The 144,179-nt window shown below is 36.7% G+C and overlaps 1 protein-coding gene across 2 annotated transcripts; it reads right to left on the bottom strand.

Annotated features, from left to right (window-relative positions):
• Positions 1-71,410: 71,410 nt before the first annotated feature.
• Positions 71,411-137,804, bottom strand: LOC134531037 (nucleoporin Nup43). Of its 2 annotated transcripts, none has more exons than XM_063366529.1 (8): positions 137,535-137,804; positions 119,444-119,539; positions 115,956-116,086; positions 113,313-113,434; positions 104,126-104,274; positions 84,276-84,414; positions 75,952-76,056; positions 71,411-71,661 (listed from the first exon to the last, which is right to left on the bottom strand). In XM_063366529.1, exons 1-8 carry the CDS (start codon positions 137,658-137,660, stop codon positions 71,468-71,470), a joined length of 1,062 nt encoding a protein of 353 aa, XP_063222599.1. In that variant the 5' UTR covers positions 137,661-137,804; the 3' UTR covers positions 71,411-71,467. The 2 variants fall into 2 exon arrangements, 1 of the variants encoding a protein (XP_063222599.1); XR_010074922.1 differs by lacking the exon at positions 71,411-71,661 and adding an exon at positions 72,904-74,827 and having other exon boundaries at positions 75,834-76,056; positions 137,535-137,744.
• Positions 137,805-144,179: the final 6,375 nt, after the last annotated feature.

Genomic DNA, 144,179 nt, shown 5'->3' with positions numbered 1-144,179 from the left:
CATCTAGGCTATCTTCCATTTCTTCCCAAAGCCTCCGGAGTTCGTGCCGAATGGCAGTTATGTCAATGTTCCATGCATCTTGCATGGCTGTTCTTTCCACAACAACTTCTTCGCGAAAGGCGCGCACTTCGTCAATAACAGCGCCCTCCCCATCTGTTGGTTCCTCCTGCATGCCAGGCGATCCCAGCGTGTACTCGCTCCAGGGCACAGGCGAAAGTTCTTCGTCCGACCAGCGACTTATACAAGCGTAAGATGCAGTGGCTTATATCGACAGATGGTCCTCATCCAACGTTTAATCTATTTGCGATGGTTGCCGATCAACCATTGGCAATGTTTCCACTTCGATGACTGCATCAAATACAGCATTCAGTAACGACTCGGCACTGCTGCTCCATGTATCCATGTCGACGTCTATGGTAAAAATGAATGTAGTGAAGAATCGTCCCTCTCTATTTATACCCAGAAGAAAACAATGCTAGCATCGTAAGTAAACAAGTCTAGCGATAAGGCGAGTCCGAACAAGTCAAGACCAGCAGCCGTTTGTTAACTACTTATCTGTAATGTCGGTTATTGGTATCCATGAATCATGGCTTTCGTCAAAACCAAGCCAGCGAACTAGAACTTTATTTCCTTTAGGTCTATAAACTTTTTCCACTAGATAAGTATGCGGAAACTTTGAGGCTGGGTTTCTTCGGCATAAAATCCACCTCGTATAGGATTTCCTTCCATATCTTCGAGGTAGTACATTCGCGGCTTATAATGTCGAATCTTGATCACTTTGTAGATTTCCGTGCTCCAATTCGGAGTGTAGCCCTTAACAAATATACCTTTCTGCTTGGATATTCTGACATAGGATCCTACTCTTGCTTTTACTTTATGAGTATCCAGCACTTTAGCATTTTTGAATACGGTCTGAAGCAATGAATTATCCATGACATCAACAGGTCTCAATTTTGTAGTATGATGCTTCATATTATTTTACGCATTTATAAATCAGGCAATATTCCTATCCATATATAATTTCCTTGAGACGAAAATTCGCGCCACATAAGTCCTTTTAAAGTTCGATTAAAACACTCAGTTATGCTAGCTTTGAGGTTGCTGTGAGTCGAGTAATGGTTAATTTTATGTTTCTTCATGAGCGCACTGAAGGAAGAGTTGTAGAATTCTTTTCCCAAGTCGGTTTGTAGGTTTTTAGGCGGTCCTCCGTCTTGCAAAACAGTGCCCATGGCTTTTGTAACATCAGCAGCATTCTTCGTTTTTACCGGCACTGCCCAAACATACTTGCTAAAACAATCTATTACGGTCAACATGTACTTGTATCATTTATTTTCACGCAAATACGGAATCATTTCGACGAGATCCGCTTGGAATAAATATTGTATACCGAAAAGAGTTACTTTGCGTCTTGGATAGTAACGTCTAGCAGGCTTGTGCAATTCAGCAGCTATATCCGAGCGACTCATTGTATGTAGCCTGCTTCCCTCAGTTCTTCGAGTATAGAACTTATTTCATTTGCGTGTGAATTATTTCCCGCTGTTTGAGAGGCAACTAGCAAACGCAGTCTGTCAACAAGTTCATTCACATCGTCCTAATAAACATAATCTATGCGTCGACCATTTTCTATTTTATTTGGTAGTCCTTTACCAAATGGAACATCACCTCCTACATTAGGAAACAAATGCGAAATCATATAGAATTTAGGATGGTGCTCATCCTTATATGCATTACTCGATGAGTTGTTATTCCTCAAATGTGCACTTGTGATTTTTAGTAAACGCTTATACTGCTTTAGTGCTTCCCTAGAATATGTGCCCGGCTCCATCTTGAAAAGCAGTTCATATAGGCCAGGAGCTGCATGTATTACTTCGCTACCGACCTGTACTACGTCATTAGGGAGGAAAACAATTTCCTTTTTTCCCAAAAACCATTTTTTTTCTTTTCTGCACTCCGTATATCGTATCTTGATTCTGAGACGAATAAGAAGATAAATAACTGCGAACAGCCGAGCTCCGAGTGTTAGCCCTAGCCTTCTTAGGTTTTAATTAAGACAGAGGAATATCATCCTCGCCACTAGGTTTAAACAATTGCTTTTTCCTTTTCGGAAATTTATCAGCTGGCTCCTCCTTTACTTCTATGGGCACCACCACCGGTTTTAAATTTTCTAGTCGAGAAATAATTGGTTTAAAAGCTTCTTCATTAGCCATATCACGCTCTAATCATTCGCGCTTAGCCAACATATATTTTGCACGCACACTCTGAATGACACAATGTAAGTCACTTGCAGCTTCAGTCATTATACTGAATGCAAAAACAAAATGGAAACCGTTTATATATTCTTTCCGTGATAAGGTTCCTTGTTCCCATCCTCCAACAAGACAAGATCGTTCAGATACGAGTTAGAATCTGTATCAGCAGAAGACACGCTGATGTAATTTTTCACAGTATTTTCGAGTTTCACTAAGCGATGTACTATCTTACCTTGTACTTTTTCCAATCTTTCATCAATATTGCCATAAATATCTGATAATTTACTGTTCATTTTATTAAGTAGCTCATTTTCTATAATTTTAAATATGTCATCTAGTAAGGTGATGGTTTTCGAAGGAATTGCGTCGATTTCATTGCTTAAAGATGTAATAATATTCTCCTTTGTGCTATTATTCAATGCTAATAATGCTGATATCTCTGAATCAACGTAGGCCTTGTTAACTACATCCTCTTCATGTTTGGGCCTGCCTACATTTCTAATATGTTTCCCATCAGCGCTGCAGTGGCCATCATCCGTAGGCATGAGAAAAGTCTCTGCCCTGCGTTTTAGACCACTATGTCCAAATTTGGATATGATATAGCTCATTTATCACTGATGTATTATTATGAACTGATCAAATCCTCGACGGTACCGTCCATTAAGTAGGGCGAAATCCTTGGCTATGACCATAAAACCATGATCGATACTCCAGCTCAAGGAACACACATCTTTAAATTTTTCAAACGACATGTCAGTATTAACATGATCGGAATAGACATACGAAGATTCATATCATCCATTTTGAATAACACAATCATGTTTGCATTATCGTGAATCAGCTGTTTTGGAATGCGCGAGTATGTTTGGCATAGGTAAAAACAGTCTACATTAACATGCCTGCCCATACTAAAGTAATATTGGATACATTGCTGCTTTTCACATGCAACATCATTGAACACAATTGTGGAATTGGGTAAGGCATTTTCAGGCGGTACAACTTCTTCATTATCGCTATATGAAAAATATCTTAGACCTTCTACGGCCCGCAGCACTTGTGCTAGGCGTTGATATTTTAGTTGCATTAGTGACTTGGAATACAGGTACACTTTTCAAACCTAAGTCCATTGGGATCCTCCAATAAACTCAGTAACACACATGTTTTCCCGCAGTTGGAAGGCCCAGCAATAATGCAACGTACAGTCGATGGAAGCAAACAGCCATGACACAGCATGCGTGCTAGTGCTTCATCCTTAGCACTTATATGTATGGGTAATTTTACATCTTTCTGAACTACTTGTAAACCTTTGAGATATGATGTATGAGAAGATGTAATAGGAGGAGGAGGGCTATGAGGAGGAGGAAGTCTATGAGGAGGAGGAGAAGGAGGGCTATGAGGAGGGGCTTTAAGCATACATCTTTGTGTATGCCGTTTTAAGATGTCACTGCGGGTAAATGTATGTTGACAGATTTCACATTTAAACTCTGTGTGCGCTATGACATCCAGTAAGTTGTGATGTTCATCCTTCGCCATCCAAAACGCAACTAACACAAACTACATTATATTAATCCAGAAATAAATTTAGAATTTTGTTTTCGTAACAATTATGTTTACATTAGGTACATACATATATATTGTTAACACTTGTAGTTATTCTAGACCAGTCTGTCGTTATGCCTCGTAGGGTAAAGACGAAATCAGGTCGTGGACTCGTAAATACGCTTATAAACAAATTGCCATTCAAACTCCTTATTCCGGGATATCAATTTTGTGGACCAGGTACAAAACTAGCTAAACGTTTGGCACAAGGCGACAAAGGTATAAATACTTTAGACAGAGCATGCAGAGAACACAATATCGCATATGATACCAGTAATAACTTGGAAGACAGGCAACACGCAGACAACATCTTGGCCGAAAAAGCGAGGAAAATTTTGAAATCACCAGATACTAAATTTGGAGAAAAGGTAGCTGCTTGGGGAATTTTTTAAAATAATGAAGACTAAAGTTAAGCGTGGAATGGGTATAAAATTCAACAAGAAAAAGAAGTGTAAGAAGCAGTGTAAGAAAAAGAATACACAGAGATGTAAGAAGAGAAGTGGTTTAATCCCACTAGTTCTTCCTGCTCTCGGTGCACTCGGCGGGCTTATTGGGGCCACAAGTGGTATTGTACATGCAGTCAACTCATAAAAGAATCAAAACAAACAACTAGCAGAGGCATTATGACATAACAAGACCATGGAAGCTATTGCAATGGGAGCAAAAAATGGGAAAGGACTATACCTAAGACCGTATCCGGTAGGTGGAGGTCAAAGAAAGAAAAGAAAAAAGAGGAGATCCTAAAATCACTACCAAACAGACCGCTAACAATAGCTGACTTGAGCATGTTTGCACGAAAATTAAAAATACCTTAGTAGTGTGTAATAGCCGGTCCTGAAACAGGCGCCAGGCGGTGGTGCCGGTGCCGAGCCACCATCTTGGATTTGTGACGTCACGGCGGCCATCTTGGACTCAAAAATTCCTCAAAATTCCTCAAAAATGACTCAAAATTACTCAAAAATTCCTGTTTTGAGGAAAAATTTCTCGTTTTCTTCCACAAAAATTCGAAAATTAGGATTTCGAAAAACCACAAAAGTCGTTTTGCCTTAGAAACCACGAAATTCCTAAAAACGACTTAAGAATCCATGTCTACAGCCTCCAATAAGACTTTTTTTTAGGAATAAGGATTCCATGACAGCCATCTTGGATTATGACGTCACCGTTGCAATTAATGTTATGGTCGCCATCTTGAAAATCTGTAATTTTCATGTTAGAAAATCGGGAATTTTTTTACAAATCATTAATAAAATTATTTAATCGAAATAAATATTAAAAATCTTAAAAACCACTGTTTCACTTATCGTTACGGTCGCCATCTTGGATTATATAAATGTTGCATGTTTCGTTACGCCCGCCATCTTGGTTGAGTATTATGTCATCGTTACACTTTATGTTACGACCGTCATATTGGATCCTATTAATGTTGCATGTTTCGTTATGGCCACCATCTTGAAAATATATATTTATTATCCGATTTTAATGAAAAAAATTCCAAAATTCATCAAAAAATTCACTTATTAAAATTCTGATTGATTAGATCGATTTCCGTCCTTGGTTTGAAAATGCTAAGAGCAAAAAACCATCAGATCCTTCCTCCACAGAAGCCACCTACAAACTGACCTACCACCAATATCAAGGTATACATCGTCAGCTGATATGACGTCATGTCCGCCATCTTGTCTTCATCCGCTGGATACCGTCATCTTGTTTTCGTCTGCTAGAGTGTGCTGGCGACATGTTAGTATAATTTTCTGTTCACCATACCTTTAACCTCGTGTGTTGGCATTGAACTTTGTCATTGACCTTGAACTTTAACCTTGACCTTAAACTTTGACCTTGACCTTTGAGTTTGACCTTGACGTCCATCATGGATCCGTCATTTTATGTTCAGTACATGCTACCAGGAGCTACCACCTGCGAGTAGTCATTGCCACCATAATGTTTTAATCTGCTGGAAGACAACATCTTGTGTGTATTCGTCTTACCATCATGCTAGTTTTATTCTAACCTGCTACAGTGCAGTATTCATTTATTATTACTGAGGTGCACGCCATCTTGAATTCATGTAATTATTTAGCTATAAATGCGGGAAAAATTGCAAAAGTCTCCGCAAAAACCAATTATTAATTTACAAATTGAATCGATGGATGCCTGTCCATGGTTCTATTCTTGACCAGTGACAGTTGTAACTAACTATTAAATAAATTTTAGATTCTATTTTCCATTACCTTTCGCGGAGTTTATTAATCATTCACTCTACGAAAAACAACTCAAGTCAATATACCTCACCAACGAATTAATACAGTGCCGGTTAGCCTAACATGAAAGTCTAATTTTTCAATAATCTGAATAACCTATAAGCCGTTCATGTACAAAGCCACACATACAGACCAATAGTCTTCAGTCCATGAGACCGAGTCATGTCAATATCAGATGTATAGGCTAGTCATTTCAGGACTGCATGACCTTCGTCGTTAGCTAATTATATTCAATTAATCCATCGTGACATTTTTTATACATACTAAAGGTCCAAGTGACCTTGAAAAATATTTTAGTAACACCAAGAGGTTTTAAACTAGTAAATATTCAATCACTACATTTTGTACTACGCGCAATCAACAAAAAGGAAGCACCATCAACGAAAAGGCAGCACCATCAACGAAAAGGCAGCACATTTGTCATTGGTTCCAATATCCATGGGCTCCAATATTCATTGGCTCCAATTGCTCCAAATGCTCCAACAGGCTCCATAAGGCTCCATCAGTCTTTTGGCTTCATCAGTCTTTTGGCTCCAATATTCATTGGCTACAATATTCATTGACTCCAATATTCATTGTCTCCAATATTCATTGGCTCCATCAGTCTATTGTTTCCATCAGTCTAGTGACTTCATCAGTCATTGGCCTCTACAGTCATTGGCTCCAACTGCCTTTTGTCTCATCAGCTCCAAATATATTTGGCTAGAATTCCACGAGTCTAAGAGACTATGAGGTCACAAGGCTACGAGTCTAAATGGATCTAGTAAGTTACGAGTTATACCTGGCTACGTGTCAGCATGGCTAAAAGACCGTGTGGCTACGAAACTACAAGTCTTTGAAGCTACAAGAATACAAGTCCACTCGGCTCCAACTACTCCAGCATTATGTTATTATTTACATGACTGCTTGTTTACGTAGCTACAAGTCTACGAGGCTACTTGGATATGTAGCTACAATTCTAGGAGGTCCCAAGTCATCATGTCTACGTGACTACGAGCCATGAGGTTACGAGACTACATGACTACGAATCTTCACGTTTACAAGACTGCGTGGCTACAGAGCTACCTAGCTTCTAGAACACGAGTATACGTGACTGCGAGGATAGAGGACTACAAGTCTGCATGAGTACATTACTACGAAGCTACTCGTCTACAAGGCTCCAATTGCCGCATCTGTCTTCGACGGAATTTTCTCTTTTGCTTCAACTGCACCACCAGCATTATGTTATAAGATTAAAGGCCTACTTGCTTACGTAGCTTCAAGTCTACGAGGCTCCATTGCATCATTACTACGTGACTACGAGCCATAAGGTTACGAGACTATACGATTGCGAGTCTTCAAGGTTACGTGATCGCGAGGCTATAGGACTATGTAGCTTCCAGAACGCATGGTTACAAGACTGCATGACTAATTGGCCGTGTGGCTACGAAACTTCATGACTCTAACTGACTACAATAGCAACATTCAGTGGTGAGAGTTAATTTATCTCATGTAAAGGTACTTGTTGTAAGTAGTTCCGCTTTTCATCATCAGATGTCGCCACGTGTTGCTTGCAGGTAAATGATATTTATTTCTTTGCTGCATGACTAATTGGCCGTGTGGATACGAAACTTCATGTCTCTAACTGACTACAATAGCACCATTAAGTGGACTATGTGAATACGAATCTTCAAGTTTACGAGACTGCGAAGTTACAACGCTACGAAGCATCTAGAAAACGAATTTACGTGACTGCGAGGATACAGGACTACAAGTCTGCATGAGTACTTAACAACAAAGCTACTCGACTACATGGCTCCAATTGCAGCATCTGTCTTCGTAGGAATTTTCTCTTTTGCTCCAACTGCACCAGCAGCATTATGTTATAAGATTACAAGGCTACTTGCTTACGTAGCTTCAAGTCTACGAGTCTACTTGGATACGTAGCTATAATTCTATGAGGTCCCAAGACATCATGATTACGCGACTTCGAGCCATGAAACCTCAGGAATGATCGCAAGCACACAGAAAAAACCATCAAAATATTAGAATAATCAGGAGCACATGGAGAAAACCATCATAATATTGACATTGATAATCGGGAGCACATATGCTATGAAACAAGTGGCGGAGGTCAGTCTGTAGGTGGCTTCTGTAGAGTAAGGATGTTTTGATTTTTTGCCCTCACCTGTTTAGAACCAAGGACGGGAATTGATATAATCGATCAGAATTATAATAAGTTAATTTTTTGATGAATTTTGAACTTTTTTTCATTATAATCGGATAATAAATAAAGATTTTCAAGATGGAGGCCGTAACGAAACATGCAACATTAATAGGATCCAATATGACGGTCGTAACATAAATTTAAACGATGACATAGTACTCAACCAAAATGGCGGACGTAACGAAACATGTAACATTTATATAATCCAAGATGGCGACCATAACGATAAGTGAAACAGTGGTTTTTTAAGTCATTTTTGAGGAATTTTGAGGAATTTTTGAGTCCAAGATTGCCTCCATGACGTCACAAATCCAAGATGGTGGTTCGGCACCGGCACCACCGCCTGGCACCTGTTTCAGGACCAGCTTTTACACACTACTTACCTTATTTCCGCAATGTATACATGCGTGATGAACTACCACGCAAACCCAAGTTGAGGGAGTGCGCAATCGTAAATTTGGATGGTAAGCATGGGTGCGGGACACATTGGGTAGCATACCGAAAGGCCGGTAATGCGGCAGAATACTATGACAGTTTCGGGAATCTTAGGCCATCTATGGAATTACGCAAGTATTTTCGTGACACTACATTAAAAATAATTATAAAGCAGAGCAGTTGCCTAATCAATGGAATTGAGGTCACTTGTGCCTCCGCTTCTTAGTTAACAAATTATAAAATAATATGCTTATAAAAGAGCTTTAACACAGACAAAAACAAGTCAGTTACGTCGATAACTTTATCCTGTCAGGTAAAACCTCGGAGCTCCGATCCACTTATTTTCCTGCCTTGAATTTGGAAGGCACATGGAGTATCGCATTAGTCGATTTTCAAACATATTTCTCCGTCCCGAATGTCGATAGCGCAAACTGTAAAATACGATATATGAAAAATGATGTTTTGAAAGTAATATCTGTACCCACGGGATCATATGAAATCGAGGATATCGCATTATACATTAAGCAAGCATTACTACAAGATGATGTAGAGTTTTATCTTCGTGGTAACCCAAACACTCTGAAAAGCGAGATTATGTGTAGCACTAATGTTGACTTTAGGGAGCGGGATACTCTAGCAGCAATGCTGGGGTTTCAAAATAAAATTTACGAAGGGGGTAAATTACATGTATCAACATTACCGAATATTCTTCCTGTAAATGTTATAAGAGTAAACTGCAATTTGGTTAGCGGATCATATCTTAATGGTAGACCGAACCATACGCTACACGAGTTTAGCGTGCTAGTTCCTCCTGGGTTCAAAGTTGTAGAAGTGCCTAAAACACTCATTTACTCACCGGTCATTGGGAAGAGCGTACACGAAATTGTCGTCCGCATAGTCGACCAGGACGATAAGTTGATAAATTTTAGAGAGGATGAAATCACATTGCGCTTACACTTGAAGAGAGATGGGTTTTAATTTTATACGAAAAAACTATAAATTAACTGACACTACCAAACCTACAGTCAGTATAACACAAACCTCGAGCGTGTTAACACGCGCTAACATTCGTTTCTTGAATCAACTCGGGTATAAAGTGATTAGGAATGGATACGAAAATCCTGAACGTGGAAGATGCAGTTAGTTACGAAGATATTATTACAAAGACCGAAATTCACTCGTACTTACCTTATCTTTCTGGACCATATCCTCTGTCGTCGGAAATATGAATTTCTTTACAAAACCAAGATATATATACGGTACCTTGCAACTCTTTTTTGCAATTTAGAGGCCCACTTTTAAAAGATGATGGTGATATTCCTACAACTACCAAGATCGTACGTAATGGTATTCTTCACATGATCAGTAAAACATATTACGAATTAAATGGTATCGAGCTCAACCAAATGCCAGATGTGGGAATTACTTGTACTTTAAAAAATTACTCATCGCTAACCCATAATCAACTATCCACGGCTAAAATGGTCTGATGGGGAATAGAATCAGATTACAAGTTGTCGTTATATGCAGGCGGAAGATTTGAAATTTGCATTCCTCTCGCGATGATGTTGGGATATGCAGAAGATTACAAGCACATCATAATTAATGCTAAGCAGGAGTTGGTGATACTTTTAGCCAACACCCAGGCAAATGCACTTATCGATACAAGCAACCAACCGGAAAATGTAACTTTATCCATACACGCTATCGAATGGCTTCTTCCTCACGTTCAAGTGAATACGGCAGAACGCATTAGGCTTTTAAAATTTGTCGAGAAAGGTACAAATATCGACATTGCTTTTCGTTTTTGGAGTTTGGAAACCTACCCTAATCTTACCCAGTCTCAAAACATAAATTGGAATGTAAAATCTAGTTTTGCTGCAGTTAAGCCGCGATACATTATAGTAGCATTTCAAACAAACAAACAAAATAATATAAGAGCAGACTGCTCTACATTTAATCATGACAAGATAAAAAATATTAAAGTTTTGTTAAACTCTGAAAGTTACCCTGATCTGGATATGAATGCAGACTTTTAAAATGGAAGATATTTGCTCGCTTACCGGATGTATGCACAATAGCAGCAATCGTATTATGTTCAGTTACCATCCCCGATATTAGACCCGAATGAATTCAAAAGTATTGCTCCTCTCTTTGTATTTGACGTGATTAGACAGGACGACCGTATTAATACTGGAGTTATAGATTGCAAAATCGAGATTATGGCTGCAGAAAACGTGCCTGCAAACACTGAAGCGTATGCTCTTATTATGCACGATAGGCTGGCTACATATAATATCCGGGACAAAGTAGTGTAAATACTAGTTTAAATGCGGAAAAGAGTTCAGTATAGTTTTGCCACCAACATGTTCGTTAATATCCAGGGGTTCATGTCGCAAGTAGGATTTATCATCAAGGAAATATGCATAGCATATGTCGACGGAAGCACCTTATCTCGTCAATTCTTACCGCCATTCCCCTGGAATCTCCTCGACCGCAAAAACCAATCTAAAAACAGATGGCTGACTAATCATTACCAATTACAGAAGATTTAAGGCTCGCAGGCCCTAAATTTCGCGATCAGGGCACATGCTAGCTGAGTGAGCCCCGAATCGCTCGCTCCCCAAGGGACAAAGCCCCCTGTTTCACCACAGAGCGACCCAGAAATGTTAGCACGAGGCAGCACCAGATCTATGGTCAGCTCATGCCACACATCAGTATGTGCGATGCCAGAAAACCAACAGAAATTTAAAGCCGGCTAAAAATTTAAAGCCGAAAAATTCTGGAATGCGACAATATGATAATTTCCTATATCCCTAGGCCAGAGTCTTGTTGCTGTTCCACTTTTAGGCTAGCATAGTCCTATTTATGCTCGCTGTTAACATCAGTCGTAACTCGGATGTCTTCGACTTATTCATCATTCTCTCCCCTTTTGCAATGGTTGCAGTCTACTTTGCATGGTCAGTGAGGTAGGGCAACAGCATTGCTGTGAGTTTGGCCCTTGTGGTGTGCGATTTAGCAATTGCATTGCTGTATCGGTTCACTCTACCAAGTGATTTGTTCCTTTGTGTGCTTGAATTGCAAATAACACATAGTGGAGCATGGTCAGCGTAAAAGGAATTATCTCCTACATAAATATTTGTGAAAATGCTGCAGTGCCTTAACTACAGCTGGAAGTTCTTTTATATTAATTATTTAATTTCTATCTTGGATAAAGCTTTGTTGTGAACTTGATACCTCATTCGCTTTCATTATGACCCTGGGAAAGTACAGAACCCAGCCCATGTCTGCTCGTTTTTATTATGATAAATGTGGGCAAGAATGGAGGCAGAACATAGTGACTCCTAAAGGTTCTGAGAGGTAGCCTCACACCATGAAATAAAAAAAATAAAAAAAACAGTACCTTTTCCTGAGTCAGATGATGTGGTGATCGGTCAGCAGCTGCGAACCTAGTCAAAAAACCTTTATAGTAAGCACATAGTCCTAGGAAACGCCTTACATCGTGTTTATTTTTGGGTTGACGCCTCGCCTTGATGACTGAATTTTCTTGGGGTCTGTCATTCTATTCGCCGTTCAGACATGTTGTGAAAAAAATTATAAGTACAATAATTTGAGTTTTTGTTCTTATTGGCCTCATTTAAGTAAAATATGAGTGTATATAGCTGCCTTGTCAAGTAAACGTAGTTATATTCAGAATTTTATCCACCACAGCACAAATTATTAAAATGGGATAGCCCATAGGTACTTAACTGCGTAAAACATAAAATCGTTTTAAATAATGATTCCTTTCAAAATCATTTCTATTATTACCTATGTTATTTATAACTTACCACGATTTTCTTGTTACAACTGGTAACTTCAGTGAATTAACTAATTTTAAGCCTAATTTGTTATTTTCTTACAAACAGAAGACTATTTGTGCACTCGATGTTTACTTGTATATGAATTTTCCAGTCCAGAAAAAATCGTCTACCTAATTAATATAAAATCAGTGAATAAGTAATACCAGGGGTTGAAAGAATTTCGAGAGAGATCAGCCAAATATTAAACAGATTCTACAATTTTTTAGAGAGCCGCAACATGTATTTCCTGTAGGCTATATCTAAATGGAGTTTTGAAATTTTAAGACGATAAGAAACAATACAAAGTTTAAATATTTTATTCTCAAATTCAAATTAAAAAATAAAGGCTAGCTGACTGATTTTTAAGACCCATACTCCATCATTCCTCGAGTTTTAATGGTAAAGATACATTAGACACATAAAACATTCGGTTTAAGTATATTATTGTGTCTTTTTGATTACAATTCAAAACTGAAATATTTTATTGAAAAAAATTGGGACGATAATTAAGTATCCTATAATGCCTTAAAAGCCACAAAATAAAATATCCAGTGAAGAATCCGAGATACATCGAAAGCTTCGGCCACACAGAAAGCTACGCATGTTCGCTATATTCGCTGCAGCAGTTGGCCACAGTCTAGTTCACGATGTTGGATAAACGCATGCCGTGGGATTCAAGTGATGATTCGATGATGATAATATTCTGCTGGCATCACAGTATGTAAACGTAAAAATGAAATGAGTCCATGCAGTTTGTCCAAAAAAATATGAATTTGGATAATTTCATCATTTGATGTAGTAGTTGCATGAGGAATAAATGCATTACAGTTTCCTATCATACCTTTGAAATCGAAACACAGACAATATCTTGCATACACTGCTTACTATGGATTTTATCGTTCTTATCATTAAACAGGGCTATTTTTGTACTTCAATCAAATTTTTCGTCGACGTGATAGGCTACTAATTTAAAGAATACACAGAAAGTAGGCTACAGTGAAATTCCGGGCGGAAACAGATATTTTTATTTGCACATGCCCGAAGCCAGCGACGTTTTTAGAAAAATAGCCGAGAACCAAACACCTGGCGTCGTCCAAACATAGCCAACATAGTGAACATAGCGAGCATGGCGCCCTGTGTGGCCGTAGCTTACGTCACTCACACACCTGTAAACATACATGTCAAGTCACGCTTTTTTCATTAAAACTAATTGATTTGTTTATTTGTTTTTCACCTGGATCTTATTTTAAGCTCATGCGTTAAAATTTTTTGTCATACATAATTCTAGTTGATTCTGTCGCTGTTGAACACATTTCTTATATTTAAAGATTAATTATTTTCTTTTTAGTTCATACAACATTAGAACGTGTTTTTGTTTAGTTCTTTAAAAAATAATTTAATAATATTATATATGGCTTGAATTAAGATTATTTTTCAGTCTCCTTCAGTATTCGTGTCACTGAGTGGTTTCCATCGCATATTTTTATGTACTGCAATATTTTTTATTATCGCTAAATGCTGCAGTTTATCACTTTGGGTATCTTGTTAAAAAGCACTGCTTTTTAACAATTGTTTATTATAATGGTACAACATTGGTAATATTAATACGAAAAGAACGTTTTGGCCAGTGCGCCTGCAAAATTATAGAAATATGAGTTTTTCCCAAGTTATATTTGCATTTTAACGAAAAGGATTTCATCTTGATTTTTAAAATTTATCAGATTTTTTGATATACTCAACTTAAAAATTATATATATTTTCCCTATTTTATAGTATGAGTACTTTAAAATTGAAGGAAGGTTTACCGGTTTTAAAACTCTTATAGTTTTCACTAATTTAATATAATGTTCATCACACTGATGAGTTAAGGATAGTTTTGGCAGTGAAATTAATTTTATTCTCTAATTACATTCATCAAAATATATGGCCAATCTTAAAAACTGAATAGTTCTTTCCTTACTTTAGGTTTAGGTTTTTTATTTGTGAGTCAGACAGGTCTCTAGTGAGAGCAATTGCCTGCCGGTGAAGGAAACACGCGGCTTATAGCCGCTTATACAGCGGTAAACTTTTGGCATGTTGTTAAGCATAGTCGACTGTACCACTGTGCAAAAATTAAGCTTTGGACAAATTTTTCACAGGTCTGTGCCTTTTTAAGTCTTGTTTTCCTGTTTTATTAGAGCAGCAGTGGTAGTAAGTTTAGGAACACCCTATTACGGGTTGTGACTACTTTGAAGGGGGAAAGAGGTTAGGACCCCCGCGGTGCGAACACAGTTGCAGCTTCGGCCACTGCCCGCCAAAACAACCCTGGTTAGGGGGCGCTTTAACTACCTTTCTGTGACTTCTGGTCCCCTGATACTTTCTCACATGGAACTACTCGAAAATACGCTTTATTTATATAACTTTTGTTAATATATTTTTTTCTTTTTTTCTTTAAGAGTTTCTTTATTGGCTTGAGCATTTCAGTGGGTGCCATTTTGTTTTAACTTCCCCTCACAGCCCCCACAGACCACTACCAGAGTGGGGAGAGAGAAAAAAACGGTTGTGAGCTGCTTAGGTCGTAGAAATGAAATAGCACCTGCGCTATCAAAGCACAACACTAATTTAAAAGAAATTTCTGATCATCAATATAGTAATGCCAAATTTCTAACGTATTTTTTAAGTTGCGATTACTCCTTTCTATGAGTTTTTAAGTTAACAATATTTATTCGAGAATAGTTTCGCTACTAAAAATTTTAATTTGGCACACCAGTACGATTGGTGTATCCCTCAATGTTGTCACGAATTGGGATATGTATAGGTGTATAATGCAACACGTGGGTCCGCCATGTTGAATACTTTGGTTCACCGGTAGCGATGACGGGTTCTCCCGCCTGTGGGCCTCATTGTGGTATTTTCAAATACTGACGACAAGCCACAGGCGGGGAGTTTGACCGCAGCTAGTCTTTCATCACAAGCTCCTGTGCATGAGGCTACAATCACTGGCCACATGAATGAACTAGTCAGACCGCAGGCACTGTCAATAATGGGCATAGCCTCGCAGCTGGGGAGATTGTAAAATGACACTCTGGTTGTAGAGAGAGCACGTGGCCTGTCGCCAGTATTAGTCTATCAGCTAGACCCGATTTTAACGAAAATGCCTTCAATCGTGCGGTAAAGACGAGTGAGGTCTCATTTTATTCAGGTTTTTTTTTCAGTAGATTACGAATATGCCAACCCGGAAATCGAAATCGGTAGCTTTCTGTCTCAAAATGGCGTCCAAAGCTGGCGGATCAGTTATTCGACCACTTTGAATTTAAGCTGACGTTACATTTTCCCTGGTACACGTTTTTCAGTTATGTAAGCATCATTTGGTTTTATTTGAGTTGCTAAATCAGAAAATTTATAGTAATTAAAGAAATTATGAATATTTACTATAAAAAACGCTAAGAAAAAATCGATATACCTATATTTTTTTTATTTACATTAATTTTTAAACGCTTATTTCAAATATGTTAGGGCCGAAATAAAAAATAGTCTAACCAAATGTTGTAAGGCATTTACTTAACTAAATTTTAAGCCCTAGAACCGCTTTCCACGTTGAAGCACGCATGAGTAGCGTGAGTTAGCGCGTGTGTGTCTATGAGCCAGAGGCAAATGTAGGCTCAACTCTTACATACAGGTAATATTTGTTAATTTGATACCGCTGATTATTAAATTTAATAAGAACTTTAAAAAGTTAAAAATTGACATTTGTCCTGAAAATAATATAAATCGCATAGTAATGATCCCATCTGTTGTGAAAATTATGCGTTCACAAATCGGATGATAGAACTTGGTAGTTTTCATTAACGTGTAGTTATGAAAATTGAAATGACCATTAACAAAGATTGCAAAACTACTGGAGGTTTCATCGGTTTCAGTTCAAACTTTGCTGCTACTCAGAGATGGGTTTTGAATAACCAAAGGCGATCGTCGTACAAAGTACTCCTTGAAGAAATGACAGTATATGATACACAAAAGTCGAAACATCCAGACATGAGTGAGTCACGCATAGACAGAGATGAAAAAGATGTGCAAAGTATTATCAACCTTCTTAATAATTCCTTGCAAAATCCTTGGAATGGCGGTGAACTGCGGAGTATTTCGACAGGTCTAATACCAACTGAATCTGTCAAAGAGGACCTAATGACAGCTCATTGTAAAGGGATGAATGCTGCTGAATCATTTGTGAAAGAGCGGCTGACAGTGGAAAGTACGAAACAATTCCACGCTCCACTGCATAAAATAGGTCTGAAAACATTTTCTACTCTTAGTAAAAAAAATTACTTGTTTAAAGAAAAATATGTAGCAATCACAGCTAATGCGTCATTATTTGCAAGGCTTGCTATAATAACCAGCATCGTAAGGTTGACTTAAGAGTTGTTATGGAATACCCATAAGCCCTGTTCCATGGGCTTTGTGTGATTCAATGGGATGCCCTAGAAAGACAGTGAAGAGCCAATTATGGCATATCCTTGAAAAAGATATTCCAGCTGAAACAATTTACCCACATAACGCAGCATCTGTTTTCGATGGACTAGCTTTGCTTCGGAAAGTAAAAATACCCAATGGCATGACTTTTTTTGCAATAGGTGAGACTATCTTCTACAAGCTACTCCAATAACCAGGAAACAGAATCGACGTGTAATATCCCTGCAGTTGTTGTGCATGGTGATGTCTCAGATGTGTTAGTGATTCTGTTAAGTTTCATTCAAAATATAAAATGCAAACTTTATGTGAAAATTGGCCAGCGAGGAAAAACTCGAATTGTGGCTCTTACAAATGTTGTCAGCAAGTTACGACTTAAATTACCAGATGGATGCAATATAAATAGTTTCCTGAAAGCTCTGATTGGGTTTCACAGTTCCACAGGTTGTGACAGCATTTTCGCTTTCTATGGAAAAGGCAAAGGAACACCGTTCAAACTAATGAGTACAGTAGTAGCTCATTATGTTTATATCCTTCAAAACCCTCGGCGAAGAATGGACTGTTAACGAGCCTCTGAATGCCAGTTTGAGCAATTTGTGTGTCAAATGTACGGTGGGAAAGACACTAATGACGTCAATAAATTGCGTTATGATTTATATTGCTCTAAAGCAGGTAGCCGAATGCCGGAACTGTTACCTACTTGTCGTTCAACACTTCGTCTCCATGCGACTAGAGCAAACTATCAAGCCGCTATTTGGCGAATATGGCTTATTCGCTTTCAGATGACTCATACGCCATATGAACATGGCTGGTATAACGTCAATGACCACATTGATATTACACGGCTTGGAAGTCTACCTGCTCCTGAGGAAGTATTGGAAATTGTATCTTGCGCCAAATGCAAAACGTGCCATCGAGATACATGCCCGTGCTTCAACTTCAAACTTCCATGCACTGATCTTTGCAGATGCTCATGTGATGAACAATCAACGGCTACCGAATATGAAGTGTTCCTTACTGGTGACAACTACTACGACCTCGATGTTTTATCTGAAGATTACTGCTGTTAGTGAGACCTTTAAACTGAGGTCTAAACTATTGCTACTGCATTTGTTATAATTATCACAATTTTCCAATTGCCGTTTTCTGATTAAATATGTAAGCTGTTTATGTCGATTGTCAGATTATCTTACTTTTAATGTACATAAAAATTGTAAGAAAATGATAAGTAACACAACTTTTCTTCGGATTGATACATTGCATTGTCAATTAAAATTTTAGATGTTGCTTTAGGTATTTAATGAAACCATTAAAAAACTCCCAATAACATTTCTGAGTTGGAATACTCTAAAAATATATAACAATGGGAGAAAATCTTGCCCAGAACATTTTGTGACTAATTTTTTTAAAATTCTTTTATAATTAATAATATTTATTATAATATATAATTATAACTACACGTTAATGAAAACTACCAAGTTCTATCATCCGATTTGTGAACTCATAATTTTCACAAGAGATGGGATCATTACTTTGCGATTTATATTATTTTCAGGACAAATGTCAATTATTAACTTTTTAAATTTCTTATTAAATTTAATAGTATCAAATTAACAAATATTACCTGTATGAAAGAGTTGAGCCTACATTTGCCTCTGGCTCATAGACGCACTTACACGCGCTAACTCACGCTACTCATGCCTGCTTCAACGTGGAAAGCTGTTCTAGGGCTTAAAATTTAGTTAAGTAAATGCCTTACAACATTTGTTTAGACAATTTTTTGATTACGGCCCTAACATATTTGAAATAAGCGTTTATAAATGAATGTAAATAAAAAAATATTGGTATATCGATTTTCTCTTAGCGTTTTTTATAGTAAATATTCATAATTTCTTTAATTACTATATATTTTCTGATTTAGCAACTCAAATAAAACCAAATGATGCTTACATAACTGAAAAACGTGAACCAGGGAAAATGTAACGTCAGCTTAAATTCAAAGTGGTCGTATAACTGATCCGCTATTTTTGAACACCATTTTGAGACAGAAAGCTACCGATTTCGATTTCCGGGTTGGCATATTCGTAATGTACTGAAAAAAATGAATAACATGACACCTCACTTGTCTTTACCGCAAGATTGAGGGCATTTTCTCACTCAGCTGATATACTATATTGGAGAATACCACGACACGGCTCGCAGGCGAGAAAAACCACACTCTCGCAGTGCGCATTTCAGAATCGAGCCGCTGAGCACATTTCCCCTTCTCGTGTCTTCGTTCACATCGAGTTCATACGAATTTATTTTCACAGAAGTTAATAGGACTTCTATGGATGTAGCTTTCACTAATGCGTAACGCGCCTATTTGCACTTATTAATGCTTCACCTGCGTTCATTGAGTCCGATCCCGTCGCTTAGTAAAATAAAGCCCACAGAGTACGAACAAGGGGGGGGGGGCATAACACGTGCGGAAAAGGCAAAAGGAAGCCGTTAAAATCCTTGTTTTTTGATTAATGAGAGAAAAAATGTGCTCGCGACAGAAGTGTAATTTTGTTCTCATTAGGTATAGATAAATATAAATTATTAGTACTTTTTTATTGAACAAGAGAGAACAATTGATAATAGTAAGAATGCGTGTGTGATCTCAAATGCCTTTTTTCCGCGCCTTTTTAGGCGGTTTATTTCCCACGTTGCCTTATATGCTTCTGTCTTTTTATTACTTTTAGGCATGATGTCTAATCACGATCTCCAACCAAATAAAATGAAAGAACAAAAAACACTCCAATCGAAATTAAAAATATAATTTATAAAGTCTATCTCAAAATTCTAGTCCTTTTGACATTTCAAAAAACTGTTTTCCAAAAATAAATTACACTTAGAAAGCTAAACTCTTAAGTCTGTACGTCGTTTTTACATTTTCAATCACACTATTCATATAAAAATGAATGATCCTTCTAAAGTTAATTGGACAAATCAATAACTATTTTCCAAGCGAATAAATAAATTGTAGATATTTTAATTAAAAGAAATATGATAGCCGTTACGAAAACTGAGGAGTAGACAAACAAGCAGCGTTGTGAATAATTCCGTAGCATCACTGCTGCGTCATTTCTACCTCTTCCCTACAGTCTCACCTTCCGGCCGTTACAATTAGCATATAGCAAGCTACGCTACTACGTGCCTATCCCCTCCCCCTTGCCAACTTCCCATTCGACCGCTAGTGCATGCGTTGGAGCGGCGTCGCCGCTGACGCACTCTCCTCCTCTACCGGTGACTCCACAACGTACCTCACTATTTTCCTCATGCGATCGGAATTTTCGTGACGCACGAAAATTGTAGTCCCTTCAGCAAAGAAGTTCCACTTTTAAAATTTACTTTCGCATCAGGGATATTGCACAGTAAGGGCTCTCAGGCCAAACACAGAATCCACCGGCAATGTAAAGTCACACTTGCAAAATTTAAAAAAAAACATTACAAATGAAAGATGAGTTAAGTTAAAAGTAGACAATGTTTTAGTCTTAGAACATGTGTAGATTACAGAGAGACATCAGGAACTTTTTTATTTGTGCAAACTTATGGAGTTACAAAATTACACACGTTGTCGAAAGAAGCCTAACGCGCACGTGCGCAATATTTCTTGGGAAACACAGCTAAATAAAAATTACACTGCTAGCAAATAGTAGGGTTCACGAGCCAGCTGCCAGAAATCAAAATTTACAGCACATGAACACGATTAAACTCAAATAATAAGCACAAATAATTACACTAAATTAAATAGGTACATAGTGCAAAAAAATGTGCATAAATTTACGGTGCTGGTATAAATATGTCGTCCCAGGGCCCAGAAATCCAATCCAGGAAGAAATAACGTCTGACTACGCGAGAAGAAAACAAAGCTTGCAGCCTATTCATGGGAACACTTGCAGCAGTCTCGCGGACATGTTTCCCCGGGGCTTATCGTGCCAGATATAATGTCCCAGGCAACAGTAACCAAGTATAAGCGAAAACCAAACTAAATTTTTTTCAGGTGGCAGTATAAACCCAGTTTACAGAAACATGTCACAATATTTAAACGAGAGAAGAGTTGCGCGGCACCGCCACCGGGTGCTGTGGAAACACGCAACAAATCTATAATCACGTGCCCATGACCAGCGGCTGAAGCACAGCGACGCTCAAGCACTACAATGAACGGAAAGGCTCCCAAACGTCAGGGAGAATAAAAGTGAGCCTAACGACACACGAATACCTAAGAAGGACGGGCCCCATCTATGCCTTACGGGCGCCAGTCGCACGTATGATCCATGACCGAGTAGGGGAAGGGGCACGCCACGGGAAGCACCAAGAGGAGGGGGATAATTGAGTGTCAAAGAGATCGACGTGCCTGTCAGTAGTGGCATTATGGAGGTTCTAGGACAGGCGCTGGAGTCTGGAGGCAATTGACCTTTACCTTGGTGCCCTTGACATCAGTGACCTTGAATTTGACCTAGGCAACAATCCTGGGTGACCTTGACCACAGTGACCTTGAACTTAACCTTGACCCTGCGCAGTTAATATACTTAAAAACGAACGAGATCAAGGTCACTCAGGATGGTTTCCAAGGTCAAGTTCATTAATTTCAAGGTCACTTAGGTCAAGGTTATTTGCCTCTAGACTCCAGCGCCTGTCCTAGAACCCACATAATGCGACTACTCCCGTCATCTTTCCAGAGTCTTTTACTCGTCATTCAAGTACAGCGCTAGTCCAACTAAAAAATTTTATTTGCAAGTTATTAAATTTATTTTTATACTATTGTTTGGACTTGTAAATAATAATTTGTGTGTAATTTAGTGTATAGTGTTTGAAACATTTGAATTTTGAACTTCCCGCGCTGCTTGCTAGCAGCGCCAAGTTTTTCAAGTTGGCTGCCTGCCAAGGTGGGTAGCCCTGCAGCTTCCAGCAACGAAGCAACAGTTGTTGTTCAACCATCATGGCGGTAAGTTGTGCTATCGTGCACGCTTGCTGCCAATCGAGTTGTTTGCAAGTGCATCATCATTAATTGTGTCGTTTTATCTGGATTTTACAGTCTCGTATGTCTCTAGACAAAACAACTATAGTTTCCAGTAAACTTCTTGCAATATTGCTGACATATTTACTAACACCAATAATTTTTGAGTAATTGTAAATGTTATTGGAAAATGCAAAACAAGCTTACTGTGTATAATAAAAATTCCTCAACGTACATAGCTTTCAAATTACAATAAATTATGTCTGCGACACAATATTCATTTTCTTCCATAACTATACTGCAACACTGATGCTAGTTCGAAAGTCATGCATCCTATTTATTTCATTAACCCAGCACGGAAGTTTTCGACATAAAAACCAAAGGCTGTCCGAACAAAATGTTTGTTCTGATGTAAACGTCCAAGCTTTAAACACAGCTAACACATTTATTCTCCCGATTCCCCCCTATTTCCACCTCCCTTCCTCCCCCACGCTCTTTTTCATTCCATGGATGAGATAGCTGAACCGGAGGGTAATTTTTTTGATTTCGGAAAACGAGGACCTTGAATATTGTTCGACGATTGGGGGCATCAAGGGCTCACGACCTATGTACCTTATTTACACAGTTAATACCTTCTTTGAATGGTTCTTGCAATTAGGATGATTGATTTGAGATGTTTCTTTGGTATTCACCATTGTATTCATAAGAATCCTCAGTAATGGACAATAGAATATGCATACACATGGAAAAATAGCCAAAAATCGGCCGATGTCAAAAAATCAAAAACCTAAACAGCACAGTAAATTCTGTAGAAGATATTAGGCAAAAAATTATTACCACACAGACGGCCTAAAAACTACGAGACAGTAGTCATAAAAACAGTAAAAACAGACAAAAATTACCTGGAAAACACAGCGACAAACAGACGAACCCAACAATGATACATAATAGATCATGTGGACAGGCGAACCTAACGATGTAACCAAAACAGATATTCTGAACATTACAACGAAGACAATACACAATAGTCTTCCTGAAACAACAGTTTCGACGTTTCTATAACTGATATCTCTTCCCGTCCTCAGGCACAAACAGTCTTTATTTACTGTTGCTGTAACTATTGTCTCGTAGTTGTAGCCCACTGGCTCAGTCTATGTTGTGAAAATGTTTTGACTGATTCCTTCCACAGGATTGTCTGTGCTGTAATGTTTTTAATTTTTTGACATCGGCTTATCTAGGCCTGTTTTATGTGTGTATGCATATTCATCTTTATTGCCCCATTACTGAGGTTTATTAAGACGTATAGTGTAACCAGCAATAGCGTATTTCTAAATAAAAAATAATAAAAAAACTCAAATGGTTAATATTATAATCCCAATATTAGGAGAAATGTAGGACTCCACTTCCCTCGCCCCTCCTTCACGGGTGAAGGAACACTAATAAACCGATGTACGTTAATTTTGACATACTCCCGAGGCTTTTAGACTCCTCCGGATTCCTCCCCCCCTTTTCGCCGTCCCAACGTATAAGGGGAGTTAAAGGCCCCAAACTTTTCGAACGTACCATAAATCATTTCTTATTATGCATGTAGCACTTTCAATTTATTATTGTTGGGTCTTCCCTGCAACCTCCTGAGGTAGAAATTAAAAAGTTTTTAATAAATGCAACGTCTTTAATTTTTAATAGCTTTCTAATATTTCTAATAATAGTAACAAATAAATGGTAGAAAAAATTTTATACGGCCATCCTTCACTGCAAGGGTTTGAAAAACCAGCACTCTTCAATTCTCCAATCCAAACCATGAAACCTTGTGCAGTGATGCAGGCGATATATATATTGCTGAAATTGAGTTGTAAAAAGAATGAAAGCGTATGCTTAAAGATAAGACCTTAATATAAAATATTGGCGGGGCTAAGTTACCCTTAATATTAATCTTTAACTTACAAACAGTAATGTGTTGGATAGGCACGTTTACCTATCCAGTGAAACAGAAGAAAATGGCCGACATGATAGCTAAGCAAACTATGCATACATCTCAGCCCTGCAGCAAACCAATACCAGCAGTGAAGCCTACGATGCTGAAATCCTAGGCTAGGATGAAGAATTATGGCGTTAAATTGTGCTCTAGCTATATTTAACTCTAATCTTCCGCACAATCAAAATATGTTCGTTTTGTAAAATAAAATTTTGAAACTAGATGCCCAAATATTTTATTGTAATGATGTACGTAAAATACTGTACATTTCATAACACGTTGTTTGGTGTGCTGTAATACTTCAATAACATGCTTGTTTAGATTAAAAATTGTTTATAAACGGCACAGAATAATTTTCACTATTTTGACTGTTTTAGTCGTTTATTTAAAAGTACTCTTCTTTATTTTTTGAACCATTTTATCACAGACTTTCTTCTACAGTAAAAACTATAGCACTATGACCTCCAAAAAATTGTATCCATTCAACCCAATAAAACGCCATTATTAAATACTGTAATCATACTAACATTAGACTTTGTAAACTACAATTTCCAAATAATTTATTTATAAAATTGTTTCTACAGGCTCTGGCAAAGTGTTCAGCTGTTTGAACAAAGCTTGAAAAGAACAATGTTTGATTTAGTAGCTAATATAGAATATCTATATATGATAGAGGTTTTCAGACAGCCAGCATATTTTAGCGCGTTGTTGATTCCTGAAATATCCCTGTGAATTCTTACAGAAAGTCATTGCTAAACAAAATTGATAATAAATATAGTTTAAAAAACTAAAGAAACATGCTTTTAAAGATTATCAAACTAAAAAGTAAAAAATAATTTTAAAATTTAATTTATGACAATAGTATATAAGCAATACTAGTATAAATGAGAAAAAAGCTTGAGGCGCTTTGTACCATATTTTTTGTATATTAAGCGCCCCATGCTTTTTTCTCATTTATACTAGTATTGCTTATATACTATTGTCATAAATTAAATTTTAAAATTATTTTTTACTTTTTAGTTTGATAATCTTTAAAAGCATGTTTCTTTAGTTTTTTAAACTATATTTATTTTTAACTTTTTAGTTTGATATTCTTTAAAAGCATGTTTTTTTAGTTTTTTAAACTATATTTATGTATAATTATCATAGGGAAATGAGTTACCGACACTACCTATTACCATCTGAGATAACTATTTGGAGTTGCAACGTCACAAAGAAATGGTAAAGTCTCTCCGAATCATTTACAGTTAGATGTATGGATATAATCTTAGAATTTACCGGGAAAAAAAAATTTTTTTCGGCGTGGCCTGGAGTAGAAACCACGATCGCTGAATCCGAAAGCTAACGTCACAGAAGTCGCGCGCCTTAGACCGCTCGGCTAACGAGCGTAATAAAATTGGTGGGACATTTTACAATCATTAGACACTCACTCTTAGTCGAAAGAGTTACAGACGGACAGACAATCATTTACAGTTAGATGTATGGATATAATCTTAGAATTTACCGGAAAAAAAAAAAAAAAAAAATTTCCGGCGTGGTTAAGCAAGCTGAAAGGCTAGCACAGAGGAAGGAACAATTGAAACTGGTAAAAGTATGTGCTTTGCAAGAAAAGAAAACTTAGTCGAAAGAGTTACAGACGGACAGACAAACATACAGGTGAAGCTAATATAAAGCATGTAAAAAATTGCCGCACACTAAACTCGCACTCAACTTTACTTCCAAAATAATAGCTTTTGCGTTCGCCAAATGTAATTGCCAGTTCAATTATTCACCGTCATAACATTGAGATAGTTTCATAGCAGTGAGAGAGCGAATATCTATTAAACTTGCCCTAGCGTCGACTTCAGTGCACTAGCTACTTTCCAGTGAACTTTGTAGTCGCTAAACGCCCTGACACATTGTCAAATATTCTTACTGTTATTTTTGACAATAGAGCTGAAGGGGTAGTATTGGACAGAAAATGACTTCCAGTTTTTTCAATCAAATATATTTGAATATATAACCTCAAATATGTTTTAAATAAAATCACACTACCAAAGCTTATTTTTGTTTTGAGTTATATCAAACATTTCAATTGTAATCTGATTTTGTAATTAAATAATGCAACATTAGGGGGGGGGGTGAAATTTTATTAACTTGTTCATGTTATTTGTGCATTTTAAATTTCTTAAAGTTATGAATCCAACCCACAATAATTTTCATTACGTAATAAAAATAAATGTTTAACGATTTTTTTAAATTTATAGAATAATTTCATTTTCACAAATAAAATGTTTTCGCAAACGACATTCATATTAACACCCATTAACACCCATGTTCTCTTCGCCGTTTTAAAGAACAGTTGATATGGAAACCGATGTCATTTCCGTTTTCGCTAGGCACGATTTTGATTTGCCGAGTGCATAAAATATCCAACATATTTTAGAACCACACCTACTTGCAAAATATTTGATTGAAACTCAAGTCATTCAAATATTGCTGCTCTAGTGACTTTTTCGGTGACGTCATAACCCTCCAGCTTTATTCAACGCAACATATTGGAAGGTGTTGGAAGCGAGAGTTTGACAGAACTAACTTGCGCTCAACGCCGGTCAACGGAGAGGACAGTAGTCGGTTGACACGCAATAATACAGAGTGGAGCAAAATGTGTGTATCGGTTTTGATGGGCTATTAAAATAAAACTGAACAACTTACAGAAATTAGGTTTGTTTTATTGGAATCGGTACACATCCACATTTTGACGTGAATAGGTCTTTAAAATTGCTTCCATAGTGGGAGGCAATTCAAAAAACGAATGATAACAAAATGGAGGATAAAGTTTGGTGTTGCAGCTACATATCTATCATCTCTATCCAAATTTTAATTACACTACTGGATAGCTAAATGATCAAAGAATTCGTTACGCTAAGTGAGGACTGTGACGCATCGCGCGCGGTGGAGGAGGAAGCGCCGCCATTTTGAGGTAATTTTGCTGCGTTTCGAGATTTCCCTTTAGTATAACGTTTGACTCGGAGACGCTACGACGTTCGTTTGAGTTTCAATCGTCAGTTCTCGTCAAAATCTATATATTTAATATATAAAAAATTAGTATAAAATTGTTACAGTGAATATACATGGTGTTAAAATAAAAAATATATAATGTCGGCATATACGCATCAAAAAGCCAAATCTAAATACAGAGATCGTATACGGTTGGCAAGGGGCTTCCCAAAAGCAATCGAATGATACCAATGAAACACCATATGACCGAGTGAAGCAGTGCCGGGAACGTAAAATAATGAATGCGGCCGAGCGGACGCGACGGTGCCAGTACATCTGCAGCTGAGGCGGTTGAAATGATGCAAGTGGATGATGACTTCTTAGTGTTCAAACATAATTATCACATACATAAAATAGCGTATTTTATATTTTGTATAGAAAATATTACCTGTTACGCACACGTATTCACGTACAACGCACGGCCGTGTCCATGACACAGACACGCCCCATTTTTTTTGTATAAATTTCTGGAGATTGCATCAGGAAGATGGTGGCCATTGGTGAAGGAGACTTCGGAACTCGTTGCAACAGGACGGCTCGAGTTGCAGTGGCGACACGCGGACAGGTGTTCCCTGCGCGCCTCTCTGCGAGGAGACGCGGGCGGCCCGCGGCTCACAGGACTGCAGTGTGGCCTCCTCCTGCGGGGCTGCCAACATCGTCCTCGCGCCGTGGCAGAACTGCAGATGCTGATCACCGCTATGTTCCTCGAGATGTGCCGAAAAACAGTCGAAGAGTTCCGTGATCGCCTTCATCAACGCATCGCTGCTCGATGGCCATCATCTGCCTCGTGTGATCTTCAGAACTTGACAAAAAAAATGATGAATGAATACTGATTCCAATAAAATAAACCTCAATTCTGTAAATTGTTCCTTTTTTTTTAACAGCCCTTCAAAACCGATACACGCCTTTTGCCCCACTCTGTATATGAAAAGAACCCTCCGCGGTGTGTACTGAACCATCCCAGCATGTACCTGGAGAGGTGGTAAACCAAAATAAACGTTAGGTAATCAGCGTGGCCGGAACGGGACTCGAACCCGCACACTATAAAATAAAATTCTAGTGTCTTACCACTGCGTTAAGGTATTTAAACTTTCTCAAATCACCACTACAGCCAATAAAGTTTTATATTAAGTCTCCATTTATGCTACTCGCTTGCCATTGCTGTCTTTTTTAAGAGATTTATATGCCGTAATATTAAAATTTATTTAATGAAAAAATTTATTCGACTTGAAAATACGATTTGGAAAAATCTGAATATAACCTCGCGCGAAAATCTCTCCTGTGAGAGTAAGAGAGCTTATCTCACTCTGTCCAATCAATACTCGATAAGCAAGTGGGCAAACAGTCTAAAGTGAGTTTTTCGGCCGACGAGCACCTAGTAATTTCACCCAATGTAACCGATTCCTTACGCGATGGAACATTACTAGTTACATTGATTACACTGATTGAGTTCTATCTCAACTATTCAAATTGAAAGAAGCAATAAGTAAACTCACCCACTGTCATTTATAAGCTATTATTGCATTGGCGGGGGGGGGGGGGGGGGGGGAACTCGTGAGAGTGTGTTGTAACTGTCACAGAAAATATAAATTGCACACGGTAAGTAAAATTTACTTATGGTTCTCAAAATTTTCTTAATTGTTCACACTTTAAAAAAGTATTTTGGTAATTTTTTTCAGTTTCATGTGTAATTAGAACAAAAAAACAGGTAAATTTTGTATTAATTTTTATGTACTTCACTTTGTCATTTAAAGAATTCAAAGAACCATTAATGTGCACGCCCACCAGCTATAACCTGCCAAATAATTAATGAATACGCATGCTCAAACACATGTTAAAAATTAAGTTTGCACGTGCATGATCATCAACTCGTCGGAAGTCACGTGCACCTTGGACACAGAACTGGCCAGCGAGTAGCGAGTCACTGGAGCATAGCGAGTGGTGTGTGGGCGAGTCAGGGATCTGTCGATAGCACAAACATCCCTACATCCCTTAGCAAATGCAGTCACCGTGTAAAGGACGCATCTCTAATGGGTGAATAATATCCGAATACTTTAATGTTAGCGCCGCCTGTTGATGGTCGTACTAATGTGCACACAGTCATTTCAAGTTAAGATATTTAAGAATATTCAGCTAAACATAAATAACAAAGACCAATTCAAAAAATTTAACGTAGCGTAGATGTTATAAATATAAGCGATAATAAAATGAAATGCAAAATATTAAAAAAATACTTAAAATGAGCATTAAATACCCCTATAAGTTTAAGTTCGCCTTTCGGTAATATTTATTAACGTTTTTATTTGTCTCTATTTGAGTTATTACTTATGTAGGGGCGCATGAGTGGCTGCAAGTGTCGCATCCCTATAAATCTTGATGTAATGGACGCAAGTAGGGATGAATCGATGCATCCCTTGCGAGAATTCAGAAGCAACGCAAAAGATGGCCGCGTCCACTACCATGCACTTGTGGTGGATCCCTTATCCGAGGGAAACGTTAAGCTAGTACTCGGATGGCTTTCGAGCGAGCGATCTCGTCCAGTGTAGGCGCGCCCTCCCGCGCATGCGCGGCGGGCCGAGAGGGAAGCCTACGATTCACGCCGAGTATTCGACATGCCCGAACATTACCGAATACTTGCCTTCGGGTGTCTTCGGAATTATTTTGTTTAGGTGAAAAAACGTATGTTTTTAATGTTGGATATAAACAAATAGAGGTAGGAAGTTTCATAACAATAATACAAATTAAGCCATTAAAACCAAGACTAATATTTGAGTAAATATACGTACATTCTTATCTTTTACATTCGTCTTTCAATGTCATCAAATTAAAATTCGATGTAATTAACTTAAGATTTATTTGTTGTTTGGATATTGTTGCGCAAGTAATACGTAAAAAAAAATACGTGAGTTCCTACTGTTCATCCTTTGTCCCGGTTTGTTAGGTCAGGTCAGTTACATTATAAATACTTTAAAACTAAACAACCATTAAAAAAATTCATATTATTTTTAATGTCCGCTTAGTTTGAAAGTATTGATAATGTAACTGACCTGACCTAATCGACCATTTTAATTAACTAGGCATTCACGAACACATGGCAAAATAAAAAAAATGCGTTTTTTCACCTAAACAAAAGAATTCCGAGGTCACCCGAAGGCAGGTATTCGGTAATGTTCGGGCATGTGGAATACTCGGCGTGAATCGCAGGCTTCCCGCGGGCGAGAGGCGGGGCCTGCGGGCAGTCGTCGACATGCAACACGCCGAGCAGGGCAAGTCCAGGAGCACCTCGCTGTCGCAGTGGGCGCACCGCCTGATTGGGGTGTCCGAGGAGCAGGTGGGAGGGGTTCGGCTAGAAGTTGTACATTGTACAGTATGTCCCAGTTATCAATGTGATAAGTATCAACTGTAAGCGTTGTAGAGTGCTGGTTGAAAGTTACAATTCAAGAGTAACTCAAACCGTTTTATATACTGCTCGCACGAGTAATGCATGGTTGTTTTCTCGCTTGTAACTCCACCAGTCGCAAAATGACGACTTCTGAACGTAAAGCGTTTTGTGTACTGCAATTTGCTAAGAGTGAATCTGTAATTTCAGTTTAACGTAAAGCCCGACTGTTGGATTGGTCGTAATGGTTGCGACGCCAGAGCTCTTTTTTTTTTTTCGCTGGCCTTCACGTTATCTATCGTAACTCAATGCGATTTTTTTTTCCTTAGGGGCTTTATATAAGATCATGTCTACGTTCCGTCGCTACCTAATAATTTTCCAGAGTTAAAGACTCAGAATTGAATAGGCTATTGCTTCGATTACTCCGGACTTGTTAACCAAAATGTGGGAAGAATGTTAATTTAGGTTGGATGTGTCCCTCAACTAAAGGTGCACATATCGAACATTCGTAACATTTGTAAGAAAAAAAATAGTTTACCTTAAATTTTATGTTTTATTTATTGGAAAAAGTCTAAATTAAACTGTTATAATCTACCACTGAAACTGGGACTTACGGACACTTGTATTTTATCTGACCAGTGTCAAAACATGATAAACTTCAATAATATAATTAAAGTTATTTGCAACACCGGAGGTTAATATTTCTTCATAAATCTGTAAAATGATAAAAAGTTTTTATATATAAGAAATGGAATTTATTTTCGTTATAATTTTTCTACCGTGTGTATTAAACTGTACATACTGCCATATATTGGACTGACGTGACACAAACGCCAGGTTTCTCACACAAAAATCTTGTAGCTGTCCGGTATGTCTCCAGCACATTTGACCGTATTGCTTCTGTGGAGACCAGGGTCCCATTTCACAAAAGTGAAAGTTGTAAACTTCACACATTTGTGAAAATATAGTTAATTGTTTCACAATAGCACTTTTGCGAACTTGTAATAAGTTAATTTTCATTAGTTGGCAAAGCTACATAAAAAAACAAACTTGTTGACACTTGTCAAAGTGTAATTTTATATCTACCTAAAAAACGTACATAGGTTATATTTACAAGTTTACGAATAATTCTCCGAGAAAGATGTCTATTTTATGTAGATTTCGAATACATGCTACATGTTGTAGCCGTTAACATGTTGCGACTTCCGGATAATTTTTATATAGGTTTTCGTTTCATGGTCCATAGACCCCATAACTATCGTCAACTCAAAAATTTCTATACAAGTATATATATATACTTATATATATCACAATTTTGTGGACACAAATGCCGCAATTTTTTACAAATCTCTTCCGAACTGACAGCATAAAATCTAATTGTGAAAATTTCGGTCAAGTTCGTTAATGGCCAGTTTCCGACCAAGCAAGTAGAAATGGAGAAGGTTTTTTTAAAAACAGAAAAATCGCTGTATTTTCCATAATATGGAAAATATCACATCAGTTTGAACGTATTGTAGCTCGAAGCAGTAATACCAAAAACTGTTGTCTAAAATTATTTTTGATACAACCAACTATAAATACAAGGAGCGGAAAAAACTAGGATTAGAGGACAAAAAAATAGCTCTATTCGTAGGTACACCATTTAGTGTGTTTGTAAAAATTATAATTTTTACCTAAATTTTTTTAAACAATTTGTAATAAGACGAACATAGCTGCAAGGGATTGAAAAAAAATGAGTTTTAAAATTACAAAAAATTCATAAAATCCTTACCCTGAACACTTTTGAAAACACTTCCTTTTATTATAACACATAAATATATCATCTAAAACTTTCGTCAGAAAATAATTTTTATATGACCTAACATTACTACGAGAAGTTAAAAAAAATAGTTGTCTGTAAAGTCAGTTTACGGACGATAGTTTAATGTGACAACGTCATAACAAAACATTAATGAAATGATTGCATACATCTATGAATAAAATTGAATCATTTTTATTGAATTATCACTATTTTGTATGGATACAAAGAAGGATTGAAATGAAATCTTCTATTTAATTGATAAATTTACTTTTATTTGCACTCATTAATTCAAATATGTTTATTACTTTAACGAAGAGATTATTTTAACTATAACTTTTATACATGTTTGCTATTTAACTTCTTCCAATCTGTGTTATTCTATTAAGGATAGGACGATGATGGGAAAAGTAGGAAACGAATGGGAGTGTTTAAAGTTTAATGTGCCTCGAAAAAGTCGAATCGATGGTGGTTCCAATCGAGTGGAAGAGAGAGATGCGTCGCAATCGTACAATGAGCGTAACGGGACACAGCGTAATGGGACAATGTGCGTAACGGGACACTTTTTCGTAAGTGCATCTGGCGTTCATCGATTAATTAGACGTCACGTCAAAAAAAAGGGGGGTGGTTGAAAGACAAAAAAATCAAAACTCCCTTATTAAGCATACTATAAAATCTGTTAGAGTTGTTTGTATTCTTATCATTTTTATCTAAAACTTGTCTGTAACAATTTTCGATTAAACTAACCGTTATTGCAAGGGGTTAAAAAAACTGGGGTTGGAATAAGAACATAAATAGAACATCTATACCATATACAGTACCGAATTCATTCACATTTTTTGTTTAACTTTCTAAATATTGACTAAAGCTATTAAATATTTATCTAACCAAACATTAGTGCACAAGGTGAAAATAACAATGTTTGAAAGTAAAAAATATCATTACTTTATTTAATATACTTACTATCAAATATGTTATAATTTATTTTTTAAATCCTAAATTTCATCTAAAACTTTGAGGAAACAATTTATGATAAAACGAATTATCGTAAAAACAGAGGTTGAAATTATATATATATATATTTTTTGCAGAATTTCTTGATGTCAAATTCATTGAATTTATTTCAAAACAATCTTATATTATATTTAACCTTGGTGCAAAGCAAATTTTTATAAGACCCCATTTTTAAAAGGCATGAAAAATGGTGTTTGAAGGTTAAAACAATTAAATAATTACTTTATTTGGCAAATATAAAATACGTTCTAAGTTATTCAGTGGTGGATACATTGCGTTAAAATCAGTTATAATATTTTCGCTGCATGGAAAATAAGCAAATATTTAATCGAGCATTTTGTAATATTGGAGAACATAAATATGTTATGTACATTTTCTTGAAATGTTTTAGAAGTTTCCAAAATATTTCCAGAAGAAATAGGTACTTTCAAATCTACATATCCCTGTAGACTGTGTCGAAAGGGATATTGTTCCCTTACCGAGTTAAAATTAAAAAAAAGGCGAATTAAAACCGAAAACAAATTCATGCAGAAACTAAGTTAAAACGGTCCATTAATTAAGATTTGTTGCCAAGCCTTGTTAGGTTGTTATAAAATGGCACTGAGATTGACTTATCACGTAAACGAAGACGGATATCCGCAAACATTTCACTATCGCGTCTGCTGCTCCACAATGCACAGAAACTTAATAAATAGCAACCAATGAGATTTCATTTCAAAGAAAAGAAATATTAATTTAAATTTAAAAAAAAAAACTTTTCTTATCCCGGACAAAGTAACGTAATAATAGAATAGATAGATATTCTCGTAATTTATCTATTGTTAACGTATTTAGAACATAAACCAACATGACTACCACGCCAGCCGAACACTCTTTTTCTATTAGTCTCACGGATCAACGTAAACGGAAGAGCTCAGCATTGCCGAGTTAATCCGTACGTGACGTTGTATAAACTCTGTTCCGTGAAATCTGTCTCCGTTCAAGTGATCCGTTTTCGTGCCCTTAACTGTGGTTATGTCACCCAAGATTATTTAAAAGTTTGTCACACACTTTTCACACATCCAAAACTTCTACCGGTCAGGAACAATTTTAGACATTCTATGTTAACTACCTGTTCGTAACATGTGATTACAAGTGCTTATTTTTATAGTTTTTAACAGAATTGAACCCTTGGGAAATGGGCCTCAAGGGTTTTCAATTTCTCATTGAGGAATGCTTCTGATATGTGCTTGGAATCCGTAGTCATGAATTCTTTCGTTCATTTATTGCTAGTGAACCTATACTGGCCTGGTATGAGCAGTTTTTCCTTTAAGAATTTCCGGAACTTGTGTGGGACACTTAAGATTATATGGTGCAAAAAAAAAAGTAATTTGGATGTTCCCCGCCCAAAACTCCCATATTCCCCTGATCTCGCAAGACTAGATGTGGTATCGGCGTGCGTGCGTACTGCGTGCGTCTTGGGATGGAGATAATTTTATTTGCTTTCTGCCATTTTATCACAATTAAAACTTATTTTTTGCAACATTGCAGTGCCACTAGGGAATTCGAAACAGCATAGGTATAACTAAACAAAACTCCTATATACATATGAGAGGAGAGTAGCAGTTTTCCTGCTTGTTTTCAAAACGAAATTTAGAGAGCATTTGTTAATGTTTATATTTCAAAAAGCAATCGACTTAATTTATCATTTATCACTATAGTCAAATATACACGCATTTATTCAAACAGTTCTTTAATATTTTAATACTTCGGAAATTCCCTTATTTTCCTATATTTTATTAAACAATAACTTCAGTTCTATGTCTCAACTCTGACAAATCATTAGGTAGCGGCGGAACGTACAATATTTTCTTTATAAAGCCCTAACCTTTTGGCACAGCCTACAGGCGTACTTAGATTAAGTACCCATTTCTTATGGAAAATCTATAAACTTCTGGAACAAGCACAGCGACTCCAGAAGCTCTTGTGCAATAAGACATGACCGCAGCTTTGTGCCCACTGGCGCACGTCTCCACCCGTGGACAAGCAGGTATGTCTAACAGCCGGCTACACTGGCGCAAACCTTGGTGACATGTCTCACGGGAAGACTTATTTTGGTCTTGACACGAACAATTATTACTGTAGCAGGCTGTTACGAGCGTACATGATGGTTAATAGATGTTTAATCTAATTAAAAACGGAGGGATGATGTGGAACGTAGCATATTCAGTTGCCAACTTTTTGGCGAGAATTGTTGGAATATAATTTAAATAAATGTGGGAAATAATTGAGTTATAAATGTTTACAATATGGCGCAGGTTTGTTATTAAAGTAATACTGGAAGTCCCAACAAACGTGTTAAACCTAAATGTTTTAAGTGGTAGCAAGTGAGCAGCGAGGAAGGTATAAAACTGTTCCATTTTATCCGCTAGAGCGAAGTGAGCGACAAGTTAGTAAAGTGATAACTAGGGATTTATCAAGTGATTAGCAATAATCTTTCAATGTGATTCCTTCCTTACTCACCTTGACTTTGCAAATGTATGCTTGTGATTGCAACTACCAAACTATTAATCTAGAGCATTGTGTTAGCATCGTGTTAACTTCCATTTTTTGTTGTGCTGAAGATTACGGTTCAACAGATTTGGTCTATTTACTAGAAACTAGCATAAGGTAGCATTTACTTATAAACATCACCGTGTAAAACACCTGTAATATATTTCTACTAAATCAATATGTCGACTACTCGCTCATGAAATTTTCTTTTTAAAATCACTTGTATTGCTATTTTTCGGTTTAGTATGAAAATTGATATTAAAAAATACATTTATTCGGAGGCTCTCTTGACGAGTGGTCGGACTAGCCTGACTGCTGAGTTGAGGGAACCAAAAGTCAAAACAAAAGTTGCGCCCGCCACGCAGAAACTTACAATAAAGTTTTATTTTTAGCTGTGTGCTTTTATAAATAAAAAAAATATCAGTTCTCTGCGTGATTACACTACGTCCGGCCCCTTAAGGTTATGAGTTAACAAGTCGTGTAGCACAGAGTTAAGTTGGGAAAAAATCATTATTATACCAGCACCTTAGTCAATGTGGGCTTAACGATTCAGGTACGTATTATTCCACTACAAATATATTAATTTCAAATCTCTAACCACAAACATTCTATCAACTTGTTTTGTTATAACCTAGGTAGACTAGGAAACATGATTTAAAATTTCAAGAATACGGACATCTGCTAGAAGCGGCATGTCCTTCCTGCTTCGTTACTGAGAAACTTGAGTCGGAAATGTTAAGTGTCAAACGGTAGTCATCAATTAAGGAACAGAATTTTTCAACAAGATTGTTTTCAGTTGATTGTAATATTGGGGGGGGGGGGGGGAACTCGTTAGGTTTTTTTTTAGTTAGCGGTTACTTAGTAAGCACCTTAGTAAAAATCGTGTATCGTACAGCTGTAAATCGTGAATTTATTTACTGACATTAGTTCAGCACAAAAAAATTGAATGAATCAGTCATACTTCCATACTACCCCGTGTAAGCTAGCCTCATTGTGAAAAGTCTTTGATTCCCGGCAGGTTAAGCCTGGGATTTTCGGCAACCGTTGGTTTTCTCGGTGTACTCCCGCTTCCTCGCCCATTCATTCCGTCAATACTCCATTAGCGCCTCGTCCTTCACCGCCTCTAACGACGTCGGTGTTGAGACGTGGAGCGCATTCCTTCATGCACCGCAGGCAATCCTCGAGTCAAGGATGTTTATCATGAAGCGGATTTAATGGGTTCGTGTTTGCACCAATTTAAGCAATAAATGTTCGTATGTCGTAAAATTATTTTGCAATTTGTGAATTTTAAATACATGTTATTGATATGAGGGCTATTCTTAAATTAAACTCAGTTTGGTCATTAAAAAAAAAACTCGTGAAAAAAAGATTGACAGTTTTAGTTTACTACATATCAACTTTATATTTTCACATAATCGCTATTCAGTTCCAAGCACTTTTCGCAACGCTGCACCAGTTTCTTTAAACATCTGCAATAGCAGTTCACACCCTGGGAATGGAACGGAAGCATTGGCATCATTGGCTGCGAATATGCAATGCGTGTAACCTAAGTACCGGTGCTTAGTAAACATTTCCGGAAACGTTTAAGCCATCTCCGTACTCGAGTCAAAAAATAACAATTTTTTAACGGCGACAAAAGCGTCAGTTTGGTTAATTTAGTGAAACTTGGGTCAACAATTACTTCTATGCAGAGGGGTTAAAGAAACTGGTACAGCATTTGCTTTAAAAAAAAAAAGCTTTGGAACTGAATAACGATTATGTGAACATGTGAATATGTGTAGTAAGATAAAACTGCCAATAAAACTTTTTTCTCGCGAGTTTATTATTTTTTTAACGAACAAAAGGAGCTTTCTTTACGAATAGCTCTCGTATTTGAGCTTAGTGGGCAAGAATTAGGAGGGATTGAATGTTTCTAAACACTTTTCAAACTCGTATTGGGCTTAAGCTGTGAGAGTTACGGGTGCGAACCACTGGCCCGCCGGCAACACACTCGTGGCTGTGACCTGGACAGTGACTGAGCTGACTGTGTGTCGGCAGGCTGCAGGCCAGCACCAGCTCCAGACTCCAGCAGAGGCGCAGACTATGCAGCCGGAACCCAGGCGCGCCCAGGCAGAGCACGGCGAGGTGAATACTCACCTGAACATACCTTCTGCTCCAGGATTACTATTCTTAATGTTTAAAAAAAAGTGAGGCAAATTATTTAGTTGTTGGATAAGCTTCTTCATTAAGGATAATACATTAAAACAATGCAAGAATTGAGAAACAATATTTTTGTAAAGAAGGAAAACGGTGCGTTGCGTGAAATTGCCTCCAGGCGTATCCATGTCATAGTTCAGTGCTAATCCTGCGACAATCATGGCTCGGGATAAAACTTTTCAAGAATATTCATTAAATTGGCGTGACTAGTAACCAATATCAATTTATCAAAATGTGCGAATGGGGCCAGTATTTGACGACCTGTTGGATACAACCTGTTGCATTTTACTTTAAATTATCTTGTAAAATGTTTGTAGTACAATATTTTGCAAGAAGAAACTAGAATTTACTAAAAAAAATTGTCTAAAAAGTTAAACTATATACAAATATACATTAAATTATATTTGTAATATTTTCTTTCAAAAATATTTCAAATGATTTGTGATGAGTATGGTATAATTTTTCTTTAAGATTTAGTTACGTGGTAGGTTGTTCAAAATCTTGAAAACATTTCTTCATAAGTAACTTTAACTATTATATAATCTCATGTAATTCATAAAATTTATTACAATAGGCATGATTTTTTGTGCATATTTGGCGGGGTTCTAATCACTTCCTTTCAACCCATTTTTTTAAATTTTTTTCAGTTAATTAGTATCTCACTTCTCTAAGAATTTTATTTTCGTACTAAATTTAAGTTTCTGTTATCTTAGCTTGACAATCTTTGAGGTGTTTGGGTACATAGGAAGGAATGCCTTAAAATGTGAAAAGTCTGTTACCCTGATCAAGCTTGTGTTTTGTTATATTTTGGAGACAGATTTTTGTATGAACAAAACACCTCCCTCATTTTATTTCTGTCCAATCCATTTGGAGCTTATTCCCACGATCTCGCTTCTTTCCGTGATCCCCTGTTTAAGAACTCGCCACCAGTCTTACCTTCTTAACAAGACCACTTTCACCAGCCTTGCTTCGTTTCACCCGAGGTCTGTCCAGCAGCAACCAGCGAGTCTCTCCCTCTCCCCCGCCCTACACTCCCGCACTCTCTATCTCTCTAGCTATCTCTCTAGCTATCTCTCACTAGCTATATATCTCTATTTATATCTCTCTATCTATATCTCTCTAGTTATATATATCTAGCTATATATCTCTAGTTATATATCTCTAGCTATCTCTCTCTAGCTATCTCTCTCTAGCTATCTCTCTCTAGCTATATCTGTCTAGCTATATATATCTGTCTAGCTATATATATCTGTCTAGCTATATCTATCTGTCTAGCTATATCTATCTGTCTAGCTATATCTATCTGTCTCTAGCTATATCTATCTGTCTCTAGCTATATCTATCTGTCTCTAGCTATATCTATCTGTCTCTAGCTATATCTATCTGTCTCTAGCTATATCTATCTGTCTCTAGCTATATCTATCTGTCTCTAGCTATATCTATCTGTCTCTAGCTATATCTATCTGTCTCTAGCTATATCTATCTGTCTCTAGCTATATCTATCTGTCTCTAGCTATATTTATCTGTCTCTAGCTATATTTATCTGTCTTTAGCTATATCTATCTGTCTCTAGCTATATCTATCTGTCTCTAGCTATATCTATCTGTCTCTAGCTATATCTATCTGTCTCTAGCTATATCTATCTGTCTCTAGCTATATCTATCTGTCTCTAGCTATATCTATCTGTCTCCTGTCGCCAGGAGCAGGTCCCGTGCTGCCGCCTCATACACATGGACATGTCCGATGTGATGGACACTTCTGCCCGTCTCTTTGAAGATCCTGCCAATCACCACCCTCTGCTCTTTCTCACCCCCCCCCCCCCCCCTCCTTCTCGCCCAGCCCAAGATATATTTATTCCACAAGAACACCGTCGAAAATTTTTAATTCATTCTCCTTCTATCCCATCTCTCCGAGCGATGCTTTTCTTGGCTTAAACTGTTATATTAGGACTCAACGATCCTTGTTCATCACGATCATGAGCTCCAGGAGTTATCTTGTGTCATTCCTCGAGGTGGTGCTGTTATAAATGGCGTGTGTTGCAGGTCGCGGCCGAGAGTCCGCCCGAAGCCCGAGCTGGCCCGCAGCCCCCGCGGCCGGAGGACGAGTCTCCGAAGGTGAGCAGCAGCATCTTGACAGGATTGTAGGCTGAGGAAATATATTTAATCGTGGACTAATTTGCCACATAATGAAAAATGTAGCGTATTTTCTCCAGAGAATCTATCAGGATTACAATACCGAATAGTTATCAAAAATAACTTTTGAACCAATGTGTTTCGTTAAGAGATGATTTTACAAAAGAATATAAAATATTTTGTTTACATTAACTGTAATTTTAGTATCAGGTGAAGAGTATAAACGTTTATATAGTTTTCGCTTAAATCATCCAAGATAGTTGTATGGTCTTCAATTATAAAATTGTTCATCAGAAACTAACACGGTTAACAGATATTAGCTCAGTTATTGGCTTGTTATTGACAGGTTGCTCGTTATAGATCCAAAGTTGAACAATTTCTTGATGTTTATTTTTCAGTCAGCGACGCTTGTCCAGATTGTGGCAGAAATGGTTACTCCGGAGGTGAGTTTTCCGCACGTATGGAATTTGAGGAATTAAATTGAACCACTAACACATTTGTAGATATCCATAGTTTAAAATTCAATTTATTAAATAATATAGAGTTGTCTCAAGTTACTTTGCACTGTTAAAATTTCCGTAAATTTATGAAAAACAACAATGACCCGTACATTTCGTTTCCTGGTACGAAATTAAAAAAAGATCTGTATAATACTCTCAGTATTAATTGAATACTAGAACTTTCCATACTTATCGTAGCTTTGGGAACAAAGCGGAACACGTGCGATGATCGATAGACCTTTAAAAAACACTAAAAAATTGACTTGGATGCTTTGGTCATCAATATAAAATGAAAACGCTACACCAATTTGAATTTGTAGTCTCATAAATACGCGATTCGTAATGTTGGTTAGTGAGGGAGTAAGTAAACTTACATTTTTATTTACTTTATTTGTTTTATACAGTCCGTTTAATTGATAACGGAAATAGCTAATATTGAAAACTTATTTCCTAAATCTTTCCCTAAATAACAATAACAAATGAATCCTTTAAAGAGCTCCATTTCCATGGAAAATTTTCTTAAGCTATGTGGAGGTTTCGGAAAAAGTTCTTGTCAACTCTTCTGCAATTTCGTGAAAAGTTATTTAAATTAACTTAAATTATTTTATTGTTTGTGTGTGTTTTTTATAGGAAGGATTATGTAAACTATTTTGTCAGTATACGGTATTTAGAATATATAGCTAGGATTTTATTCTCTAAATGATTAACTGGTAGACAAAAACCCATTTGGGTTTGGAAAATAGTTGGTTACCTAATTATTGGTGCTCAAATCAGTGGAAAAATCTTAAAATCAATTATTTTAACCCTAGATTTTACTGAACACCCAGCTTTATCTTTTTATATGCGCATACATGAATTTTCAGTTCAAAATTTTGAGACAAGCAGCTTTTGTTTTTAAACTAAAAAAATATGTCCCTAGCGTAAGTAAATGACTAAAAAATATATACTAAGAATTGGTTTTAACATATTAGATGCTGAAAGAACGCAAATAGTGTAATGAGCATAGTTCTTTTATATTCTATTAACACTTTAAATAAGTGTAATCATAGTACTTCCAGTTACTACATACAGCAGTAGCCAACGATTTAAAATATATTTATCAACAAATTTCACTGTTTAAAAACTAAATTTAGAAAAAATATACACGCTAGAGCCTTCTCCCAATCTTGCATGTCCTTTTTTTTATAAATTAGCTAAACTCGTAACTAGCGTTGTTTTCATTAGATTTGATTAATTTTTTTTTAGATTGCATTGAAATACACTCGCAATTGGCTTCCACCCGGTGGCAAGGAGTCCACCCCTTCCTCTCAGCCTCCCCCCTACTCGCTCTGGTAGCATCTCACACCAGCATTCCTTCCTCCATCTCATTCTAATCTCTCCTTGTCCTCACTAGGAAAGCCTGCCTTCCTATTTCTGTTCGCTTCCACATCCTCTAGAGCTTCCACCCGTGATTCCACAGCCCCCCTTTTCCTACCTTATACAGTCTGACTAACCTTTCCCCCCTTCTCCACTCGTGTAATGCTTCTCACCCCAAATCCTTAATCATCTCAGATGGACTAATGCATTTCGCTCTTCTCCTCCACATAACCCATCACCCACCTCGCTGCTCTACGCTGCACCTTTTCCAGCTCCCTTACCTCAGTCACTAGATAGGGAGGTAGGGATCACAGATCACAGTCACATGCTCCATCACTGGCCTAACCAGCGTGGAGTAATTCTTCTCCTTTACCCGCCCCCCGCCCCTCCCTGCTCCTGTAGGATCCTACCAAGCAGCCCTAGTACCCTCCTCCCATTACTCGCCTCCCGCTGAACCTGTTTTGTCCATTCCAGGTGTTGTGTAAGGTCACCCCTAGGTACTTGTATTCTTCTGCTTCCTTTATCTCCTGCCCTTCCAGCTAGACACTTCCCGCACCTTCCTCTTCCTCGTGAATCTAACCACCTTCGTCTTTCCATCTTTCATTGACATCATCCCATTCCTTTCTGTCCATTGTTCATCATTATCGTGAACAACTGGAGCCCCAACACAATCATATGCGGCACTCCTGACTTCACTTTACCCCTCATCAGACCTTTCCTCTCTCTCCCTCACTTTCTCCTTTCTTTCCATCAGGAAGTCTCCTAGCCAACTTACCACCCTACCCTCCCTTACCAATAACTCCACGATTACCATCCAAATGCCTTTTTTTCAATAAACGAATTGAATCCAGTTAAATTAGGAAAATAAACATGTAATGTTGCAGTAAATTAGCTTATAAAATTGTCATTTTTGTTCAAAATATTAAATTCGAATAACTATTATACTTAAACATTTGACTATTGCTACAAATATTTTAGTTAACACACGCATTGCGTTATTTTACGTTATTTTTCTTCACGGTTATCATTTATTCACGTATGCCTATAATAAAAGTAGTCATTTATAGCAAAAGCAAATTTACCACAAATAATTTGTTTTAATAACGATGATTTTACTACAAATAGCCTATGTATGTGAAAAAATCTACTCAGCAAACATTTTGCAGTGGTAATTTTTCTACGTAACGTTTATTTTACGTTACAAATCTGATGTGGCGAAGAATGTATATTTAGACATTCTAAAACAAATTTGATAACTTTTGTAAATTTTAAATGGACATTATTTACTCAAATTATTTTCAACGAACCATTTTTTTTAATTTCGAATGAATTTAACATTTTCACTTTTTTATAAACATGAATAACATGGGTCCATTGGAAACTATCTTAATGGTAAGTAATGTACTATAGTAATTACTACATTAATTAGTGTGCTGAATATCACATCTCTTACAGTGCAGTGCCTGTGTGGCATTTTGTATAATAAAATTAAATAATAGCCGACAGCAGTTGACTTCTCCACAACGAGACACCAAACAATGTTGGATACTGACTAGGGGGAACACAGTTCTTAGGACACTCCCAAGTAACCAAGTATATGTATCTTGACTTTACTAACACAGACACTTTCTCCTTAAGTGTAAATAGTCTGCAAAAAAGATTAAAACTTAGTTTAATTAATAGACGCGCCTCATTGTACCTGGTATCCGCACACCGCTGTCCCTTCTACTCACGCTGACATCCCCGAGGTCGCCGCACAGTCGCTCGTCGTCGGAGAACTAGTGAGCCGCAACTCGCGGGCACCACCGCCAACAACTCCAACTGCTGTCGCGCTGAGGACTCGCTGGTGTAGCTACCAAGATCTCGCTGAAATGTCTGATAACCTGCCAATTGTATTAAATCACGAGGGCGGCGGCCGAACCCGTTCTGGGTGAATATTGGCGTGAGCTGCATACCACAGTTGAGGCTTAGGTTGGACTCTGTCCGTCTCGTCCGTCAACACCTTGCAAATATTTAATTTCGACGGACGGATGAAATTATAAACCCAACAATATATTAAATGCGTAATCTTTATTTTAAAAGGTTTCTTTTTTTAAGAGAAAATTCTTTGCTGAGATGGGCTACGATTTTCGAGCGTTACGAAAATTCCGATCGCATGAGGGAAAGGTACATGGTGGGGGAACCGGTGGAGGAGCCACTCCAACACATGCACAAGTGGTCGAATGGGAAGACGTCAAGGGGTAAGGGGGTTGTTAAGTATATGTAGAGCAGCATGCTATATGCTAGTTGTAACCGCCGTAAAGGGAGAAAGCAGGTGAGAGGTAGAAATGACGCAGCAGTGAAGCTACGGAATTATCGAAACGCTGCTTGTGTTTGTCTACTCCTCACTTTATGTAACGGCTAATGATTGACTACCATATTTATTTTATTTTATGTAAAGTAACTACAATTTATTTATGTAGGAACGATTTATTAATTTGTGAAGTTAACTTTATAAGTGTCTTCAATTTTATGTGAAAAGTGTGTTTGAGAATGTTAATGTAAAAAAAAATACATATGGACTTACAAGTTAGCTTCATAAGTAAATTTTTTTATTGGTTATGTGAACACTGATTTGAAATGTCGGACTTCAGACTTGTGCAATAAGACTTTATGAGGTAATTTACGTTCGATTGGGGTGTTTCTTGTTTCATTATATTCAAATGGAGAACGTAATTTAACATAATGTCTAAAAATATTTTAAAAAAGCAGAAGCAGATATGAGGCATTATTAAAGGCAACGTGGGAATAAACCGCCAAAGGAGGCGCCAAATGGGTGCCAGCGAACGGATGCGAGAGCACAGGGCGCGGAAAGGGGGCTTTTTTTTTTTTCATTTGAGAACACAACCCTCATACTTAATATTCTCAATCATTATCTCTTGTTCACCAAAATAACACTAACAATTTATCTCTATGTATAACTAATAAGCGAACAGTTTCACTTCTGTCGCGCGTGGACTCCACGCACATTTTTTTAATTTTTTTGTTCTGTTATTTTGTTTTTAACTTGATTATGAACACATTTTAAGTTTTATATTTGAAACAAAAACTGTCCTGAGACACACAAGTAATTAATAATGCACGGGAACTCGAAAATATATTTAAATCGACATTTAAGAGTTTATTTTATCATTTATATGTGCTTGGCGTACATGATCATTGAACTGTCAAACCTTAACAAGATAATTTTCCTCAAATACAAGCCTTAATAGTTAGCAGCATCCAAGTAGAAAAATACAGAATATCCATAAAAGAATGTCTCAGTTTGGATGGTATATTGTAACAGTATAATTTAGACTAAAACAAATCATATCGAATTGAAGGTAAACTAATCTAGTTTTTCTCACAAATGTTCAATATAAACACTTTTAGTTATACGCGCACATCCAACCCAAAGTAAATTCTTCCCACACTTTGGTGCTCACATCCGGAATAATAGAAGTAAAAGCCTCTTCAATTCTGTGTCCAAACTCTGGTAAATCATTAGGTAGCAGCGGAACGTAGACACGATCTTCTATAAAGCTCCAAAGGAAAAAAATCACACGGCGTTATTTCAGGGGAATGAGGAGGGCAGCGAAAAATATTTCTGTCTCGACAATTACGACCAATCCAACGGTCAGGGATTTGGACGTTTAACCACTTTCGTGCAATCGAAACTCGCGTTGAACTGAAATTACAGATTCACTCTTAGCAAATTGCAGAACACGAAAAGCTTCACACTCAGGAGTCGCCATTTTGCGTAGTTGGCGCTGCAAATGAGAACAACAAAGTAGTATTCGCGCATGCTCTTACATAAAACTTGTTTGAGTTAAGTCTTTGTTATCTTGAACAAAAACTCTACAACGCTTACAGTTTATACTATTAAAATGTATAACTGGGACATACTTTTATGGACATACTATATAATGACGGACGTGCAGATAAGACAAATCGCTCGGCTTGTTATCGGACGGACGGATGGACGCGTCGGATAATTGTCCAGCTTTAGTGGCGCGTGTCTCCGCTTCCAACGCGTGCGCTAAGTGCGGGGCGGCGGGGGCGGGTCGACCGCCCCAGAGGTGTTCACTGGGTAGGGAGTGGTCGGTCGCTTATTTTTTTGGGCTCTCTCCAATTGTACCATCATATTTATAAAAACAAATTGTAATGAAAGCAATTATAAACTGTTTTGGATCAACATTAAGGTTGTTTAATTATAATTATTATAAGAAAGATCTTACTATTTAAGTTTTACCTGAAATATTTGAAATACATTTTTGTCTTTGTCGTGTTGTTATTGCATGTTTTTATTCGTCCCGGCGAAAACAAATGGCGTAGGTAATTCGTTCAGCAAGATAGCCGTTATATTTTATTTGCTAATACAACCAGAAAATTATTTTTTTTATACGGTGTGAAATTTTTTTTCGATGAACTATGGGTGGCATTAGAAGTTTAACAGGCTGTGCATAAATATTGAAATGAATTTTATTCTGCTGTGGAAGTTCATCCACACGTTTATAAATTTCTAAAAGAAACGGTGGTGAGTATAAAATTCTTGTTTTTACAAACGCTTGTGTATCATTACTAGTATAATGCGACAACGAACAAAAGAGCGTTCTCAGATTTTCCTCTGCGCATCCACAGACTTCCCCTACCTCGGCGGGAAAGGAGGGGTGGCAAACCAACCCGTCACGCCTGAGCCCGTCTTACACGAACACCAACGGCGTACTTATGCATTTCATTTCATCATTTGACCACAGTGGCAACTAAATTGCGCCTCAGAATTTTTAAATTAGTTTTCCAGATTAGTCTACGTCCCCCATAGCATAGCATTATTGTTGTTTTTCCCATTTTGATTATTGTTATGATGGTGTTTTGATTGAAGATTCGTGTATCGACTCGTTTAAATCACAAACATTTAAAACTAATATATATATATATATTTTTTAATGGCTCATTCAAATGCATGGCTGAAGAAACTTAGATTCACCGAGTCTAATGTATTGCGTAGGAAGTTAAAAATTATATTTGCGCAAATATTATACCGATGTGGTTTAGAATCCATTTTAAATGTACGTACTGCTTCAAAACATTGAAACAGGTATAGAAAATAACCACTGCGAAGACAAGGAAAATAAGCTAGCCCACAATTAACATACTCACCCATTCCGAATCACAAAGACTGCTTTCCTCACTGTCTGTATCGCTTGCAGTGCCCGTGTCACTTGAACATCCGAGATTTATTATTATTTTATCAATTTTAATGTAAATTCTCCTGTCACTGTTAACATAGTCCACTTCAATATTGTTCACATGCTTGCAACACTCTTTCCATTTGTCCACAGAATAGCTGCTGAACAATTCCTCACACAATTTTCTTTTATCATCTAGCGATGAAGAGAATTCCCGAATTTTGTTTTTGATGTCTGCCCATACCATCTTAATCGGATTCAAATCAGCATGGTATGGAGGCAGGCGAATGACATCATGGCCACACTCCGTGATTAACGTATCTATTTTAAATTCTTACTGGCGCACATTTTACTAAAAGCAGAAGACTCGCTTTGGTCATTGTTAAAGAGAATGAAATATTATTTTTTGCTAGCCAGTTTTGGATGTCTTGTTTCAAGGATGATGCTGTAGGTTTTTGTGTAGCTGTGCATTATGATAACTTACGTTGTCCAGAATACAACAAATTTTTCAGGTAAATTTGGCAGTAATTTACTTTTCACCCACATTGAAAAGTTTTCAAAATTCATATCGTCGTGGTAGTCTCCAGATTTTTGTTCTGACTTAAAAATAAGTAAAGCATTCGGAACAAAGCCTTCTCCACCCGCATGAACAATAATTAATCTTGGACCTTTCCCAATGGATTCTGTGACGCCTATTTCTATATCTGACTGTCAACAAGAACTTACGCTGTGTGTAGCATGAACATAAGTTTCGTCAACATAAACTACGGTTCTGCCAGCCTCACGTAACTCACGCATTTGTTTAAGATAGCGCCCTCTCCAAGCAGCTATTTCTGGCTTTTCAATCAAAATCATTCTCTTCGATTGACACTTTTTCCAGGGAAACCCTAACCTATTCAACAACTTTCGCAAGTATTCCTTGCTACAGTTTAAAACGTTGTCTTCTTGCAAAGCCTTAGTCAACTTATTTAATGTCGGAACCGATTTCCTTACTGTATGAAACTCGTGAATTTTTCTCCGCACGGCACCACATGTAAAATCGTCTACTTCGATTATTTTCCTATGCTCCGTTTTCTTACCCGTCGGTGTCGAAAAAGCTAAACTGGTTTTGCTCTTTAATTTCGCCTTACCTTCTGCTATAATTCGTCTGTTGATACTGAGACACCTGTTGCAGCACTTGTTTCAGCGACATTGTACGTCAATTTATACAACTGTTTTTGTTTACTGAGATGTGTTGCAACATTGTAAACAATCTCACGAGCTTGTCCCCGCACTGGCGTGCGTACGTGATTTAAATCCCGACGTAGAAGCCATTACGTAGATCGGTTCGTGTAATACGGACTGCGAGACAGCCGAGCGCGAATGTGTTACCAGCCAGACAGCAGCTCCATTACTAACCCCCTCCACTTCCTGACGCGCTCATCATGTGACCGTCTGCAGTGAGATCTGCGCAGGTTATGTTCCTTGTTGTCGCACTATAGTATAACTTTAATAAAATTCCACAATTTAACTTTGAGTTTAATAAATTAATTATCAAGCCCCGTCTACGACGATTTTGCAAGTTCTAACAGAATTACGATTTTTAGTGATATTCGAGTAATTCTGTAAACAGCTAGGTTTGAGTCGTTAGTTTGTTAGCTACTTTAAGAATGCTTTATAATAGTGTGGATGGGTGGTTATGTTAACTAAGTGAAGAGTACCATGAAGTTATTTCGTTAAAAATCTCGCGTCATGGCTTTACCGCAAATAAAATAATAAAATTCGGAAAATTATTTTTTTGAACACTTAAGACGTTGAATTTTGCTTGAAATGAAAAAATATATATATTATATGTTTGTTTTTGTCTCATTCCCTCTTGTAGCTAATTACCGCAGATATGTTACCGTAGATTTTCAAGCAACGTTATTATGAGGGTTAAAATATATATTTTTAATTATTTCAGACGCACGTTTCTAGAATTATTTGGGTTAAAGGGTCCAATAATAAGCTATTAGGTTAACCCTACACTTTTTAATATAGGTATCTTGCATTGTGGAGCTCTTAATTTAGTTATCTTACTTTTTTCCTTTTAAATTGCCATGTTATTACAGTTATGCTAATAGTAATATGGTAGTGTTTGTATTCACAAGAATTTTATATTTACCGCCTTATTTTTTTAAAAAAATTAAAAAACCTGAGGACCACCTTCCACAGCAGAATAGTACTTAATTTCCATTTTTTGCATAGTAGGTACCTTAACCTTCTGATGCTACCGCCCATAGTTCGTTGAAAAATTGGTTCCTCACATAAATTTAAAAGAAAAAGGGGTCTGGTTATACTATCAAAGAACTTGTATGGATAAATTAGCAACCTCTAGTACCTACTGAACATACGAAAAAATATTATCTACACAGTTGTGCCCAATTCCTGCTAATAATTAAACCCAGGGTAAAAATCACTTGATAAAATAAAGTATTGTTTACAACTAAATAAAATGCTTTAATTTAAAAATTTCAAATCAAAATTTTTAAATATAATGAACTACTATAAAAACTAATATTAAAATTAATGTTTTGTGAATACTAAGTTCGTGACATTATTTGCATTTTTGTCATTTAGAAATTTGAAAATTGTAATATTAAAAGTTTTAATTTGAATATCCCACTATGCATGCACTTCAGTAGCTCTAAACGCCCCCTGGAGCAGCACTTTCGCTTGTGACAGTGATGCCAACAGTAATATTTACTATTTGGGAGAATTTGTTTTGCCTATGTTAGTGCCTTTGGAGAGGGCCCAAAATAATAAGCAGCCACAGATTAACATTGCTGTCACGACTCTGGTATACCCTTGCTTACTATATGGACAGCCCGCAGGCAATGACGCTCGCACCTCATACCACGCCACGCCAGTCAGGCTGGCTGCGCCGTAAAAGGTTCTCTTCTGCGCCTAGGCCAGAATTGAGTCACAATGCCAATAGAACGGCCAAAACAATCAGTGGGTTACCCATGTGGATTTCTTAACTAATCGTATCTAGACACACTTTTGAAAAAAAATGGGTGCGTGTACTTATGTGCTTTTGTACTTAGCGTAGTAAAAAAAACTAACTTTAATTTTGCATGCAAATAACTAATAGAAATAAAATAATACAATGACTGGAATGATATTATATACAGTTGATAAAGTATAAATTCACACAAATTAAAAAATTGAAATACTCAGTATTCTTTATTAATATAAAAATTTGTATAGAATTATTTAAGATATCCGAAATAAAATTTAATAATGAAAATCAAAAAATTATCCCAATATTTAATCTAATTTATTAATTTCAATTATTTATTAAATATTATAATAAATACTACTAATATTATAAACGCGAAAGTTTGTAAGTATTGATGTTTGTTACTCTTTCACGTAAAAACTACTGAATGGATTTTAATGAAACTTTACAATAATATAGCTTATACATCAGAATAACTCATAGGCTACATATTAATATTAAATTCCATCCTTAAGGAGTGAAAAAGTGAAAATTTAATTTTATAATAAAAAAAATCATAGGTCATAGACATACAAATAGTGAGTGATTGTCATTTCTCTATGTCTACCACACGATCATACACATAGTGAGGTCTTGCAAATTAATATTTTTCTCCTTGGTGAGACCAGCCCGCTTAGTGGAACTCGCAGCGGCTAGCAATAACAGTTTGGTTCTTAACTTCGTCAATAGATAGTTGCCTTGAATTTTAAACGCATTTTCGATCGATGCGTTTGTCATGTCTTTAATTTTCGTTTGTTCGTGCCGTATGCGTTCCTATACCCTTTATCCGATTGCAATTAAATTTTGGTGAGTTGTTATGCGGATGCCCGTGAAGGTTTCCGAGACGGTATAACTATTTTGGAGCACGAATCGTTTCAAAAAAATGTGTTTATTTCATATTATAAAGCGGCACTTCGTCGGTTTTTGTTTTATAAGTGCGCACGCATGAGACAATTTATTTAAATATAAAAGAGAGACAGATAGTGATATATATATATAAAGAGTGAGAATGAGAGAGACGGAGAGATAACTTGAGAGAGAGCGAGGTATAGAGAATGAAATGGGTTAGATAAAGAGATGTACCTATAGATGTATAGAGCTATATAGAGACTTATATATAGAAGATATAGAGATAGTCGGAAGTATATATGTAGATATAAAGAGATGCATAGATGTATATAGATGTAGATATAAATATATATATAGAGAGATGGATAGATGATTTGTATACGTGGAACTACTTCAAACATATTACAAAACAAAACTGAATGAGGCATTGCAAAGCAGGCCGAGCATTAGCTAGATAATGGAATCTTTTCAATATTAGTAATCTCTTATTTTTCAGCTTTTTTATATATTTCTTTTAAAAGTCTAAATTACATACAGACCAGGTAAATAACTATAAACTGGCAGAACGTCTGTCTGGATCTGAAAGTGATATAAATTAATTTTCACACTTGACATTCAAATTAAGAAGACAATTACTAACTACACCTGATTTCGAAAAAGGTCCCCTTCACCCTATGTTCAGCCCGGGCAACGCCGGGTATTGCAGCTAGTCATCTTTATATACGGCACAAACAAACGAAAATTAGACATGACAAACGCATCAAACGATGGTGCGTTTAAAATTCAAGGCAACTCTATCTATTGACCAAGTTAAGAACAAAAGTTATTAGCGCCTTTATTTTGCTATCCGCTGCGAGCTCCACTAAGCGGACTGGTCTCACCAAGGAGAAAAATAATAATTTGCCAGACCTTACTATGTGTATGATCGTGTGTCAGACATAGAGAAATGACACTCACTCTCTATTTGTATGTCTATGACCTATGATTTTTTCTGTTATAAAATGAAATTATCACTTTTTCACTCCCTTAGGGATGGAATTTCATATTAATATGGGGTCTATGTGTTAGTCCGGGTTATAAGCTAGCTGTAGGCCAAATTTCATTCAAATCCATTCAGTAGTTTTTATGTGAAAGAGTAACCAACATCCATCCATCCATCCATACTTACAAACTTTCGCGTTTATAATGTTAGTAGGAAGTAAATACAGGAACATAACCTTACTCATATAAATACACTAGCTGCCCGACTCGGCTTCGCACGGCTATACTAATGGAAAAAAATTAAGCCACATCTCCCATTTACAGTAATGGTAAATAAAAAAAAATTCAGTGAAAATTTATTACAATGCTGTATAATGTACCGTAGAGAAAATGAATAGCACCGATGGTTTCCCGACTCGTGCACGCAACGTACAACTGACGTACCCGTACTTCGCTACGGCAGTCTACAGGAAAATCACTCTTGCGCCGCTCATTATACATGCCCCTCCTTGTGGGTACGCCACTGCGGCGCGATGCCCGTTGCCATGGAAACGCAGAAGGCATGAACAATGTAAAATCCTGTTCTCATGCAGACAAAGTACCCACTGTTGCCTGGTTTTAACCACCCATGGGATCTAATTTTCGGAAAATGTCATCCTGCGTAACATAAGGAACATTACTGTGAATTTCTAAGTCTGTAAAATATATATATATTTGAAAAAAAGTGCAATAAAAAAACAAATTAAACACAGAGAGAGGGAAAAAAACAATAGTTTAGGTTTGCGATTTAAAGTGATAAAAGTATTGAAATAATTGAACTCTTATGAGGGTACTGATTGCTTCGTTAATATCACACGGGTGTTTTTTACTTGTATGGGAAAATTAAGAATAAGTCATCTAGTGCGTGGCAACAATGTTAATAGGAAATAGGAAATAAACTTCTATGCGCCTGCGGCATTGTCAACACACACTTCGTACGTGTACTGCTTGTTGTATCCAACCCCCTCCAACGCATTTGATTCTAAATGGGACTTTTAGTAAGGATACCTAATGTTATTGATAATATATTATAGCCTATAGCCTTCCTCGATTAATGTACTATCCAACACTGAAAGAATTTTTCAAATCGGACCAGTGGTTCCTGAGATTAGCGCGTTCAAACAAACAAACAAGCAAACACTCTTCAGCTTTATAATATTAGTATGGATTTGAAACGTTTGTACGCAATTTCTAGGACTACTATTCCCAATATATAAATATTTTTAGTTATATGGACCAGTATTTACTATCCCTCACTAAAATATGATTTAAAAGCACATATAGCCTTTTATTTTATTTGTAATTCTATGAAAATTTCATTGGTTGGTGCGCGCGCACCATAACGCGCATTAAGAAGTAAAACTTCAAAAGTTTTAGAAAATTTTAATTTATCTACTATTAATACTATAATAATGACTCTTTATGTTCAAAAATACTGCTTGAATTTGTCACTATAGCCATGGTCCATATGACATGTTTGAGTTTCACTGGAAAGCTACATGTTAAATTTTTGTGGCCACAAAAGTTCAGTTTGCGTACGTGGTCCCTCATTCGTCGAAGTGACGAAGCACGAAGTTATAATCGCAGGTACGAGAAGTTGAGAACTGAACTGACATGCGGTTGCTCGCGTCAATTATTTGAACTGGCAGCCATTCTCATAAGCTGCTCCAAAACTGTAAATCTTCACAGTAGCTATGGTGGTTGAAGGGATTTCTCAAACAAACCTTCGATAGCTTGCATTCGCCCGAAAGTAGACCATCGACCCCACTCATTGGGCTATTTCTCGTAACACAACCAATCTTAATCTCAGAACATGTAGTGCAAACTAAAAATTGTTCCAAACTTATTTTTAACTCCAGGTAACGACATGTGCCAAGAACCAAATTTTAAATATTTTCTATAATTTTGCAGCAACATTTTCTAGTTAAAATTAAACGTTCACTCTAACGTGTATGAAATTTTGCCCATTCTTGGTTTACGTTATTTTTACTGTGCGACACTGGAAACGCAAATTTTGCAAGAGTTCCGTAAAAGTCTGTATCGAGAAGAAGCTTGTCCTAAAAGTACTAATTCCGACTCGTATATCAGAGCGCGCGAAACCCCACAATGTTTCCGGGACCAGTTGAATCATATCCAAGCGTAGAGTGGTGTTTGCGGATGCTCATTTTGACGATAGATAAGAAATTCACTTTTATTTCCACAAAATATCACGTTATTTAAATACATTGTTTGAAACTTAGTTCGAAACCAAGTTTACCACATGTAAAAATTTTATATTTAAGAAATCTGACAGCTGACATAAATGAAAGCAGCGCGGGGATAAGTCTGTAATCTACACTCTTAAACATACATGTTAAAACTACATTCAACATATTAGATGCGTATGACTCAAAACTTTCAAAATTGCTTTAATGGCGGCAATAAATTAAGTGGTAACAGATTCGTAATGAAATACAATGGTGTAAGAAACGGGACTTACCTGGGAAAACAAGTTTGCCACAATCGTACATTTCCAAACCAGAAGAAACGCATGTAATCCTACAAAGATCGCATTGTTGAAAGAGTGCGTAAAACACTACCAATGTGGCGGGGGAAAAACTACGCTTAAAAATTACCAATGCTTTCTATAGTTAAATAAGATGCATCTAGTAGACATTTTAAGATATAATGGCCAGTTCACTTGGGCGTTTATTTACTCTTCATTACTTTTTCTCGTTCTTTTGCTTTATTTCTCTTTCTTTCTCGTTCTTTCTCGCTTTTTTCTCTCTTTCCTTTTTCTCTTTTTCTTCTCTTTTTCTTTTTTTTCTCTTCTCTTTTTCTTTTTTCTCTTGCCTTTTTTTCTCTTTTTTTCTCTTTTGCTCTTTTTTTCTCTTTTGCTATTTTTTTCTCTTTTGCTATTTTTTTCTCTTTTGCTATTTTTTTCTCTTTTGCTCTTCTTTTCTCTTTTGCTCTTCTTTTCTCTTTTGCTCTTCTTTTCTCTTTTGCTCTTCTTTTCTCTTTTGCTCTTCTTTTCTCTTTTGCTCTTCTTTTCTCTTTTGCTCTTCTTTTCTCTTTTGCTCTTCTTTTCTCTTTTGCTCTTCTTTTCTCTTTTGCTCTTCTTTTCTCTTTTGCTCTTCTTTTCTCTTTTGCTCTTCTTTTCTCTTTTGCTCTTCTTTTCTCTTTTGCTCTTCTTTTCTCTTTTGCTCTTCTTTTCTCTTTTGCTCTTCTTTTCTCTTTTGCTCTTTTTCTCTTTTCCTCTTTCTCTCTGATCGAAGTCGGAAGTCGACGAATGTTTCGACCCCACCACGGTTTAACGGGCCTAAAGGGTGAGGTGGGATAAGGGATGGTGTGTAGGGATGTAAGAGGGAGCCGGGTTTGTACCTGTCAACTGCCTGACAGGTTTCACGGGAGTTAAGGTGTTTTCAATTAATAGAACGAATGATGGGCTCCGATTTAATTCCCTTAACCTCTGCTCAATCAATTCTGTATGTCTGGTCACCATCTCTTGCTGGCTGAGCACACACCTGGGAGTCTCGCAGCAGCGCTGCTGTAACGTCAGCGTTGTAGAGGGCAATGTACAAGAGGACGCGCTTGGCGGCGGAGATCTAGTGCGTTTAGAGTTCCGCCTACCTAGTCACACAGACGGTGCGTAGAGCTTCAGTAAAAACAACGCGATTTCAAAACTACTCAAGTTATCCGAGTGGGGTATGTTTACGAAAAGCATTTAAGAGTTCGCTGAGGCCCGAAAAGCACTTTTAATTTTGGGATCATGTTTTTAAACGGTATTTCTAGAAGAGTTAAAATGGCTAAAACGCATGTTTTCAGAGTAATTTTTAGGCGTAAAAAACCAGTACAGATTATTAAAAGCACTTAAGGGACTTGCATTACACCTTTATCTTCATATATCGGCCATATAATGTTACGGTCACCGCTAAAATTTCAGTTATCCTGTGACGACGAGAAGACTACGAGTCAATTCAGAGCCTTGCGCTTAGAGGCGATACCGCGCTAGAAATACCATCGAGCGACGCGCTTATCATCCCGCCTCACCAACACACACACCCCCCTGACGAGGCGGGCCCCTTAAGGACGAGGGCTATTCGTAAAGTAGCTTCCGTTTGGTCATTAGAAAATTCTGGGTAAATTGTATTTTTCAATACAGCCACCAGGAATTTTTTTTAATGAATTTCCATTGCGTTGATTGGCAATATGGTAAATGATTTAAAATAATTTAACAAAATTTATTTCGCTTTATATTTTGACGTGAATTCTATGAACGTCTTATTTGACGGTCGGGCAGCCACGCCATAAAATTGACACTAAAAAAAAAATTGCGTCACCAAACCACGACAAACTCGGCCCATCGGTGACAACCACTGGCTCAAATGACTCCATATCAACATTAGAATCATCGAGGACATATCCACGTCCATTACCAAACAATTTTCTACATTCCCCGTCGCTTCTCGCGAGGTAGACGGCTGAGGCTCGCTCGAGCGCACATTTTGCGCCTCGTTCAGGAGCTCGTTTTACCCCACTGGCTCTTTTCTCTAGGCTACGTTTTGCTTCATTCGATACTTATTACACGTCTCTGCATTTTTAATTGATTCTACTCGGGCGATTTTGCTGCTTCGCCACTCAGTGCTCACTTACGTGCAACTTAAAGTTTAAATCACGCAAATCGGTCAAATACTTTAGGAGTTACAGCTCTCACTGACATGAGTTCGACGCTCCCCACCAACACTCATTACCTCATCACTAACCGGGCGAGTCATACCAAACGACCACGATCAAAGTCTGCTACCTATGTAAAGTGCACGTGTATGATAATACCAGAATAAAGAACTTCTGAAATTGAATTGAATTGACTTCTGTGACGTCAGCTTTCGGATTCAGCGATCGTGGGTTCTACTCCCGGCCACGCCGGAAAAAAAAATGTTTTTTTTTTTTTTCGGTAAATTCTAAGATTATATCTATACATCAAACTGTAAATGATTCGGAGAGACTTTACCATTTCTTTGTGACGTTGCAACTCCAAATAGTTATCTCAGATGGTAATAGGTAGTGTCGGTAACTCATTTCCCTATGATAATTATACATAACTATAGTTTAAACTAAAACAACATACTTTTAAAGAATATCAAACTAATAAGTTAAAAATAAATATAGTTTAAAAAACTAAAGAAACATGCCTTTAAAGATTATCAAACTAAAAAGTAAAAAATAATTTTAAAATTTAATTTATGACAATAGTATATAAGCAATACTAGTATAAATGAGAAAAAAGCATGGGGCGCTTAATATACAAAAAATATGGCACGAAGCAACAGTGCTAGGACCGTATTTTTGCTAAGCCGAAACCTCATTGCAAATTCACTGTCATTCATTTGAAAGTGATTTGGCCTTACTCGAAATATTCGTGGTCTATTTAAATAATCAACAATTTCTTCATTATCATCTTCAAACAAAATGTTCAATTCATTCGCCATCATCACTGCGGCACTTCAATCAATTATCTGTTTTGCACACTATGTGGTTTCAAACAGCTTCAAAAATATACATAACCTCAAAACTATCAGCAGTAGCCAACTAATCAGAACCTCTTCTTGTGTTTAACTTAACCATTGGTTACCATCAGCTAATCGACCGATTACTGTTAACCCTATATTGAGAAACGGGTAATTCTGCTAACCAGCACTTAAATTTTAATCAGAAGATAACCGGACGATAACCAGACTTTGTGAAACCGGCCCTAAGATATATATTTACTTCAACTCTGTAGCTTTCATAGTTTGAGTTTTAAGCATTGTCGAATACTCAGCCAAAGTGACACCCAACCCGATATTATTGACATTCATATGCCTGTCGGAAAATCATATCAAAAAATAAACTCGTGAGTAAAACTTTTTTATTGGCAGTTTTAGTTTTCTACATATTTGCTTTACATTTTCACATAATCGCCACTTAGTGCCCGGCACTTTTCGCAACGTTGCACCAGTTTCTTTTAACCCTCTGCATACAAGTTCGTCGCCTGGAAATTAAACCAGTTGACAATATTAATTTTGTAAATTTTGCTATAATTGTTGACCCATATTTCGTTAAATTAACCAGAATGACTCTTTACTACCCAAAAACCGGTACCCATCATTTTTCAACTCTAGTACCGAGAGCGCTTGAACGTTTTCCTGAGATATTTGCTAAGCGCATGTACGCTACACGCATTGCGTATTCTAAATCCACGATGCCTGTGGCCAAGGCGTTGGTTCCATTCCCAGGCGGCGAACTTCTACGCGGAGGGGTTAAAGAAACTGGTGCAAAGTTACGAAAAGTGTTTGGCACTGAATGACGATTATGTTAAAACGTGAAGTAGATACGTAGCAAACCAAAGCTATCAATAAAAAGTATTTTCGCGTGTTTATTTTTTTTAATTACCAAACGGAATTTATTTCACAAATAGCATTCGTAACTGAGCTGCTGACGAGACAACTGCACAACACTGGCAACCTTTACACACGTTCCAAACTAATACCCCCTATTTAAATTAATTAATCTTACATTTTAAAAGAAAACACAATCAAATTAGCCTATAAAGGTAAGTCGTATTATCCAACCATATGAGTCACCATTGCTAGATTCAGAGCGCGGTGCCCTAGGTAACGGCGCGGTGACGACCAGAAGATTCTTCAGTGTTTCCCCATTGTCTTCAACAGGTTGGTGAAGGGGGAAACCCACACCCGCTGTTAGCCCAGGAGAAAGAAATTTTCCGCGAGTGAAAAATGTCGCATATGACTGGGAATCTAACCCGAGACCCACCAGCCAGAATTCCTTACTTCTACTAGAACAAAGGGCAGGAATGTATAAGCATACTATGAAACTTCAGTTAACGAAAATATTTGTCTTATTACATAATCTATCGACCAAGTAGCGAGTGTGATTGGTCCGAAATACCCATTTGTAAAAAAGAAGATAGAATGTGCACTGACAAGTGTACTGTGGTGTGTGGCAGGCTGGCAGCGAAGCCGCGGTGGAGACTGCAGTCCACGAAGCGGAGCAGCAGCAGCAGCAGCAGCAGCAGCAGCAGCAGCAGCAGCAGCAGCAGCAGCAGCAGCAGCAGCAGCAGCAGCAGCAGCAGCAGCAGCAGCAGCAGCAGCAGCAGCAGCAGCAGCAGCAGCAGCAGCAGCAGCAGCAGCAGCAGCAGCAGCAGCAGCAGCAGCAGCAGCAGCAGCAGCTGCTGCTGCAGGAGGCGGTCCAGCAGACGGAGGCTACGCTTCCGAGGGGCGGGACCTCTGACTCGGCCAAGGGCGAGGAAGCCCCGCTGTGCCCCGCCCCCGACAGGAAGAGGGCAGGCAGGTGCCCCTGCCTGTAGCCGGCACGCAACCCGCGCGACTGTCGCGTTGTGAGGGCTGCCTATACCTCGCCAAATATTGTGATACCTCTAACTGCTCAATATGTCTAGTCAAATATATTTAGGTATTTTCTTTTTTTTGTGTTAAATTAAATTTAGGTATTTTCTTTTTTTTGTGTGTTAAATTAAATTTAGGTATTTTCCTCTTTTTATGTGTTAAATTTAGGCTTTGTAATACTGTTTCATAATGTGTAAAATATAGTGTTTTTGTAATAAAAAAATCTAGGGTTTGAAAACATGTGAAATACTAAAATGTAAAATACTTAATTTTTTAACCAATACATAAATGTTTGCTGTCTAAAATAAAAATCATGCTATGTTGTGACTTGTTCACTGTAAAATTTATATCAGGAATCAATAAAATGAAGTGCAAAATAATTTGAAAAAGTTTTAAGTTATTTGGAACTGTGATTAAAACATTTCCTGAACATCTAGCTTATCTAATCTTGCTAATGTTGTTCATCCAACAGCTGATTTAATAAATTCTTTCATTTTATGTTTAATCAAACTTATTTGCTTCTTGAATATTTTAAATATAGCTAATTGCTTATAAAGTGCGTGTATGAAATGACAAAATGTTTGTAATTTCAGTCAATTATTTTCTGATAATTTTCATTTATGTTCATAGAAACTTAAAATTTCACATTCCTCGTAACGAAATGTGTGTATATAGACATCACGATACTTGACTAGTGATGGCAAATGCACTCCCATTAACATGTTAATTTAAAAAGTTTTATTTTTGACCGAAGTAACAACCGCAGTTGTATTGATACTTTTGCTGTAAGGCATTTACAGAATACTGCGTGTTATGTATCACACTAAAAATTGTTTAAAAATTTTGTGTAGAAGCATATTTATCATCAAGCATAAAATATGTCTTTGTTAACAGTAGCTTTATATAAAGCTTTGTTCAATAAATGACATTATTCTTTGAAAATATATGTAGAATATGAAGACTACACAAATCATGCAGCCTACAGTGAAAAATATACTAAATTATCTCTGAACAACTATGTTTATTTAAAAGAACTAGTTCGATAAATCAAAATACTGGTTATAATTACTCAAAACCATCAGACAAAAATGATGTCCATAATTATACTCTGAACTAGACTTTCTCATTAAAACATACCCAAATACACCAAATACACCAGATTCTTTAAATACCAAATTTAACTTTTTTTTTTTGTTCAATAATACATACATAGCAATTATTATACCCAAGTATGTTTGTTGATATACCACACCAATTAAAAATCAAAAGTTTAATTGACTCTTGTGTTTCAGAGATATTATGTAATATTGTTCTGCTATTAAATATAAATATTTGTATTAATACTTAAAAGTTTTACCAGGCTAGTGTTTCAAGTTGTAAAATAACTATCCCAAGACCTCCAGGCTACTGAAAAGTTTAAAGACAAAGTTTAGAATTTATGTTACAAAATACATGTCCCGGCAGTCTTACCAAATATAGTTGTAAATCAGAATGTCAATGGAACAAAATGTTCCAGTTCTTCAATTCAATAGTTGAATATAAAATAACATGTATATAATAAGAGTTAAAAAAAAAGTATCACTTAACAAAATAATAGCAAGATCGTAAGTCATACATGCACTTGAAAGTACTTACTTTAATTTAAAAATTGAGAAAGTAATTAGTTTAATCCAAAATCAGTTAATTAGTGTTATCCCTAATTCTAACACCAAATGTTATTATTGGGAAAACAGATGTGAAAAGGATTTCCCAATTAATAATCGTTTTTATTTATTATCTAATAACAACGTAAGTAGGCCTGTACCAATATCGGTTTTTTAAATTAAATATGAAAACTAATAGCAAATCTCACTATAATATTTTTTCACATGTAATAACTTTTAAAAATTATAAAAATAATACTAAGTTAATTAACCAACCTTTCTCTTAAGTCAAGTAAAAAAATTATATATTTTTTTTAAATATTTAAATTATATAATAAGTGTTACCATGCTTTTATTAGCTTCACATGTATGTATGAATGGACTATGTAATAAAATCTTTCTATTCAAATTTTACCTACTTTTTGCAGGCAGAATGTGTTGAAATTTTGCATACATATAAAGATCCTGGACAATACAATATTGTGATAAGACCATAGTGTTAAGGAGATATGGGAGGGTGGTCAGAGGATAAGAAAAAACACTAACTTTGAGCTATGGCTAATAACCAGGCTTTTTGTGTATTCATGAGGTCGGGACCTAGTGGGAATTTGCCCTAGGGTCGACTGTTATCCTGGAGGAGAGGGTTAAAAATCCAAATTTTCTAAAGTTTTACAACTCCATGCATTTTTGATAGTGTTTCCGATCCAAAAGGTCGGGTTATGGTGGAAAATGTTTCCGGGTAAGAGGGGAAACATAATGCCACTAAGTTTTGAAAATTTAAAAAATATATTTTTGATTCAGTGTTTCAGAGGTCAGGTTATGATGGAAATGTTCCAGGAGTTTGTTAATGGCAATATAAGTTCTATATCTGAAATTATCTGGCACACTTCCAGCATGATGAATAAACCAATAGCCATCCAGTTTCCAGTGAAATACAGTTATGGTACTGCTGAAAGGTGAAAGTTCCCATTAATACCAAGTTGGACATCTATTGTACATAAAATGCAAGTGTGCAGTTTATTTGGGATCATGTCTCTATGCTGCCTGTAGTGTAGCGAGTAAAGGTTGGCGACAGTGAAAAGATGAACATGGCGGACTGGGATGCCGATGTGGGTCAGCAACAGTAATGTGAATGTTGATGATATTAGTAGTGATGTATTTAGTAGTAATACAGTGAAGAAATAAATAAACGTTACATGGCGCAGTCGGTAAAATGTGAATTGGTAACGGCAACATGACTGTGGATCACTAGTTGACAATCTCGGCGCGGCGTGTCACTGTGTAAAGATGGCGAGTTCGTTTAACGTACCAGCAAAATTGAATTTAGAAGGGAACATCAGTGAAAACTGGAAGAAATTTAGACAGGCCTTCGAAATATATTTGGAAGCCTCCGATTTGAAGACGAAAAGCGAACAGAGGAAGATAGCAATTTTTCTAAATATAGTTGGTGACGAAGCACTAGACGTGTACAATACTTTCACCTTCACCGATGAAGAAAAAGAAAGAACCTTGGAAATAGTGCTGGCGAGGTTTCAAACGTACTGCAACCCAAAAAAAAACTTACTCCACGCACGTTTTTTATTCTACTCACGGACACAGAAAGACGGGGTGAGATTTGAGAACTTCCTCACGGACCTCAAGATGCTATCACGGGACTGCGAGTTCAAACATCCCGACGAGCTACTGAGAGACAGAATTGTTTTCGGAACAAATGATAAAATTACTCAAGAAAAAATCATAAAATCTGGAAGTGTTGAATTGGAGGAAACAATACAACAGTTCCGAACAGCTGAAATAACCTCTACTCAGGCGAAGGAAGTGATGCAGCCAACACGGGACTCGACTTATGCAAGTGTGGATGAAACGAAGTTTCACAAAACTGTGGCCCCACCTTTCTCAAAACAGCCTAGTAGGCCTACACAAAGTACACCTGGTGAGGTACTGTGTAAGTGGTGTGGCTACCATCATATTAAAGATCCAGTGAACTGTCCGGCGAGAGGAAAAACATGCTCTTTATGTGGCCGCAGGAATCATTTTGCAAAGGTGTGCAAGTCACGTGGAGAACTCCACATAGGAAAATCTCAGAACTCAAAATTAAATGAGGTTAAAGAAGTGTACACTGGTAGGCATAACAACATACAAGCTAATCAACAATGGGAGGATTATTACTGTAGCTTGGTTTTTGCACTCAAAGAAACCGACCATATTGCAACAATTTGCTGGAAAGAAACAGGGTGTTTGGAAAATGTAATTGATGTAACTTTCAAGCTGGACTCTGGTGCGTGTGTGAACATACTGCCCCTGGAAACATTTTCTCTTTTGAAACAACGTGCCCCTAAAACTGTGATACTTAAGAAAGAAACTAGATCATTGGCTGCATATAATAACTCAGAAATCAAGGTAGTGGGATGCACTGATATCAACTTGACTATAAATGGGGTTTGCTTGCGAGAAACATTCATAGTAGTTGATGAAAACTCTGTACCTATACTAGGTCTTCAAACGTGTGAGAAGATGGGACTGCTACATCGAAATGTAATCAGTGAAGTTGGAGACCAGTCAAAGGACAACATAGTCACCCAGTATGCAGACGTCTTCTCAGGTATTGGTAAATTTAAAAATGACTATTCACTTAAGTTGAAAGACAGCTATGTTCCCTCATCCAGTCCACCAACAAGGGTACCTTTGGTCATAAAAGACAGACTTAAAACAGAACTATGTAGATAGGCTGTGTGAACTAGACATCATTGGAAAATGTACATCACCCACAGAATGGGTCAACAGACTAGTGGTCGTAGAAAAGCCAAATGGCACCCTTAGACTTTGTCTCGATCCACAAGACTTGAATGATGCCCTGATTAAAGAGTATTTTGAAATACCTACAGTTAGAGATGTGACAGCCAAATTAAAGGATGCTAGGTATTTTAGTGTTCTTGACCTCAAAGATTCCTTTTGGCATATACAGTTGGACCAGCAAAGCTCAACATATTGTGCATTTTCAACCCCATTTGGTTGTTATTTTTTCAAGAGATTGCCATTCGGCATAAATATCTCGGCAGAAGTGTTTCAAAAATATAACACACAAACTTTTGGAGACATTGACGGTGTAATAATATATGTGGATGACCTACTTATCTATGCCCCAGATGAACAAACACATGACAGAATACTGACACAGGTATTAGACAGGTCACGAAAATGTAATGTCAAGTTTAATGTACAGAAATTTCAGCACAAGGTACAAACTGTCAAATATGTAGGTCATACATTTAGTGGTGGCTGTGTTAGTCCTGACAAAGATAAGGTTAAAGCACTAGTAAACTATGATATTCCAAAAAATAGGCAAGATCTTCAACGTTTTCTTGGTCTAGTCAATTACCTGAGAGATTTCATCCCAAACCTTACAGAAATCACGTCTCCATTGCGAAGTCTGCTTAGAAAAGACACTGAGTTTGAGTGGAACAAACTTGTTCATGGTAAAAGTATTGAGACATTAAAAACTGTTCTTGCATCAGAACCTGTATTACAAACTTTTGATAAGAGCAAACCCATAGTAATTCAAACAGACAGTAGTAAAGTGGGCATCGGGTGTGTTTTGTTGCAGGAACACAAGCCGGTATGTTATGCATCGAAGACACTCTCCCAGACAGAAGTTAACTATGGACAGATTGACAAAGAGTTTCTAGCAGTCCTCTTTGCATGTCGACACTTTCACCAGTACATCTATGGTCATGATATAACCATCCAAACAGATCACCAACCATTGATCTCCCTAATGAAGAAAGAAATTTGCCGGATTCCATCAAAGCGCCTTCAAAGTATTAAACTTAAACTTAGCATATACAGGATCAATCTTGTGTATGTACCAGGATCAAAAATGCTCATAGCAGATGCCCTAAGTAGAGCATGTTCAAAAGCTCCAGAGCGTGATGTAGATGTCTCTCTGAATGAAGTTGTACACTCCATCAATATGTCAGATGAAAAGAAACTTTTGTTCCAACAACACAGTAAAAATGATGTTTTACTCACACAGTTAAGTACCTTGTTCCAGGAGGGCTGGCCAACGTCGAAAACAAAAGTTCCTGACATTGCAAAATTTTACTTCAAGTTCCGACACGACATCGTTGTTGAAGATGGTTTAGTGTTCCTAGGTGAGCGCATCATAGTTCCCACTGCACTGCAACAAACAGTGCTTAGGGATCTCCACCAATCTCATTTTGGCATGTCCAAGACTAAAGCTAGGGCAAAGACTTTGTTTTACTGGGCAAGAATGGACACAGACATTGAGGAGTTTGTAGCAAGGTGTAGGCTATGTGAGAAATACAGCGCAAAAAATACTAACGAGCCAATGATCACACAAGACCCTCAAAAGTATCCATTCCTGAAGGTGGCATGTGACATTCTTGAATTTAAAACACATTCATACCTTGTACTCTGCGACTACTACTCAAAATGGATAGAACTGGTTCCCCTAACATCCAAAGATTCACCTACTATAGTACAAACTCTGAAAGTCATTTTCTCAACACATGGAATACCTAATACCTTGATTGCTGACAACATGCCATTCAGCTCTCGACATATGAGCCAGTTCAGCTCTGACTACGGCTTCAAAATCCAAACATCAAATCCATACTACCCTCGGAGCAATGGCCTAGCTGAACGAGCAGTAGGAATTTGTAAACAAATGCTAAAAAAAAGTACAGAAGAAAACCAGGACATATACATGATGCTCCTAGAATATCGCAATACACCAGTGTTGGGTTCACAGTTCAGCCCCGCACAACTTCTGTACAGTAGGCGAACAAGAACAACACTACCGATCCATAACAACTTGTTAAAACCTCACATTGTAACAAACTTCCACAACACACAGTTAAAGTATGACTACAGAAATAAGAAACATTATGACAAAAACACCAAGTCCAGATATCTTGAGTTCAAAAAAGGGGAGCACATAGTATACCATGACCAGGGTACTTGGAAACCAGCCACAGTAATACAGGTGTGTAAAGCTCCAAGGTCTATCCTCATTGAAGATGAATTTGGGAGAGTCAAAAGAAGAAACACATTTCACCTCAGAAAATCCAAAGTCCAACAGGAACGCTCAAAATCACACCAGTCTGATCAACACACACACCATGTACAACCTTACTGGACGGGAGAAAGAGTAACAGTGGAACACGCAACTTCTGGGGGAACAGAAAGAAAGGGTCAGGAAGGGGGTTTTAGAGGTTTTGCACCTGATGAAGTTATCCCAGTTGAAAGACAAAGAGAAGAACCAGTGCACTCACGACCACATCGAACTGTCAGAACCCCCAATTACCTTAGTAGTTACGTGTTAAAGTAAAGTTAACATAATAAATGAAACAGTACTGAAATTATAAAGAATAGGAAGATGTAGTGTAGCGAGTAAAGGTTGGCGACAGTGAAAAGATGAACATGGCGGACTGGGATGCCAATGTGGGTCAGCAACAGTAATGTGAATGTTGATGATATTAGTAGTGATGTATTTAGTAGTAATACAGTGAAGAAATAAATAAACGTTACACTGCCAGAATGGCTTATGCAGCTCTAGTTGCTTAGTGTCCCTGAATGGTTGCCCTATAAAAGAACTTGATTGCTCTAACATAACAATAAAAGTTCCATGTAATGTTGATGCATTAGCTGAAATGAGATTATGTGAACATGACTAATTTTAAGTTAGTTGTAACAAATATTTTAATCTTCATATTTTGTATTGTTAATTTGTTTCAATTACTCATTTTTAATATTTTTATTTTATTTTGAGACTAAAAAGAATAAACATAAAGTTTTAAAAAATCTTTAAAAAAAATTCATCTGAATAAACTGATTATTTTAAACACCTTTGGTTCAAGGTTTTTGCCCAAAATTCAAATAATGCCCACAACTCTATAAAAGTGTGGGGTGGTATCTTTCATTTTCGTAATGACAATATCCTAAAATTAGAGACATGGTATCGAGCACTTCCTGGATGAAGATCCGGGAGGGTAGGTGCGCCCGGGCCCCTCTGGAATTTAGGAGCCCCTCACTAAGGGGGTCCTGCCTGCACTTATTCAAGTGTGACTGTAAAACGTGTTTGATGTCAAAACTATGTCTTATGGAAAATATTTTATTTTGAAATTTTCTTATTGCATGCTTGTAGGCCTAATATAGGCAGTGTACAGCACAAGGGTACCACATCCAGATGTGTGTCGGTTAATCCATTGTTCTCACTTCCCCCCCACCCTGTAAATTTATGTGGGCCCCACTTGCGAATTCTACAGATTTGCGCCCCTGAAGCACCATTTTAAGTTAAAATTTATTAAGTATTTTCAAAATGACTATAAACTAATATTTTCTGATTAACTATACCCTAAAATTTTCTTATTGGTTATATCATAAAATAAGTCATGGAAAATCTGTTCCAAATCATAGTTATTACTGATAGAATATTTAAGACTAGCTGCCCGACCCGGCTTCGCACGGCTATACTAATGGAAAAAAATTAAGCCACATCTCCCATTTAAAGTAATGGTAAATTAAAAAAATTCAGTGAAAATTTATTACAATGCTGTATAATGTACCGGAGAGAAAATGAATAGCACCGATGGTTTCCCGACTCGTGCACGCAGCGTACAACTGATGTACCCGTACTTCGCTACGGCAGTCTACAGGCAGATCACTCTTGCGCCGCTCATTATACATGCCCCTCCTTGTGGGTACGCCACTGCCGCGCGATGCCCGTTGCCATGGAGACGCAGAAGGCATGAACAATGCAAAATCCTGTTCTCATGCAGACAAAGTACCCACTGTTGCCTGGTTTTAACCACACATGGGATCTAATTTTTGGAAAATGTCATCCTGCGTAACATAAGGAACATTACTGTGAAATTTCAAGTCTGTAAAATATATATACTTGAAAAAAAAAGGGCAATAAAAAAACTAATTAAACACAGAGAGAGGAAAAAAAACAATAGTTTAGGTTTGCGATTTAAAGTGATTAAAAGTATTTAAATACTAATTGAACTCTTATGAGGGTACTGATTGCTTCGTTGTTAATATCACACGGGTGTTTTTTACTTGTATGGGAAAATTAAGAATGATAAGGCATCTAGTGCGTGGCAACAATGTTAATAGGCAATAGGAAATAAACTTCTAGCGCCTGCGGCATTGTCAACACACACTTTGTACGTGTACTGCATGTTGTATCTAACCCCCTCCAATGCATTTGATTCTAAATTGGACTTTTAGTAAGGATCCCTAATGTTATTGATAATATAATATAGCCTATAGCTTTCCTCGATAAATGTACTATCCAACACTGAAAGAATTTTTCAAATCGGACCAGTGGTTCCTGAGATTAGCGCGTTCAAACAAACAAACAAACAAACAAACAAACAAACAAACAAACAAACAAACTCTTCAGCTTTATAATATTAGTACAGATAAATGATATTAAGCAACCCACATTTTTAGTTATACTTTTTTTTTTTTAATTTTTAGTTTATTGAATGTTAAAAGTGAAGTGTTTTATTTTTTTTAACTATAAGTTTTAATTATGCAATTAACCTAACTTAACATAACCAACCAACCAACCAACCTTTCATTAGTTCCTATTCACCTTATTTTCTACAACCTGCTACCCTGCATATTGATCCAGAAAATTTTTGCAAACCGCAAAATACAGTGAAATCAATTGCAATTTATTTTACGAAAAATGTTAATTTTTTTTAATACTGTATTTCAAAATTAGTGATTGAATGATTTCATATTTAAATATTTAAATCCTAGTTATTCACAAGTTTTCATTAACTGCGACCAGGTAAATTGTATTTTAGTTCAGTAATATTATAAAAACAATTTTTGCTAATTTCATCATGAATCTTAACCCATTTAAAAATTTATATATATATATATATATATATATATATATATATATATATATATATATATATATATATTTCATTTTTTTGAGTAGCAATATCTGTTCCATCTTAGATATATACAGCAAGTAAGCTGCTACTGTATCAAGGTGTTAGATCAATTGGTACTATCGATTTATATGCCGTTGAAACTATAACAATTACTTCTTTTGATGCCCACCTCACTGGAGTGTCCATGGTGTTGTAGTCCATAGTTGTTTATTTTTTCCCCCCACTTATGGTGTGAGTGAAGAAATGAATACAATGAATATTTTACTTTCAAAGGAAGAAATACAAATGTACAGTGTTTTGAATTTCGATTTTTCCGTTACTGTTTGGCAAGACAGTAGTGAAAAAAAAAACTTTGAATACTTGTTGCATGTTTAAAAGTCTCTTATTGTTCGTTTTTGATTATGAAGTTCCATTATAACATTTTTTTTAAAAAAAAAGGGGGGGGGGGGGGTTGTATTTATATTGCAGAAATAACTTATACCAACATTCACTCTTGAGGTTAAGAAAACTCACGAGGTATGCTATGTTGAATATTCATTAGGAAATAAATATTTGTTCTTTCGAATTGTTAGTACTCGAGGTATAATTGCCTAAAATTAGTTTATTATTCATATTCAAAAATTATAATATTTGCACAGTCCTACTATTAAGTTATAAAAAATTGTCTAACCATATATTTATCGCTCTTTCATAAGGTCCACAATTTACTATCTCCACTGAAGCTCACTCGACAGTGGCTCTCTCTACTGCTCGCCTCTGTCCTAACACTGCCTTGCACAACTCACTCTCCCGTTCACACACACCAGTCCTTGATGCTACAGTCCCTAATGCACCAATCTTCGCACACAAAGCCTGTCACTCATCGCCCACCTCGCTCACCAAGGGGTTACTCGCCCTCTTCACTGCACTATCACGGAGGCTGGCATCACTGTTTTACACCCTTTAGCCCCCTTCTGGAATAGACTCGCACCCCTTCGAAGTGTTGCATCATCAGAGTCGATTTGACACCCAAAACTCCCAGAACAATGGTTTTCTAGTTACGCCTCTTCATGCAGGTGGGGCCTTGGGAACATGCCTAACTCTCAAGAGCTGCAGAGAATTTTCCAGTCTCAATGAGAAAGCATTGTGGAAGGGGGAGCGGGTAGCCAGGCGTTGTTGCTAATTCAATTAGGCGTGCCATGCTAATGGAATGCCCCCTCCCCCCAGACTAATGGACCAACTGACAGACTAGCAGGCCCACTGGCATGTCTCGTGGCCATACATGTATAACATTCTTGTATAACATTATTTTACATATTCAAAGAAAGATAGCAAATAATATTTCTGTGCTAAAATATTCATATGTCAAAATAGAAGAATTTCATTGATTACGGTGCTCATGTAGATTATCAACTCATTTCCCAGCTCGACTCACATTCTGGTCCTTTGGTTTGCAAAATTTGTGGGTTTAAAATTAGTTACACAGTAGTATTTTATGTGTTATGTGACCGCTCAGGAAATTTTTTGTACAGCATAAAAAAAACTACAACATATTATTTTGGTGCAAACTGCTATAGTTCAGCACTACAGCTATGTCAAAATTTTATGTTGTTCAAAGTACAAATAAAAATAACTAATGCACACACATTCATAAGAATTTTTTTTTCAAAACAAGCAATTTTAAATGATCAAGAGTCCAAACAATTTAGTTTTTTGTCTGCAATGAGTACTAACATTGCGAAATAAAACTTTCTGGGGACAAAAAAGATGGCAGTTAGTACTGGTATAAAGAATGCATTTGTTTTACAGAAAATCTTAATAAAAATTAATAATTTTCCTTAATGATTATGCATTTCCTAGAATCTTAAAAATATGGTTACAAGTTCTGATTCCAAAAGTTTGGTGCAAAGCTTGTTCTATGTACTCAAAAAATTACTTTTGGTTATTATCTTAATATTAGGGATGCAAGGCTTATTTACGTAAATATGATGACCTGTCTCAACTTTGATGGTTTCATTACTACTTTTTGTGATGCCAACAGCAATACATGTTCGGCAGTGGAAGAAGATATTGCTCGTGTGCCTCTCTGCTGTGATTTAGGCTAATGAATTAGTACTAGGATCTCCATGCAGTTTTGTCCGCTTTGCTAGCTTGTAGCATTAAGCATTATAATGACAAATGAAGCTAGGTAATGTCTCTTAAAATATAATACAAAGAATTATCATTTAAAACATTTTCATTTTCATAAAAATACCTTATTTTGGTCTTAAAACCTTTTTTACACATTTATCCTGTCACAAGTTTGAAATTTCCTGGTTTCATCAGAAATATTGCAAAACAGGTTTCCACTGTATTTTAAGTTTCAACATTACATTGCATTTTCATCATAAATACATTAAAAATTTAAAAGTAACTATACTTGACAAGCTTCAAATTGCACTTTGTAAACCATTTATTTATAAAAAAATACCTAATACATAGACAGCCAGCACTACGTGATGACATCTTTGCACACGTATATGGCCTCGTTATCAGAGGAGAACACAATCTTGCTGCCACTCAGGTCAAAGCTGTTGACGGGCTGATGGAGCCGTGGCATGACTGAGTATATCTCGAGGCGATGCTTCACAGAGTCCCCGCCAAGCCACGGGTTCTCATCCCCAGTCAAACCGGACCGGAGTGGTGCTGCAGTCACACAGACACAGTTTCTTCTCGATAAATAAGTCTTCATACACATAAGTGCTTTAGCTCATTGTAAAACGACCCCAAACAAAACCACCTTGTGACAATGCAAATTTAATATATTGACTGAATAAGACTTTAATGTCTCGTCATAATCAAAATCATTAGATGAATGAGAGGTGACACAATGTTGATTAAATGGAATATTGACTGAATGAATGGTTGGCAAAAATTTGAATACCCTGAGGAAAATCACCCGCTTGTGACTTAAATTCATATATTTCCCACTTAGAAAAAATCCAGGTTTCACCCTACTGGGAATAAAAACCCAATCACCTTGCTGAAAGGCAAGTAATATGAACACTCAGTAACTGTACTACCAATAATTATTATTAATAAAACCAAAATATTTTAATATTACAACAGTGAATTCAATAACCTAATGCACATAAACAAATACTGTAAAAGAAACTATTTTCATGGCCCTTTGGACCATAAATGTATTTATGTTGTGCAGTAAATAAAGGCAAATAAAAAAGTTCTCAACTTTTACAGGTGTTACAGTGAATTAAAACAATATTAAGGCAGCTAATCCGTAAATTAATCGCTGCATTTTCGACATAACTGGCTGCCAACACACTGGTGCTGGAGCCTGTGGGAAAAAAAGATATTTTTTGCTCTCCCTTCAATCCTGGAGGAGGATCTAAGTAAGTGATATGCTGCCCATGTATCACTGTGACGTTGCACTTTGTGATGTGGCATGAACTCAACGCGTTTTTCCTTTTGTTTTTTTTTTGTTTTTGTTGGCAAACTGGACATCATGTAGGCTCAATTTTGTGAAAATAAATTCTTTATGTTCTGGGTAAAAGATCTTGTTATTAAGGTTGTCTAAATAGATACTTATTATATCATAATGTACATTTGTTGTTAAGTTTATTATTAACCTAAAGTGAAATGCCTCAAGATTTAAATATTTTATATATATATATATTTTTTTTTGAAACAGAAATTTAAATAATATAAACTTTTTAAATTACTTTATCTGTATTACTTATCATTTTGGAACTGAACCTGTTTTTGTATAATTTTGTCTAACAAGTTTGAAATCTTGTGTCAATACTTATATATGACCCTCCTACTTCAAGGAAGGTCACGTTTCTCTCGCCCTTCATCTTTTGTGGTCAGCCATCATGTGAACTTTGTAGTAGTTTTTGTTGTTGTTTAATCCACTTGATTATGTGGTTACAATTTCTTTTAGCGGTCCTTGTGTGGCGTGAGACATCCGGGCCCATGCTTGATTAAGTCTATTAAGTACCGGGACGGGATTGAGTCTTTCTCCTCCACTTACGGTCTCAGGATGCTGCCTGCAATTTCAGGAAAGTCACTACTATAATTTTCTTTCAGTTTGAAGCATGTTTGCGCATGAACTTTCCTTGTTGGACTTCTACATATCTATCATCGCATAAAAATTCTAACCTATCCAATGAAAGGACCTTTTTTATATTATCAACCTAAAGAATAAATTTTTACTTATAAACATTTGTATGAAATGATGTAATTCTTTTGTTCACTTCTAATTAATTGTAATTGCCACTATGGTACAACAAGTTATGTTTTAACCTTTTTTGTCTTGGGGTGCCCCCAAGCTTATCTATGTGTGTTGTATGCAAATGTTGCTAACTTAAAATACTCAATTACAATATCAAAATTAGTGCCTTTCATTATTTAATAGATCATTGTTTTTTTTTGCTTTAGTACATCGGTTGTAAGAGCTAAGTGATGAACCAGTCCGCACATGATTTCTCCTCCAATTATCTCCCTACACTCACAGAACACTATGCCATTGAGCCCAAGGTCTCAGACGCTTCTCTGTTATATCCTTTACGAGGCTAACCTAGCCAAGATAGGTTGATGAGGTTGGTTAGTTAGGTTAGGTTAGGTTAGCAACATCAAAAATACTTATTTGTGGGTTCTAGGACAAACAGTAGCCTACTCAAAAATACCATTTTCTGTATTTTTAATTTTTTGGATTAGCTCTAACCGTATAAGAAAAATACTAAAACTAGAATAATAATTATTTATTCCACAGATCACTAAAGTCTAATAATATTTGCTATTTTCTCATCCACATCAAAATACTACTCAAAACAACTAAAAACTAGCAATAATTGCGATACTTACTTTGGGGAAAATTTGGTATTGTAGAAAGATAGTAAAATTTAAAAATTTGCTATCTAAACAATATCAATCTACCACACACACATTAACACTCTTTTGTAGCAAATTACTTCATCATGGCTTCAAAAATCCCCGCGAAACCGTTATTATGAATGTTACTATGAAAATCTTGTCTAAAAGTAATCAACATGAAACATTTTTAGTTTGAAAGCATAATAAAACAAACAAAAAAATAAAATTTCAAGAGTGGTCGTAACGTGACAGAATTGTGCTTTGCTTTGTCTTTTTTACCGCTGGAGATTGCATTACAATTGGAGAACAGTTACTACCACACATATAATAAATTGTATCGCTATGTACTACCTACAAATTATCAAAACAATACAATTTTCATTGTGACATAACCTACCACGTGGGCATTTGAACAATTGTTTGCATTTATCGCATTGTGCGGAACAATCGCCAACATCTGTGAAAAAATTCCATATTGCACTACGTTTTTTTCTTCTTTTTGACGGTATTTCTTTAGATTATGATGATCACTCTGCGCCTTTATTACATTATATTTATATTATATTTTCGTTAGACGAAATTAATAAATTCGGTAGGCGACACAATGCTGCAATAGGTTAAGTAACTCTTTAGATTAATCGATTATGAAGTCACACTCGTGCGAGAGGTTAATCTTCCAAACAGAAAATAAATCGCACGTGCGACTTAAAGACTTGAATGATACAAAGCTTTGTTTAATGCGAATAGTTAATTTTGTTTCGAAGTATTATTGAATATTAAAAAAACTTCAAATTTGATTGTACTATCGAAGCTTCGCACATGCCTAATATATATAGAAAATTAATGAGATTTATAGTGTGATGTAGAGAGATATAGAGGAAGATGCTCTGTATAAATGTACCTACTTCAAACAGATTACAAAAAAAATTGAACGAGGCATAGCAATGCATGCCAGGCATTAGCCAGTTTATTATAAAACCTGTAGCGGTCAGGTCCGCTACCACTAACTTCGCGCGTCTGCGCGGGCGTCGGCGCACCTTTCCCCTCCTCCTTCCCCCTCCTAGTGTGTGTTTGATTTCTCCTCGCCTCCCCTCCTGGGGTCGGCGCATGCGCGCTGTGCCGCGCCGATTTAATAAAAGCTGCTGTAAGGGTGTAATTCGGTCTTGTTAGCTTGATTTACTCGTCTCGTCTGGTCTAGTCCAGTAGCTTGAGTAGCTACATTGTCTGTTTCGAAATGTAGTCCGTTAGTCTTTATATTGTAATGACGTGCGAGAGCGACCTCGGGGGAAAGAATGTTAGTGTTATTCTTGTTTGCGAGTGAGGCGGTGGCCCTTGCCCTAATGTAATGTAAAATAATAGGCTGTCTTGTTTAAATTCCCTTTCGGCCGCCACCTAGAAAATTATGTTTGGATTAACTGAATTTACTTAATGACTTAATGAACTTAACTTGTTGTAATTGTTCTCCCCTGAGGCGTCGATGTACCTAAAACGTACGTAAAGTAATTTAAGTAATTTTGTAACAGCATGTAACTTCCTTGCGAGCATTATCTTGTTGTTCGCGTATTTTTGCCTTTGAAGTCTCATTTGATGTAACTTTTCTGTATTTCGTACGTGTCGTATGTGTGGACATACCGTCCCTTTTGATGGTCCGATTAGGGACCACGCACTGTTAAGCAGGTGTTACTTGCATTTTTCTTGGCCTTGAGAGATGGCTCATCCACCTAAATAAGCGTCGTGTATTTTCCTAGTCAATTATTAATGTCACTATTAAAAATGTTTAACTATTAATGTCATTAATGAAGTGAAACTTGTAAACTAAATTGCAAACATAGTCTGTCTTGCTCAGTATTATTTTTGCAATATTAAATGCAAACGTTAATCGTAATGTTTTTCCCGTAATTTAACCTGCTCCCAAACACCTTTCCGCAGTCCCAGCCATGTTATGGCCCTCCCTCCTCGCCTTTAAGCCCTTTAAGTTTTCAAACCTATTTCATACAAAACTGTATTCCATAACAAGTAATGATTGAAATGACCTTGAAAATCTTTTCCTACTTGCCACATCCTAATTCTTGTAGCAAGATAAACCCGTCTGAAACCCCTCACCTGGCCGGCCCGTCAGGTTGGACATGTCCCAGTTCCATATCTCACCAGACGTCGACGATGTAAACATGTGAACTGGTCTTTCTGGGTGAAACTGGAGCTCTGTAACTAAACACACAAACATCCTTTCCAGGTAAGTACAACAGCTTGCATTTGTTCTACTATCACAACTACACTTAACAATATAGTTACCAAGATCATCTAAAATTAATTTCTTTCTAGATTTGTCTACACATTTTTTTTTTACCAAAAACTAACTATAGAATGTTATATTTAAATAGCTAACAACCCATGAATATTGAGACTTTTAAGAATAGCATGTAATAAAATTCCTGACATTCTTAACTAAAGTGATATACTATAGAATAAAATGCAAAGTCAATAAAATATTGCATTAAATTTAAAACCATTCAAGGGTTGAATTTTTAAAGTGGTAACATAATTAAGATTGTTTATTCTTAACGTAGATTATGTGAACTTTGTTAAGTGTCATTTTTGTGTACTCATATTCATATTTGTATATACATTTAACATTGATAAAAATCACGTGTCACCTTTTCCTCTATTAGAAAAAGAACTTTTAAAAATTGTAAAAAAAGTATTTTTCATTTAAATTAGCCACAGAAAAATCAAATTGTACTTTTTTTTCCACCAATCAAGAATAAAATTTGTAAATTTTGTGAAATGCACCATTATCGTATTTACCTGCATATGTGTTGCTGATTTTTTGTTTAGTAAAATGTACTGCAACCAATATGCAAATTTTCCCTTTTGGATTAAAAATAATTAAAATTGCATTGTTGTAGTTTACTATGTGCTTAAATAACTAGGTACCCTGTGTTCTTGGTTTTTAATAAATATGTCACTAATAACAATAAACTGTTTACTTAAAATAGCTCAGCAGTGCATTTAAGGCATCATGAACTGCGCCTGTCAGATGACTACCCGGTCGCGGCGGCATGTGATGTGGCAGTGATGTAGCAGGGTGGGCTCTCGGCAAATAAATTAACCAGCCAGAGAGAGGTGGGAGGTAGGTGAGTGAGTGAGTGAGTGAGTGAGTGAGTGAGTGAGTGAGTGAGTGAGTGAGTGAGTGAGTGAGTGAGTGAGTGAGTGAGTGAGTGAGTGAGTGAGTGAGTGAGTGAGTGAGTGAGTGAGTGAGTGAGTGAGTGAGTGAGTGAGTGAGTGAGTGAGTGAGTGAGTGAGTGAGTGAGTGAGTGAGTGAGTGAGTGAGTGAGTGAGTGAGTGAGTGAGTGAGTGAGTGAGTGAGTGAGTGAGTGAGTGAGTGAGTGAGTGAGTGAGTGAGTGAGTGAGTGAGTGAGTGAGTGAGTGAGTGAGTGAGTGAGTGAGTGAGTGAGTGAGTGAGTGAGTGAGTGAGTGAGTGAGTGAGTGAGTGAGTGAGTGAGTGAGTGAGTGAGTGAGTGAGTGAGTGAGTGAGTGAGTGAGTGAGTGAGTGAGTGAGTGAGTGAGTGAGTGAGTGAGTGAGTGAGTGAGTGAGTGAGTGAGTGAGTGAGTGAGTGAGTGAGTGAGTGAGTGAGTGAGTGAGTGAGTGAGTGAGTGAGTGAGTGAGTGAGTGAGTGAGTGAGTGAGTGAGTGAGTGAGTGAGTGAGTGAGTGAGTGAGTGAGTGAGTGAGTGAGTGAGTGAGTGAGTGAGTGAGTGAGTGAGTGAGTGAGTGAGTGAGTGAGTGAGTGAGTGAGTGAGTGAGTGAGTGAGTGAGTGAGTGAGTGAGTGAGTGAGTGAGTGAGTGAGTGAGTGAGTGAGTGAGTGAGTGAGTGAGTGAGTGAGTGAGTGAGTGAGTGAGTGAGTGAGTGAGTGAGTGAGTGAGTGAGTGAGTGAGTGAGTGAGTGAGTGAGTGAGTGAGTGAGTGAGTGAGTGAGTGAGTGAGTGAGTGAGTGAGTGAGTGAGTGAGTGAGTGAGTGAGTGAGTGAGTGAGTGAGTGAGTGAGTGAGTGAGTGAGTGAGTGAGTGAGTGAGTGAGTGAGTGAGTGAGTGAGTGAGTGAGTGAGTGAGTGAGTGAGTGAGTGAGTGAGTGAGTGAGTGAGTGAGTGAGTGAGTGAGTGAGTGAGTGAGTGAGTGAGTGAGTGAGTGAGTGAGTGAGTGAGTGAGTGAGTGAGTGAGTGAGTGAGTGAGTGAGTGAGTGAGTGAGTGAGTGAGTGAGTGAGTGAGTGAGTGAGTGAGTGAGTGAGTGAGTGAGTGAGTGAGTGAGTGAGTGAGTGAGTGAGTGAGTGAGTGAGTGAGTGAGTGAGTGAGTGAGTGAGTGAGTGAGTGAGTGAGTGAGTGAGTGAGTGAGTGAGTGTGAGTGAGTGAGTGAGTGAGTGAGTGAGTGAGTGAGTGAGTGAGTGAGTGAGTGAGTGAGTGAGTGAGTGAGTGAGTGAGCGAGTGTGTGTAGCAGTGCAGCAGTGGTTCTCCCTCCTTCTCTCAACGTTGTAAATGTCTCTGAACTGGCACCTTACTCAATCATCTCGACAGGTTTTTGTGACACAACTGTGTCTAAACACTGTCTCCATTCTTTCCTACGCTTTCTACTGCAACATTTCATTCATGACAAAATCACTGCAAAGAGGTGCTTGTTATTATTGAAGAAGAAGAACAGTGGTCTTTTCTCTCTTAGTGAAGGGGACATATAAAAAAAATAATAGATGGAGAAGGAAAACACTTTTACTTGTATTTTTTTGTTTTTTATAGAGCTAAGATGAAGAGAGAATGACCATAAAAGATGAAGAGGGGAAGGATACATGTTTCTTTCTTACATGGCAATAAGCTGAGCTGAGACAAGGACCATAAAGACTTCACTTGTATTCTACTGGCGACAGATTTATGGCGGGCCTCATATTCCAGGGCGACTCTAACTGTAAAAAAGTTGGATTTTTTTGCCCAAAATTAAGGATGTTACCCATATGAAGGGGCGACTCATCTGCGAGTAAATACGGTATTTAAAATTACCATTATAGAAATGAAATTTCTCTAATTCTGTATCAGTGGATTCATAGATATTGCTAAGACCATATGAAAAGAACTCACAAACTTCTGAACTCTACACCCTTTCCCGAAAATCTTTCATCTTTATTGTATAACAAAATTTGCATGTAAAAATTTTAACCTTCCAATTTAGTGTAATTGCTAATTGGTGATACCTGCTGCTCTAATAAAAGCAAACTTATTTCATTTTAATGAACTCAGGGAATAAATTAATATTAGAAATTTAGTAGTTAATTTTCCATTATTATCAATTACTATTTATAACATCAAATTTATCATCTTGTAGTTTAGTGGATACTGATGTGTATTTAGTTCGTATAAAACCAAACACACACCTCATTGACCTCATGAGAAATGGAAATGCAACAATAGTAAAACATTCAGTAGGTAATGTTTTATATGCATAAGCTTGGTAGGTTTCAATATATGAGTTTTTTTTTATTAAACCAAATTAAAGCTACTTACACCTCCGTATAGTAGTGCTCATGTTGAGGTAGTAGTAGCGTGTTATTATGTTATATATGGTTGTGTATGCAGCCTATTACTCGGTGATATATTCCACTGTAGCTAGTGCTGTGTTGCACAATACAGTCATGGTAGTATTGTGTATACTGCTGTTTGTGTTGTGGTATTTGCCGTGTAATGGATTCTGATCCAGCAGTCAACCCACTTCAGCCACATAAAACACAAGTACTGCAATAATAATCAACAAAACCAACACACACTTGCCTAAGGATTGTGACAAAACCTTATTAGAGAATCAGGGAAGCTTATCTAAAATGAACTAAATACTGATGCTTTTAAAGTAGATTTTTTTATATGGCTCCAGAATTATACATTTTCCAACGTAAACAAATACCAAAGCTATCAGAGAAGCTTGCAAAACCCACGTCTGACAAAACAATAACAATGAATAGTTGACAGCTAACAGTATAATCAAGGCTCACTCAGACTTTAAACAAAACACAATAGTTCAGACCTTCAATAAAACAAGGATAAGTGGTTTGTGTCCGATGAATGCAAATTAAAAACTGGAATTTAGGTCCAACACTCTCACAAAAACAGTATCATCACAAAATTATAGTCTTCATGTTACAATAGTTTCTCAGGGTTCTAGTTATTGATATTATGAATTTTTCTGGCTAGCAGTAACCCAGTGGTAGGCACAACATCTATTCAAAGGACCACTGGGCCAAACTAGACATATTTGCAGTGTTGGCGAACAATATCTTGTTTATAAATTGTCAATTGGACACAGATCTTTGATAGAGAAAATTAGATAATTGCGTTTATTGTAACAATAAATTGTTACCTGTCGTGTGCCGTGGTGGAAACAGCTACCAGCATAGGGAACACAAGTAGAACGGCCGGTTTAGCGATTTACTTACGGCTACTATGGTGTCACACAATCCTATAACGCAGCTCAGCCTATCCTGTATTGAATGTTTGGCTATAAGATGCTGCACGTCCCTAGGCCTACAGCAAAGGCAGTTGCTATTTCAAAATTTCAAAGTTCACAAAATCCAAATTGACGCCTAAATATACAGCTGAGTGTCACAGGTTCAGTCCGTGGAGGCACGAGGAACTTCCCGAAGAAACGTGATCTAGCGTTTATATACAGCATCAGCGTACTGACACCTTGTCAGTCCGGATTTGGTGCCTAAGCACCTAACATAACAATCACAATAAACAAGAATCCAAAATAAAATTTCCCTAGTGGTGCATACACCACAACACATGTAGTAATTATTGATGTATTATAAAAGGTTTCATAAAAATATACACTCAATAATTAATGTGAAAATACTTCCCGCTGCTTCCTGATTGCAGATGTGTAACCCCACTTCTGGTTATTTATAACTTGGTCCCTGGAGTACTGTGCCTGTAGGATACTCTCAAGACGTAAACAATGAAACAATGGAGTACAGTTCATGGCAAACACATGCACAGGAGGCAACAGTTCATAATGTTTATGTTTTTTAAAGTTTATATTTATTATATTTAACTTTGTGTAGGCCATGTATCAGCACACCTCTTAGAAATGCAACTTTGGAAAATGGTAAAGAGAAGATGAAGCATTTTTTGTATATTATTTTGTACGATCCCATGACAAGTGGGACAATGACAATGTGAAATGGGACTACGCTTCTGAAATATTGAAGTTTAACGAGACCAAAGACTATCATCACTAACCATGACAGACAGGAAGAAAGATCAACATTCCGGGATAAAAGACTCAACATATATCAAGCTGCTGTTCCAATTTAAGTTAGTAGACTGTGTAAAATTATAACTAAGTTTTTTTTGCAAGCTGTTAGTAAATATCATTAACTAAGGTCAGTAGACTAACTCAAGTGGGACAGTGGCGTAGCCAGGATTTGTGTATGGGGGGTGTTAAGAAGCATGGCCCCCCCATATTAAAGTGGGGGGTCCAGGGGTCCTCCCCCGGGAAAATTTGGATTTTAAGGTGTAAAATAGTGCTATTATAGCAGTTTTCGGTTCTTAAATGTAAATATTGTACCTAATGGAAATTTTTTTATTAATTTTAATATGAAATTTGTTTGAGTGATGAATAAGAAATTAATTAAAGATTTGATGCTATGGAGGGGGGGGGGGGGTTGAACCCCTACACCCCCCCCCCCCCCTTGGCTTTGCCCCTGAAGTGGGATCTCTCCTTCGGGTAGTTTGGGAATTAAGTTTCCTAATCTTGTGTTGTCAGGGTTAGGAGTTATGATTTATGTTTTTATAAACCCAAGTTTACCTCCTTTTCACAGACTTAGCAGTTTAAATTTTAAAACTAAAAAATACAAACTACATTATTGTATGTATCTAATCCATTCTCAGTAACAAACCTTCTTTAGTGGATCGGAGTTAAAAAAATTTTTAGAGCTGGGCTGAGACTCAAAAACGTATGCCGAGTCAAGTGGGTGGATTCCACTCGACTTGATTCAAAAGTAGAGTTCATTGTAATAGACTCAACAAGACTAGAAAGCAATTTTTTTTAACCACAAAATATTTCTGTAATATACAACAAGCTTAAATTCCATACCACTATTCTGAGATCACATTAGAGCACTATATTCATTAGCCAGTAAGTTAACCCAGTTTTATTGAAGTATAAAATATCTAACATAATAAGTTTGAGTGAAAAACATTCATCCTGCTCTATACATATCAAAACACTGGAAATGGACGCCAGCACCCCACCAGATTTGTAACACAGAAAAAAGGCTTTTAAAAAGAAAATATTTAATGTATACTATGTTTTTTTCTAGTACTGCATCAATTGATAATCTGAGATGCTTCAAATTTTTGAATATGAAATTCTGTGACTTTTCCATGTTTTTCAGTTTATATGGAAAATTTTTGAGACCATTACACATGACTGTAATCATATTTGGTAGCTTTATTTATAAAGTTCGTAAATGGAAATTTAGTTCCAGCATATTTGCAGCATGACTATCGGATAATTTGTATAAGAAATGTCCTTTTAGAAAAATCTCTCAGCATTAGTTAACTTAAGAACTCTTTTTAATGAGTAGTTTGATTATATACATACTTCATGTAGAACAAATAAATGAAATGTCAAAATGTACCAAATAAAATTTTTTAATATTGTGTAGGCCCACAAATGAACAACACACAATTATAAAAAGATTAAATTTAAAAAGTGCTTACAAATTTAAAAGAAATAATGGTAAATTTGCTATTTTGCAAGTTTAAAATACCAACTTTTTTTTATAGAATGTACAGTATTTCTGGCATTTCCAAATGCTGATATGACACCATACACCAAAAATAAAAACTTGTGATAAGTAGGTTAACAAAATCATCATCCACAAAATTTTAAGTCTGTTGCTTGGCAATTGAAGATAGTTAATCTTCTAATAGTTGGGCTTCTTTCTGAGCCTCTTCTAAATTTTTTTGTTTCTTTACTTGCAATGCTTGAACCATTTGTGATTATAGCCTATAATCTTGGAAGTTACAAGATATTTTCCTTCTATTGTTTGCATCAATTAGGTACCTAGTCAAAATCATCAAACTATCTGTCTCAATATACATCACAGTCACATGCTATTCCAAGATCAGTGCTTATTGATTAGTTGAAATCACAAGACACGCTACAAGGTCTGTTGTGGTTTGTTAAATGCAGTCTTGTCTGTCGAGTTTGTGACGTGATAGAGATAAAAATTACAAGAGAAAATAAACAAGTTTTCTTAAACAAATTAAAAAATTTGTATTTTAACAGCATGGGAAAAAAGTGTGTTGATTCATAAGTATGTATTAATTCCAAAAATATTTAAGATATATCTAACTTTTCCATGACTTTTTCAGGGTACGTGGAATTCCCAGACTTTTCCAGGTTTTCCCTGACCATAGCAACCCTGATAATATGCATTGATATATGATATTTAGCTCAAACGTAGAAAAAATGAAAGTAGTGTCTTGTACTCATATCTTAAAATCTTTGATTATGTATTCAAAATGTATGCCTGCTTTATATTTGTTTATTAAAAAAAGCAATTAATTTAAACATCTCAACTTAAAGAATTCAAACAATGCTAAATCTAAACCTACTGCTCATTGATTTTTTTTTTTTTAATTTGTGGAAAATATTTGAGTGACTGAAATAATACAACCAAAAGAATCATCCTTTTTTGAGGATGTTCACATCTTTTTCTAAGATACGTGACTTTTTAAGGGCTTTAATGACTGTAATTACAAAATTCTTCACCCGAAATTTAAAAAAGGAGAAGACATATAGGTGGAAAATATCCAAATGCAGGCTCCATGCTAAAAGATTTATAACACTAAATTTTCAGGGAAAGGTTATAAACCAGAGCTGGGCGGGATTCCAGTTTTTTTTTTGGGGAAAAAAATCGAGAATTTAGCTATTCTGAAAAGTCGGGCAGGAAATTACTTTGTCCTGTACACCCATTTTGCTGTGGGACTATACATGTCCAAGTGTTCTTATATGTTGTTAACAAACTATTTTCAAAGAAAACAAAGCACTTAAACCTCAGTCAATAATGCAAGCAATTTTCAGAAGTTTAAACCCAAAAATATTACAGTAGCATAAAAACCATACACAAGAAACGCTTCAACCAGCATTTCTAAAATATAACCCACGAAAATTACTTGTCTGTATTCATTATTTTATCATTATTAGATTTCGGCTTACATAATATAAATAATACTATCATTTTCTTTCTAAAATAATTTTTTTTTTGTACTGTGAACTCAAGTATTTTCATATTTTTCATTCCTGCCCGAAATTTCCCTGAAATCCAATTCACTATCCCGCCCAGCTCTATGCTAATATGCTAACCTCTTCCCACGGACATACAGACCTGTGCCGTCGTGGGCCTTCAGCACGTTGACGGGGAAGGTGTTCTGCCGCAGGTCCCACACAGTCACGGAGCCGTCCTCCCCGCCGCAGAACACTATGTGGCTCTGCGTGGGGTGATGTGCCACGCAGCTCGCTCCCACCTGCCCACATCACAAGTGATCTTCCATCAGTCCCACTGCACATTACTTGCTTCAAATTGCCACTGTAAAACTTGATGAGAATAATGTCAGTATTGTTTTAATTAAATTTCTCAATAGGAGATACAGTATCGTATGTACAACAATTTTGTGTGTGTGTGTGTGTGTAAACACAGGGGCGCAACAACAGGGGGGGGGGGGGGGGGGGGGCAAGGGTATTTTGCCCCCCCTCTGAAACCTTGAAGTGAGGGCAAAGAAATTGCTGTGTAATCAATTTTTAGATAATAAAACTGCTTAAATAGCACCATTTTCCACCTTGAAATACAAATTTTCCCGGGGGAGGACCCCCGGACCCCCCACTTCAATAGGGGGTATCAATGATTCTTTATAAAAAGGTATATTGCCCCCCCTTTCGAAAATTAGTTGTTACGCCCCTGTGTAAACATATATACATACACACACACACACACACACACACACACACACACAAGCTTATAACCCGTGACTTCACCAGTGGCAACTTCAGGATATTGCTTACTTTTAACAAAAAAAAAAAAAATCACATTAAATATCAGATATATACTTAAAATTTCATTCATAAAAAAACTATTAAGGTTGAAATTTGTAATGCTCTAATTAGTGCCTTGAGAATCGACACATAGTGTCTATATGATGTCTAATGCGTGATGTGAGATGATATGTGGTATGAATTGATGGCGGAAACAGGAGTACCCCCAAAAAAAACCACAGGCCATGGCATCGTCCGTCACATTTCCCACTTGTGAAAATATCGGTTCGACTCCGCCGGGAATCGAAACCTGGTCGCCTTGGAATTGGGGGATTTGTGAATGTTCTAACCACTCAACCGCAGCACCTCTTACTGATGTAAAAACTAATATTGATTAATTTTAAATATAGTTTAAGTATGCCGATTGTATAACTCTTGTTTTAGCATGTTCAGGGATGCATTACCCTAATGAAATGACATATATCTCTTTTTTTCATTTTATTAGATAGCCTATTTTAAAATTGTGAACCCCGCATATATTTAACTTTAATTTATAGTTTGTCATATTTGACATTTTCACTTTCATTTAATTTGATTTTTTGCTCAGAATGATTAAAATTAAACTTCCCCATTTTTGACTTCATTACAGTTCTTGAAACAATTGCATTCAAATTTGAAATTTATAATGCAGGTATCAATTTTCTTATCGCATGTGCAAGTAGATTAATAGTTATGCTTAGTACTAATAAATCCAATTTCCAAAAAATATTCACCCTTCCACATGATTATGATGGTTTGTATTATTTTTTTATAAACCAAAGCTGACTAAATTTTCACCCTCTTTTGAAGGTTATTCTTTTTCAGTTCTAAATTATTGGCTTTTGGTTTATTACCTCCTGCTTGATTTCTTTGGAGATCATTTTTATTATTTAACTAAATTTATTCGATTCAGGTGCAAACTGCAACATGCAAAATGCAAAAGTGAAAAAAAAATTTTCCTTAAATTAATGCTTTACGTATATTTATCACCCTTATTTTAAAGAATTCAATGTTCAATTTTTTAATTACAAGTTTATTTGCCACAGGAGAACACATGAATCTGCTTGTTACTGAGATTAGATCTTTGCAAGATCACTGGTGAGTACTGAAAGATTAACTCCCATATTTCTATTATTTTTATTTATTTACAGTATTTAAAATTGTATATTTCTTACATCATTAGTCATTAACCAATTATAACCACTCAAAAAGAAAGCAATCAAGGGCCAATGGTCAAGGCAATGCCATCTATTGAGGAAATTTATAACTAAACTGTTATTAGTGCCGTTAGTTTACTAGCTGCTGCAAGCTTCACTAAGTGGATGGGTCTCGCCAAGAAGTGTAAAAAAACTTGATTTTATTGTTGTATCTCCGGCTCCCATCATCATAGGGAAATAAAATAATAATTTTTTAAGACTAATTGTAAGCTTTAAAACACAAAAAGTTTCATCAAAATCGCTTCAGTAGTTTTTTCGTGATGCTCGAACAAACAAACACACAGTTACAGTTTTATAATAGTATAGATATAGTAATAAACAGAAACTTTTAACACTTTTTTTAGTATTTACAGAAAGTTCAGAAATTCCAGGGCATAAACATAATGGGTGGCGAGAATGCCAAAACAAGCATTCCGGTTTTTCTACACACACATACACATATGGGTGAATACATGAACATGGTTGCTACAGAAATAGAATCTTAGAATTCCCTGACTTTTCCCTGTTTTCCAGAAATTTAAGAGAAACATTCCCTGACTTTCTTTTGAAGTACATACTATAAATATTAACGCGCATATGATTAAATGTAATATAAAAATTTCAACATGAGGTAAAATAAGTTTTTTTTGTGTTATTTTGACGGCAGAATTGCGAATGTGTTTTTTTCCTTCGACATGGCTGGTGAGAGCTCTTCGACCCATATTGCTGAGTTGAATACTTTTGTAGCACAAAGTGCAGTATGCAGAATTTATGTTTTAAGCAGAGGGTTTGATATGCTGAAACTGTGGCTCCTTGAGCCAATTCTCCTTAAAAGTAGTTTGTTTCGACATCTCTAAGCTAAAAAAAAAGTACATAATATTTTCAGGTTAGGTTAAAACATTATTGTTTATGAATTCTTAAAAAAAATAAGTAAACAAATACAAAAACTATTACAAATTCACACCTAGCAATATAACGGGCCTACTTAGTGAATTACAATAGCAGCATTACAACATGCAATACTCTTACAATCTTACAATGTTAACTAACGATTCTGGGGAAAAACATGTTCTGTTATGCATATTTTTTTATACACAATGTAAGTGCCACGCAACAGAACTCACAGATTATTACGGTTGAAAAAAAAAAGTAATTTAAAAAAATAGGTAGAAAAAAATGCAAAAACATAACCGCACACAAAAGCCACGTGTTTTCATATCAGCTTGGTAGTTTTCAAAATGAGAATTGGTATTGCCTCTTAATCAAAATGAACTTTATTTTCTTATGATCGCATCAAAAACTAACTTCACCTGAAACAACGCCTTTAAATTCACGTAATAAGCTTTGTACTCATCTTATTCCACGTGAAAATAGCCTTCAAAAGATAAACGACACCATGCCCGTTCTGTAGTTCACTGCATGGAACGGAACATAATACAAAGTCTCAACGGCAAGTTAAGGGGCCCGCCTACCTGGGCACACACACGGTGTGCAGAGCTTCAGGAAAAACAACGCGATTTCAAAACTACTTAAGATATCCGAGTGGGGCCTATTTACGAATAGCATTTAAGAGTTCGCTGAGGACCGAAAAGTACTTTTAATTTCGGATTAAGTTTTTAAACTGTATTTTTAGAAGCATTAAAATGCCTAAAACGCGTGTTTTCAGAGTAATTTTTAGGCATAAAACAATCAGTACAGATTCTTGAAAGCACTTAAGGGGCTTGCATAATACCTTTATCTTCATTTCTCCGCCATATAATGTTACGGTCACCGCTCAAATTTCACAGTTATCCTGTGACGACGAGACGAATGCGCGCCAGTTCAGAGACTTGCGCTTAGAGGCTATACCGCGCTAGAAGCACCAGCGAGCGTCGCGCTTATCATCCCGCCTCACTAACACACATACACCCCTGACGAGGCGGGCCCCTTAAAAAGGAGCAAAACACGAACAAATGAAGGCCTGGATTCGGTAGTGAACAAACGAGTGCCTGGATTGGCCAGAAGTTATGGTGGGTGGTTGTAACAGCCTATAGCAACGGACAATCGTATACCAAGTAAAAAAAAAGTTGCAGTTGCCGTGTGCCTTAAGCAGCAGCCTTTTAGCGTAGTCGTTCGGTAGCGGTACGATCGCATCAAAACAAAGCTTTGTTTGAATTATACACAACTTTAAAATTTCCAGATTTCGTAGAATTTTCCCTGACATTTCCCGGAATTCCCTGACCATTTTAATTTCCCTGACATTTCCCGGTTTTCCTGGTTTTCTAGTCCTGTAGCAACCATGATGAAATCGTGCAAATCTATGTCTGCAGCACTTTTAATTTGATTAAACTGAATAAATTTTATTATTAACTAGCTGCAAGTACCCGCTTCTCTGATTTTTTTTTTGGTTGTACATTTAATTATTTATACCTAAAACATTTTTTTGTATTAAAGACATATGTTAAAAGACTTTTCTTTGTTATTTTATTTATTTATTTTTTCTTTTTTTGTTCATATCTTACATGCTACGCATAGGTACACAAATATCATACATATACTATTTAATTTTATTAAAATACATTCTTACATGCTACATTAGATTTTTTTGTCTGGTGCATACACAAATAGTTTTATTCATACACATTTTCTTATGAGAAATCAACTGAAGCATGTGCGTTCCATATCTTCCACACCCTTACAGCTATTGACGCGCAACCACCATAGTGCACGATGGGAGACTCGGTACTACTACCACACACAAACACCATTCGTCTGCGATGAGTAGTTTTGGCTGCAGAGTGAAATATGGGCACACACACACACGTCCAACTCTATGTGTGTGTGTGTGTGTCTATGTCTGTGCGTGCATTTGCATGCACGCATGCGTGTGTGTGTAATAGATCCAAATGTGTTTTCTTTTATTAGCCTTACTTTGTTAAAAATAATAATATATTGCACTTCTGAAAACTTTTCTAATGACCCCAAATTTCGATCCCTTGCCATATCCGCAAGTTTAAATACTGTATTTGGGTATCAATATTTAATTAATTATTTAGTTGATAAACTTTTAATTTTTTTTCTGCTGTTTGAAATTAAAATATATAAACCTAATAACATCAATTTAATATGAAGTGAAAAAAATATTACTTTTCCATAAGTCAAATTAGTGCCCACGACTCTAAGCATCAGGTCCTAGCCATTTAGGGAATTTTAAATTATACGGCTTAACCTGCAATAGAGTGATTGTAAACCAGATGATTTTAAAGTAAGACATGAAGATATCTGCAAAAGCCACTCTCTTCGTGTCAGCCATTTTGTAAATCAGTGCAACCGCGGCGGATGTTGTGAAGCACATGTTGTTCCAGTCACTGTATCCGTCCCTAGGTGAGTAATTTTATTGCTACATAAAAGGCAATTGTTTTTAATTAATTATTTTTTATAGTACTTTGTCAGTCGTGTTTGTTAGATGATGTCAGATATTGTAGTATTAATTGTTGAACAGTGTATTCCTTAGTTTTACTCCAAATCATCAGTCCCTGAACCATCAAGCCCTTGCCATGAATGTGACTAGGGACTGACAGAGTGGTCAGGGACTTACGTTCACGTCCACGTTGACTTAGTGGTAAAATATATTCTCATAATATGATGTTTATCTGTTTCATAGCAAAATGGAACCAAAAAGAAAGCCTAAATTGTCCAAAGAGAAAAAAGCCATAGGGAAGTCAAATGTTGCAAAAGCACGTTTAGAGAAAATTAAAAGTGACCCAGTTTTATTGGCTGAATACAAAAAGAAAGACAGACTAAAGTACCTTAAAAAAAGAAGAAAGGACAGCAAAAATCTGTCAAAAATATGACCCCTCGTGAGCAAAGAACAATTCAAAAAAAGTGGAAGAAGTATGCATCAGATTATAGAAAGAACCAAAGTGGAAGAAGTATGCATCAGATTATAGAAAGAACCAAAGTGGAATAAGTATGCATCAGATTATAGAAAGAACCAAAAAGTTAGGAAATTCTGTAATAATTAAGTTGCGCAAAATACGCCAACTAAAACCGACAAAGAGTTTCATGAGTAAAATAGAGCTCCAGAATTGCTGAACAATAACATAAACAACCCAGGGTGTCTACCGACCCTGGAAAACCTGGAAAAATCAGGGAATAATTTAATCAGGGAATAATCAGGGAAAAATCAGGGATATTTTTTAAAAATCATGGAATTTATGTTTGATATGTTGTAGTTGGCAATACTGCTTTTGGTTATTGATCAATTCGCATTGACGTAGCATAAAATGTATTCCCTCCCGTTTTTATTTTTGAATGGCAAATAACGAACAGTTCCCACGTCCATTTTCTTTTGTTTACCATCGGATTCGGAAGTGGCGTCAAATCACGTGATACAAACTGGTTCAAGCTGGTCTGTTATCCTGCTGACGTGACGTGCTACGGCATGTGCTTCCCGCACTGGGAATATACCGACAAGTGCATTTAATTTTAAGCACTGGCATCGTAAACGTCAATGAAAACTCATCCGTAAGTTTTTCAAACAGTTGCAGATATATGAAGTAAACAAAGCTGAAATTTCCGTATTATTTAAACAATTAAAAAGAGTTTATAAGGGGTTTTTTTTCATTAGGTGGGCTATTGTTTCCACGTGCATTTAGTAATGGAAAACTTAGCGAATTAATATTGTGTTACATCCTCCATCACAGGTCCAAATAATGCCTCCAAATAAACCGACATCCAGTTTAGTAAAATTTCAAATATCTTGGCTAGACCATAATTTAAATCCACGTTTCGCCCAATGGGTAGCACCAGACAAGTCAAACATTGTGTGTTGTGCAAGGTGTGCAAATCAACATTTTCATTGAGCAACATGAAAGTAACTGCTTTTGAAAGCCACATGAGTGGCAAAAAAACACCAGCAAAATTTGAAGAACAAGCTGTGTAGGCCAAATATTTCTTCATTTTTAAGCAGAAACAAAGGAAATTCAAATGGTATTATATTTATTTTATTAACTGGAATGGTGAAACGAAATGTGCGCATGTGTATAATTTGAAAGTTAATGAAAGAGAGTGATTATTTAATGATAAATAGTTTAATTGGTTAGGCCTAATGATGTGCATATTTCAAGTAGGTCTAAAATCAGTGCAGAAATTGTGATGAATTAATTTTGTTCCACTTGATGTTTTCAAAAGGTTGGGCAAAGCATTCAAAAATATTTCAGTTGGATTAGGTAAGTTTAAGTTAGTTTAGGTGAAGTTAGATGAGGTTAGGTTAATATGCATAATGTAAGTTTTGAAACCCAAATTGAAAAAGTATACTCTAAATTTTTTAACTTTTACCTTCTTTTTTTTATGCCCCACCTCAGAGCATCAAGAGGAATTTTTATTCAAACTATGCTTCTAGAATGAATATTTTAGGCTGTACTTGAAAAGTAGCTATACAGGATATTTACCAATTTACTATTTGGATCAAGTATGTTAAGTTATAATTGATATGGACACCACACCTCTATTTCTAATTTTTTATTATTATTATTATTATTATTATTATTATTATTATTATCCTTTTTTTTTTTTTTTAATTTCACTTGAGGAGGCAAAAAACCCAGATATTAACAGTAACCAGCCAACAGTCCAGCCAGGTCCATCTCAGATAAGTTTCATCAGACAACCAAATGAGCTTCATACATCTGCAGAAAAAAAGTTTGAGTATGTTCAAAGGAGTTTCATTTCAACTTTTTTGGAAACTGATTCTGTGACTGGAAACTGATTCTGTGACAACGACAGAAGTTCTTCTAATACTCAAAGTTGTAGTGTCGTCAAAATCAGCAAGATCTGTCGGAAGACTTGTTAGTTCTTGCTTCAAGAATTTTCTCTGACAGTAAGGTTGCAAAGAAACTTACTCTTCAAAAAGATAAGGTGGGCTATGTGATAAGTCATGGTTTGGGTCCTTACGTAGAGGATCAGTTACTGAAGTCTATACAAGCATCAAGTTTTTTTTGTAATTGGTTTTGACTAGTCATTCAACAAAGTCTCTCAAAAAGAACAAATGGACCTCAGTGTTAGGTTTTGGGCTGAAGACCAAATTAGCTTACTTAACATCAGTGTTCTTGGGACATACCACATCTCAGTGTTTATTGTACAGCTGTACCGATTCACAAAATTTTGCCAATATGCCGATACAACTGTTGCTGATTCACGGATTCCAAACCAATACAGGAAAAAAAAACATATTTTGGTTAAACATTTTTTATACTTTTGCTAGATTACCCCTAATAACTCATTCTAAGAAAAGAATGCAATGCAAATGCATAGGTATTTTAGTTTATAAACGTAACATAACCTCTCCTTTTAACTTGTATTTTTAGCTTGTTTTCATTGTTGAGGACCCGTTAGTTGCTCAGTGGAACATTAATTTACTAATGGAGGCTGGAAAATTTAGTTATGAAATAAGTAATTATATAAAATAATATTATTTAATAATAGGTAACTATGAAATATATTGATTCACAAAATACAAAGTTAAAAAAAAAATTAATTTAAAATGTGGAATGAGACTTTGTATTTGTTTACAATTCAAGAACGGGAATTCCAATACCATTTTAACGCGTGCGGCGGCGAAAATTTACGGTACCAAACATTTAGGCCTATATGGAAATGTGTTTCATGTGGTCGCTTTGCATGGAAAACAGAAAAATTAATTTACATTATGTGAAGTTCTATATTATTTAGTTATTATTTTTATTCAATTTTTAAAAACTATACATAAGTTACTTAAAAAAAGTTTCCATCACGATATTACGAACATTTCTTTGCAGTCCAAGCTATTGGTAGCCTATTTCCTGTTTTTGTAGTGATAGCCATGCTCTAAATAAAGCACATTATTGTTCTATACAACTTTACCGTACTGGTGATATATGTATTTACAATGAAATATATTCAAGAACGTTATTAAAAGATAGGATTTTTAAGTTTGATATGTATGCTGGCATACGTAGCTAAGAAATGATGTGATTTCTACCTGCAAGGAGGGCAGATTACATTAGAATAACTGGATTAGAGCTTTTTCCCAAGAAATTTTGTGCAATCAGATGGTTAGAAAATACTGCAGTTGCTGAGCGTGCCATGAAAATGTTACCCCACCTAAAGAAATTTGTTAGTGAAGTTTCTATTTCATCTGCTATTTCAATGTAGTGAAAAGTGCTCTTGAAGATAATCTTCTAGAAGTAAAATTGACATTCATCCACTCTTTGGCATCAGAGCTGGAATTGTTTCTCACAATGTTCCAAAGTGAAGCACCCATGACACCTTTTCTCTATGATTTACTGGTAGACATTTTATTAGCTTTGGCAGGAAAGTTTGTGAAAACAGAGGTACTGAAGAGCTTTAGGGAGAAACGCAATGTATCTCGATTGGATGTAGATAACCAGGAAAATCTATTGACTGCTAACAATATCAAGTTGGGTTATGCAGTACACCCTGCCATCAACAAAGAGAAAGTACCAGAAAAGTCTGTCCTGTTACTGAAAAATGATGTTAGGACTTGTCTAAAGGTCATGGTAAAAAAACTTTAAGATAAAAGTCCCCTGAAGTTTAAACTTACCAAGGGAATTTCCTGCTTATGTCCGTCTGTGGTTTTAAATTCGAGTGTGAGGAAACAGTGTATGAAGTACAATTTAGAATTTTGTCTTCAAAACAGGTGGCTATCAGGACAAGAAGCTGATAACATTGAGTGATAATATAAGTTGGTATGTTCCTCGCAAGATTCTGAAGCACTGTTCTCGTCTTTTTCTCGAGAAGACGGGCGCCTTGATCACTTGTGGATGGTCATACTTAAGGCACATACAGTAGCTGCCAAAACAGGCCTTCTAAAGTTTGTGAGGATGATGTTGGTACTTTCCCATCAAAATGCATCATTGGAAAGAGGATTATTTTATCAGTTACGTCCATTTTGGGTTGTTCCCCCTAAACTTACAAACCGTGATACCTGTGCCGGTGTTGTACATGAAATTATTGATCTGGAACTATCTGCTTTCAAAAATTAAAAAATTTTAGATTCCAGAACTATCAATCAGTATTACTGATACTCTGTTGTGATCTCTATTCAGAAAAATGTTTATCGAGAAAATGCAATGGATGCTCCAAAAAAAACTTAACCCTATGCAGAATTTGAAAACAGTGACAACATCTTTGTGAAACAGTACACTCACATGAAGGAAATTATTATATACCCAAAAACAAAAAAAAAAAGTTTTGTCACAAAGATTAAAAAAGACAACGAGTATGAAATAAGGAAATTTGATTATACAACTGGAAACTAATCTTGTTCCAACTCAAGTGAACATTTTTCACCAATATAAAACTATAAAATCTCTCAAGCAGTCACCGACAGAAAAGGACACAGTAAAATGTATGGATTTCTCCGAAAATTTCACAACAAAATGTAATCAGGAAATTCAAGCATATCATTTTGGTGGTTATCGTGCACAAATGTCTATGCACACTGCGGTTGTTTACACCAAAGATTCGACAACTTAACATTGCACTATTTCTTTAAATTTAGATCACCAGCCAGTGCTCATATCATTGCCCTCAAAAAAAATGTAGAAAATCTGCTCTTTTTGAGTGATGACCCAGTAACCAGATGGTGTGGGAGCAACGTGCAAGCAAACTACAGACAAGTTATAACACAAAAAGCAGATATAACTAATTTATACGTGTCCCTTGATACGCTGTGTGAAAACTGTAAAGGAATAAAGATTTCTGTAATTGATGTCAAAATTGAGAAAGTGAATAACCAGGGGGCTTATTCTAAGTATATCGTTACATCCATCAAGTCATCTCGACATCGAGTTCACTCGATAGGGTTTCTAACGACAAAAAATATTGAGAGCAAGAAAAATGTATTCTAAGTATGCTATCGTTACGACGACACAGACGCTCGGGTAAGTTCGGAGTTTTCGATACTCTCCCCTTCTTTACTGACACGCGAGTGGGCATGGCGTCAAAGTGGCAACAAAACGAATGAAAAAGACTTATATTTTATTTAAGTAATTTTAATAAAATTATATATGGGATTCACAAAGTATGTAATATTTACGTCGGAAGTGATATATTTTATGTTGAGTGTAATTTTTGCTAGTTTAATGATAAATTGTAGTAATAAACACAGTATTATTGTAGTGTTTGGAGCAGCATTTTGCACAAAAAAAACAGCAAATTGCCAGAAAGGAGCAACAGCTAGCTGAACATGAGGAAATGTTAGTGCAACAGCTAGCTCAACTCGAGCAGGCCACCAAACAACGAGTAGCAACTGTAACTGAAGAATGCTTACAAATGATCAAGGAAGCTACAGCTGCTACGAAACGGAGGAGTTCTTCCGGGGAAGTGAAGGTGGAAGGCGCTGAAAACGACCACCCAAAATTCAAGCCACCCACCTTTGATGGCCAATCGTCGTGCGCTGTCTACAGTTGATACTTCGGGGTAGTTGCTGAAGTGAATGACTGGGGTGAAGAAGAAAAAGCTACAGCACTTGTCCTGTCTCTGCGAGGATCCTTGCTCAAGCTGCTTCAGACCATACCAGTTCTGAAGCAGAAAGACTATGCTGTACTCGTAGAAGCTCTTGAGTGAGTAATGGTGACAAACATGTGGGCAGTGAACAGAACAGCCCTGAAGACAAGTCAACAGCACCCCTTGGAAACAATCCAGGAATTTGAAGCTGACACTGAACGAATCATACACATTGCCTACACAGAAGCACTAACAGAATTCCATCAGCAACTAGCCACCAGTGTGTTTATAGGAGGACTCAGAGATGCATAAGTCCAGCAAACTCTTCGTTTTGCCCGGCGCAAGAAGAGCTGGGATGGGTCCATGCCTTGGAAATCGAGGCAGCATTCAGGCATCAGGACAAGGAAAGCTGTACTGGAGCCCTGCAATGGAGCAAATGCCAGAAACACCACTAACGAATAAGATGAATGACACTCCAGGTACCCAGATCAGAAGAGTAGGACGCCCGCAGTGCTTAGTCTGCCAAGAACTAGGACACATCCAGTGGGACTACCCGACACGCAGGAAGACATCGTAGCAGGAAGAGAAGCAGGAAGAACAACAGGGAAACAAGCAGTAGCTGGTGTGAGGGAGTGCATATCAGTCCTACAGGAAATGGTAGCCCCTAGGGTTTTCCCTGTGTATTCTTACTTCGTAGAGACTGACAGTTTGTTGGGTAATAGATGGATCAATGGCAGACAGTGTTTACTTTCTGTTAACACAGGGGCATTGGCATCTACAGTTTTTACAGATATTGTAAGCAGGGAAAAGTTGAAGAGAACACTCATTACATACAGACTCAAAATAGCTACCAGAGAAACTTCACCTGTGCATGGAGAGCTGGATTTGGAGGTAAGGATTGGAACCTGGACATTATCACAGGCCTTTCTTGTTTCTGATAGCACTGATGAAGTAATTCTAGGAGTGGACCTAATGAATCGATATGGATTCGTTACAGAGTTTCTTGGGACTCGGTGCCTACAATAGGTGTTTTTTGCCTGGGTTCTCAGCAGTCACAAAACCACTGTATCGCTGACCAAGGACAAGCGACAATTTCTATGGACTTCAGCACGTGAAACTGTCTTTCAACACCTCCAGGAATCCTTGTGTACTAGCCCCATTCTTGCCTACCCATGTCAACATGGAGAGTACCTACATACTCGACATAGATGCAAGCAGAGATGGGTTAGGTGCTGTACTTTCCCAGGTTCAAAATGGAAATGAACGAGTAATAGCATACTACAGCAAAGTTTTGTCTAAGCCTGACTGCCAATATTGTGTCGCAAGAAGAGAACCTGGCTGTAGTGAAGTTTCTGCAACATTTCCACAAATATTAATTTACATGGGAGAATCTTTTCCCACACTGACCATACCACAATTAAGTGGCTGTTACAGTTCAAGAATCCAGAGGGTCAACTTTCTTGGCAGATTGAACGGATAGAGCAGTATGATTGTCGGACAGAACACCAGAGAGGCCAGTTAAGCCTTAATAAGCACACCTTCGAATCCATTCAAATTGTTCGTAAATATGTAAATTTTATAATTTTTATTTAAAACTTTTGTCAGAAAAAACTTTTGATAAGGCAAACCCCTGCTGCAAGGAATTGAAAAAAAAACAAGGGTAGAATTTTAAAAGAAATTTCTTTACCATGTACACTATTAAATCTGTTCTTATTTAATGTAAAACCTTAAAATATATACAACTGTCGAACGAAATAGTTTTTTATAAAACCAACCATTACTGCAAGAGGTTGAAAAAAAACTAAAATAGAAGAACAAAAAAATGTGTAACTCTCTTAGTATGCACACTATTAAAAATAAATTCAAATTGTTTGTAAACCTATAAATATTGCCTAAAACTTTTGTTTGAAACAATTTTTGTTACAACCAACAATTAATGCTAAGGGTGAAATAAACAGGGGTTTAAGAACACAAAAATTCATAACTCCCTTAAGTTATTAGGTAGTAAACTATAAAATATAATTGTAAATTATCTACAAATTATCTAAAACTTTGTTCTAAAAAATTTTTTAAACAAGACAAACCATTACTGCACAGGAGTTTAATAATAACAGGGATTGAATTTTAAAAAATGGGTGCATGTACTTATGTACACATGTTAGAAGTTATTCTTACTTGGTACAATAAAAAATTAATTAAAATTAATTTTGCAGGCAAACAATCAATAAATATAAAATAATAAAAGAACTGGAGTGATATTATAAACATGGTTGGAAGGCATAAATTCAAATTAAAAAATTAAATTATTATCTGTATTCAATATAAATATGAACATGTGTATGAAATTAATTATTTAATTTAGTAATATAATAGATATGATTTTTAATTTTTAATGAAAATAAATATGCTGAATGATTTATTCAAACTTATTAAATTTAATTATTTTTTAATAATAATAATAATGTACTTAATAATGTTGCATGCTGCACGTGTATGGTAAAAGTTCATTCATTCTTATCATTTTTTCATAACGTGCCTACAGAAGTGTAACCTAACCTCAGTTATATAATATACTTCAAAAAGTTTATAAACACAATTTCCATCACTAATATTCACAATAAATAAATATTTTACATAATGGTGTGGACCATTATTAAATACCAATCAATAAGTAAAAGATTTAAAAACACATATATAATTTTTGTATGTAGTCTTTTTTCATTTTGTGAAAATTTCATTTCATGGTACGCACGCATAGTAAAATTTTACTCGCATTATTTTTTCATGATGTACCTAAAGAAGTATAACTTAAAAAATATATAATATTTCTGTTCCACGTACAATATTTAATCTGATCTGAAATATTTTTAACTCTCTAAACATTTTCTTAAGTAAATTTTTATGCAACCAACTACAAGGGGTGGAAATAAGAGTTGAAATAAAAAAATCAACTTATTTATTAGGTATACCTACTTTCAAATCAGTTAGAATTTATCGTAAAAATTCTAAATATAATTTAAAACCATTGGTTGAAAAATTTTTTGATGAAACAAACTATTACCGTAAAAACAGGGTTTGAAGTAAAACAAAATTCAAAACTCCGTTATAATTTATTGTAAAAATTCTAAATATAATTTAAAACCATTGGTTGAAAAAAATTTTGATGAAACAAACTATTACCGTAAAAACAGGGGTTGAAGTAAAACAAAATTCAAAACTTCTTTACCATCAAAATCATTTGAATTTATTTAAAATTATCTTAATATTACTATTTCCCAAAGCAAATATGTGCAAGGGATGAAAAATAGTGGTTGAAGGTCAAGAAATTCATTAACTACCTACCTCAGTAGGCATATGAGATTCATTCTAAGCTATTAAATGCTGGATGCATTGAGTGTATAAAAACATTCAAATTTTTTTTTTTTGCTGAATGGAATATGCTCTATCATTTTGTAATAGTAGAATATATATATAATATTCCAGAAGTTTATAGAAGTTTCCAGAACATTTTCAGCTACTTTGAAATCTACCTACCAAGTGGCCACTCAATTCAAGATACAACATTCCAGGTTTTCTCAGGTTTTTGTTAAGATTTTCCAGGTTTTGCAATAAGGAATAAAAAATAACTTTTTTTTAAATATTTTTTGTAATACATGATGATAGAAAGCACAAGCACTCATAACCGAGGTACACTGTCAGTATGTAATTGGCTAATAAAACAGCATGAGTGATAATAATTGAGGGTGTACATTGGTAGTTTTTTCCTGCTATTGAAAATACAGTAACACTGAAATTATAAAGATTACTGCTTCAAAATCGCAGCTACCTTGTGCTTAACAATAACAAAGCTCTGTACCACAGAAAATGATTCTTAATCAGCACGAATGGAAAGTAAAAAATATTATATACAGTACAGTATCATTTATCTAAACATCCAAACACGGGAAATATTTTGGAAACGAATTAAATTGTGTTTTTTTTTTTTCGGAAATTATTTAGACGGCCGTATATTTTCACGCAGTTCACACAAAAACTGCTAAGTGAGAGAGGAGAGGGTGCGTGGCTAGGTGGGGGACTGGTGGTTTCGCTTGTCGACTAGAGGGAAAAACTAAACATAAGGGATCGTCCATTAATCACGTGAGGCTTGAAAGTGGGGGGGGGGGGGGGGGGGGGGGTTCGGAAAAATCACGAAATATCACAAGGGGGGAGGAGGGGTGTAGAGAGATATCACGTGTATTTATTTTTTCACGCGATTTCTACTAAACCGAAAAGTGACGCGTGACCTTGACTCGCCGTAGCCTGGCAACAATATCCCCGCCCGGCTCGGCTTGCCAGTCGCCAGTAAGACTGTAATTTTGGCGCCGAATATACATGCTGTGCTTAATTTTCCAGAATTAAATTAGATTATACCTATATTTAAAGATAATATTCTGAAAATTTTAAAAATATTTTGTACCGAAAAAATACACGTGATTTATTGGGGGGGGGGGGGGGGGGGGGGGGGTAGTCTAAAACCTCACCACAAATCACTAGGGGGGAGGAGGGGTTAAAAATTTGCTAAAAAAACATCACGTGATTAATGGACGACCCCTAAGTCAGGCAGAGTTGTGTGTGATTATGCGTTTCATGAGCGTGTGTGACCATATCTCGAGCAATGTTGATGGTGGAGACAAGTGGGCAAATGCCCCCCCCCCCCCCCCCAATTCCACCCCCACTACCTCTTCAGTAATAAAGTAGGAAAGGCTGAATACGCGAACCTTCCCGTGAAAATGTCAACAAATCATAACTATATTTACAAAGAAAAACCCTGACAGTAACCTTATCTGTGTCATGGGATAACACAGCTGCTTCTGTTAGCCACTAACTCTACATTATTAAGTAATAACATATCACATAATCTTGAATGTTACATTTTACAATGGTTAGACCTACTTTTTTTTAGGTACTATATTAATAAATTTGAGTGAACGCTGCATTTCCAATTTTACAGGTACTTTATTACTGAAGGCTTATTTGGCCGCTCGCTCTTAACACACAGCTGCCATATACGCATCAAATGTGAGATGGCGTTAAAGTCAGAAAGACTAATTTGACAGTTTATTGATATTGCTATCACAGAGCTGCCGCAATAGTTTCTCATACAGCTAACCAGTTGGAATCTAATAGTATAAATTAAAAAAATAAAAGTGTATACCTACACATTATCTTTATTACAGAAAGCATTAGCTGTAAAACAAATGCTGTAACTTGCAGGTTTCTTGCTTGGTTATTTATAACTATTGTGATACTTGGATTTGGTGTGGCTTGTAATTGCTTTCCTACCCATCGAATCAATCTTGAAACTTAATGGCATGTCTCGCATCTCGCCCTGCTTCTGTCTTTTGCATCCTTGGTGGCACATGCAAACTCAGATTCACAGCGACAGGAATAACTAGTAGACACTGTACTGTGTAGGACTTGTACTAAATAGAGAAAGTTAGAACAAGTACGTGCCGTGCCGCGCCAGAGTGCGGTTCCCTTCCCCCTCTTTCCAAAGGAGTGATGTATTGCGTCTATGAAAAGAGGAGAAACATGACATGTCCAGGAACACTCCAGTCGCTGCCAACATAACACTCTACAGGTTCGCTGCCGGATTATTTTCAGATGCTAAGATGTATGTCTAATATAAACATTGAGCAAATTCCACACGCAACATTTTTTCTCAAGGAAAAAGTAAAATTTCAGATAATTTCCATGTTTTTCCCGACATTTTCACAGTTTTTACCGTTTTTCCGGTTTGGTGGCCATCCTGTACCTAAGCCAATAGGCTGTGCCGAAAGGTATTTTTTGTTAAGGAATATATGTGCGGAACACAATCCTGTTACGTTACAGGCATAAATAAAAATCCATAAATTTGGATTTTGTACGCATAAGAAATTACTCTACTGGCTGAGAGGACGTGTACTTGCGGTGCTGTAATGTTAAAATGCTCTGCGGGAAGAAAGCGATGAGCTGGGAGCAGATGTTTTAAATTAACGATACAAAGTAGCAACCATCAGTCTAATGTAAACTTTGAGGTATAAAACTCGCGCACTGCTTCTGTTGCATTTCCTCTTGCCTTCCCGTACACCATGTGCATATGGTCATGTCTGACACATCGCCTGTCATGTCGATACTGTTCGTTAAATCTGCAATTGTAGCACGGCCAAACCTGTAAACATACTACAATCAACCATCCAATGTGCTATACACCAGACTGAGTTAGCTACCACGTATAGCTAACTCTGAAAGTTTGCACCCAACTAGTAGCCTGCTTTCCACAGATCATTCAAACGTCACTGCACTGCAATTGTGCATTCTCTTGGCCAATGGAGTGCTGTCTAATGCATGCGAACTGTTTATGACTGTACCTTCAAAGAGTTGCATTTCTGAGGTTAAGTAGGTTCCAGTGCATGCTCGCCTCGCGACTCATACTCAGTGGCGAGTCAGGGTCTCCTTCAATTACCCCCCCCCCCCCGGGGGGGAAGGTACTCGCCAGGCAACTCTCTGTCGCCGGGCTAGTAGGCTAGCCACGTCTACCGCAGACAAAGAGCCAACCAGGCTGGCTCGACCGCATCTCAAATTTCAGGAGTGAGTTCCTACTTGAACCAGTAGCGGGGCTACTGCCAGCGGTAGCTTGAAGAGTAGGCCGGGGGTTCCAAGACAATGCTCAGCAGTGCAACAGCGGGGCACTAAAACATCTATCACTCACCGATGACCTTTTCGCTCATGGTTCGTTGGTCAGACTGCTATAATGGCCTTCATCTGGATGCTATGATGTATGTCTAATATAAAAATTGTGCAAATTCCACACGCAGTATTTTCCCAGGAGAAAAGAAAATATTCCAGACAGTTTCCCTGTTTTTCCCGGGCCCTTTCAAATTCCCGACATTTTCTGCCCAATGTCATTAGTTGTTTCATTAGGCTATCGCCTCGGCCGATAGCGGCAACTCGGGGTGACTTCCATTGCACACCTCGCTTATACTAGGTGACCTTTTCGAAGATTTTCCCAGAGCTCCATTTAATATTTTATCCTAAACACCGGAGGAGAGTTTAAAAGTAACGAGCGTACATCCCGCTAAAGCATTTAAGGACTTATGTTCCTAAACGAAAACGGCTTGTTTTGTCATTCCCTGCCACTCTTTAAGGTTATGTCCTGCAATTTCTGAACAACTCTTCATATAGTAGTTTATAACTGAATAAGTGTTAAGATTTTTAAATTTTTTAATACAGTATTTGTTTTTTTGAACATGAGTGAGGTTATACATCTTAAAACCTGTTTAATGTAGTAATTATATTTGTCACTTAAAATGCTAATAGTTTTAAGATTTTATTTTTGAGATTATATTTGAGGCATTGAATTTTACATGTATTTTAATATCAGTGCCTTAAAAAAGCATATGTAAGGTTGCACTGTAACTGAAAATACTGTATAGGTATTCCTTGATAAAATATAAAATATAATATACATAAAAATATTACATTTAAACAAATTTAATTCATAGCAATTAAATTTTGGAAAATTTATATCAGTGCTACCATTTTGTACTTGCAGAAAAAAAAATTGGAGATATTAAGAACAAACAAATCAGAGTTTAATGTCTCATAGGCATTGAGATGGAGATAAATGAAGTTTGGAACAATGACATGGACCCATCAAAGATGACAGTGGCTGGGGAAACAGATGTACTAAGATAAAACCACTGCTATGGCAACATTCATCACATTTCCCACTTGTGATAAATCTGGGCTTGGCCCTTCCTCCTCCAGGAATCGAAATCAGACTGCCTTGGTGGGAGGTGGTTGGCATAAACACTGAACCACTGAAGCTTAAGATTTAAAACACTATTATGTACCTTTGGTACATTGAATACAGAGTGTTACCCAGCACTAACATGCAGCACTAGTGTTCTGGAACACTTACATTTTGTTTTTTTATACAATCCTATTTGAACAATCTACATATATGGTATAGCAATGACTGTAAACAAAAATGCATGTTAAGTATAAAGTAAACCTTTTAACATGTTAAACTTCACAGATGGGATAAATGTTGGAATAGTTAGGTTTTTAAAAAAATTTATATTCATTATTGAAATTTATAAAGCAAACATTATAGGCATGAAATGCACTATTCATGAAATATTATATGCAAGAAATTAATACTTTGTCCTTATGGGGAAAATTTTGGACTTCAAAAATATCACTTTATGAGCAGGAAAACATTATAACCAGGGAAAATTATAACAGGGTTCTAATTCATTTTTTAATAAACATAAACACAAAGCAAAAATGTAATTTTACTAATTTTATGCTAACTTCTCTGAGTGTTTGCCAGGCAATGTTAAATAGTGGCAGTGCTTTCTTCCATGTCTGTTTGCGACACGTTCAGACCACCACGAAGGCACATCGTCCAGCACAGTGAGCTACAGAGAGCTACAGAGAGCTACGGAGAGCTACGGACCTGACCGCTGGACAGCGAGAACATGGCCGCCGGCGCCTGCGAGGCTCCTGCGAAGTCCCAGATCTTCATGCCGCCCACTCGGTTGCCTGTCAGCACCTGGTTGTGCTTCAGGAAGCAGATGCAGCTCAGTGACACCGCATCTGCATTATCTGTGCAAACAGCCAGAAAGCCCTCCTTCAGAGCCTCGCACATGCATGGACTGTGGATGGATAACACCTTTAAACTAACGATGGCCCAACAATGGCCTGTAGCCCGCCTAAGCTTCGACAGTGGCCTGTGTCACCAATGACTACTATATACAGTGAAAGGTATTTAACCCAATATTTCCAGGATAACGACCATGCTGGATTAACAATATTGCTGAAATACCAAACATCAATATAGAAAAGGATGTAATAAACATCTCTACTGAAAGAAAAAAAGGTCAGTGTCATTGTTTAAAGTTAAGGGGCCCGCCTGGCCATGGGTGCATCTGTTAGCAAGGCGGAATAATAAGTGCAACGCCTGCTGGTGCTTCTGGAGAGGTATCACTTCTAAGCGCAAGACTCTTAATTTCTTGTCATGCATAGGACAACTATGAAATCTGAGCAGTAAAAACAACATTATAATGCTGACTAAATGCTGACATTTCACTGGTTAAATAAAAAATAATAGTAAATTCTTGCAAATTTTCATATAAAAAATGTTGTTACACATAAATTATTTATTTACACTAAATTCTGTCTAATAGGATGCACTACAACTATTACTAATATTAAGCAAAGATATCACGAGACATCCTATAGTTGGCAGTTTCCATGTAAACACATCCAAATACGAAGCAAGCTGGCTAGCAGTGGCGGACTTAGACTCTGCGAGGCCCTGGACAATTTATTTCAGCGGGGCCCTTGTATCTCTGTGAGAAGGGGGGGGTTCTTATCAGACTGGAGTATAGAATACCTTTGTGGTCACTCTCCCGGAAAATTAGAAAATTAAACTTTTGAGCCTACATTGAACCTAAATTTCGACGATTGTAAAGAAATTTTCTTTTGTGGAAATTGTAATTGGGTTGGTTTTATTAATGCATACAATTTAATTCTGGTGAAATCTGGTCATTTTATAAGTCTATAAAAGCTGTGAATATTTTTAAAAGTGAAATCATAAAAAAAATATAAAATATCAAAAGCAAAAACAAAAAAAACAATAATATTTCCTTTTTTTTTTCTGTTACATACATACAGATGATATTTTTTCACATTTATACAAAGAAGAAAAATAAAAATACGAAAATAAATTTGAATTGTTTTTGTACAAATACTCAAATATATGCCACATGTAAATGAGGGTTAATTTATATAGCTGTTTAGGCTATATAATTATGTAAATTAGTCGTAAAATTAATTTGGTACAAAAATCATATGGGTGAATTTTTTTCCTTCACTTATGAAAATAAATGGTTTTAGGGAAAAAACCCAACAACAACATTTCAAGGCAAAATATTACAACACCAACTCATCTCACAATACAAGCTCTTGTGTCTTTTTGCTGTTACTGCACTTCATTAAAATGTAACCCTGCGACATTTTTCCGGCTGAAGTCTTCTATGAGATCAGTGTAATCTAGACTGTTTGCCAACTCGTTTTCTATGGAGAGGAGGGCTAAAGATGATAGTCGATCTTGTGTCATGGAGTTTCTTATATAAGTCTTAATAAGTTTTAACTTGAAGAAACTCCTTTTTTGCAGATGCTAGTGTCACAGGAATTGTACATATGTATTATTCTCAATGCTACAAAAATGTTTGGGTATACATCTATCAAGCTATTTTGTACAATGTACTTAAGAACTCAAAATGCATTGTCTTGTTCTCCATTGTAGACACGGGCCAACATTTTTAATTCCTCATAGAGTTCCACAGCGTCAATATCACTTTTATCTCCGGCGCACAATGAAATTTGTAGCGCTTGACAATTATTCATCAGATCTTCATCACTCATGTTCTGTAGGCCCTTGATTTGATACATAAAGCCAAATTTGCTTTTATAGGTCTTCAAAGCTGCAAATCTTGGCTGACAGCTCATTCGTATTGCATCTACTACCACCAGAAAATAGTTTATTTTGAAATTATCTTCAGGTGGAAGCTCGGGAGATTCATCTTCTCTTTCATAGAAGAACATTTTCTTTTTACACCGTCTTCTGCTGTTCTTAAACACGCTATTGATGCCAACATCTTCTGCTACTTCTCTTGCTGTTACCAATGCCTTATTGAAGCCACTCAGACAATATTCATCTAACCACTTGACAAATGTTTCTAAGTGCTTAACTGCAACACCTTAATGCACATTTACGTTTTGCCATACCTTACTGATGGTGTTTATTTTGACAAGAATATCGTACCACACCACAAGAGATGCAACAAACTCGTATGTAGTAATTTCGTTTTCTAACGATTGACACTCACTTATTAAACCACATTCTGTGTTACTCTTACGAAGACTTGACAAAGCATCACAAACATTGCTTAGCTGATACCTCACAGCTTTTACAGATTCAATTCTGCACTCCCATCTGGTTTCGGAAAGAGGTTTGAGAGAAATGTTGACATGCGACTTCAGAATACCCCATCGTTCACTTAAGCAAGAGAAAATTGTGTACAGTCTTTGCAAAAGACCAAAAAATCTCTGCGCTTGAGCACAAGATGAAGCAGTGTCTCCCAATACTAAGTTCCAGCTGTGGCTTCCACACGGTACAAAGAATGCAAGAGGATTAATGTTGAGTAGCCTTCTTTGTACACCGCTCTTTTCCCCACGCATGTTAGCACCATTGTCATAGCCTTGACCCCTACAGTTGACAATGGACAAGCCTAACTCCTCCAATTTGTTTATTATGCAATCGGCCAGATTTTCACCAGTAGTTTTTTCTACAGCTACAAATTCTACAAACTTTCCTCAATTTCTGCAGTGTTTTGGTTTGTGTTTCTTGGAATTATTGACAATTGTTCAATCCGAGCTATATCTCGAGTGCAGTCCAAAATGATTGCAAGGTACTTATTCTTTAATACTTTATCTATCATTTTAGCTTTAACATGGTTGGCCATTATGTCGATAAATTCATTCTGAATAGTTTTATTCAGGTAGTGGTTTCTGGCAACTGTCTTGTTTATAGTTTGGTGCAAGTGCTCTCGCAATGTTGGGTCAAATCGTGCAATCAAACTAACAAAATCCAAAAAATTTCCACTGTTATTCGAATTGGACAACCTCTCTTCATGCCCTCTGAAAGCCAAGTTATGAGCAGCCAAAAACTGTACGATGGCTAATAGCCTTTCTAAAATGTCTCTCCAGCGTTGTTGTTCAGCTCGAATCTGGGCCTGGGTTTGTGAATCAATATTTTTTTTCACAAGAAAGGGGTTTTTTAAACTAAGCCATTTTACCATGCATTCTTTGTGACACTTGCTCTTTTCGTGAGACTTGAGCACCTCGAATAGATGCTTCCAGTCACTTATACCTTCATTAGATCCAAGGGCACTGTTGGAATTAGGTCTTAGAGAGAATAAACGACATGCAAAACAGTAAACAGCATCTTTCGACTCGGAATAAACTAACCATCGCCTATCTTGCTCTTCAACATTTATATGTTTTTTATATAATGTGTGTCTGTAAAATGTCAACCACTTTCATTTTTGGGGTAAGATTTATTGTATACCCTCACGGGGCCGTTTTGAACTATACTAGTTATTTGTAAGACACTTAATTGTTTAGGCCATAAAATAGGGTCACTCACAGTTACATTGGTAGGTAAGGTATCGATTTCCTCACGAATGTCGAAGTCCACATCGTTATCCTCTAATGGCACATGTGCAGATGATGATGACGTCGACTCAGGATACATCACCTCGTTGCTTCCGAAAGATATATCACTGTGGCTACTGAGTCATACCTCTGCAGCGACAGTAACTTCTTCCTCTGCCATCATTGAATCTCGCACGCACAGATGTTAAGATGACGCAGACATACACTCGGAACACAACACTTCATTGTTTTTCAGGGGAGATTCACTTTGGCTACTGGGTATTTTTATGTCTTTAACTTATGTTAATGGTATTGAATCTTGAATGCACAACTGTTCCTTATCTCCTGTAATTTTATCAGTATTTAAATATTTGGTTAAAGAACCACTTAATTTTTTTTTCAAGTTCTTTGCGTTTTTCAAATTTTTTCCATTTGGAAATGCCAGAATCATATTTCCTACCAAAGTCACGATCACGAGAGGTAATTGTAAATTAATCTGACTGAAACTAACAAATAAAAATTTGAGCCTTGATTATAAAACTGTCTAATTAAAAATAACTATCCCTATTAATAAATATTGAAAGTAGCTACAACAAAATAACAGGACGAACGAATAGAGCTTCAAAATGTGCACTGCACGATACATGACTTAATATTTCCACTGATCTGGCGACACTGCAGTAACAACATCGGTCTGTAACGCGTACGTTCACATCCCCTCCATTTTTGAATATCGTAAAAGGGAAGGGAAGGCTAATATCAGCCTCTGACTAAAGTCACATAAATTTAGAAGGTTAAGAGGAAGTTTAGGGTTTACATAGCGACCTATATTTTCAATTCCTTTGATAACTGGCAGAAGTAATATAAACATAAAAAAAAGCACAACTGTATGTACTTTTCACCGCCCTTCCCCAGAGATATACCAGAGGAAAACGACACTCAGAGCCAGCCTTGTTGTCGAGGTATCTGTGATAACTGTAACCTGAAGCAAACACTAATCAGCATCGCCGGCTGGCAAGTGTCAGGTAATGTGATCCACATATTGCCAACCCGATTATCTGATGCTCGTCCCCTGCATGTTGCGCGGGGCCCTGGGCGATTGCCCGGGTCGCCCGGCCCTGGATCCGCCCCTGCTGGCTAGTCATCAGACCCTGCAGTATGAAATAATATGACACTCATTGAAACTAAGATCACAATATTGTGTAATCATTTACACTCCATCACTTAAAGTTTTTTAATGTGGTGTGTAAAATGACAATAAATAATATGAATTAGCAAAAGGAAAGAATAAATGAACTAAAGCAGTACCCTGCATTTGAAGTACATTATACAAAGCAATTTTAAGTTCTACATTGCTGAAAATAAATGACCTGTGCAGCAAATCTGAAATTTTTAAAAAAAACATATTACGTACTTGCAAAGAAAAGTGATATTGTCGATGTAAAAAAAAAATTTGCAGAGATTATCTCTCACTTTCTCTCTATCAAAATACAAAATAAGTAAATAAGAATACTTCACTATTACTATAGAAGACAGCTGTTGTTTTTCTGATAATGCTTGGTTATTTTTATTTATAAGTTGCATTAATGGCACTGAAGGGAGAAAGGCAGGTTTAGGTTACCTGCCCTGATCTCCTGCACATGACTCCATCATGCACTAATGATTTGTCAGTAAAAGTGTCAGAATCAGCTTATGTAAACAATGTAACAAGTTTTTGTTTACTTTTGAAATGAAACACACCAACATGTTTCTTAGAATTATTGAACTTAATACCATACTATATTTTTAGGATTACTTTTTCAACAATGTAGATCGTAGGAACTAGGAAGTGACACGTCTACAAAGTTTCAAAGCTTTTGGTGCTCCCCCCCCTCCCCCCAAGAAGTTTAGTGATTTTATTCTTGGACAAAAATAGGCAGGCTTGTTGGACAGTAAGATAAGCTGGATTTTGCAGAAATGAACATCCTTTAACTTTTGTCTCCAGATACTTTTTCAATAGAACTGCTCGAAAATACTGTGTGTTATCGCATAGTCATTGCATCGTTATTTTAGGGCGCAAAATTTTGGAAACAAAATTCTTGCATAAAAATCACATAATGTTTTTGGGCCCACTTTTAAAATTTGAGCACTTTGTTTAGTTAGAAAACATGACAGGATAAAGCCCCGTGAGAAAACCAATCAGTTTTAAGTTGCTGTCACACAGTTTGGTAGTTTTAATGGGAAATATCAGTAATTAAAATTACAGTAAAATTAATTAAAAAAGTACCAGTCCAATATGATCAAATTTTTCAGTCCCACCGTTTTCTCAATGTTATTTTTTTCTATGTAAGATGTTGCTAATAACCTCTTTTCTCATATAAAAGTTGTATTTTAATGCTGAAATCTAATATTTGTTAGGACATTACCCCTCACTTATTTAAAAAAGAGAAATACAAAGTTGTCATATGTGTAAATTTTCTATTTAAGACATTTTTAAACATTATAACGTATATCTGTTCGTCTTCATTGCTGCTGTGTAATGTGTGTAGAAATGTATCCAGCATTAGTTGACATCATTCATGTTTTATTATGTTTATGTCCGTAGACTGCGTGCACGTAGTCAAATATCAATATTGATAGCTCGCCAATTGCATGCAACGCACATGTTCTGTCTAATGCCAAGAAACTACATTTGATTACCCGCACTCTTCCATGGTTAGTTTGTACTAGGACGATAGTTATGCATTAGTTCTGGCTCACGTTCGGGTGACAGTTTTCGTTTTTCTATTTAATGTTTAACTAAATATGTTTTTGTTGAATGGCGTGTTTTCTTAAACTCTACTTTTTAATTAAACATACTCGCCATGAATAGACTGTTTTTATAAATGACTTTACCTCAACAAAAATGCATTTTCAAATTAAAATTACATCCTTACTTTTAAAACTTGATTGTACTATAAAATGTGTGAAGATTATACTATTAAACATGGTATGCTCTATTTAATGTACACACAAAAAAAATTCCTATTGGCTTAAACATTTTGTTGCCTGCCATTTTCTTTTAACCTCCCTTTCACAGCCTCCACAGCCCACTACTGGAGTGGGGAGAAGGAAAAAATATGGTTGGGAACTGACAAGATAATCCAAATGTCATACAGCCTTTGGCCCATATCAAATAAAAACAAGGACTATGTTTGTCCTAATGGTCTTTAAAAAGAAATTCACATACTCAGATGTAAACACAAAAGCCTCTTGTGCTGAAAATATAGTCAGCCAATAATGCATAAAAATATTAGCTTTTTAACATGAAATTTGCAAATGGTATTTTAAGTTTACTTAACCTTTAAAAACAAAGTACATAATACTAAAATTTTAGTTTGTCTTGAAAAGAAGATAAGTTGTTTGATAGTATAATGTCAACTTGTGTTCAACCAAAATCAAGAAATGTGATAAATGTTTTCTTAATGGCAATAGGAAAATAAAACTTATTTGTGAATAGCAGTCTACTTGTAAGTAATTAATCATAAAATATTTAATAGTGTTTGTAAAATATTTAATATTTTACAAACACTTCATCCTAGTTGTGTTTTAATACAATTTGCTTTCCTTGAAAGTGTTTCCTAAGAAGCTAAGAAACTTATTTTGTTCTGTGTGTACAGTGACAAGTGTAATAAAACATTAAAAATACTTTTAAAAGTAATAGCAGTACAATATTTCAATGCTGACATTTGAGGTTGAACTCAATTTAATAAAGCAATAAAAGTATAGATGTTTTAATTCCACATTTTTTGATTCTGATTCCACTATTTCCCACGAATCTGGGTTTGATTCCGATTCCAAATTTCATGTTCTTTCCATATGAAATTTTGAAAATCAAGCAAAATGCAAAACAAATAATAACAAAAGAGATCTCAATATTGGTACATTTTCTGACAAAATGAGCATAATAAGTCCTAATAATATTTTCTCCTGTAGCAATTTTTGTTCTTTTTTACTTATACAATTTACCTACATCATCTTGGAATTTGATCTTCAGGCATGACAGAGTTCAGTGTGCAATAAATCAATAAAAAAAAATTATTTTTAGAAAGCTTGAAATTGAAAGTAATGTAGTATTTCCGTAACCCGCCTCCCCATTCCAAGACACCAACACCATATCAGCACATAATAATGTAATAAAAATGTTTAGCCTGCAACTGACAATTTATTTTAGTCACCGCAGTTCACCATTAAATTATCGAAAATAATGAGTTTGTGTTCTTGTGAAATTCCTCTTTCCTGCCATGATCTTCAGTTCTGACTGTTGTGTTTCACTCAATTTATGTCCATGAATATTTATATTTTCATTAAAACACTAAGTGAACATAAGATATTATCTGTTTTATAGGATTCAAATTCACTATAGATTAATTTAAAAAAATTTTTGGACATACAATATTGCTGGTTACCAAAAAACATTTTCAATCAACTTTCATCATTGCAAGAACCATTCAAAGAATAAAAAGATTTATAAATAATGAAAGCTATAGTGGTCACAACAAATAAAACATTAACACAAACATGAAAACAATGCATATTGTACGAAAATTGTTTACACATGGGCAGCAACATGTTATGCCAAAGAAATAAAACTTAGGAACTTAATTTACTGATTACATAAATATGTGAATCATATTTTTAACTAACCTCTTTCAGGTGAAAAATATTTACATAAAAGTATCAAAATTATGAGAAATATTGGTTGTAGTATAAGTACTAAAGACTTTATTCACACACACACACATACATACACATACACATACATACATACGCACACACATATACATACATACACACACACATATATACACACACATACATATATATTTACAATATTACATGGTTGGCCAGCCTGTTTTCAATTATTTACTTCAAACTGCAACTTGATTATTTTCAACTTTGGAAGTGGTAACATTGTATTTATGAATTAAAGTTATTATGTTGAAGTGAGGTTACAATGTTTTCCTTGAAAGTTCATAAATATAACTTTGGTTGTTAAAATGTTACAGATAAAAATTTACCACGTTGTTTGTAATTTAGTGCAAGGCGAGTTGCTAAACATTGTGAGCTTACTGGCCAAAAAGTACAGTAATTTTGGAAAGAATCACTGGTTTTATGTAAATCTATGTTGCATCCATATTATAGATAGGTCTTACTTCCTAACGTTCTAAATATGATACCATACCTTAAGAATAAACAGTTCGGATTCCAGGTAGAATCAGTGTAAGCAAAGCATTGAAGAAATAACATGCCCATCCCTAAAGCAATTACGAGCCAAACAAGAGTTAGCTTAACCCACACAAAACAGCAAAACAAGGAAGATCCCAGTTCCCGCAGTTTATCTGGAGAACAGAGAGTACCAACTCCTGCATTACTTATTGAATTGTACCACTTAACACACTTACCAATTTTCTGAACGGGTATTGCCCTCTTGGCAGTGAGAAGAGCCAGTGTCCCATCCTCACTGATGGTGACAATATCCTCTTCAAAGCATGCAAGCCCAGTGCATGGGCACTCTGTCATGCACCTGAGATCAAAAAAACAATAAAGTAAAACCCTGTTAGCACAAATTTATATTTAGTAAGTTCCTTCACTTTATCACCAAACCATGTTTTTAATCATTTCAATTTTTCCTGTTAGTATTTTTCCTGTTAGTATTTTCACAAAGTTAACATTGCTGGGTCCCTTCAAAAAAATATTATAGGGTTCCACTGGGATTTTCTACACTATTTTAACATGTCATAAGGTTTTTACATTTACAAAGTTGAAAATTTGGTTAAGTTTATTAGTGTAAAGGTTCACACAAAGATATTGGACAGGTAAAATTAAACAATTCCTTGTACTTGTAAAAAAATATATATTACAGGGTTTCAACTATAGTGCAGTTTAGATTTAAAATAATGTTTACGAGAGGACCATAATAAATGTGGTAGTTATTCTTCCCAAATTTGGAAAAAAAAAATTTTTTTAAACATACAGTACATAATATATCCACATGATAAAACAGATGTTGGCTAGTTAGAGATTTTGAATGAATTATCATTTCAAATTGTGCTTAGTAAAAATAAACATTGGGCTTTTACAATATTTTAGGTTTTGAAATATCAATGAACACTGGAAGTTTTGAGGACCAACACATATTCAGGATGAGTCTGAATTTGACTGACAAACTTTGGCTAGATTCATCACATAAAAATACGTTCAAAACATATGTAAGACATATATGTAGTCTATAAGTGCTTCCCAAAACTGGTACATGCCTTTAGAAGTTGCAGCTGATTATGTTAGTGTAAGTGTTGATAGTTGTTAAGACTTCCATATTTCAAACGAAATCTTTAAATTTCAAGTGCTAAATTTTGTGAACTGTGGAACCTAAAGCAAAATATACTTTAATTAACAATTTATGTTTTATGAAACAAATCTTTCCCAGCAAATAAAGGTGTGACTGAATTTTTTCTTTTGTGGAGTTTGATGACACATATGGTTTGTTGAGCATTCACGTTTAAGAGCTTTAATTTACGTCTGCAGTTGTTTTAGTTTAATTATTAGTTCAATGTTTTCTTCCAAATACCTTCATTTTCATGTACATCACTTAACAATCACTGGATTTTAGGCAGCTGTTTGAAATTAAGTGTTGAGAATGTTGCACACCTGTCAGGCATCAAAATATTTTGTACTAAATTTTATTTAGTTTCTGCGAAAACTGTGGAGTATAGGGTAGTACAACAAGGTGACCTTTTTCGTTACTTAAGACATGTAAATTAATATTCAGCCTTTAAAAACCACATTATTCCTCCACTTCACCAAAATTTACGAGAAAAAGGCTGTTACCCTACATTATATCCATTAAATAATTTTACTTCAGCGACAAGCTATGCAGTGTTTGTAGAACTTTGTTCAGTTAGACATAACCAGGGACAAGATTATGTGGTATTTGCGATAAAACCGAAATAACACAGAAAAGAATGCCAATAAACAAAATAACACCTAAATTCAAGTTAAAACACTACAAAGCACCAAAATGCAATTAAAATTCAGCATTCTCAATCAAAACATAACTCTAATGACATACACAATCTTTTAAAAATTAAATTCAATGAAAGTAATTTATTTAGCATGAAGTTTAAACAACATTTTATGTGAAAAATATTGGAAAATTATTTCTTTTTTTAAATCTTGTAACTGTTATTAGTTACTCATTTTTACATTTTTACGTTAGTACAATTTTCAAATACAGAAATACTTATATTTATTTTATTTGTCCCATATAATTAGACATTCTTATTACAAATCAAAATTTAGGAAAAGTGAATCATGTACTATTAGTCAAAATGGCGCTCTTTTGAAGCAATCAATATCTTGGAACATTTAAGTGTCATATTTGTCCAGTAATATACTATTTTTATTAAAAGATTTCATAAAATATAAAAACAATAACACCAAAATATCCTGTTTCAAAAACCACATTGGCCTAAAAATAAAATCATTAAATCTTGTCTTTAGACATTACGCAGACACTTGGCATTTCATCATAAAAAGATTCTTTACTATTTTCAGCTGCAACTTCAAAGGTGTACTGCAGTCTTGGGAAGCACTTGAGACCATGTGTCGTACATATGTTTGCAACTTATTTTTACGTGCTAAACATGCAGCCGAAGTTTATCTGTCAAATTCAGACACATTATGTACAGTGACTTCATAAGGAAGTGCAGGACAGCTGGCCAAAACGGAGCACAATAAAGGAAAAGAAATGACAACACAAGTACCTATGTGATGTCAGATGTGTTATAAAAATTTTAAAAATTAATCCCACTATGACCATTATGTCCTACAATTTTAAAATCGAAATAGTAGGCCTTCATGAGATACATTAGTCAAATAAATTTATTTTTACGGAAGATCCCAAAGTAAATACGTAGTAACACTTCCATACAAAAAATTACTTTTCACTTGGTGTTCGTAGAAATTATGTAGGCCTTTATATTATTATAGAACTAATGTACAAAATATTCAGATAGCTAAGTATGTAACGATATGAAGAACCTTACCTAATTGAATGCAATTTTTCCCATGTAGTATGTTCCTTCAGCTGTGCTGAGTTCTCCTCGGTAACATCTAGGCTGAACAGCTTGACACACCCCAGCGATGAAGATGCAACACATGCATTGTCATTTATAAACTGCAAAGGATAAAACCAACCAAACTTATAAAGTATACATTAATGTTCCTTAGTAATGATCAGGGTTTTTACATTTACATAAGTTGTATTTTCAAGTACATCCATAGTCAATTCAAGAGACCAAAATTATGACTTTAAGGTCAAGATTGATAATATTGATTTAAGTTAAAATTAATAGTCTCTTTTAGAGATAAAAATCAGATACATGATGCATGCAAGACCCCTACAAATATTATTCCCACAGTTAAAAATATATTTTAAAGAAAACACACACAATATTACAGAAATAATAAGAAAATCCTGGTAATGTCTGCAGTAGTACTGTATTGATTAAACACATGTGAGTAAATGTAACCCTGCAAGGCAAAAATACCTATCAGTCCTTACTTGTTACTCGTACAATTTAATATTATTCAGAATTAACCCATTTTCACAAACATAAAATTTCAAGGACTAATACCTACACACTAAGAAAAACCATGAATAACAACAAGTTGGGTTTAATGTAGCATGATAATACACAGATGCTTAACACGACCAGAACTCCCCTTGAGTAACAGGTGGATTCCCAAAACTAACATTGAGTCTTGCTGGGAGTTGGGATCAAACCCAATACCCTCGCTACACAAACAGGACTCACTTGGGATCATGGTAACCAAGGACCCTCTATCTTGCTTAGATTGACTCTACAAAAACCCTGATACTATTAAGTCCCAACAAAAGTTTGCATTTTTTTAAAAAAACAAATTAATTGTACCAGACTTAATTAAAACCACGAAGAACCGGCAGCAAATCTAGAGTGTAAATTTGCCCCTGTTGGGAAAACTAGTTTCAAAATCTTAAATGTGTCCGAACATGAAAAAAAAAAAAAATCTTATAAATTAGAATGTTCAATAAAAAATGAAAAAAATATATATTTCCTATGAGAACTTGAGGCTATACAATGTACAATGTTACTGTGTATCCAGCCAATGCACCTGGCTCGGCTCCTGGGAAGATACCAACACCCCATCCCTCTCTGGCCAGGCCTGTGGAATGTGGCGCATGCCAGCGACCTGCCCCTCGCACAACAATTGACGTCACTGCGCTGCAGGGTTGGCTGATTTCAACCACATTGGTTGAAAACACAGGTTAAACCAAGTGGTTTTTATATTAAAAAAATTGTAATAACATATATTTTAAATAGATAACTCAAATTTTTAATGAAAGGTCTGATTCCACTCTAATAACATCAAAAGTTTGGTCATTAATGTTTCTTTGATTTACAGGAACAAAAAAGTATATACTAATAAAGTTCTAATCATTTAAATTAATCTGAATAAGTTATAAATCATGCCCAGCTAAATACTCCTTTAAAAGTAAAAAATATTAAGTAATTAATTCCTATTTTGTAGAAAATCCCTGACTGTACTGCAAATCCCCATTTAGTGAGAAAAACATTCTACGGAGAATTCTCCTCCTATGGAGAAATACCCTTACTGTGTTTAAGTCTCAGACAGATGCACAGATTTGCTGGACTTCAGTTCGTTGAAATTATAACTTTTCTGGTTCTACATTAGTGGCAAAAAGCAGGATTTGTATGGCCTTCATTTTGAACATGGTGAGAACCAAAATAACTAATGTTATAAAAAAAACCTGGTTTGAACCTAAAAAAAAACCTGGTTTAAAATATACCATGTTGTTTGGATTTTTAAACCTTGAATTTTTTCTAACCCTATAGCACCACCATCTGACCCAGCCTGGTGCCAAGGCACCTAGAAAGTTCTGGCTGTCATCTCGGTGCGAAATGCTGGTTACCAGCTATTTTGACGGGTCTTCACGTCGTGTTTATAAGGTCCTGGCTAATGCGAGGAGGAAAGGAAGCGAAAATTGTGATAATAGTGCAAGTTCCGGAAGAAGTTTTCTTGAAATGAAAACCCAATTTAACGAGACTCAACTAAACTGAACTGAAAAATGCATTTACAATTTTTCTAGTTTATCACTTAAATTTTAATTCTTAACATTAAATCATGTTAGTAAGTATGTTTATGCATTCAGTTCAATTGTTTTTCCACAGCCATCATCCGGCTATGTAGCTTACATTTTTCTAGTGATTGTAAGAATAAACAAGCTAATTTTAACTGAGGAAGAAAGATTTTTTATTTTTTTTTGTTACAAATACAATAATTAAATACTGCTGTTTTTGGTGGCAGAAACCGGGATACCTACCACAGAAAACCTACCAACTCACTGCAATGTTCACAAGCAAAAAATTCATTCAGATTTTACCCCAAATAAAATGGATAGGATTTTTCTGGAGGGAGGCAAGTGGTCTGACCTCTGAACCAGTTCAAAAATAAAAGAAAAACACAGAGCCCACTCCTGGTTCCTGCGAAAAAATTTTCCACAAGTGAAAATTTAAAAATTTTCTGACCTGGCTAGAAACTCAAGCAGAACCCAAATTATAACCACTTCGCCAACAGTCAGCTATTTTAGTATTTTATGTCATAATCCAGGCCTCAACAAAAGGTCTGAAAGTTGCCGGTTTCTTGGATCCAATCATTTCTGCACATCAACCATTTATAACAATAATATTAGCTGATGTTTTTCAAAACTACTGTATCTTGGCAGAAGTTAGTTGCCAGAAAGAAAAAGTTAGGCGTCATCCCATTATGGCGACTTGACGCCCAGGATTTGTAGACACCAGTCGTAATCATATAGAAACTTCAATGTTTTGTGCTAATAACGACCACATGGCTTGTCTTTAAACAGAAGCATAACTCCACGCCTTAACAGATTTTGCTTGGCAGGCATAAAGAAAAGAACTTCTGTTTGTTGTTTATAATTCTTAATTGTTATTTTCTATTATAAAATTCAGTATAATGTATTTTCAGTCCCATAGATGTTGAATTCCATAATTACATGTAACCTATACTGTATGTTATCCACAATAGAGGCTACCTGTGTTTCAACTTTTATCCAAATCCGTTTATGTGCGAACACAGCTAATATAAGACCAACACCACAACGTCCTTACAAATCCTTGCCAATTGTTTTCCTTATCCGGACTGCCAAAATTATTCCAAATCCAATTTTCACCTTTGAGGGTTTGCCGCCCCCCCTCTTTTTTTTTAGGGGAGTCTTCCATAGGATTTAACACAATCTAGCTCATGGACATTTTCGCTGAATAAGAGAGAGCTTCGCCCCTCCCTCCCATATCCCTGGGACAAGTTTGAATTACAAGCGAAACTTTCATTCTTGAATAGTGAGTATGATCTAAACTTCCACATTTATACATTTGTAGCATAAAGTAAGACACCAAAACATTTGATGTATATGTAAATATTTACAATTAATCTCTGGTGTGAGCATAGCTACCTTCAGTTCGGTAACATCTCCTTCGTGAGGTATTGAACTCAGCTGCTGAGGATCATCCATGTCTGAAGAGTGTTTCCATACTGTTAGAAAATTCTCCTGGGAAAAAAAAAAAACAACAATATTTTTAAGAAACCACCATTGAAAATTTACTCAATCAATCAAATAAAAATTGAACATTTCTAGATTTGCATTCAAATAAATTAGTTACATAATAAATAACTACTAAACAACAGGGAGCAACAAGGGATAAAAAACTGTAGGTATATGAGTGAACTCTTCTCGCAAAGTGACAAAGATTCGCAAGGCAAGCACCACCATTTGTTGTGAATCAATATGTACGTTCACAGATATAAATAAAATATTATGTTCATGACTGCACATGAAAAGTTTTGAAACAACTGGTAAAAATCTGTTAGTAATATTCCAGGAACAAATACTTTTGACTGTTTATTTCCAAACTGAAAAGAAGAGATTACTTTATTTTGAAAAGTTTTACCATGTTTCCAGCAGTTATCTGGATCTTTTCACTCAACTCGCAATTGAGCATGAATGCCACCAGTAATGAGGTCAGAAAACTTGAACCTGTACGAAGGAGGGTGCAGTGCCTTAACCACCCTCTCGTGGCGGGCCTCGGCTCCCCTGCCTCCCCTGCCTTCTTAAGTTTGGTGCAAAGAAAAGTGTGAGAACTGTAATTGTCATGTCAATGATTAGCATTAAGGATGTCGCTGCACCTAAAGTATATACTCATGATCCTAGGAAAGGAGCATCTTTGTCAAAATTAAAAGCGTGTTCATGCATCTTGCTTTAAATGTTACCATTCTATGGAAAACTAAACATAAAATAAAGCATTTAATCAGTGAACACTAACAGCCACTGAAGACTTGACAACTGGATTACATAATTCATTCAATTTGAAGTCTCTTATATTGACTTTTGAAAACAAACACATAAGCTGTGACTGACTTTAATACCCTGAAAAATAAGAAAGGTTGCATTTTGAATCATGGTGGCCACTCACAGTCACCAAAAATATTCCCGGTTTAAAAATTCAAAATTTCCCTGATATTTACAATTACCAAAAAAACATACTTTTGATGAAATAATATAATATTATAGAAAGAGATTACTGACATTTTAGCACCCTGCTGTATTTTCTTCATTATATACATACGGAAGTTAGTTAACATAATACATTTTAAATATGTCACTTTACATTATAGCATCCCTTTCAATGACCTGCAGTCAGTGTTCTTGTAATGCTTCTCGTGCCCCAAGATTATATTATTTTAATTTAATAAAAAAATCCTAGGAAACAGCTGGAAAAAAAATTATAGAGAATAATACAAGTATTACCAGAGGTGGCACGAGGTGGTGAACAAGACAATTTTATACTCCCTGCACACAAGCGACTTGGGAGCTAGTGGATTGTTTAAATAGATATAGGTAAATAAGAAATAAATAAATCACTACATAAGTATATTGGTCTATAGGATTCCTGTTTTATTTAAAAAGTATTAAATTAAATCTGTTTACCATTTGTTTTAGTTTCACCAAGAAAGGTATTAACAAGTTATTAAAAGGAGGGCCGGTCCGATATGATTAACACACATCATACTATCTTTTTAACAACAAATCAAGCACAGAAAAACAATTTAAAAATGTCCTTCCTGACATATTATAGCATGTTAGGTTCGTCCAATCATTACTGTAACAATTTCACATACTCTTATTTGTTAAGTTCTCTATGGCACTGCTCGCTGGTATTCATTTAAATAATTTCTTTCGTTGGTTGTAGGAAGAAGTTATATGCCCCCCACCCCCTTTTTTTTTTTCTAACAGAGATAAAAAAATGTTTTTTTTTTCCTTTATGTATATTGTTTTAATTATATATTTTTTAACCTTTTCACAGTTATTTTTAAAACATATTAAAACTAGTTTTAAGTCAAGTGTTTCGAATGTCAACGTAAATTTATTTTGAATAATGGCAAATAAATGAGTGTAAGTGTTCTGCACTGTCAACATGGTGTCACGTCAATTGGTGGTGGTTTTGTTACTCACAGTTGTAGATTAAGACACGTTCTGTATGCACAGCATATTCCGAATAATATTACTCTGGTGTAATATTTCATAGGTAACTCAATTTAGGCCTTACTGTTTAATTGTTTTCTATGATTTATTTAAAATTGTCTATTTTTTGTTTTAAGTTTTTTTCTTTCCTTCACAGGCCCCCTAGACCCATGGGCCCTGTTGCCAAAGCAACGGTAGCACCGGCCATGTGGGGGCCCTGACGGCAGCTACAGCTAGCAATGCTCAGCACGGACCGGGCAGCGTAGTGCTAATCAGCACATTTTGGCGCGGCGTTGGCTTGATGCTACTTGGCACGGTTCGGCACAACTTAAGAAAAGAAATTACGGACGTTCAAAGGGCCACTGCCAAAACACGCACGGAAATATACATGACACAACAAATTCCCGGTTATTAAAAAAATTCCCTGACATTTCCTTGATAATTCCCTATCAACATGATTTCCCTGATAAATCCCGGTTTGCCCGGTTTTCCCGGTGAGTGGCCACCCTGAAGAATATTATGCTCATTCGTGATCATCTTTATTTCTGTTAAAAAGTTTAGTACACAAAAAATCTTTGACCTTAACAAATACAAATACTTAACAAAACATCTTACAAACCCTAGTTCATTTGATTGCATGTGTGTGAAAGCGCAGTTGCTTATATCAAAGTGTTCACTACATTAAACATACAATTAATTTCTTCGAATCCCGCCCATATACTCTCGTGCATGAGATAAGAGACGACATGTGAATTTACAACTTTATACAAATTTACTGACAACTGTAGGCTCACGTTCTCTGCATAAAAAATTACCAGCTCGACAAAAACTAACTTCTTACAGTGTCCATTAATACAAATACAAGTGTATGACATAACAGTATTCCCCCGACTTGTGTTACAATGTACCAGTAATCCCTCTGCATGTATGAATTACCACACAATTCACTATTTTTTCTTTACCTCTTTGAAGCGGGAACTGGAAATAGCAAATATCACTAATATTGTTCTTCTAAGCTACTAAGAACACAGACTGGGACAAAAGGTTCCAGTTGACCAAAGTATTCGGACCAGGAAGATTCGGAGCATTGCCCACACCACCCATGACATCAAAGAGTCGCATGGGCCAATCATTGATCATTGTCCGTCAGACACAATTTGGGACATTGCAATTGTAGACGGGCCTCTATGATCATATGTTTACAAGACAAACTGAGATTAGTTATTTCTGGGAAAAAAAAAAAAAAACGTATTTGAAAAACAAACTTTGAAAAATATTATATATATGATGATACACTGATAGTATATTTTTTTAATATACAAACAATATGCTTTGAAGTTACTTCAGTGGATACCAATAATGTCTAATATAGCAGCAAAAAAAATACCTATAAAATGTAACTTAACAGTGTACTATGCCCTTGTGCAAATAAATAATATTATAAGAGAACACGAGTATGTTAACATGAAAAAATATAAGATAATACTGTTATCAACTACATGGGGAGAATTGGGTTCGTAAGGTATAGAACATTTAAGTTTTATTAATTACTAATATTTACATTACTAATACATACATAATTCTGCCTGAGGACGGGAGCAGATAGCAGTTCCCGAAACGTCGCTTGTTTCTGTTTTGGTAAAACTATTGTATTTTTTTTGTCTTTTCGTTTTGTCGTGTTTTTGTCTCGTTTCAACTGTTGTGCTGAATTATTTTGGTTTCAATATTTTTGTGTTATCATTTGTGTGTTTTTTGTTCAATTAGTACTTTTTTCTTTGTTTTTTCTTTGTTTGTTGACCATATTTCTGTTTCGGAATATTTTGTGGTGTTTATATTCTTGTTGACAACAGCAAATGTTTGCTTAATTTTGTGTGTTTTTAGTCTTTCTTGTGTATTTTTATTTATTTTATTTATTAGTTTTTCTTCAACAGAAAAAGTTCTTAGCAATGGCGTATGTCCAAAAACTTACATCAAGTCATACATAATTGTACTTAAAAATGTCTGATCATTAATCACTGGCACTTAAAAAGGTTTATTCGCCAGTCACTCAATGTCTGTCAAGTTCCACAGTTCGCACTCCTCACTGGAGCTAGGCTCAACAGTGGTTCGCCCCTTACCTCGCGCCTGTGCACACACACACACACACACACACACAGTCTCGCGCTACTCAGTCGCACTCTCTCAATCCCGTCGCTCCGCGTCACGTCACTCTCGAGGGGATCTCCCACCTTCGCAGATGTCGCACTTCCCTTCACTCATGGAACACTCAGAACCCACAAAACTCTTGCAGAAGCCGGCATCTCTGCTTAAATACCTGTAGAGCCCTTCTCGAACCGGCGAAAACGGCTGTGATGAGTCACGTCATCCCCAACCAACCCGACCCCCAAAACGTCCAGGAAGGCAGTGTTTATTCATGCCACTCCGCACGGCAGCCTCTGGAAACTCGCAGAATTCACAGGCCACTAAAAGGGTATGTAATCCGGCCAGGCACGCGTGGCATGCCTTACATCAGTGGACGGCACATTACGTCAGTGGCTGTGCAGGGTTTTCAGCCAGCTCCGAACATGGCGCGCATCACAGTCCTGTCTATGTTCATAACAATACAAATCTCAATATATGCTATGGCAAATTTTGTTGGATAAACAATCTTCCTTCGATTTTAGAATTATTTTCATCTGTTGAATGATTTGAGATCCATCAACAAATAGCTGTGCCACAGTAACTTGTAGAAACCCAGAGAAATGTATAAGCATTTCATTGTTGCAGCCGTGATTGCAATCTCACCAGGGCAATTTTAAAAGATAATTGTTTACAACTTTTTTAGTCCGGCATTTGCTTGAAATATACCTTTTGCACAGGTATATGACAGTGAACATGGATGTTACAGACGCTGATACAAATAATTGTCCTTGTGAGTCACACCCAGTCACTTCATATATCAGGTATTTCATTTAAGTATTGCAAGCTTCTCATGTGCATAGTGACATATTTTATGTGCCCTAAATTTTATTACCTAAAAGTTTTCAACTGCAATGCTGTGTAAAAAAAAAAACCAAAACTGACACTGCTCTCCCATTGCTTCAGAAACGTAGTACAAAGATTTGTGCATATCTACATTGTTCTCGGGTTAGCAGAATTAAAACTTATGAAAATCCCTTGCAATACTTTAGTTAGCAATGTTGTCCCGTGTCATACGGAACCCCAGTCCAGAATTTAAACCGAGATAGCAACAACAAGGGTATACAGATTTGACATCAAAGCTAATATTAATTATGCAAGTGAGCCTCATATAAGTCTTTAGGCCGGATTTGACTACGGGTAAATGTTACGTTGATTCTCGAAAATAATGAAATTAAATAAAGTATAAACTCAGGTAACAGAAGTGTCACGTTTGGTTTCGTACACCATGTTGGTTACTTCATTTTCTTGTTATAGGCCTAGTTGTTACTTAAGGGCTTTTCCTGAAATTTTATTACTAGGCCTATAGCTCTCTTGCATTTTATGTTATCTTTAAAAGATTTGTGCAATGGGAGTGCATGACTTGATGTAAGTTTTTGGACATACGCCATTGCTAAGAACTTTTTCTGTTGAAGAAAAACTAATAAATAAAATAAATACATAAATAAAAATAAAAATACTCAAAAAAATATACAAAAAACACACAAAATTAAGCAAACAATTGCTGTTGTCAACAAGGATATGACCACCACAAAATATTCCGAAACAGGAATATGGTCAGCAAACAAAGAAAAAACAAAGAAAAATGTACTAAGAGAACGAAAAAATCCCCACAAATGATGACAACACAAAAATATTGAAACCCAAAATAATTCAGCACAACAGTTGAAGCGAGACAAAAAACATGACAAAACGAAAAAACAAACAAATACAATAGTTTTACCTAAACAGAAACAAGCGACGTTTCGGGAACTGCTATCTGCTCCCGTCCTCAGGCAGAGACGCACATGGCACGGAAACACAGGTGCGACTGAGAAGGGGCTGGAAAATGAGGGTATTTATCAGAGAAAGGGCTACATCTTGCTCAGCCAATGACAGACGAGCTGTCTCCCCATTGGCTGTGCACCATGTAGTTAAAGCGGATTGGTTATGGTGGGTTGAGTATTGGCTATTGTTTTGTGCTGCAGGGATGTTTCTCTCTTTATCAAAGGGATCCACATATTTTTTAATTCAATGCTCTGCTGGCTGAAAATATTTTTATTGCTAATAATGAAGGCTGATTCTTTGATTTTCCTTTTTATTTTATCGGATTCCTGTATGAGTGGTGTGGAGTCTTCCCAGAGAATTTTGTGGCTATTTTCCCATGTATGTTCAGCAAGTCTGGATTTTAGGGTTTCACCCTTCTTGCAGTTGTTTTTGTGTTCTTTGATTCGGGTGGATAGAGCTCTGCCAGTTTCACCTATGTACATGTGGCCACATTCACAGGGGATTTGATACACACAGTTGTGAGTTTGTAATTTTTCTGTGGCTGGTTTCACCTTGGTAACAATACTTTTAATAGTAGATTTAGAACGGAATGCTGTTTGAAGTCCATATTTATTTCCTAGGCGTCTTATTTTTTCTGAAAGCCCTTGAACATATGGAATAACTAGGGTTCCTGCAGGTTTCTCAGTTTCTGTGGATTTGAGTGTTTTGTTGGATTTCAAATGCTGTTTGATGGTGTTGACAGGGTAACCATTGGCTATGAGTTCTTTTTTTATATGATTGTGTTCAACCGCAATAGATTTCTCATCAGAACAAATAATCTCAGCTCGGTTGGTTAGTGTGTGAATTATGCCAGTTTTTGTTGTTTTGGGATGGTTGGATGCAAAATTAAGGTATTGGCCTGTGTGCGTACTGTAGGGCCGCGACGTCTTGGCGTGTCGTTTTGCAGAGAAGCGGGGAAGAGTAAATGAGAGGGGAAGCAGCTGCGCGCGCACATCAGCCGCTATGTGGTTCATAGCAAAAACATCAGGCGCCACGCTCTCAGTCTGAAGTGAGCAATGGAGCCCGACGCAGGACATTCAAGATACAATAAAGTAATACATAGTGGGGAAAGGGGAATTATAAGTAGTGTAATCCAGTGTTGTAATGAAGAAGCTTCCAACAAATGTCTGCTAGTTCCTCTTGCAAAAGCAACCGAAAGAGCTGCGCGATACACAGGTATAAGCCAAAGATCAGTTTCGCGCATCCGAAAACACAACTGAGAGACGCCAAATAAAAAACAATTAAACCAGGCAATAAAAGATAATTATAACTTTAAATAATAACACTTACATTATAAGTTTTTCAACGCATTCCCCGTATTTTCACCCGCGGTTTGTTTGTTTTGCATTTGGCAATTTTCCAGACTTTCTGCACCGCTTGTTAGAATATTTGTTAGCTACAAGTGTAGCCAATATTGCTACCCGAGGATGGTTTGCTAGAAATATGGTTTTCGGCCCCCTCAAAATGACTAAATGTTTTCTTTCAGACTGCTATTCTGGAAAAAATACCAACCCGAGTGCATAAAAGTGGTAAGGTTCTTGACGTGCGTGAAAGAGTCTTGTCGATCGTCTTCACATTTCAGCCAAACTAAATGGAAAAGAAAGCATCAACGAGGGAGTTAGCTGCAAGTCCTAATTAATTGTGTTTCCTACAGCAACCCACAATTACAAATTTAGTTCTTAACTTTTAAAGTATTGTATATCTATGTTTAACTATGTTTAACTAAGCTGCCCAGTCGAGCAAATAGTGCACTACCTTTAAATAATAAATTACCGTAAAGCATTATCGCATCTTTGTGTCATTAAGATCTGCGCTGTGTTGCACCGTACGTGAGATTGTTCTCGACCAATGTTTTCGGAACGGCATGAAGACTTCCAGGCCGTTGCTATCAGCGGAGTAGGCAAGGCGGGACGTGTCGATTACAAGGTCGCTGAGCTCTAGGGAGTCCACCCGCCAAGACGTCGCGGCCCTACAGTAGGTTTCCTGTATACTTTTGTTTCCAGGCTGTTGTTTTTTCTGCTGACTAGTACATCCAGGAAAGGAATGCTACCTTTGGTTTCTTTTTCATATGTGAATTTTATTGATGGCCTCAGAGAGTTGAGGTGGTTCACAAATTCCTCCAAAGTTTCAGGTCCATGTTGCCAGACAGTGAAGGTATCATCCACATAACGGAGCCAGATTTTTGGATGGCTATTACTTTTGCTAAGTGCTTCTTGCTCAAAGTTTTCCATAAATATATTGGCCATAAATGGTGAAAGAGAAGAGCCCATTGCCATGCCATCGGTCTGTTTGTAGAAAATATCCTTGAACTGGAAATATGTTGTGGTGACACAGAGGGTAATCATTTCCATGATGGATGGGATTGGTATTATAGTTCTGTCCTTTAGGGTTGGATCAGCTTCCAATTTCGACTTGACAATGCTGAGTGTTTCGGCTACTGGCACATTAGTGAAGAGGCTTTGGACATCAAAACTCACCAGGGTATCATTGTTTTCTATTTTCAGTGTTTTGACTATAGAAATAAAATGATTAGAATCTTTGACAAATGTATCTGTCTGTCCTGCTAGTGGCTCAACAATTTTCAGGAGATATTTTGATAGTTTCTGGCATGGGGAATTACAACAACTGATGATCGGGCGCAGAGGCATGTCGGGTTTATGAATCTTTGGAAGACCGTAAATGTGGGGTGCTTTACTGCTGTGTGGTGTCAGTTCTGATCTAGTTTTTTCTGGGATGTGATTCTGATGTTTTTTTAGAGTTTGGTACACTTTTCTTTCAATGCTGGCTGTGGGGTCTTTTACCAGTTTTGTATATTGATCTGTGGTGATCAAATCAGTAATTTTTTGCTCATAGTCTGGTTTGTCAAGTATGACTGTAGCACGACCCTTATCGGCTGGGAGGATTACAATGGTATGGTCGGATTTCAGAGTTTTGATGGCCTTTAGTTCATCAGGCGGCAGATTCGGTTTAGGTGGACCAGCTGAAGTGATTGCTGTACGCACATTCCAACGAAATTCATCTTGTTTGGCGGCAGGAAGTTTGTATATTGCACTCTCAACAGATGAAACTATGTCAAGTGCAGGAATGTGTCGTGGAGCAATGCTGAAATTGAGGCCTTTTTGTAAAACATTTTCCTCGCTATTGGACAGCTTTCTTGAAGATGAATTAACGACAGTGTTGATGCTCTGTGTTGTGGGATGTGTTTTTGTATTCATCTTACTCGTCAGTTTGGCTAATTTATCTTTTTGCTTCTCTTTGCACTGTAGAGACCTCTTTTGGACCAGATTCGTGATGGACTGATAGATGCGATTGAAATCTTTAGTATTGAGGGTAGACTGAATTTCAAGCTGTAGTGCCGAAATTTCATTGTTCAAATGTGATTTTTGGCAGTGATATGCGGCAATTCTTTCACTCAGAAGCTTTTGGCTGGCTTTCCGGGTTATTTGTTGAGCCTTTTTGCTGTTGACCGGGGATTTGATTGTGAGTCCTCTAGGAATGACTCCCTTACTGCGACATTTACAGAGAAAAGTCAAGTTATTTGAACATTGTGATAAATCAATTAATTTCTTTTCCAACTTCCTCAGAGAAATATGCATACCGGGTCCATACCGGGCATTGATGTTATCTTTAAAAGATTTGTGCAATGGGAGTGCATGACTTGATGTAAGTTTTTGGACATACGCCATTGCTAAGAACTTTTTCTGTTGAAGAAAAACTAATAAATAAAATAAATACATAAATAAAAATAAAAATACTCAAAAAAATATACAAAAAACACACAAAATTAAGCAAACAATTGCTGTTGTCAACAAGGATATGACCACCACAAAATATTCCGAAACAGGAATATGGTCAGCAAACAAAGAAAAAACAAAGAAAAATGTACTAAGAGAACGAAAAAATCCCCACAAATGATGACAACACAAAAATATTGAAACCCAAAATAATTCAGCACAACAGTTGAAGCGAGACAAAAAACATGACAAAACGAAAAAACAAACAAATACAATAGTTTTACCTAAACAGAAACAAGCGACGTTTCGGGAACTGCTATCTGCTCCCGTCCTCAGGCAGAGACGCACATGGCACGGAAACACAGGTGCGACTGAGAAGGGGCTGGAAAATGAGGGTATTTATCAGAGAAAGGGCTACATCTTGCTCAGCCAATGACAGACGAGCTGTCTCCCCATTGGCTGTGCACCATGTAGTTAAAGCGGATTGGTTATGGTGGGTTGAGTATTGGCTATTGTTTTGTGCTGCAGGGATGTTTCTCTCTTTATCAAAGGGATCCACATATTTTTTAATTCAATGCTCTGCTGGCTGAAAATATTTTTATTGCTAATAATGAAGGCTGATTCTTTGATTTTCCTTTTTATTTTATCGGATTCCTGTATGAGTGGTGTGGAGTCTTCCCAGAGAATTTTGTGGCTATTTTCCCATGTATGTTCAGCAAGTCTGGATTTTAGGGTTTCACCCTTCTTGCAGTTGTTTTTGTGTTCTTTGATTCGGGTGGATAGAGCTCTGCCAGTTTCACCTATGTACATGTGGCCACATTCACAGGGGATTTGATACACACAGTTGTGAGTTTGTAATTTTTCTGTGGCTGGTTTCACCTTGGTAACAATACTTTTAATAGTAGATTTAGAACGGAATGCTGTTTGAAGTCCATATTTATTTCCTAGGCGTCTTATTTTTTCTGAAAGCCCTTGAACATATGGAATAACTAGGGTTCCTGCAGGTTTCTCAGTTTCTGTGGATTTGAGTGTTTTGTTGGATTTCAAATGCTGTTTGATGGTGTTGACAGGGTAACCATTGGCTATGAGTTCTTTTTTTATATGATTGTGTTCAACCGCAATAGATTTCTCATCAGAACAAATAATCTCAGCTCGGTTGGTTAGTGTGTGAATTATGCCAGTTTTTGTTGTTTTGGGATGGTTGGATGCAAAATTAAGGTATTGGCCTGTGTGCGTAGGTTTCCTGTATACTTTTGTTTCCAGGCTGTTGTTTTTTCTGCTGACTAGTACATCCAGGAAAGGAATGCTACCTTTGGTTTCTTTTTCATATGTGAATTTTATTGATGGCCTCAGAGAGTTGAGGTGGTTCACAAATTCCTCCAAAGTTTCAGGTCCATGTTGCCAGACAGTGAAGGTATCATCCACATAACGGAGCCAGATTTTTGGATGGCTATTACTTTTGCTAAGTGCTTCTTGCTCAAAGTTTTCCATAAATATATTGGCCATAAATGGTGAAAGAGAAGAGCCCATTGCCATGCCATCGGTCTGTTTGTAGAAAATATCCTTGAACTGGAAATATGTTGTGGTGACACAGAGGGTAATCATTTCCATGATGGATGGGATTGGTATTATAGTTCTGTCCTTTAGGGTTGGATCAGCTTCCAATTTCGACTTGACAATGCTGAGTGTTTCGGCTACTGGCACATTAGTGAAGAGGCTTTGGACATCAAAACTCACCAGGGTATCATTGTTTTCTATTTTCAGTGTTTTGACTATAGAAATAAAATGATTAGAATCTTTGACAAATGTATCTGTCTGTCCTGCTAGTGGCTCAACAATTTTCAGGAGATATTTTGATAGTTTCTGGCATGGGGAATTACAACAACTGATGATCGGGCGCAGAGGCATGTCGGGTTTATGAATCTTTGGAAGACCGTAAATGTGGGGTGCTTTACTGCTGTGTGGTGTCAGTTCTGATCTAGTTTTTTCTGGGATGTGATTCTGATGTTTTTTTAGAGTTTGGTACACTTTTCTTTCAATGCTGGCTGTGGGGTCTTTTACCAGTTTTGTATATTGATCTGTGGTGATCAAATCAGTAATTTTTTGCTCATAGTCTGGTTTGTCAAGTATGACTGTAGCACGACCCTTATCGGCTGGGAGGATTACAATGGTATGGTCGGATTTCAGAGTTTTGATGGCCTTTAGTTCATCAGGCGGCAGATTCGGTTTAGGTGGACCAGCTGAAGTGATTGCTGTACGCACATTCCAACGAAATTCATCTTGTTTGGCGGCAGGAAGTTTGTATATTGCACTCTCAACAGATGAAACTATGTCAAGTGCAGGAATGTGTCGTGGAGCAATGCTGAAATTGAGGCCTTTTTGTAAAACATTTTCCTCGCTATTGGACAGCTTTCTTGAAGATGAATTAACGACAGTGTTGATGCTCTGTGTTGTGGGATGTGTTTTTGTATTCATCTTACTCGTCAGTTTGGCTAATTTATCTTTTTGCTTCTCTTTGCACTGTAGAGACCTCTTTTGGACCAGATTCGTGATGGACTGATAGATGCGATTGAAATCTTTAGTATTGAGGGTAGACTGAATTTCAAGCTGTAGTGCCGAAATTTCATTGTTCAAATGTGATTTTTGGCAGTGATATGCGGCAATTCTTTCACTCAGAAGCTTTTGGCTGGCTTTCCGGGTTATTTGTTGAGCCTTTTTGCTGTTGACCGGGGATTTGATTGTGAGTCCTCTAGGAATGACTCCCTTACTGCGACATTTACAGAGAAAAGTCAAGTTATTTGAACATTGTGATAAATCAATTAATTTCTTTTCCAACTTCCTCAGAGAAATATGCATACCGGGTCCATACCGGGCATTGATGTTATCTTTAAAAGATTTGTGCAATGGGAGTGCATGACTTGATGTAAGTTTTTGGACATACGCCATTGCTAAGAACTTTTTCTGTTGAAGAAAAACTAATAAATAAAATAAATAAATAAAAATAAAATTACTCAAAAAAATATACAAAAAACACACAAAATTAAGCAAACAATTGCTGTTGTCAACAAGGATATGACCACCACAAAATATTCCGAAACAGGAATATGGTCAGCAAACAAAGAAAAAACAAAGAAAAATGTACTAAGAGAACGAAAAAATCCCCACAAATGATGACAACACAAAAATATTGAAACCCAAAATAATTCAGCACAACAGTTGAAGCGAGACAAAAAACATGACAAAACGAAAAAACAAACAAATACATATTTTGTGGTGGTCATATCCTTGTTGACAACAGCAATTGTTTGCTTAATTTTGTGTGTTTTTTGTATATTTTTTTGAGTATTTTTATTTTTATTTATTTATTTTATTTATTAGTTTTTCTTCAACAGAAAAAGTTCTTAGCAATGGCGTATGTCCAAAAACTTACATCAAGTCTTGCATTTTATGTTCCATATAAAATTTTACCAGCAGATATTTACAAAATATTGTCTAATGATGGTATATATCACGAAGCATTCATAATTATAATCACTTGCTTTACATTTAACAGCTTGAAAATAATGTTTAATTAATAATGGTGAGGAAATTTGTGATCCAACAACAAATGTAAGAAAAACATTTGCCATATAATCCAATGATAAATAGTAATGATAAGAAAATTAACTAATTTGGTGAGTAAGATAGAACCTTGGGTATTACTGATTCAAAACGCACCAAGATAAAGGATGTTAATTTAGCTAGTTGTGTAATGTAACTAGTTGATTAAAATAAGTATTTTGTATATTCAACACTATAGGTTTCCTTAACAATATATAACCTTCTTGGTGTGTAAATACATGTACTAAAACTTTTGAAGGAAAACATCTAGTTTAAATTAATGCCTACTTATAGCAAAAACAAAGAGCACATCCATGATAACATTCAAATTATTAATTAAAAATATACTTAAAATAAACAGCTATGGTCTATCATTTTCAAACTAATTTATCATTTTGGACCATTTAAATGAACAATTTTGCAGTAGAAATATTCAAAATGTGATTTTTGAGATATATAAAAACCTTCATGATAAGGAAAGAAATTAATACTCAATCAGATAAACTCAATGTGACTGCAGCAATCCCTGAACAAATAAAACCTGAAATTTTTCATATTTGGTTATCGAGATCACGTGTAACGAATGTTCCAGTCTACTGCAGTGCAATACACTTGGTAATACCCGGGCTGTTCTAGCGATCCTACTAACAACACTAGACTATTTATAAACAAACCTACTTAAAAAAAAAATATATCATATATTTAAATGATTACAAAGTAAGTACCTTCGTGAATTTTATTTTTATTTTTGTGACAGGCAAATCATAACTTAATTTATATTTTATTTCTAAAATAAAACCTTGAGATATTTTAACATGATTTTGTACAAAATCATTTCCATAATATTTTGGAGTTCTTTACCTAGAGTCTACTATAGTTACTCAGCCATTCCGTATAAAAGAGGAAAACATGTAAAAAAGTAAATTTAAAAATTCCCATATTTTATTTACCGGTGCATGTTCATGATAGTTTATATTTAATAGATCAGTTACAATATTTAAGAAACCAATATTTTAAAGTATTTATTTTACAGTTTGAAACCTAGGTTACTGCAAAACAGGAAATTTTAATAAAAAGGATGACACATTAGGTGTACCTGTTAAGTAATTCATCAGCTGTTTACTTCCAAGAAATTTTGTTGTGCTTTTGAAGAAATGTCTTGTGTGTCATCATCATAAGTTTCAAGGAACATGGTAAGTAAATTACCTTAACTTTTTGAGTTTTTAACTAAAGAGGCATGTTAGTGTAACATCCGTAACAAAAATTAGAAAAAAGTTTTCTGTACATTACAGCTTTATTAGTTTACATTGCAATTTAGGTTAAGGTTGACATACTACTTACAAACTTACTTTAACCTCAGTTAATAATTTTTTCTAGGTTTTTATTTCCAATAAATAGGTGTTACGGATGTTACATATATCATAGTGACGAGCGTATGACTGATTTATCACTTGCCAATAAGTTACTATTTGTCATTTGATAAACACAAGCATGATTCTGGAATAATCTACCGAAACCCAGAATTCAGTTAGAGCCTAACTAATTAAAATGATGTACCAGGTTAAGCATATATTTTATAAATGGGGGCTCATAAAGCCTTTATTAGAATGTTAAACCAGACTTGTATGAGTTTAGTTTGTACTCCATTTAATTTATAACAGTAAAAAAATATTAATCAAAGCCCTTTGTCATTGTTGCAGGATCATGGCACCAACATCATCTGCAAGTAGAGTTGCTAAATTTTGGGAGAAATTAAAGGCTGAAAATCCTGAAATGTGGAAAGAGCTAGTTAATAAAGACAGAGACAGAAATCGTGTTGTTAGGCAAAAAGAAAAAGGAAAATGTGCCAAAAATGAAAAATTGCTAAAGAAAAAAAGGGAAATGACCCGAATCAGGATAAAAAACTTGGCGCAAAAAGTAAGACTCTGAAAAAAAAATCAATTGAGCCACAACAGTAATGTTCCTGATAGGATTATTGGTTCCTATGCATCCACAAGTACTCTTCGGAAAGCAGTCTTTAAAGCAAAAAGAAATCTTCCACATAGTCCTCAAAAGAAGAGAGCAGTTGTCCGGCAGCTTGTAAAGGAAACATTTAATAGTTCTTCAAAACTTTACACTGTGACAAAACTGTCAAAAACTCATTTACTCCCTAAAGATATTGCTGAAAAAGTGCGAGATATTCTAGAAACAGATGAAATTAGTTGGCAAGCGCCATCAAAAAGGGACTATGTATCAATGAAGGATAAAAATACTGGCCAGAAGACTCGAAAGCAAAAGCGCTTTTTAGTCATGACCATTTCAGAAGCCCATAAATGTTTTATGGATAAACACAAGATTGAGAAATCTCTGTCGAAGTTTCATGAGTTACGACCAAAGTATATAATTCCTGTAGGTAATACACCTCATAACGTGTGTGTCTGTATGCAACATGCTAAATTTAATTTTTTGAGTGATGCCATTTCTCAGAAGTGTGATATTTTGGTGTCTTCTGTGACCCATAAAGAAGAAATGTGACCCTAGAAGAAATGTGCTGCGATACAGAAAGTGAATGTTGTATGTTGAATAACTGTGAAACATGTTATCATGGTATAAAAGTTCTTTTAAAAACTGACTGTAATCTATCTCAGCAAGTGAAATGGATGGAATGGAAAAAGTGTGATGGTTGGTTACAAGTAAACGAGAACACTAGATCTCTTGAAGAACTCGTAAGAAAAATTAACTTGGTTCTTCCTAGCTTCAAAAGTCACACGTTTGTGAAGGAAAAACAAGCCAACAATAAATAAACAATAAAATCTGGTGGTTGGATGTTATGTGTAGTGTGAGTAGATTAAATACAAATTTAGTAATTTTATGACAATTGTTTTCTCTGGCTATTCTGAAATCCTAGAGTGCCCCCTCCGAGGTGAACCTCTGGATCCGCCACTGGTTGCTGTTTGTCAAACAGGCCTTCGTAAGGAGTCATCAGCCGTCTGTCAAATGGGTGAAGTTGGAGTGATGTTTCTTAAAAGTTATGGGAAAACTGGAACAATGTTTGTAACAGATGAAAATGATCAAACAGACATCAATTTGGTTAAAATAAGTTCAGTGCTGCCTACACCAAATGTTAAATCAATTGGAACCAGACTGATCTATGAGTTCCAAAATCAGATTAAATTGTGATTTTTTTAAATTTTAATTACTTAATGTCACGGTATAGTAAAAAAGAATAAATCACATGTGCATAAAATCCAAAAATATATTGATGTAGGGTCACTTGTAACATCCGTAACACCAGTGTGTGTAACATCCGTAACAGCAGAAAAACTGTATAAAACCAGTGTTATTATTAAATTTTTTTTGGTACATTTTCAGAAGCTGTTTAAAACCTCAATAAATCATTATAAACAATTTGAATTCATTTTATTGATCGGTTCACCTGAATTTTTCTGCTGAACTCAACCATCTCATCTGATTGTTCCCAAGTTTTGTAACATCCGTAACAGCACTCTTTCTTAAATAATCCTCACACCACTTACAATACAAAGCTAGAAACCTCAACCATAACTGGTTTCTCATAGTTATTTAAGTATTTCATAATAGAATTAATATGTCATTTAAGAATTTTAAAAATTAAAGGTAAAAACAAACCAAAATGTAACATCCGTAACATACGGAATGGCTGTACTGCATTAATATAGGCATTTTAATAGAAAGCTGTAAGATACCATCATCTAGGACTTAACTATACTTTTTTCTGTGTGAAACACAATGTGTACAGCAGTAAACCTATGGAAAGTTATTAAAAATTCTTGACTCTTTATCTTAGTACAAATACTCAGTGGTAAATAATTTTTCACAGTTGTGCAATCTAAAGTCTTCAGTTTCCTGTGAAGGCCAAACGCAAGAAAACCTGGCTCGAACCGACTATCACATCTCGGCTACAGGTTGCAAGGATTATGTGCAGGGGGTGGTGGTGATGGCTTCTCTTTGTGGCTTGCTTCCCTCTCTCCACCCCCAAGAAAAACTGTGAAGAGAGAGACGGGATTGAGAGAGTTTTGAAAGATCTTCCAGCGATACCCACTAGATGACAGGCCTCAGAGATACTACCTTCCACAACCCTACCTCACGGAAGCTGTTTCACCACTAACTTGGTATGTGTGACCCACTAGCTTATAAACGATTCGGCTGACTATGTATTATTAATAAGCAAGCATTTATGAAAAAGAGAAGCCAATTTTCAGCTTGTTCTGATGTATGACTGTTTTTAACCCTGCACTAATCCCCTAAAGGAAATTACATAATTGTACAGAAAATAACAATTAAAAATATTACGTATCCAAGTTTATCCCTTGATCCTGATGACATGATAGGGTATAAGTTTATCCTGTGGTACATGATACTTATTGTTTTAATTTAGTACACAGAAAGATCCTGGCCAAACAGAAACTTGAATACAACAAGCCAAACAAATTACGTCAGGTCTTGTGGAAATTTATTCTTTTGTATTCAATTTTCAATAATAATTCAATTTTATATCACAAGTTTAGGTTATGTCCAGGCACTTTTGATGTACTAAATTTACTAAACAGTAAGCATCAAGTACCACACGAGAACTGTACATAGGATCATACCTTCAGGATTAAGGGATAAACATGGATATATGTTATTTGAAACTTTTGTCATATTTACATTAATTAAGAGGCAGTGTAGATACTTGAGCTACTTACCGTAAAATCCCAACTCCCTGTGATAAAATATTGTGAATCAAGGCCAACGATGTTTTCTGGCCTCCATCTGACTTTAAAAACTTTTTCTCCTACGAAAAGCGCACACAGTTTGTCAACTTCGCCCATTTAAATTTATTGAATATAATAGCGGCTAAATTCAAAACAAATATGGTCAAAAAAACTTCAAAAAAAACCGAGGGAAATCCATCCCATGGAGGTAAGAAATACTTCTAAGGAAAGGTGCTTCTAAGCGGAAACCTAACTTTCTTTAAGTTGATGTTACTACCATGGAGTTAAGAACTTCTTACCTCCATGGTTACTACTATATGGGAAGTTCCGAGTTGTAAGTTTGACACACTAAATTGTTTCGCCGCTAGATAGCAGTAATGTTCGACCCACGAAAAACTTTCTTATGTGGTAATCAACTGTCAAAAGGGTAGGATTAATGACAGAAATTAAAGGTGTGCAGCATTAAAGCTGGCCGCCAAGGCTATCGTGAAGCCTGCGGTGGTTTTTTTTATTTTGTCTTCTAGTGACTTGGACGAATTACATCAAATAACCATTCAAAGCAACTTCGGTTCCAGGGTGTAAGCCAGGTTAGGGTCCTAGGTAGTAATGTCTCGTTCGTGAACGATTCGTTCAAAACGAATGAATTTTTGAGCGATCTAAACGAAGTGATTCGTTCGCGCTGTAAAGAATAGGTTCGTTGAGAGTCAATTCCTTGAAAACTGAAAACAAATCACAACAATACAGCGAAAGAACGAGACGAGAACCAGCCAGGCATCCAGTCTGATTCGTTCGTGAAATGAATCATGATGTCGGGAGTCAGAAATATAAGTACAGTAAGCGCTGCATGTGCGTGTGTATACACCAGAGCAAATGATACTTGAATAAAATAAAATAGGGTAACATTGATTGAAACCAACCAGAGCCCTAGCGGTTACTTAATCCATCCAAAACCCTTGCCTCGCCAATTTCAAGTAAAAGAGAGAATTAAGGCCTTAAGTTGGCCATGGCCGTGTGCCCTTAATGTTTTATGAAAATATTGAGAGGATTGTTATATTATTGCTGAAAGGTTTCCACTACATAGGAACAGGTGACTGAGCATAAACAACCACAATTTAAACTCGTACCCCGATTTAGTTTTCCAAAATAACAATCAATTTTAATTAAACTTCCTCAAGAGCCATTTGCTACGGAAACACATTGACAGACCTGCACTTTATATATCTGACGTCGTACCGACCGAAGGCCATTAGCCCGGCCTCAGCCCGCAGTACTGGCTCCTGCTGGCGGAACGCACCCCTCGCCAAGTCTTCACCCAAATGAGACGAGCGGCGTAACCTTGGTGCATGGAGGGAGTGTCCCCCCCCCCCTTCCGCACGCCAACCCCTGAGGCAGTTCTGATCAGCTCGCGGCCCGGAGCGGACGTGCGCGTACCGTGGGGAGCCTTCAAGTTTTGTCTCTGATCCCTCACGACTGGTAACTATAGTCATCACCGAATACCTTTTTAAACGCAACTCCCCACGCGACTCCGGGTCGGTTTTTTTTTCTACGGTGCAGGGATTAACCCGGCCGTCGCTACTTTCCAAGTCAAGCCACCGAGTCTAGGAGACACGCTGGGGCCGATCGACCCACTCACGGTTAGACGACAGAGCTAGCCTGGCGCCCTCCCGGAAAACACCCCAATTTTCACGTACAGCTCCTTAGACTCGCCGCGGGAATCGCACCCGAAACCCCGGCTGATGGCATATCCAAATGTGTAATCATAAAGTTTGACCCAAAATGAAACATACCTATGCAAGACTTAATCAAAGCAATGAATTTTCACAAATCGTGAGTGACTACATTCGTTTAAAAACGTCATTCAGAAGTTGACGACTCGGCACAATTGTCCATATGGTTCCAATGACACATCAGTCAAATAGATTATACACATTGACGCCGTCCCCTCTACCTCCATTGATTGTTACGTGATATTTATATGGATCGTGATCTCAGGGAAGGTTCGGCCTCGTGGCTAGAGGTAGGGGTTAACGCAGTAGGGCCCCCCGAGCTGTTATGTCCACTCGGGATGCCTAAAGAAGAACGCAAAGTTACTGATTGATGCCTGATGAATTTATTACGGCACAGCCCTATACATAGTGCTGCCCGTCCTGGCCGTAACGGTTGTCCCGAATTGAATAGTCACACGCGCAGCCACTTCCTCAGTGGCGGCTCACGATTTTACTACGCGTGAAGGACCTACTCTTGCACATGATGTGGCGGTTACAGAATAGACCCTAACATGACATATTATACCCTGACGAATAAAACACTTCACTATTACACTTTACGTATTACACTGGGCTAATGACACGTAGGCCCGTAACTCCGGCGACTCTACCTGACTCTTAGACTTGTCCCAGATATTGACTCGTTAGTAAGTTTGGTGGCACGTGTCGCCTACTGGCTGCCCCGTGCGGGCTGAAACTATTTAGCCGGACGGCTAGGTTGTTGCGTGAAGCGCCGACGTAACTTCTCGTAGACTCCCCACAGTACTTACGTATTATGCTGAACACTCGTCTTGGAGCACTGATTAATTTAAGTGAAAATACCACATAGTAAATTGAGGCCCACCCCGGAACTGTACGAAAAAGATTGAGAAAGATTACGACTATTGAGACTACATGTCGGTGAAAACAAAAGTTGCTGGTTCCGTGTTGCGCAGAAGCTGCCGGCCCCTCCGAGCTCCTGAAGGACACTGCCGCTCTCACCACGCGCGACCCCCCTCGCCAGCCAGCCCTCCCGCGGAAACGTGTGAATTTCGCGGGAAACTGAACCGGCCAGGTTCGGGACAAGGCGCACAGTGAAACATAATTTTGAAAGGACTGAAATATTAAATGATGAAAATAATGTATAATAAAAACCTGTAGAAAATATATATAATTACATTTGTTGTAGTTCGGCGGAGGGATATGCCACATCCGGCCGGATCCTTCCGCCGACGTAGCACTTGTTGCCTGGCGTTCGCCTCGTTGCACGATCTACACTTTGGTGCGCGCACGAGCGCGTTCAGTGCACACGCCTTTGCGAGACGTTGATGAGACATAGCGGTCTATGCGACATAGAGGAGCATTGGGGGTCGGCGTCAACATTTCCACAGAGGCTCTAGCCTTATGCACAATAATATTACGTGCTGCCATACACAATTTAAATAAACAAAAGAGAATGTGCGACCTACAACTATAAGACTAAGGAGCAACAACTTGAAATGGAGCAATTGGCATTATTCAAATCATTTAAAGAAAAAACAGCACGGCTAACCAACGAAAGGACCGAACAATATCAAAGAAGGAGGAATTCAACTCGTAATTACGAAAATACAACTTGCTAAAATATCAATGTTCCGGCGCGAATAGGGAAAAGAGTGGGAGGCAAGGGAAGTTGTCAATTGGTGAAGGGAGGCATCACATGGCTGGACGTTCTGGACGAAACGAGGCGCGCAGTTCAGATAGTTTCTTCCACCAACACTACCGACAGCACAACATGAAAAGTATCTACAACTGGCAATGTCAATGGTTAAGTAGTAGTTTAAAATTTATTTTTCACGTACACAAATACAAACTAAAAATAACGGTGAAAGTAACAACAAACAATGCAGCACATTTACCATTTTTGTAAAAATTACTTTACATTTCTTGTACTGGCTTTTTAGAGTTGTCTTAAGACCAAGTTGTTATAAATATTACATGAAGAAAAATAACACACGAAATAAAGATTATTTAACAGTGCTTTTACTGTAGACAAATTTATAATATTAAATTGTTATCAAATAACAGTCAGTATACAGCTAGACATCGAGAATTTTAGCTATTCCAACCGAGAAGATTGCAATAACCAGCCAGGTACAAAGATGTAACTAATACTCCTGACGTCGTCCGATCGAAGGCCACCCTAAAGCCCGACCTGCAACCGCCAGTATTAAACCCCGCTAACGGAACGCGCCCCTAGCCATGGCCCACCCGAGTCAGGCGAGCCACCAGAAACCAAGGTAGAACCCAGCCCCCCTAAAAAACAGACCGACATGACAGCCGACCACGGTGTAAAAACAAACACAGAATATTAAACAATATTATGTATACATTTGCCGTCACCCGACCTATGTGAAAGGCCCGGGGGGTACCTGACGGGCGCTACAGGCATCGCGGTGCTCTTGTTGTCCGGAGGGGCGCCAGGCTAGCGGGCTGCTAGGCCGTTGGTGTTGGGTCGTGGGTACTCTGCCCCCGCGTGCCCCGCCAGGTACACGGCTTGAATCTACCCTGAATGGCTCTTCCTTGACTGTGAAGGCCGCTCGGCCGTGTGGAGGACGGGAGACTCCGGAAAATTAGTATACACGAGTTGGTGAGAACTACCTTTAATCTAGTCCCGCTACAAAACACTCTCACCAACACTTGGCGATGTCTAGCCGTTACACAATTAACATAGAAAAAACAGAACACTACGCGACACTGATGGTTACCGCGGCAGTCTCGCGGGACGCGGGTCGATGCTCGCTGGAGACGGCCAGCGCCGAACATTAACGGGTGCAGGGGGGGGCTCTATGAGCGGGCTCCTAAATTAGGCGAAACACTTACGTGAGTGATACGATCTGCCGCACGGTATCACGATGAAGACGGTCGGGATAGGCCCGGTTCCGTAAAATACGCGCCGAGTCGACGTGGGCAGCTATGAATTAATGAGGTTTAAATTTAAAGATTTAGTATAGAATAAAAATTAATAAAATGAAAGAAACTTTGGTGCTGCCCACAGACACACGTCTGTTCCCGGCGCTGAGTGGTTCGAGACTGCCGGACATGGCCGCCTCGCAAGGAAGAGAAACTTTCTTTTCTTTGTGAGTCGGCGTCAAAAAACATATATTAATTTAATTTACTATATTACCAGTTAAAACATGTTCCAGGTGCCCAATTTAAATGTAGCACCTGGTAATTGGGTGCTTAAGGCTTAACAATAGTTTTAATGTATTTAATTATTTAAAATGTGACATCAAGTTGGCGACTGTATTTATCAACATATTGTCTCACTGTGAGCTGTAATAGTTGGATTTCTTCTAATCTGACACGATCCTAGTCACGGACATTTTAATTAAGGCCAGTGGCCGCGGTGACTTTTAATAAGGTTTGTTGTCTATTGGGGTCACGCCCGGGACGCTCGCCTGACTCAATCCGGCTGGGCAAGGGGCGTGCTCCGTAAACGGGATACGGTACTGGCGGTGCGGAGCACGGGCTTAAAGGCCATGGTCGGTACGACGTCACATTCAAAGTTGATTAACGAAAGTGCGACGTAGGAGTGCCCGGGCACTCACGTGTGTAAATACGTCGATACGTGTGTGAGTGTCCCCCTGGCGGCCTTCTGCCTAAATTAGTCAATTTACCCATGTGACATAATTATTAACACCTTGTGTTGCGTTATTACCCCCACCAGAGCAGTTAGGCAAGAGACGAACAGTCGCTGGTGTGACATAAAATTTAAATGAAATAATTCTTAAACATACTAACTTCAATTTGTAGAAGGGACAAGTGACCTTAATCCAGCCTTAATAATTAATGTAAGAATTTAACGCCCTTAAATTCTCTTATTAACATGTCACATTAGAAACTAACGTAATGAGGTCAAACCTGGCACGAGGGACACCGAGCCTCGGCCGGCCGCCATGACATGACGCCAGTACAGCGCGACTCGTGGACCGGGGCGGACGCACGTCCCACGGAGAGACATCATCCATTGTCTGCATGGAACTCACTTCTGGTAATTATAGTCACTTCTTCGAAACCCCTTTTTAATTATCTCTCCGTGCGTACCCGGTCCAATTTTCAGTCCAGGACTTAATCCGGCCACATAACTTTTAAAAACCCCTGCACCACACTTGGTTTGCGGGGTAGTTTCAGCATACGGCACGGGCCGCCTCCCGAAGAACAGAACTTTAATTAAAACCAGCCGCTCCGGCGCTGACCCCAACCTGTAAGGGAACTTTGAGCGAATTTAGCTGCGGTCCGCGCTCCACTACAGTGGACGCGAACACCGCCTCGAGACGTTGTTATACGTGATTGGCCGCCTCCAATCGCCCTCACCCCTCTTCTGAGCAACCAGGCTCAGAAACGCCTAGTGCCACGCTAATACGTAATAATTAGTAACTTTGTGCGACGACTTGAATCTAAATCTTTTGTGAACTTGTGCGATGCGTCTCCGCGTAACATTTTTTATGAACTTGTGCCACGTCTTATTACGTAACTTTCAAATTATCCTTGTGTAATTGTGTAATTTCTGTATTGTGTGACGTCACCTGTTGTGCGACGTGGCGTGTAACCAACGGCGTTACACCTAAACCACAGTCGCATGAATAAATGACGCACATCATTTGTTGCATCACTTCAGCGTATGATTACTTAACCCTACGACTCCCAACCACCGCCAAGTAGGGAATTCCTCAGACCCACGCAACATCGCCGACGGTCCTAGTGGGCCACGCAGGGAAATCGACCCCACGACCCACCTATCGACTAGAATCAGAGCTAGTCTGGCGCCCACCCGGACACATTACATTCACAACAGCCATTCCCGCTAGGAGCCGCACCGGGACTCGAGCCCGAGACCCCGGACGACGGC

This window comes from Bacillus rossius, chromosome 3 (genome assembly GCF_032445375.1).
Source record: "Bacillus rossius redtenbacheri isolate Brsri chromosome 3, Brsri_v3, whole genome shotgun sequence".
NCBI classification, from domain to species: Eukaryota; Metazoa; Arthropoda; class Insecta; order Phasmatodea; family Bacillidae; genus Bacillus; species Bacillus rossius.
Note: the sequence above shows the minus strand (reverse complement) of the source record. Positions and strands in the feature narration are given on the sequence as shown.

Excerpts from the sequence above, each read along its gene's own strand:
- LOC134531037 (XM_063366529.1), bottom strand. The coding sequence starts at position 137,660 with ATGGGCGAAGTTGACAAACTGTGTGCGCTTTTCGTAGGAGAAAAAGTT. Across the intron at positions 116,087-119,443 it reads GAGATGTTACCGAACTGAAG|TTTATAAATGACAATGCATG; the intron begins GTAGCTATGCTC and ends TATCCTTTGCAG. Across the intron at positions 113,435-115,955 it reads GAAAAATTGCATTCAATTAG|GTGCATGACAGAGTGCCCAT; the intron begins GTAAGGTTCTTC and ends TTTTGATCTCAG.